General features: G+C 47.1%; 8 protein-coding genes, 1 long non-coding RNA gene and 5 pseudogenes across 9 annotated transcripts; 12 read left to right on the top strand and 2 right to left on the bottom strand.

Annotated features, from left to right (window-relative positions):
• The first annotated feature begins 10,886 nt into the window (after positions 1–10,886).
• Positions 10,887–12,206, top strand: LOC136495871 (uncharacterized). Its single transcript, XM_066491672.1, has 3 exons — positions 10,887–11,153; positions 11,744–11,987; positions 12,058–12,206. Exons 1-3 carry the CDS (start codon positions 10,887–10,889, stop codon positions 12,204–12,206), a joined length of 660 nt encoding a protein of 219 aa, XP_066347769.1.
• Positions 12,207–21,566: 9,360 nt separating this feature from the next.
• LOC136495869 (uncharacterized) lies at positions 21,567–26,251 on the bottom strand. Its single transcript, XM_066491671.1, has 5 exons — positions 26,051–26,251; positions 23,186–23,293; positions 22,825–23,113; positions 22,074–22,225; positions 21,567–21,986 (listed from the first exon to the last, which is right to left on the bottom strand). The coding sequence occupies exons 1-5, from the start codon at positions 26,249–26,251 to the stop codon at positions 21,567–21,569; spliced, it is 1,170 nt and encodes a 389-aa protein (XP_066347768.1).
• LOC136496781 (heavy metal-associated isoprenylated plant protein 16-like) lies at positions 26,150–26,838 on the top strand. The gene is made up of 2 exons (XM_066492542.1): positions 26,150–26,330; positions 26,426–26,838. Exons 1-2 carry the CDS (start codon positions 26,325–26,327, stop codon positions 26,738–26,740), a joined length of 321 nt encoding a protein of 106 aa, XP_066348639.1. The 5' UTR covers positions 26,150–26,324; the 3' UTR covers positions 26,741–26,838.
• A 23,311-nt stretch (positions 26,839–50,149) lies between these two features.
• On the top strand, positions 50,150–51,019 carry LOC136498478 (heavy metal-associated isoprenylated plant protein 16-like; annotated as a pseudogene).
• Positions 51,020–55,205: 4,186 nt separating this feature from the next.
• LOC136495415 (heavy metal-associated isoprenylated plant protein 16-like) lies at positions 55,206–56,088 on the top strand. The gene is made up of 3 exons (XM_066491357.1): positions 55,206–55,285; positions 55,367–55,445; positions 55,601–56,088. Exons 1-3 carry the CDS (start codon positions 55,280–55,282, stop codon positions 56,002–56,004), a joined length of 489 nt encoding a protein of 162 aa, XP_066347454.1. The 5' UTR covers positions 55,206–55,279; the 3' UTR covers positions 56,005–56,088.
• A 14,902-nt stretch (positions 56,089–70,990) lies between these two features.
• On the top strand, positions 70,991–72,299 carry LOC136495868 (disease resistance protein RGA5-like; annotated as a pseudogene).
• A 4,607-nt stretch (positions 72,300–76,906) lies between these two features.
• Positions 76,907–77,762, top strand: LOC136495867 (uncharacterized; annotated as a pseudogene).
• Positions 77,763–80,233: 2,471 nt separating this feature from the next.
• On the top strand, positions 80,234–83,255 carry LOC136497857 (uncharacterized; annotated as a pseudogene).
• A 22-nt stretch (positions 83,256–83,277) lies between these two features.
• LOC136495866 (probable receptor-like protein kinase At5g18500) lies at positions 83,278–84,957 on the bottom strand. The gene is made up of 7 exons (XM_066491670.1): positions 84,948–84,957; positions 84,758–84,868; positions 84,538–84,657; positions 84,164–84,382; positions 83,950–84,065; positions 83,611–83,874; positions 83,278–83,525 (listed from the first exon to the last, which is right to left on the bottom strand). The coding sequence occupies exons 1-7, from the start codon at positions 84,955–84,957 to the stop codon at positions 83,289–83,291; spliced, it is 1,077 nt and encodes a 358-aa protein (XP_066347767.1). The 3' UTR covers positions 83,278–83,288.
• A 6,293-nt stretch (positions 84,958–91,250) lies between these two features.
• On the top strand, positions 91,251–93,413 carry LOC136496957 (uncharacterized). The gene is made up of 2 exons (XM_066492735.1): positions 91,251–91,600; positions 92,601–93,413. Exons 1-2 carry the CDS (start codon positions 91,327–91,329, stop codon positions 93,152–93,154), a joined length of 828 nt encoding a protein of 275 aa, XP_066348832.1. The 5' UTR covers positions 91,251–91,326; the 3' UTR covers positions 93,155–93,413.
• Positions 93,414–98,583: 5,170 nt separating this feature from the next.
• On the top strand, positions 98,584–105,295 carry LOC136496748 (kinesin-like protein KIN-14F). The gene is made up of 17 exons (XM_066492509.1): positions 98,584–98,802; positions 99,462–99,625; positions 99,709–99,852; positions 100,215–100,541; positions 100,674–100,742; positions 100,966–101,157; positions 101,451–101,532; positions 101,614–101,703; positions 101,793–101,972; positions 102,070–102,176; positions 102,402–102,582; positions 102,810–102,972; positions 103,257–103,510; positions 103,591–103,754; positions 103,839–104,018; positions 104,159–104,718; positions 104,873–105,295. Exons 1-17 carry the CDS (start codon positions 98,733–98,735, stop codon positions 105,024–105,026), a joined length of 3,081 nt encoding a protein of 1,026 aa, XP_066348606.1. The 5' UTR covers positions 98,584–98,732; the 3' UTR covers positions 105,027–105,295.
• A 13,743-nt stretch (positions 105,296–119,038) lies between these two features.
• LOC136495351 (uncharacterized) lies at positions 119,039–120,034 on the top strand. The gene is made up of 3 exons (XR_010768976.1): positions 119,039–119,104; positions 119,358–119,511; positions 119,679–120,034. It is a non-coding gene; the product is annotated as an uncharacterized lncRNA (long non-coding RNA).
• Positions 120,035–120,458: 424 nt separating this feature from the next.
• LOC136495485 (indole-3-glycerol phosphate synthase, chloroplastic-like) lies at positions 120,459–123,903 on the top strand. The gene is made up of 10 exons (XM_066491409.1): positions 120,459–120,765; positions 120,860–121,141; positions 121,237–121,413; positions 121,960–122,034; positions 122,134–122,178; positions 122,286–122,450; positions 122,566–122,644; positions 122,963–123,045; positions 123,414–123,482; positions 123,590–123,903. Exons 1-10 carry the CDS (start codon positions 120,571–120,573, stop codon positions 123,683–123,685), a joined length of 1,266 nt encoding a protein of 421 aa, XP_066347506.1. The 5' UTR covers positions 120,459–120,570; the 3' UTR covers positions 123,686–123,903.
• Positions 123,904–124,082: 179 nt separating this feature from the next.
• LOC136495484 (poly(A)-specific ribonuclease PARN-like) lies at positions 124,083–129,101 on the top strand (annotated as a pseudogene).
• The last annotated feature ends 13,380 nt before the right edge of the window (positions 129,102–142,481 follow it).

Genomic DNA, 142,481 nt, shown 5'->3' with positions numbered 1-142,481 from the left:
ATCCAGACTTGCCTCGGGAATCAAATCGGTGAAAATGTGGAGGCATACGTGGACGATGTGGTGGTAAAAACAAAGAACCCAGACACTCTAATTGAAGATTTAAAGCAAACCTTCGAAAACTTGAAGAAATGGAGATGGAAATTGAACCCAAATAAATGTGTATTTGGAGTTCCCTCAGGACAACTACTCGGATTTTTGGTCAGTCAGCGTGGAATCGAAGCCAGCACCAAGCAAATTCGAGCTATAACAGAAATGGGCCCACCTAGAAGTGTCAAAGATGTTCAGAAACTAACAGGATGCATGGCGGCCCTCAACCGTTTCATATCAAGACTCGGCGAAAAAGGGTTACCTTTCTTTAAACTACTAAAGAAAACAGACAAGTTCGAGTGGACAATGGAGGCCGACGAAGCTTTCAAAAAACTTAAAGAATACCTCACTTCATCACCTATCCTGACACCTCCAAAGAAAGATGAAGATATGATGCTATATATCACGGCAACTTCTACCGTAATCAGCACAGCAATAGTCATAGAAAGAGAAGAACAAGGGCACGTGTATAAAGTGCAGCGTCCAGTATACTACATCAGCGAAGTACTGTCAGAATCCAAAACCCGGTACCCGCATGTACAAAAACTACTCTACGCCCTACTCATTACCTCACGGAAACTTTGCCACTATTTCGAAAGCCACAAGATTACCGTAGTGACAGATTTTCCACTCGGAGACATCCTACACAATAAAGACGCCACAGGGCGCATATCCAAATGGGCAGTTGAAATTGGAGCTCTTGACATCAATTTCACCCCACGGAAAGCAATCAAATCTCAAGCCCTCGCCGATTTCGTGGCCGAATGGATAGAGATTCAACAGCCCTTATCAGATATAATCCTCGACCACTGGAAGATGTACTTTGACGGATCACTCAAACTAGGCGGGGTCGGTGCAAGCGTCCTCCTCATTTCTCCAGAAGGAAAACAACTCAAGTACGTCCTTCAGATATTATGGCAAGCTACAAATAATGAAGCAGAATATGAAGCCCTCATCCACGGGCTACGAGTCGTGATTACCCTCGAAATAAAAAGACTACTCGTATACGGCGATTCAGCAGTGGTCATCAACCAAATCAACAAAGATTGGGACTGCACCAAAGAAAACATGGGTGCTTATTGTGCTGAAATACGAAAACTTGAAAAACACTTCCAAGGATTAGAAATTTTACACGTCCTACGCGATTTCAACATTGCAGCAGATGTCCTTGCCAAGCTCGGATCAGACAGAGCAAAGGTTCCACCCGGCATATTCATAGAAGAGCTATCAGTTCCCTCTATCAAACAACCCGGTGAAACAACACATGAAATTCAGGCTAAAGGCGTTTAGATCTTAATAATCAACACTTCATGGACCCAAGTTTTCATTGACTATATCAAAGAAAACAAATTACCAGCAGATAAGGTACAATCCACCCAAGTTGCTCGCAGAAGCAAAAACTACGTTCTAGTAGGAGATAAACTTTACAGAAGAGCAGCATCATCAGGAGTACTCCTAAAATGTGTCTCATTTGAAGAAGGTAAAGAGATCCTAGACGAAATACACTCACGTTGCTGCGGAAATCATGCCGCTTCAAGAACACTAGTTGGCAAAGCATTTCGCACCGGATTCTACTGGCCAACCGCTTTAAAAGACGCAGAAGAGCTTGTCAGAAAATGCAAAAGTTGCCAAATGTTTGCAAGACAAGCCCATGTACCAGCTCACAATCTTATCTGCATCCCACCCGCTTGGCCTTTTTCCTGCTGGGGGCTAGATCAAGTAGGACCCCTGAAAAAAGCAAAAGGCGGCTTCGAGTACATCTTTGTAGCAATCGACAAGTTCACCAAGTGGATCGAATACAAACCACTCGCGAAATACAGCGCAACCAAAGCAGTCGAGTTCATCCAAGACATTACGCACCGCTTCGACATGCCCAATCGAATCATCACAGATCTAGGCTCCCCCTTCACAGCTACAGAATTCAAGAGCTGGGCACAAGACTGTGGTTTTAGTATAGACTATGTGTCTGTTGCACATCCAGAGGCCAACGGACAAGTAGAAAGGGCTAATGGACTCATACTAGCTGGATTAAAGCCAAGATTATACGAAGAACTAGTGGACTATGGGTCCAAATGGATTGAAGAATTACTGAAAGTAGTATGGGGACTACGAACTCAAATAAGCAGAGCAACAGGCTACTCACCTTTCTTCCTAGTTTATGGGTCAGAGGCCGTACTACCTACCGACTTGATCTGGACATCCCCAAAGATAGAGCAATACGATGAAGGAGAAGCGGAACACACAAGAAGATTAGAACTCGACAGCTCAGAAGAAATCAGAATAAACGCTACCCTCCAATCAGCCAGATACCTACAAGGTTTAAGACAGCATTACAACAAGAGCACCCAACCTCGATCACTACAAGTCGGAGACTTAGTACTAAGAAGGATACAAAAGACTGATGGACGACATAAGCTACTCAGTCCATGGGAAGGCCCGTTCATCGTCACAAAAGTCACCGGACCAGGCACATACAAGTTAATGACCGAAGATGGAAAAGAAGTCAGCAATACATGGCACATCAGCCAGCTAAGAAGATTCTACGCATAAAAACAACTCAAGAAGAAACAGATATGCAAGCCACAAGGGACCTACTTTCACAAACAACAAAAGACAATACTCTTCAACAACATATGTATTAGTTTATACTCATGATCAATAAAAGATGATATTCATCCACAGCATGTCTTGTCATGACTTCCAACGAGTTGTTTTTACGAAACAAAAAGCAAAATGGCTGAAAACATGCCTGAGCATTCCGGTCGAGAGCAAAATAGCTAAAAAACGCTTGAGCCCGCCGATGAGGGTAGCTAAAAGCTAACACCCGAAACAAAAAGCAAAATGGCTGAAAACATGCCTGAGAATTCCGGCCGAGAGCAAAATAGCTGAAAAAACGCTTGAGCCCGCCGATGAGGGTAGCTAAAAGCTAACACCCGAAACAAAAAGCAAAATGGCTGAAAACATGACTGAGCATTCCGGCCGAGAGCAAAATAGCTGAAAAAACGCTTGAGCCCGCCGATGAGGGTAGCTAAAAGCTAACACCCGAAACAAAAAGCAAAATGGCTGAAAACATGCCTGAGCATTCCGGCCGAGAGCAAAATAGCTGAAAAAACGCTTGAGCCCACCGATGAGGGTAGCTAAAAGCTAACACCCGAAACAAAAAGCAAAATGGCTGAAAACATGCCTGAGCATTCCGACCGAGAGCAAAATAGCTGAAAAAACACTTGAGCCCGCCGATGAGGGTAGCTAAAAGCTAACACCCGAAACAAAAAGCAAAATGGCTGAAAACATGCCTGAGCATCCCGGCCAAGAGCAAAATAGCTGAAAAACGCTTGAACTCGCCAATGAGGGTAGCTAAAAGCTAACAAAAAGCAAATTGGCTGAGTCGACCGAAATTTCAACTTCAAAAGACCCTCCAGCACTTCGTTCCGAAAAGCAAGAGGCTCGGGGGCTACATCCAGATAGGAACATTTTTTCCTCAGGAAAGCACAAGCGCCACTCAAGAAAGCACTCGGATGCCGAGTCATAGCACGGACAAAGCACTCGACGGATCACAAAGGAAAGAAGAAAAGAAAAGTACTCAACAAATCGAGGGGCCTCGTCAGAATAACGCACAGAGTTGTCTTACAGAGCAGAGACGGGAACAAGACAACGTACTCAGCAAGTCAAGTAACTTCAACCGCACCCAGGCAAAGAATACATCGACAAAGATAAAGAATCTTCATTTAAAAAGAAGTGTAATATTACAAGAGGACGCTTAGCCGAGTCAGGCGTTGTCATTAGAAAGGGAAATATCAATATTTAGACTATCTACAACCCTACTGGCTAGATCTTCAACCTCGGGCTCCATCCTTTCAACGGCGTCAAGATATTCTTGGCTTTCAGCTTCTTCTGCTATCTTGGAGAGAGGCGCTTCTAGAGCAAGGACCCAGACCTGGGCCAGCACATTCTTGGTACATACTTGGGCACACCTCTTCGCGAACTCTTGAAAACGAGTCGGAATCTGGGGAATGAACTACGCCCAAGATTGCCCATCATCCGCTGGAGTCCAAAGGACATCGGCCACCGAACGAAAAGATTTCCACAAGGCATTCCAATTCTCGGTAGCCGTCGCCAGCTTCCCGGACAAGCCTTCAATGGTTTTTTGGGTCTGCACAAGATCTCTGTCAGCTCCATGCCTAATCAGCCTAGCAAGGGCGAGTTCTTCCTCAGCATGAGTATTTACCTCCTCAGCTCTATTATGACTAGAACGGACAAGGGCCTTCATTTCATCAATACTCTCTGAGAGCTTCTGCTTCTCAACTTGGAGAGCTAGACAGAACACCAAAGAACAAGTCAGCGGAAAAAGAAGTCAAAATACAAGAAGAAACAGGCAGAACCCGCGGCACCTTTGCATTCATTCTTCACAGACTCCATCGCAGCATCTCTCTGTTTCTCCGTCTCCACTACCCGGGCGCGAAGGGCTTTCTCCTCCTTTTGGTGCAATTGACGCTCCATCTCCAACTCAACCCGGAGAAGGTCAAGATCGGCTTTCAGAGCGTCCACCTCCGAAGACAACTTCCTCTCATTTTCAGATGAGAAAAAGAAGCCAGAATGATCACGAGAAAAAGACTGGGCAAAAAGAAGCAAAGAGAAACAAAGCGTAAGGATAGAAGAAAAAACAAGCATGCAAAAGAGGAACGACAGTAAAACCTACCTGGAGCTTTTCACCAAAAGAAGTCACGAGGGTCGACAAGCTCCCCCAGGCTACGGTCAGCTCCGATAACCGATGAGTGGCATCGAACTGTTGCACCACGTCACCGAAAAAGGAGGGGCCGCCGGAGACAAGAGAAGGGGAAGGAGAGGCCGGCTGGGGCGAAGGAGGAATGACCAAAGTGACCTCCAGGGAAGCCAGAGCCAAACCCTCAGAAGAACCCAGCGCGACGGCCACAGTTACCTCCGGAGCGACCAAGTCAACTCCGCCAGGTAGTTCTGAAGCCCCCGCGGTGACTTCATCAACATAATGTTGTGAGTCCCGAGGCTCGAAACTCGTTGGCGCGGCGGGAGGCAGAGAAGAAGCCGATGAAGAAATTAGAGAATACGAAACACTAAAAAGTGATAAAAGGAAACACCAATAAGAACCAGAAGAAGGAAGATAAAAGCCAAAGAGATAAAGCTAGAATTTACTCACCCGACTACTTTTTTCTTCGCAAAAGAGATAAAGCTAGAATTTACTCACCCGACTACTTTTTTCTTCGCAAAACCAAGAGAAGGCCTCGTAGGGGGAACCACGACGGTGAAGACGTCCCCGCAACCCAGCGACGAGAGCGGGACAGCAGACAATGGAGCCGCGGAAGAAGCTGGGGCTGGAGCCGTGGAAGAAGCCGGGGCTGAAGAAGAAGCTGGGGCTGGGGCCGTAGAAGAACTCCGCACTGGAGGAGCGGAACAGCTCGGGACAGAGGCAACCAAAGAACTCGACACCAGAGCTTCAGAAGAAGTCGGCGCGGGAGCCTCGGAAGAACTCACACCCGACCTCCGATTACTTCAAAAAGTCCAAGACTAAAATTCAAAACAAAGAGGAGAAATTCAATGCAACAAGAATATGAAAAACAACTCACCGCCGCATGACGAGGGGGACTTCATCATCCTCTTCTTCTTCAGCCAACGAAACCAGAGCACCCGCTAAAAAGGAGATGAAAAGTACTCGGTTCAAGAGAGAAACATGAAAATAAAAGAACAAAAGAGTATTAAATGTGCTCACCTAAGAGCATGCTAGCAACAACTGGAGTACCTGAGGGAGTACTTGGTTTGCGAGGCTTCTTGGAGACAGGCAAGCCAGATGAAGACCCGTCCATTCGCCCCCTCTTCGGGACACTGCGAGGACCGCGAGGGACTAGACGAGGAACATACTCTTCATATACATCAACAAATCTGAAAGAAACCCCAGGAAGGGCTGTAAAGGTTTCAGACTTACTAATTGTAGAAGTACCAGCTAGACGATCCCCAGTCTCCGCCACGGCAGGGAGAACACCAAGGGGGATCGGATCGACAAAATTCCGCCCAAGCTCCTACGAAAAAAGATAAAACACCAAGACAAAGAAAAGCTAAGCAAGAACGGATGCAGCAAGAGTACATAAAGAACTCAAATAAAAAGATAGACAACTCACAGCTGGGGGCGGGTTGATGGCCGAGAACTCAGAGACGGCAGGAGGAATGACGCTCACTCCTTTCAGCATCTTCTAGAGGTGCTCGAGTACCTCCTCACCGGTCAGCTCAAGAGCTGGGACCATGCGTGAAGGATCCTCGGCCCCAGAATACTCAAAGCCGAGATGTTCCCGCTCTTTCAAGGGCTGAACCCGGCGATGAAGAAAGCTTGAGACAATACCAAAGCCGGTCAATCCCTGCTGTTTCAACGTGCTAATCCTATCAAGGAGTGGCTGGATCGCTTGAATCTCAGCAGGGGACTCAAGCTTCTTGTCCCACCGGTCATTCGCCACAGGACCGGATCCGGAGTGAACAACAAGAGAAGGGATCAAATTGGCAGCGTAAAACCACTCGGCATGCTAATCTTTGACAGAATCAACCAGGTCATAGTCAAAAAACTTAATTTTGAGACCCTGGCGAAACTGAATCCCGCAACCGCTGAGGGCACTGGTTTCTTCACAGCAGGGTTGGGGTTTCAGGCGAAAGAAAAAGCAAAAAAGAGATAGAGAAGGAGGGATCCCAAGGAAGGCTTCACAAAGGTGAACAAAAACAGAAAGATGGAGAACGGCATTGGGGGTTAGATGGTTCAGACTAACCCCGAAATAACCAAGAAACTGATGAAGGAAGGCGGAAGCAGGAAGACAGAGTCCAGCACGGACAAAGGAAACAAAAAGGACAATCTCACCAGGACCCGGAGCCGAAACCCGATGCTCGCCCGGAACTCTCCATTCAGCGATGACTTTGCTTTGGATCAAGCCATCACTAACGAGCTCGCGCAGCTGGTCTTCACTTGTTGTTGGAGCCGGCCAAACTTTCTGAGCTGCCCTCATGGCCATGAACTCCTGGTTTTCAATCAAAGACAGGGATGACTCCTCGTCCACAAAGGTCGCCTGAGACTTGCTTGCGGTTTTCTTCTTTCCCATGAACTGGCGGAAGCAAAAAAGGCGCTAAAGGAGATGAAGCTAGAATGATGGTGCTCGGGTGATGGCGACAATGATGGCGGCGGATTTTTGAGAACTAGGGTTTAAAGGCAAGAGCTGGGCGACAAAGAAAAGGAAGATAAAAGGTCTTTAAATAGATTTCTCAGTAATACAAATGGCCCACAAGGCCCATTAAAGCACAGTGTGGGAATGCAACGGTCCATTTACCGACGCAGCTAAAACGACGGAGGGCACGAATCCTCACAATGGTAAAAACCAACGGGCAGATTTCAGACTTATCCGTCCAACGCCACGGCAGGATTATCAGATCGATACAAGAACGACCCGTCAAACCAAGAAGAAAGAAAGAAGAAAGAAAGGGCTACCTCACGAGGAACAAAAGAACCCAGTTATGTAAGAAAGAACTCAGTAGTCTCATGAACGATAGGGATCACAATAGAAAAGTCAAAGACAACTCAGAAGACAAGATTCGTTACATTACAAGCGATTTCAAAAATAGAAGATTACAAATCGTACAAGACCCAATGAACTCAGCACCATGAAAAGCAAAGTAGCAAAGAGGAACACGGACACGACTAGGCTCTGGAACGACTACGTGTCCCAAATTGCTACTCGGAAGGACAAACTGCCATTAGTTACACTGTTTTCTTCAAAGGACGAACGCAGTGCATCCAAGGCGGAAATCAACAGCACGGCAGAGCAACATGGAGCATAGAAGACCGGCAGGCATCTGTCTACCCAAGACCGATGTGATGCTGGATATGGTGTTGATCTGCACCGGACGGTCTCAAGACAGGCGACGAGGATCAACCCAGAACTGCCGGATGAAGGAACGAAGCCCACATCACAAGACTTCCTCCAACTACCACCAGGTACATCCTGGCACAATGCTGTCGCAGGATCAGCCTACCTCTAATCCCTATCACAAGACTTCCTCCATCTATGACAAGACACACAGAAAGTACAAAACATGCCCGGGGGCTGCTCTACTTCACAAACTATCATGTTCATGACCACCAAGGTTTCAACAGAATATCCAATGAATGAAAACAAGCACTCATGGACAGTATTTATAGACCAAAGGATCGGCGCACATAGACTAGGAGTACCAACGAAATAGGCCTAACAAAGGACACAGTGAAAAGACATGACACAATAATGGACAACTCAGGCAAGAAGAAGCAGTACTCGAAGACGGGCATATTCGGAAGAATATACCAACACAGTACAACCCGTGAACAAAAGGCATTTACACTCAACCACCACCATACAACTACATCTAACAATAGCAAAACTATCAAAGAATACGCCAAAACCACGCATCCGAGTTCTTCCTGAACAAAACAACACGGATATACGCTCGGGGGCTTGGACGGCATCATAGCTTAAACAACACTGAGCTAGGGAGCTCGGCCTTAATTTTCACCTATTCCCGGAGGCTCGGAACCAAAGACAAAAGACCAAGGATACAAGAAACTCAAGACTACAACGACGACACATCAAGACTCTTCATCCGACTTCTTTTCTAAAAAGAAGAACTCGGAGAAAGCACAGGGCCTACACTCAGTGAGTGCACTTTTTTGACATAAGCTCGGAGGCTGCTTACCGCAAAACTACTCGGATGATGACGTAATCCAAGTCTCGGGGACTACTTCAGAATACAAAATTTTCAAACAACATAAAGGATCAAGACCCTCCAACTTTTTGTTCCAAATAGCAAGAGGCTCGGGGGCTACACTCAGTGAGTGCACTTTTTCTTCGAAAAAGCGCACGTCACCAATAGGCTTCCTCAACGCAGACCACTTCAAGACATTACGGCAAAAAGAACCCAGAACAAGCCATGTTCAAGCGAGTTCTTTTTGATAAAATTTCAACGAACAATCAGGGCAACTTCAAGACAGGATCCTCCAGCTCCTTGTTCCAAATAGCAAGAGGCTCGGGGGCTACAACTAGATGGATGCACTTTTTCTTCAAAAGCACTCACCACCCAAAGATCCCAAGAAGCGCTACAAGGTTTCACTTCAGAAAACGCTCGGATGATATTTTGTTCCTACTCAACAAGACCAGAAGGAGCAGAGCGAGATTTTCAGAGCTCAACCATGAAGTGCTCGGGGGCTTGTCGATGCGGGACCCACAGGATACCTCGCAGGGTAGAAAAAAGATCTAGTCCAACTAGGATTCTTCCCATATAATCGTAGTAGTAGAACTATTAGGTAATCCTACTAGGAAATCTCATTATAAACCGACTAGGACTCTGGCCTCCTGACTATATAAAGGAGGGCAGGGCTCCTGAGAGGGAGAGAATAATTGTACAACACAACACAACACATTACAATCAATCCAACGCAAAGGCTAACGCCGACTGGACGTAAGGCTATTGCTCGATCTACGATCGAGGGCCTGAACCAGGATAAATCGACTGTCTCTTGCGTTAACCATCGAGTTCAGCATACGCCGAAGCCCGAACATACTGCCCCTGGGTACCCCCGTGGCAGGCTATCGGTGGTGAAACATCGACAGCCCTCTCCGACGAGGAAATTCACCGTCGGGTGGGGGAGACGGTAGATGTGAAGTTGAGGGGCGGCAACCTGACCCCCTTCGCGATGCGACCGTCGCGGGGGTTTCTTTCGCTGGTAAGTCGAGTGCCGCTGCAGCCTCTGAGCCTCCTTAATCTCCCTTTATCCCTTGTTTCCTTATGCGCGTTTGTGGTTTGTTCAGGGGATGAGGGACGTGCGCTCCTCCCCGCCGCCCGTTCCCGAGGACACGGGGCAGCGGGCGATTAACCGCGCTCACGCCGATGCGTAGAAGAAGTGGAAGGATGCTAAGGCGGCGAAGCGCACGAAGCACATCCTTGCGCGCGAGGCGTTGGATAAGCGCCGCCGTCAGCAACGGAAGGAATTTCTCCCGTTGGAGGAGTCCCCGTCGACGTCGTTGTTGACGGAGGCCTCAAACGAGAATGACAAGGGCGAGGTGGGGCGAGGCCCCCTAGACCACCTTCCGGACGTCGAGGAGGTGGCGCCCGAGGCATCGGTAAGCAGCCCGGCACCCCCGGGAAGGGGAGAGGAAGCGGACCTGGGGCCGGCGGTGGCCCCCTCCGGGACCGTGGCCGACACGCCCGAGGCGCGGGCGTTAGGCAAACGCGCCAGTCAGCCCGGTAAGCTCAGGCGGTCGCGGTGGAGCCGGTGGCGGTGGAGGCGACTGCCACCGGCCCCGCAGAGGATCGAAGGGGCGCCGGGGTCCGCCGAGGACCGACCGGCGCCGGTGGATACGGATGCGACGCCACTGCCGCCGCCTCCGCCAGTTGCGGAGGAGGTTTGCTGTGGCAAAGCTGGGGCTGCCCCGTTCAAAGTAAGTGTGTTTTTGGCGGGGTTATGGTGTCTTCCATTCGCTTTTTTGGTCTCATGCTGACCCTGTAGGTTGATTTTCTTTAGTCGGAAGCGGCCTGCGGACGACCTCCCCTTGGCACCCCTTAAAGCGCTTAAGGCGAGCCCCGGCTCCTCTGCCCACTGGGTGGCGGAGGCACAAGCCGCCATCCAGCGCGGCGCGGCGTCGGCGAGGGTTGACCCACAGGAACCGGCTGCCCAAGGAAGGGTTGCCGAGGTGGCCCCTACACGGTTGGATGGGGCCATCGTGCCCTTTGTTGCCGAGGCTCCCGGGGCCTCCAAGGCTGAGGCGATGGGGGCCCCGGCGCCCATGACCGCTGAGACCACAGTGTCCGCGGCCGGCGCTTCTACGTCTACCGAGGCCATAATGACGGAGGCTGGAGCCCCCGAGACCGCCGAGGCCGTGACTGCAGAGGCTGGAGCCCCCGAGGTCACCACGGCCATCGTGATGGTAGCGAGGCCGTTTGTGCAGGAGGCGGAGATGTCGGCGGCAGAGGCCTCGGCCGTGCCCTTGGCTCAGGGCCCGCCGCTGTTGTGGGAGAGTGCCCGGGAGACGGAGGTCTATCCGATCTCCTCCGACGATACTTCCCGGGCACGGGAGGTGGTTGGCGCCGAGGAGACCGACGCCATGGAGCAGCCGGCGCCGCTCTTAGACGAGGGAAGCTCGGCCCTTGTGCGGGTACGACCCGAGCCCCACGGGTGGGATCACCCGCAGGTACTGTGGCAGAGCCAGGATAACCCTGAGGGGGAGCCTTTGTTCGCCCTCGAGGACACGGCTGAGGGCAGGCGCTGGAGTACCTTCGAGCAGTACCACGAGCTAGCGGAACGGTCGCTACGGACGGCGCTGTCCGTGGTGGCCGACGAACTGCCCGGAGTCGCTCAGGTTCGTGTTTTCCTTTCTCACGCGACGTTGTTCTTTCCCTAGTTTTGTCGCAATCGACGACCTCTGCTCTGCCTCCTTAGGAGCTCGAGACCCGGTCCCTCAGGAAGTCGGTCTTCCTTCGGCGGGAGAGGGGAATCTGGGACCAGCTTCAGAGGCAGAGGGGCCTTCTTGTCGATGCTAACGAGCTTCTGTCGGCCCGAAGCATGGAGGTGGAGGACCTCCGCCTTCGCTGTGCCGATGCGAAGGTCGAGGCGGCCACGGCCTAGACGCAGCTCGCCCCCTTGGCGGCGCGGATCAAGGAGCTGGAGGAGGAGCTTACCCGCGCCGTCTGCGACCGGGATGCCTTCAAGTCCTGGGCTGAAGAAGCGACGACCTCGGGCAAGGCCCTCGCCGGGCGGCTGGGGGCAGAGGAGAGTGTGCACCGGCTGACCAAAGGCGCTCTGAACGAGGCCCTTGCTGCGGCTGAGGCCTTGCAAATCGAGGCTGTGGTTTTGAGGGGGACGGTCGAGGGTGAGTTTGAGTCCCCTTGTTTTGTTTTCTTCCCCTTATGTTCGCTTCCTAACTTCCTCGTATGACACAGAGCTGGGGAGTGAAGCCTCTAGGGTGGCCGAGGCCTCTCGAGTCGAGGCCCAGCGGTTGAAGGCAAAAGCCGAGGCCTGCCAGGCCGAGACCCGACGCTGGGAGCTGAAGGCCAAGGGTGAGCTCCGTGGGCTCCCGTCCCTAACTTAGGTTGTTTTTTCTCTGGCTCGACCTTATTTCATTTTCCATGGTGTAGAGTCAGAGGCGGAGGTCGTTCGGGCCACCGAGGCTTCTAGCGTGGTGTAGATGGTGCTCGAGACCGAGATCGGGGAGCACGAGGTGCTAAAGCATGCTGCCCTTTCCACCTGTGAGGCCCTGGAAGTCGAGGGGGTTCAGTCGGGCAGCTCCCTGGGGAGTCGCTTGATTGCGCTAAGCAGCCAGATGTGCGAGCGGCTCCGAGGGGCGCTGCACACGGGTGTCAAGCGGGCGATGGCCGTCATCTCCTCTCACTACCTTGGCGTCGACCTCTCGGCCATCAGTGATGGCTACGTTCTGCCTGATGACAAGGAGGCCCACGCAGCAGTCGCGAAGCTGCTAAAGGCGGCGAAAGGCCCTGGCACAGCGCTGGCGACGCTCTTTGAAGATGAGGTGGTTCCTCCCCTACCCTCTGCCGGTGCTGGGGGCCCTGAACCTTAATCTGGGCCCCGGGGGCTATGTAAAGATAGAATAGGGGTTATTTTTGTATCATAACGTTTGTGGCCGTCGAGGCTTTTATTTCAGATGTATTTGTGTTTCTTAGTTGTTTTTCTCATGTTTCCGAGCCTTTGCCCTCTGTTGCTCCTGATCCGATTTCGTTTGCAAAACACCCCTTTGGGGCCTAAGCCGTCCTTTGAGCGAGAGGTAGTGAGGGAGTGCTGTAGCCCGGGGGCGTAGGCCGTCTCGCGACTCAGTCGGCCTCTTGCTTAGGAAACAGACCTTGGTCCAAGGAGTCTCTACAAATGATTCGTCAGAGCCTGCTAGAGCAACTAAAAAATGGTGCGTGGGACCTAGGGGAAGTCCCCCATCTAGCCCCCGAGGGAGGCTTGGTTCTGCTAAGGCAGAGCCGAGTCTCCCTTATTGTGTTTATTGTACTACCGAGACCTACTGTGGGCTCGGGGGGTTTCTCGAAAAGTAAAGACCAACTAAAGAGCGCTTTTTAATTGCATTTCGAGAAACGATATATACAACGCTTGGAAATTTAGGGATAAAAGCGACGTAGCTGTTCTATGTTCCAAGCATTGGTGAAGATTTCGCCCTTCTCGTTGGCCAGCTTGTAGGTCTCGGGCTTCAGGACTTGGGCAATGATGTACGGTCCTTCCCATGGCGGGGTCATCTTGTGGCGACCCTTGTTGCTCCATGCTAGCCTCAGCACCAGGTCGCCTACCTTCAGGTCTCGGCCTTGGACGCGTCGGGCCTGATAGCGCCGCAGGCTCTGCTGATACTTGGCCGAGTGTAGTAGCGTGACTGTCTCGGGCTTCCTCCAGCTGATCGAGGGCGTCCTCTTGGGTTGTGCGGTTGCTTTGTTCGTTATAGGCTTGCAGCCTCGGGGAACCATATTCCTAGGTCGGTGGGGAGGATGGCCTCAGCCCCATAGACTAGGAAGAAAGGCGTGAACCTCGTGGCTCGGCTCGGAGTGTTCCTCAGGCTCCAGATGATCGATGGGAGCTCGGCGAGCCATTTCTTGCCATACTTTTTCAACCGGTTGTGAATTCTTGGCTTGAGGCCTTGTAGGATCATGCCGTTGGCACGCTCTACTTGGCCGTTGGTCCTTGGGTGTCCTACGACCGACCAGGCCACACGGATGTGGTGGTCGTCGCAAAACATCAGGAACTTTTTGCTGGTGAACTGCATCCCGTTGTCGGTGATGATGGTGTTGGGGACCCCGAACCGGTGGATAATGTCAGTGAAGAACAGCACTGCCTGCTCGGATTTGATTCGATTGATCGGACGGGCCTCGATCCATTTGGAGAACTTGTCGATTGATACCAGTAGATGGGTGTAGCCCCCGAGGGCCTTTTGTAGAGGCTCGACCATGTCGAGCCCCCACACGGCAAACGGCCATGTGATGGGGATGGTTTGCAAGGCCAGGGCCGGGAGATGTGTCTGCCGAGCGTAGTACTGGCATCCTTCGCAGGAGCGTATTAGCTTGGTAGCGTCGGCGACCGCCGTTGGCCAGTAGAACCCTTGGCGGAAAGCATTCCCTACGAGCGTCCAAGGCGCCGCATGGTGCCCGCAGGCGCCTGCGTGTAAGTCCCAAAGCAGGGCTTGGCCCGCCTCGGAACTGATGCATCGTTGAAGGACGCCTGAGGGACTTCGCCTGTATAATTCGCCATTGTAGAGGGCGTAGGTCTTGGCTCAGCGCGCAAGCCGTCGTGCTTCAGTTCGGTCGTCGGGAAGCTCCCCCCGGTCAAGCCAATCGAGGAACGGGACTCGCCAATCCGCGTCCTAATCATTCTGCGGAGGCTCGGCGTTGACTTCCATGACCTCGGGCTTGGTCGAGGGGGTCTCAGCAGCAGAGGGGGTGTTTGGCTTTGCCATGGGTTCCCTAGGTGGGCCCTCCTCTGTTGTCGAGGTGCAGCCGATGGACGGTTTGTGGAGGTCTCTGGCGAAGACGTTCGGGGGGACCGGGGCCCGTGCTGAGGCCATCTTTGCCAGCTCGTCGGCGGCCTCGTTGTACTTTCGCGCGATGTGATTTAGTTCAAGACCGTCGAACTTGTCTTCTAGGCATCGCACCATCTTGCAGTAAGCCTCCATTTTAGGGTCGAGGCAGTTTGACTCCTTCATCACTTGGTCTATGACGAGCCGCGAGTCGCCTCGGACGTCGAGGCGCCATGCCCCAAGCTCGATGGCGACTTGTAAGCCATTGATGAGGGCCTCGTATTCGGCCATGTTGTTGGAGGCGGCGAAGTGGAGCCGCACCATGTAGCGCATGTGTACTCCGAGGGGCGAAATGAAGAGCTGACCCGCGCCTGCCCCGGTCTTCATCAAGGATCCATCGAAGTACAGGGTCCAGCACTCCGTCTGAATCTGAGCAGGTGGCAATTGAGTATCTGTCCATTCAGCCACGAAATCGGCCAAGACCTGAGACTTGATCGCTTTTCGAGGCGCAAAGGTCAAGGTTTCCCCCATAAGCTCGATAGCCCACTTGGCTATCCTGCCCGAGGCCTCTCGGTTATGAACTATCTCGCCCAAGGGGAAGGATGATACCACAGTCACTGGGTGCGACTCGAAGTAGTGGCGCAGTTTGCGCCGGGCCAAGACCATGGTGTAGACTAGCTTCTGGATGTGGGGGTAGCGCACTTTGGTCTCGGAGAGCACCTCGCTGATGAAATAGACCGGTCGCTGGGTAGGCAGAGTATGCCCTTCTTCCTGCCTCTCTACTACTACGGCGGCGCTGACCACTTGGGTTGTTGCGGCTGACGTAGAGTAAGAGGGCCTCAGTCCAAGGTCGGGGGTATCAGAACGGGAGGATTGGTGAGCAGCCTCTTGAGTCTGTCGAGGGCCTCCTCGACCTCGGGGGTCCAGGAAAAACTGCTCGGACTTTCTCAAGAGTCGGTACAGAGGACAAACCTTTTTCGCCGAGGCAGCGAGATGAAGCGGCTCAGGGCCGCAAGGCATCCCATGACCCTCTGTACTCCCTTGAGGTCTCTGATTGGTCCCATGCTGGTTATAGCCGAGACCTTCTCTAGGTTGGCCTCAATGCCGCGTTCTGAGACTATGAATCCCAAGAGCATGCCTTGGGGGACCCCGAACACACACTTCTCGGGGTTGAGCTTGATGCCCTTCTCTCTAAGGCATTTGAAGGTCACCCTCAAGTCATTCACGAGATTTTCAGCCTTTCTGGTTTTGACCACGATGTCGTCTATGTAGGCCTCGATGGTCTGCCTGATGTTGTCGCCAAAGACCTGGGTCATGCACCGCCGGTACGTGGCACCTGCGTTTCTGAGGCCGAAGGGCATCGTCACGTAGCAGTACTTGCCAAATGGTGTGATGAAAGAAGTCGCGAGCTGGTCGGACTCTTTCATCTTGATCTGATGGTAACCAGAGTATGCATCGAGGAAAGACAGGGTCTCGCACCCTGCGGTGGAATCAACGATTTGATCAATTCGAGGTAATGGGAAGGGGACCTTTGGACAGGCTTTATTCATACCGGTGTAGTCTACACACATCCTCCATTTCCCAGTTTTTCTTCTTGACTAAAATGGGGTTAGCCAACCACTCTGGGTGGGATACTTCCTTGATGAACCCGGCCGCCAAGAGTTTCTGTACCTCCTCTCTGATGGCCCTGCGCTTTTCTTCGTCAAAGCGGCGCAGGCGTTGACTCGCCGGTCTAGATCTAGCCCGGATGTCCAGGGCATGCTCGGCGACTTCCCTTGGTAAGCTCGGCATGTCCGAGGGACTCCATGCGAATATGTCGGCGTTCGCACGGAGAAAGTCGACTGAGCACTGGCTTCCTATTTAATGTCGAGGGTGGCAGCTGATCCTCAGCGCTCGGTCAGTCGGGGCATGCTGGGGTCGACCGGGATGAGTTTGATGGTTTCAGCGGGCTCGAACGCCCCCGCGCGACGCTTGGAGTCAGGCACCTCGCCACTAAGTTGGTCGAGGTGGGCGATGAGGGTCTCGGCCTCCGCAAGAACCTCGGCGTACTCGATGCACTCGACGTCGTAGTCGTATGCATGTTCATACGTGGACTCGATTGTGATGACACCATTAGGGCCTGGCATCTTGAGCTTGAGGTAGGTATAGTTGGGCACTGCCATGAACTTGGCATAGCACGGTCGCCCCAGAATGGCATGGTAGGCTCCCCCAAACCCGACTACCTCGAAGGTGAGGACTTCCTTGCGGTAGTTGGAAGGGGTGCCGAAGTAGACAGGAAGGTCGATGCGCCCGAGGGGTCACGTGCGCTTCCTTGGCACGATGCCATGGAAGGGTGCGACGTCGCCTTGTAGCCTCGACCGGTCGATCTCCAAGAGCTCTAGGGTGTTGGCGTAGAGGATGTTGAGGCCGCTGCCTCCAGTCCATCAACACCTTGGAGAGTCAGGGTGTTGCCGATGATCGGGTCGACGACCAGTGGGTACTACCCGGGATTCGGAATACGGTCAGGGTGGTCACCTCGATCAAAGGTGATCGCCTCTCGAGACCAGTTGAGGTACTGGGGGTGGCCACCTTGACCGAGAAGACTTCTCGGCGTTCCCTCTTGCGCTGCCGTGCCGTAAGGCATGCCGAGGGCCCACCGAAGATCATGAAAGCGTTGCGTACCTCAGGGAACCCGTCATCCTTGTCTTCGTCCCGATCCGCCGATGCCTTTCTGCTTGGCGTCAGTCGTCGGGGAGCCCGAGCCTGGCATAGTAGCGCCGTAGCATGGTGCAATCCTCGAGAGCGTGCCTGACCAGGCCCTGGTGGTAAGGGCAGGGTTTCTTAAGCATGTCGTCGAAGGGCCTAGGGCCTTTGGGGCCTCGGGGATTCTTGCGCTCTGTGGTCACGACCAGATCAGCCTCCAGGACCTCCTGCCTCCCCAGGCGCCCCTTTTTCTTTTTCTTAGGGAGGTGGGAGGCTGAGGCCTCGGGGGCCTCTTCCCTCCGCTTACCCTTGGTATCGGCATCAGGGAAGATGGCTCTGACAGCCTCTTCTCCTGAGGCGAAGCTGGTGGCGATGTCGAGGAGCGCGGCAGCAGAGCGCGGGACGTTGCGACCTAACTCTCGGACCAAGTCCCGACAAGTGGTGCTGGAGAGGAAAGCCTGGACGATCTCCGAGTCGCCGATGCTGGGTAGCTCGGTGCATTGTTTGGAGAAGCGCCGGATGAAGTCTCGGAGAGACTCGTCCGGCTTCTGGCGACAGCTCTTAAGATCCCAGGAATTCCTAGGGCGCACGTACGTGCCCTGGAAGTTCCCGACGAAGATCCTAACCAAATCATGCCAGTCGTGGATTTGCGAGGGAGGGAGATGCTCGAGCCAGGCTTGTGCCGAGTCCGACAAGAGCAAAGGGAGATTGTGGATGATGAGCAGGTCATCGTCCACGCCACCTAGCTGGCAGGCCAGGCGGTAATCGACGAGCCAGAGCTCCGGGTTGGTCTCGCCGCTGTACTTCGCGAGATTGGCTGGCTGTCGGAACCAGGCGGGGAAAGGAGCAGCGCGGATGGCCTTGCTGAAGACCCGAGGGCCTGGCGGCTCAGGGGAAGGACTGCGGTCCTCACCGCTGTCGTAGCGACCGCCTTGGTATGGGTGGTAGCCTCGAGCGGGCCCCTCGTTGTCGTGGTGTCGTCGCCTGCTGACCACCTCATGGTCTCCCTGCACCTCGCGTCGACTGCCGAGGCGGTCCAGAAGCACGGGGACCCTGTGGGCTATCGGCGCTCGGTCAGGGTCAGGATGAGCCGGGGCTTCCCTGTCCTGCCGAGGCGGTGCCGTGAGAAGGTTCCAGGCGCCCCCGCGTCGTCGGGAGGCGGAACTCTCGGCCTGCTGAACCGCAGCGGTCTCTAGGAGATCACGGAGCTCGCCGCGAACCCGCCACCCCTCCGTGGTAGAAGGCTCGGGCATTGCGCGAACTAGCATTGCCGCAGCCGCAACATTCTGGCTGGCGCGATTGAAGACTGGGGGTTGCTCGCTCCCTTCGTCATCATGGATGCGGTGATACACATCGCGAGCTCTTCGTCGGGCTCCCCCACCTTCACCGCGGCCTCGCTATTCCTGTTCGAGAGAGTCTCGAAGCTGCTGCAGAAGGAGTTGGTCTTGCTCGACCTTGGCCTGGAGCTCACTGGAGTTGCTCTAGGTCTGGGCGCTGAGGTCGTGCAAGAGCGACGTTCTCATTTCGTGCGGTCGGTAGGGCATTGCAGTGGGGGTGTGACGGCGCCCGCCCCTGGACTGAAGTGGGGAGCGGCTACCTGCCCCCTCATCCTCTTCGCCTGCCCTCGGCATCCCGAGCCCGACGTGAAAACACTCGTGAGTGGGGTCGTAAGTGCCTTCAGTCGTCGGAGTCAGAGTAACCGAAGCAGTAGTCGCTTGCGGCCAAGAACTGGCGCAAAGTCCTAGGGTCGTGGAGCCTGGAGAAATCCACTCCGGGCCATGCCTCGTCCTCATCCGAGGAGTCAGCGTGGGTGCTTAGGTCGAGACCGAAGCGCTGGCAGCGTTCTGAGGGACCCTCATGAGTAGCAGCATATGCGTAGGTGTAAGAAGCGGCGGCACTTTTCAACCCAAAGGGGTATGGGGATGATGTTGTTGCCAGATTCTGCTCCGCCGGGGTCGGTTCTTTAGGGAGTGGTGGAGCGGAGCTTGACGACTGGGCATCATCGCGAGCCACCGGCGATTTCCCTTTGTCCAAGCTCAGGCCAGACAGGTCCACAGCCAGGGACCCCGTACCAACAGCTGGTCGTAGGATATCGGCGGGGAGTGGCATGCCACCTCGGGTTCGCGTAGCGTCGGGGTGGTCTTGCTCGTGTCGTGCCTGGCGAGCGCGGCGAGAGCGGCCTGCTCGGGCACCGCCTAGCGCCTAGGGCTACCGATGCGTAACTTCATCGTCCGGCGGTGGGGCTCGAGGAGCGAGGAGTACCATGTCGTACTCATGCCCTAGAGACATGAACTCTAGGCTCCCGAACCAAACTACGGTGCCGAGACGCAATGGTTGCATGGGGTCTGCCATCCGGAACCTGCTGGGATGACGAAACTGACACGCAGATGCCCCCTACCTGGCGCGCCAACTGTCGGTGTTTCGGACCGGGGGGTCCTCAACCGACTAGTGAATTTGTTCTGCGTGCTCCCGATTTCCGGATGGTGATGCAAAGAGACACAAGGTTTATACTGGTTCAGACAATCGGCGCCCTACGTCCAGTCTGAGGGATAGAACTTGTATTCCTTGCACCGAAGTGCTCGTAGTAGGGGGTTACAAGCTAAGGGAGAGAGGGAACTTGTCCCAGGTCTCGGCAGGGTATCGTGGGGCCGTCTGAGACGTTGCTCTCAAGCGGCTGGAAGGTGTGCGTGTGTGTGTTCTCCCGGCGTCCCCCCTAAGTGGCCCAAGTCCTCTCCTTTTATAGTTGAAGGGGGACAAGGGCAGTACATGTATTACTATGTGGCGTCGTGCCGCCAGGGACGGCATGTCCAAGCCCTGTGGCCTGTTCCTGTGGCGGCGTGGTCGTCGGAGTGGCCCATCCTTAGAGTACTGGGATGGCGTGGTCGTCCCATCAGATCCTGTGCGTCGTGGGAGCCCTAGGAATGCCTCGGAGTGGACGTGGCGGCGACCATAAGCCGCTGGGGACGGACTATGCACGAGGCCAAAACTTGGTCGGGGTCGAGGCTGGTACTGTGGTGGGGGGTCTCGGCAGGCGCGGACCCCAATATTGCCGAGGCCCTGATGTACAGTGCTGAGGCCTTGGTGTACAGCGCCGAGGCCTTGAGCGGGCGGCTGATCGTGGACACAGTGGTAGGACACAGTGGCCAGTAACCCCCGCCATATCCTGTCCCAGGCGCTGACGACGGCTGATCATGGTCACAGTGTTCGGACACAGTGGCCGGTAATCCCCGCCATATCCTGTCCCAGGCGCTGACGGCGGCTGATCGTGGTCACAGTGTTTGGACATAGTGGCCGGTAATCCCCGCCGTGCCCTGTCCTGGCCGGTATGGTGCTGATGCGACTTCGGGTCGCGTCGGTCTTTCTGTGACGTTGAGCCGCTGTCCGGCTGAGATCACGGGAGTGGTTGAAAGCATTAATGGGACGTGACCGGTTGTCGGGAGGGTCGGCCGAGGCGGGGGGCGACGGACCGCGGGCGAGCCGGCCTCGAGCGACACGGAGAATGGGGCCTCGCGCGAGACGGGGATCAGGCTCCTTGCCGAGGCTTCGCGCGAGAGGCCTCGCGCGATACGGAGAACGCGCCTCCTGCCGAGGCCTTCTGTGGAGAGCCTCGGGCGAGGCGGAGACGGCGTTCCCTGCCGAGGCCTTCCCTGGGGAGCCTCGCCAGGATGTCGAGACCTCCTTCTCAGGGCTCGAGGCGAGGAGGAGGAGGACCCAGTGGGCCTGGTCGCAACGGGGAGGGGCCCACGACTTACCTTTTTGCTTTTATCACCGTTATTTTTTAGATGGGACTGGGGCAACCCATTTGATGTTTTGCTTGGGGTTCCCCATTCTAAGGTACCCGACACATAGTGCGCTTCGCCACATTGTTTTGGGTGAGTCACGTCAACAATTGTGTTTAAGTTTTTGCCATTTTTCCTTAATTAACCATACAGTTGTATGGGTTTTGAGTCCAGTTTACCTTATAAACCGGGTTAATTCTTTCTTCTTAAGTGAATTGCAGGAGCTTCCTACCCTTTTCGGAGGTTCTTCCAGAAAAACACCCTCTCTTAACTATGAAGAGATTTTGTGCTTACCATATTTTGAGCCTGGTTATAGATGCAGGCCCGGCCCTGTCAAATTATAGACCTGGAGCGAAGCCACAGGCGATGGGCCCCTTAATATAAGTCTAATAATATAAGGATAATTTTAATAAGTGTAATGCATAAAAAAATTCTTATGAAACAACAAAAAAGTTATACATCTTATATTACCTTAAAAAATTCTTCTAACATTTGTTGCTGCAAAGTCATTGATGATGGCCTCAATATCAATTGCATCTAATAATTTCTTCTCGATGCATAAAGTTGCCAAACCATTTAATCTTTCTTGGGACATTACAGACCTCAAATAATTCTTCAATAATTTCAGCTTTGAAAATGTTCTTTCAGCTGAGGCCATAGTCACAGGTATAGTGAATAGGATCCGATAAGCAATATAAATATTAAGATAACAATCCGCTTCTGTGACAAACTCAAAAATCTCCATAGCAGACATTGGCTTATCTGGCAGAGTAGACTGCATAACAGCTAACTCAGAAATCATGTCATTTACATCAACATCTGATGAACCATCTGAAGAGAAAGTTTTTGCAAATTTAATGCAATGGTCTTTTAGATCAACACCATCCATTGCCTTTAAGGATGTTGAATTCATTAGAAATCCGAATTTTTCATTGAATGACTATAGTTCTTTAAATTTGCTTTTCAATGAACTAATTGCCATATCAACCATAACCAATAAATAAAAAGTTTCAAAATCCTTCTCAGCTTGCAAGATAGCTTCATTGCATTCAGTTTCATCAAATTGTTTCTTCCTAACAGAACGACGCTTTACTGGAAATGATGCCTCTACTCCCATTTCAAGTGCTATTTCTGTGGCAGCAACCACACTATCAGCAAACCCAGTATTTCTGTAGTTCTAAAAGTAATTCGCCATACCTTCTATATGCTGCAAGGTAGAATCAACGCACATGGATTGTGATTGCAACTTCTTACTGACAATATTTACAGAGTATAAAATGTCATGCCAAATAACCATACCAAGTATGAACTCAAAGCTGCCAAGCACGTCATATAAATTTTTTGCATCACTTATATCCTTTGGTTCAGTATCTCCATCCTCACTTAGCCACAATCAAAGCTGACCTTAGTTGAGGAGCTTGATATCTAATTGCTCGGACACTTTTGATGCGACTCTCCCAACGAGTATTGCTTAATGATTTCACGGTCAAATCTGGAAACATGTTCAAGCAAAACATTCCATCTTTTGGTAGAACCTGAAAATAATACATATATCCTCTGCATAATTCCAAAGAATGAAATAGCTTTACTGCATGATTTAGCCATATCACAAAGAGTGAGATTAAGACTGTGGCATGCATATGGCATATACAAAGCCCTTCGATTTATTTCACGTAAACGACTTTGTACCCCCTTATGTTTTCCTTTCATATTAGAGCCATTGTCATAACCTTGACCTCTAATATCATCAACATTAAGGCCAAATGATTTGATGGAGTCAACTAATACATTGAAAAGCCCCTCACCAGATGTGTCATCCACCTTCAAGAAACCAAGAAAGTACTCCCCAATTTTTATGTTCTCATTAGACATATCAACACATCGAACCAACAAGCTCATTTGTTCTTGGTGACTCACATCTGGGGTACAATCAAGAATAACTGAGAAATATTTGGCCTCTTTAACAATCTTTATGATGGAGCTTGTAATTCTAGAAGCCATAAGTGAAATCAACTTATTCTGAATTTTATGACTAAGATAATGATATTGTAGCTCTTTGTTTTGAATGCGTCTAAGGTGGTCTTGTATTACCAAGTCAAATTCAGCAACCATCTCACAACAAGGTAAGAAATTACCATTCACATCATTGTAAAGTTGCTCACTAGATCCTCTAAAAGCTAAACTGTGTTTACCAAGAAACTTTACAATGGCAACAATTCTTAGTAGAACTAGCCTTATGCGTTCTTTCTCCTTTGTGATTGATGTTGCAACTCCTTGTCGATTGTTTCATGTTTGCTTAATCTAACTCTCAATTCATTCCAAGAGTTCATGTTGGTCATATAATCCACACTAACTTCATGCTCTTTTAGTCTTTCACTAACATGGCTCCAATCTCTAAAGCCATCATGCCCTAATGAACTCTTGCGGTTACTAGAACCAAACAACTTACAACAAAAGCAAAACACTTTGTCAACACTTTTTGAATAGACCAACCATTTCCTATCACGTACCTCGCCATTGCTCATTTTTCTAGAATAATGAGTGTATGCAAAACGTCTTGATCTGTCATCCATAGGAAACACAATATTTTCTTCTCTAATAGGCTCCTTCTCCACTACTATGACCCTTGCTTTGTTATCAAGATTGCCCCAATTTATTGGATCATACATATCAATAGTAAAAACTGGTTCTTCATCAACACGAGTAGATTGCGTCGTAGGAGAATTAAGTACGGGCTCATGGTCACTCACATTATTATCATCCGTGTCGGTGCCAACACTATCTTCTATAGGGCTTTGGTCTTCTAGATGCGTAGTTTGTTCCTCCACAGCAACAATTGCCCACTCATCTGGATTTCTTGTAGTGCTTGTACCGCTCTTAAAAAATTTATGAATATATCCCCTTTGTGATTCTTTCAAGGCATCTATCTTTCTCTTTTTTTTCTTTTCTCACTTCCAGATGCATGTTTTTTGGGCAACATGAGTTCACTGTAGATTCAGAAAAGTACCTAGTAATTAAAAAAATATATCATACTAAATTCAACATGATTGCTACTTGTATTGGATTCCTCATTCTTAATCTTAAATCCCAAATCTAAACAAGTATAAAGAATAAAGATCGGGGAACGGGGAGATTAGAGGGGCTTGGCCGCTTAGGGCCAAGGGCCAGTTTGTTACCTCCGCAGGAAGCCAGAAACACGGATGGACAGAGTCAGTGCGTGTGCGTCGCGCCGTCGCCGGCCAGCACCCGGCAGCCGCTCACGCTCGATCGCTAAGATCACCAAGACGCACGCACGCGATCGTCACTGCTCTGCTCGCGCAGGAACGGAGTCGCCGAGGCCGCGCGGCAGAAGGGCGGAGTCGCGGACGCGGAAGTGCAGAACGCAATCGCCGCGATTTTCCGGACTCGTATCTCGTACGCCTGGTTGGCTGGTTCACCATTTCTATGGACTAATAATGGGCCATACAAAGAATACTAGTACTACAAACATAAATGGGGTTGGGCCCCCTGGCCTCGAGGGCCCAGTGCAGGCTACACAGCTCGCAACACCCCCCCCCCCCCCCCCCTCCCCCCTCCCCCCGGGCCGGGCCTGTGTAGATGCTAATGGTAGGTACACATGTGATTGGGACTTTGATACCTTATATTGCAGGATGGAGCGAGTATGTGTTTCTCAAAATTTCTCCTATTTCTTAGGATTCCCGATTTTGTGAAATTGGTGCTGAAATTTCAATCTTTTCGGGACTCTTTGCTGATTTGGATTTACTATGAGTTGGTGATGCTGTGGTTAAATTTGCACTCTAATCCAACTTGATTTGATTTCTTTTTCGTGAATTTTTGGAGCAGCCCTGTGCTCAGCCTGCTTCCTGTGCTGTTTGTGAAACGTCAGTTTCTGGTAATCTGTAAGAGCCGAGTGGCATCAATTTTTACTTCAGTTCGATAGCTATCTCTGACTGAATTTTCGTGTACGCGTTAGTTTATCTTGTTGCTCCCAGCTCCCTATTGGAGTTCAGGATTAAATTTTAATCATTGAGCAGCTCTTGCCTTGTTTCGGTTCTGCTTGCAGGTGGTCAGCAACAAAATCAGATCAAGCACATATTTCAGCAAGGTTTCAGTTGTCACTTCTCTTAATCTTTCTTTTCTTTGTTGCTGTGCCGTCAAGTACTCTTTCCTAGGTTCTATCTTCTAATTTCTTTGTGGATTGGTTCCTGCATGGATGGTGTACCCATAGGAGTGAAGGACAGTCTAGGTTAGGTTTCATAAGAGTGAAAGTGAGAAAGATAAGGCAAGAGACTTGTGAAATTGATCCAAGGGCGGACGTATTGACGTACAGTACTTAGGAGTGAAAGCAAAGGTGGGGTTGAGAGACCAAGGAAGAGGACCGCGTAGGAGTGATGGCCGGGCTCATTGAGGTACTTGAGCAACAGAGCACGGTGTCTGTCCACTATCTCTTCCTTTGGCATTGAGGTCCTTAAGCAACAGAGCACTGGCCACTGTGTGTCGGCCCACTATCTTCTTCATTCAAGTATAACTCATGCGTGTACGAGTATTTTTTGTGTGGGGAAAGACTGCTCGTTGATCTGCTTGTTCACATTCGCAACGTACCACCCTGATTGCCAACGGTACCAAACGCTAGCTGTATTTCCTTGTAAAAATCTGCGTTGCCGCGACCGCGGCTTTGGATTGGAGGAGCTCAGAGCTTCCGGGCAGAGAAGAGGCCAGCGAGGCAGCGAGCGCGTCACCCAAAACCAACTGCCTTTGTGTCTGGTCTCTCGTCAGGTCATTGTATACTAGTACTATTTTTCCCCCAGGAAGACGCCGTCCCTTTCGATGAGGAACGTCTCTGACTCGCTAGCTCGGTAGGTGATGACTGATGACTGATGACTGCAGGCATAGTAGTACGCGTACAGTAACGCTCCAAGTCAGTCGTCGCCGTCGTCGTGTAGTGTCCTGGCTTACTTGGGAGTCGTAGATCGTTCCGGCGAAGGATCGATCGTCCGCCTTCACCTGTTGCCTTTTGCCACCCGCCCGCGGCCCGTCTATAAATGCCGCGGGCGCACCTGTTGCAGTTGCACCATCACAAGGCAGCTGCCGGTTGCTCCTGCAGAGTGCAGACTGCAGGCGGCAGAGCATCGGTCCATCGGCATCCGGCGCGGCCATCCTGTCCGTTCAGCCTCTACTGCTCAGACGACTTGTTATCCTCAGCGGCGGCGCGTAGATCAGCAGCGGCGCGATGAAGGTAAGTACTGTCTGAAACAACAGCTAGCCGTCTGAATAATCGTTGGTGCCCCCTCATGCTTCCGACTCATCAATCTCGTGTTCTCGTTGCTGCAGCAAAAGATCGTGATCAGGCTGAGCATGGCGAGTGACAAGTGCCGGTCCAAGGCCATGGTGCTGGCCGCCAAAGCAGATGGGGTGAGCAAGATGGGGATCACCGGCGACGGCAAGGACCAGCTGGAGGTGGAGGGCGACGGCATCGACACCGTCTGCCTCGTCAACTGCCTGCGCAAGAAGATCGGCCACGCCGACATCGTCAAGGTGGAGGAGGTGAAGCCCGAGGAGAAGAAACCAGAGAAGCAGCCCGAGGTCGTGCCGCTGCCGTACGGCTGGTGGTACCCCGATTACTACCACTACCACCCGCAGTGGTAGTGGTGAGCTACCGTTTTGACCGATTGGTATATAGTTGCTTGAAGGACCGAAAACGACGATTAGAGATGGTGAATGGGAGTCACAAATTTCTTACGAAACTTTTGATCAGTTGTCCAAAGAATTATCTCCAAGAAGCAAATTCTCGAATAAAAAATACTCTTAGCCAACTAGTGACAAGAGTACCTAGACAAGGTCTCGAGAAAGGTAGAAATCCAGTGCAAAAAACAGAACCTGAATCGGAGCACGAACGAACATGGAACGAACATCAAAAATACTCTAGGCCAACTAGTGACAAGAGTACCTAGACAAGATCTTCCTTGGTTCTCATCTTATCATGCCTGCAGGACTCAAGCTCCAGCTCCAAACCCTCACAGCGTTCACACCTAGCAACAGTGATATCTGAACTGGCCTTCTCAAGCAAAGAGATCCTAGCAACCTTCTCTGCCAGCTCAGATTGCAAGCCCAAGCAGAACTTGCACGCACCCAATAAGCCAGACCTAGACGTCAACTCGTCATTCTCGTCAAGCAAAGCAACATACTTGAATTGTAAATCGGTAAGGTTGGACATGTGAACAGCACACTCATCGCACTCAACCTCGTCAGACACTACTACAATAAGCTTCTTAACTTCCTCAAGCTCCTTTAACGTAATTTCTAGCGTGTCCTTAAACTCTTTCCTCTCACGGGCAGCACGCTTCAGCAACTTATCTTAGGCTAAACAAGATGTCGTTCATGGTTTCAAGCTCAGCAACAAGATAGTCGACGGAAGGTGTTACCTCAGTAGTGTCATCGTCGACAAGAACCACGTCCTTGCTAGCCATCACCTCGGCATCGACCGCCATGGTGCAAAACCCTCCGTGGGTGGAACCGGCGACCAAGTAGAGCCCGGTCAGCTTGTCCTCGCGCTTCCTCTCGGACTCATCGTCGCTCGAGGGGGAAGAAGAGCGATCGTCGTCGGTGTCGTTGTCGAGGTCGCTGAGGGAGGCGAGGAAGGCGTGCTCCTGGGCCTTGGCCTTCTTGAGGTACATCTTCTTGAGCGCCTCCTTGTTGAATCCTCCCTTCGACTTGTGCTTGTCGGAGGTGTACTCGTGCTTGTCCATGCGGTTGCTAGAGTCGTACTTGTCGGAGGAGTGCTTGTTCTTCTTGGGGCAGTGGACGACGAAGTGGGTGGGGTCTCCACAGCCATAGCATCCTTCCTTCGGACCACCACCACGCCGACGATTCAAGCGGTTGTTGTGAAACCGCGTGAACCGACTGATGACCGATGCCAGCTCGTCGTCCCCAAGGGCCTTCAACTGGTCCTCTATGACAGACACCAAAGAAGACAACGCAAACGACATCTGTGAAGGGTTAGCTGAAAAACTTGAGTCGTTACCTGAGACCAAAGCCATAGTCGGTGCAGAGGGATTCTTGATCTTGGCTTGGGTCAGGTAATCAATCTCGATGGACTTGAGCTTGCTGAAAAGCTCATCTATGGTGAGGGTGTCGTATTTCGCGGACTCAATGATAACGGACACCTTCACATCCCAAACCTTTCGATCTAGGGCATATAGTAACTTGAGTGCCCTCTCATGATCATCATAAGGTGGATGCGGCTTGTTTGCCCGCATCTTGTTCACAATCGTCAGAAAGCGAGAGAATATGGCATCGATAGACTCTCCATCCAACTAAGAGAAGTTCTCATACTCCCGTTTGTACGTCTCAAAGAGTCTGGTTTTAATCTGTGCGGTTCTCTCGTGATAGCTCTGAAGCCTCACCCAGATCTCTCGAGCGGTTGTATAATCGGAGACTCAAATTCAGAAAGCGAAAGACTCGAAAAGATAACACTGCGAGCCTTGCTATTTGTGTTGTGTTGATCAATTTGATCCAGAGTGTTACGAGCATCAAACACAACGTAATTAGCATTCTCACAAATCTCCCAAACTTTTCAATCAATCCCATGAAGATGCACCGACATGCGAATTTTCCAATAGGGGTAGTTTGTTCCATCGAAGAACGGCGGTTTACCGAAATAGCGCTTCATGTCGCCTTCGTGGAGCATGGCCCAATTAAGGTGGAATGATTTTTAACCGGCTCCGATACCAATTGAAGAACCGAAAACGGTGACCAGAGAGATGATAAATTGGAGCCTCAAATTTCTTGCAAAACTTAGGGAGGGTGAATGGGAGCCTCAAATTTCCAGACTCGAACTGTCTGTAGTAGCAGTCCCGGACTGTCTGGAAGGAGTCCGCAGGCAAAATCTCCAAACACGACACAGAAGATAAGTTTCTGCTTCGTATCAAAACTGAAGTCGCGGACTGTCTGAGCCTTCTGGAGCGGACTGTCCGCGAGAACGAAACGAGAGCAGAGGGATGGGCGAGCGCTCAGGTGCTCTGCTCGGCTGCTGGTCAGCACGCGCAGCAGGGAGGGTGAGCGGCCAAGCCTGCACGGTGCTGAGCTCTGCGGCTCGGCGAGCCGCCCACCAAGGGCGAGCACACTGCTGTGCTGGTTTGCTGGGGGCCCGAACCAGGAGACTGACGAATGCAAGAAAGGTTCCACCGGATTTTATTTTTCAAAAAATTTTAGACAAAAGGTTCCACCGGATTTTATTCGACTTGGACACCGAAAATTCTGGCTGATTCCCTAAGGCGTCGTTCGGTTGTTACGGAACCGGCCGTTCCGTGCCTGGAACAGATCCGGTCCTATACAGATTTAGGGCTCGTTCGGTTGAGTCGTTTCCGCCCCAGAATGATTCCCGGTCAAATCTGCTACGTACAAATTAAACGGACATTCCTGGCCGGAATGTTTCCCGGACGTCGTTCTCCGGGAACCGAACAGGGCCTTACGAAGATGCCGCTCGGCTGGGAATGAATCTCCCGTAACCGAACGAGGCCTAAAGAAAGTCTTTATGTTCTGGATGTAATTAAACCCTGAAGATTTGATCAGTGGAGCAGCTAAGTCTCAAAATCACCTTTTAAAATCCACCAAGAGAGATCTGGCATAAGGAAAAACGAAATGAAGAAATCTGGGGTGCTAGAAATAACATGATCTTCAAAGGAATTGGCCAAACATTCAAGACAGTAAGGATGCCTTCAACAAAGAAATGGCCTTAACTTCGTTGAGAGTCAAAGAAAGTGGCTCAGAAAATTTCAATCTATGGATCCAAAACTGGTTGTAATCTTGAAAAAGGATAGCATTTTTTCCTTACTTTTTTTTATCCTAATTCCTTTCTTCAGTTCTAGCTCTTCCTCTTTTTGTACTGCTACTTGCAGCTTTATTTATTTAAAATATGAAGAAATCCATACACCCAGCATAGTTCATAGGAGTACAGTGCGCATGAGTGTGTTTCGTAAAAGGAAACACATCGTTGATCCTTCTTTTCATCTTTTTTCCTCGCCAAACTCATTCCTTTTTCATTTCCGTCAAATACATAATATCGCAGTTCAAATTCTTCAGGAAATGAAACATTTTCTGCACTTCATATGGGTCTTCAGGCTTAACCAATTTTTCCAACAAAATGTTACTAGAAACAACCAAATATGCCCATCTATCTGTCAGTCTTATACCAACCTTCGCAAATTGAAACAGTTCTGTTTTGGCCTGATCAGTATTGGTTTTCAGAACCAGACACTCAGCCATTAATTGTATTCCCAGACAGTCACCAACTGTACCCCGGATTTTCAACGATATTCTGGTAGGTTAGCTAAAGGAACTTGTCTGTATTCTGGAGGTAAATCCTGAAGATTTGATGAATGGAACGGTTAGCTAAAGAAACATAATTCATCCATAACTATCCCCCTTTCTCGCTTTGTACACAAACCAATTTCTATCTCTGTACAGAACAGATGTCATTAGGCAATATATAAACGACTCTTTAGGTAGAGGACAGCGTTCTAGCCTTTTACATCAATGTATACACTCCACCAGGCAACATATGACCAAGCTAAAATGTAAAGCAGTTCAACATATAATCGTCAGTCGTGTTGCAGTCTGCACAAACTGAAGCCGTCTAGTAGTAGTTTTCCTTTGTCACCCTCACCATTCGTCTTCAGACTTTCAGAGAACCAGTCAGTATTTGCTGAAAGTGCTGATGTGAGGGTTGGTGACGGCAAGAAGACTCAGAAAAAGGTCCACGGTGGACAAAAACTAATAGCAAGTGGCAAGTCTTTCGTCACAAAAGAATGCAGTGCTTGACAAGTAAACGAAACTAGAGATGTCACCTCTGAAAATGACGCGCGCGCCAGCATCTTTCTATATGTTTTATCATGTGCAAGTACCTGTACCATAGATGCATCAGGTGGTAATAATGCAATTAGAATGGATTACTTCTAAACGAACATTTATCGGAGTGAGACCGATCAATTGACTCGTGCGTTTACATCGATCGCAATCTTAAAATTAAGCATCTTTATGCTCGTTCAGACTCTGTAGATACTGGACGTCAGTGTTATCCACTAAGAAGATCATGTTTATCAGCTTTTTAAAACCGATCGCACCAACAAAGAGACGCACGTCATGACTCATGAGCCAAGTGCCTGCAGAAAGGAGAGTACACCTAGATATTTGTTTCCTGTGAAGCTCCGCGGAAATAGCAACGGGAAGAGGAAGGTTACCTTCCGTAGCTTGCCTAGCCTTACTAGACAGACAAGAAGTTTGAACAATATATAAGGTGTTTGATGCTTTGCTACCTGCGCTGTGAAAGTAATTCTCATTTGCTTCGATAAGCCAATTTGATTCTCTTTCTAGGCAAACATACAATGAGCAAGAAAAGCAAAGGTGCCCAACTTATCATGAATCCGTGGTAGGTTGAACGCGGTGTGCTTGTATGTGCGCACATGGTGAGTAGAGAGGGCGCGGATTTAAGAGCCAAACATTGTAATTTCAATGAACAGATACCCTCACATGATATAAGTTTGTTACTCTCCCACTACACGTTCGGAAACTGCGTAAGGTAGAGGTACAGCCTTTGATTGACAAAATAGGGGCAAGACTACCAGGCTAGAAAGGCAGGTTCTTATCCACAGCTGGGAGAGAGACACTAGTAAAAACGGTGCTTTCATCTTGACCGATTTATCACTTGACCGCTTTCCCTTAACATAAGTGGTTAATTAGGAGGATTGACCGATTGAGGAGAAGCTTCCTGTGGAGGTGCGAGACCCCAGATAAGGTTTATGGTGGACATTCCATCATCAATTGGCCGACGACGTGCAGACCGAAGGACAAAGGAGGTTTAGGGGTTCTGGACCTCAAACGCTTCTCAAGAGCTTTAAGACTATGTTGGTTACGGTACCAATGGAAACACCAGGATAGAGCGTGGAACAAACTTGATCTACCGGTGGATGGCCGAGACAGGGAGCTCTTTGTGGCATCGACAGTGGTGACATTAGGAGATGGGAAGATGGCCAAGTTCTGGACGTCATCATTGAAACGACCTGATTTCCACGAAGGGAAATCCACAGAGTCGAAAGTGTAATAAGATCGTTGTAGATCATATTACCCAAATTTCCAGTCGAATACCACATCCATATAGCGATAATATCAGAGTACAAATAGTGCGGATTTACATAATTTATTACATCGCCGTATTGGCGGAATCAAAGTAGCATTCATTCAGAACAGCTTGAAGATAAGATCGTCAAACTCAAGCGTAGGAATGAACCCTTCAACCGTCAAACTCCTCGGAGCTATGCTCCTCAGCGGAACCTGTGTGCCAAAATTTATCAGTACGATTTGTACTGGCCACTCCCACCCTATGAGCATTGCTTTGTGGAAATTGGATGCAAGTTGGATATAATCAAAAGGAACCTATAAGGCTGGGGTTTCCTATGTTTTAGCATGTCAAGTATATAATAATAGTTGGTCAAGTTTTAACATCATCCCCACACACATTCCACCCCATTCCCTTTCTAGAGCCAGCACCATCCACACCATCACCATACCATCGCTCAGTCGACAGGCCAACTCCCTCTCGGCACTATCTCAAGGCCCGTAGCCCCCGGCTACATCTGACACTCTCTCACGGGGGAAGAAGAGAAGGACTCATCTCACTATCTAGTTTAAGCGAAACCCAGAAAAGGTCCATAGCCGACAAGTCGGCACATGTATCGATCGATCAACCATACACTCTGCAGAGGTCATACATAACCACAAGATCCGCCTTCCTCGCTGAACCGTCGTCAACTGGGTTGATTCCGGACCGCTTGCTAGCCTAGGATAATGCCACTTCTACCATTCAGCCCTGGTACACCCCAAGTCTAGTCTGGGGTGGCTGAAACTGTAAGTCATGAGTCGGGTCCACAAGGTCTCCATGAAGTCTCGGAAGGGTGTGGGGGAATCCTCCAGCGCCCCGTACCTCCTTACACTGTCCGCTATCAATCCTAGCAGTAGTGGACAATATCCTACCAAGTAGTCCGGCCAGTCCCGCACCATATAGGGCGAGTGGTACGTAAGGGTTTTCCGGTGAATCTGAGTACTAGTAAGTCCTTATGGATGACCAAGCCAGAATGTCCTCGTCAGGGTTTTCTATTTATCGTGCCACCACAGCACCTCCACCCCGGGCTCCTCCCATCACAGGTTCACACCCAGGACCACCTCATATACCATTTACCCACCACAGGTATCCATTCCAGGGGATGCTCAGGTAGCACCCCATGGCAAGACTTGCCCCTAGGCTCAGTCGTTTACTCTAACTTGGTCGACACAACCCTCACCCTCCACACACCCAAGTCACACACAGCAGCACTTCCCCATAGTCCTAGATAACACCAGTTTCCACCACGTCTTAATGTAGTATAAGCGTAGTAGAAGTGTAAGCAATGAAATATAGCAGTAAGCGTGTGCCTAGCCTAATAGCAGGGTATGCAGGGGTAAGGTTGCGTCAAGGTAAAGGCCATCAAGTAAGCATATTACCATGTAAGTCCTATCATTGTATGATTATAACAGTAAGTAAAGCAATAGCAGTTCTATATTAGCCATGCGTAATAGGTGCTACAAGATTGGGTGGGATGTGGCACCTTCAGTGTAGTCATCTCCGTACTCCTCACGGTACTCACGATCCTCGTCTATCTGATTATCCTCCGAGTCTACATACGATCGAATTATAGTCGCGTTAGCGACGTCTATAGAATAGCACAAAGAAGCAATGAAAATTCAAAAGAGTCAAATGCACTCAAACATGGGTTCATTGCGTAAAGCTCGATTTTAGATGAATTTTGGTCCTGGTTTCGTATTTTTTTGAGGTCATATGAATTAGTTATGAATTTCCGAAGTTTTAATCATTTCTGAAAATGGAAAAGACTGAATTAATCCTAGGCTGACACGTGTCACGCTGTGACTGGTCCACGTGGCATGCTGATGCCAGCGTGACATCAGCATGATGTCATCATCTCGATTCTGAGCTGACAGGTGGGGTTCTACTGACGTCAGCATGATGTCATCAATGTCATCCGTTCTGACAAGTGGGGCTAGGGTCCCTTGGGTCATTGACTTGTGGGTCCGGTCAAAGTCAACATCAAGTCAACGGGCGAGTCAACGGTCAACGGGTCATGGTCACTGACAGGTGGGGCTAGAGCTGCTGACGTCAGCAGCTGACGTCATCATGACATCAGCATGATGTCACCTCGGCTGTATTGTTACTAACAGATGGGACCCGCGTGACGTCGTCATGATGTCGGACATGACGTCACTTACTGACAAGTGGGTCAGGAGTCTCTGTGTCGCTGACATGTGGGGCCAGGTCAACCATCAACGTTGACCGGTCAACTGGTCAACACGGACCAGGTCTGAACTGGGCTTTGGTGGGCCTGGACGGGGCTGGATTTGGGCCGAGCCGGCCCGGACACGTGGCATGCTGTGGCGTTGCCACATCGTGGTTCGAGGGCCTCCACGGTTCGGCCCACACCGCGTGGCTCATGGTGGACTCGTGTTCACGGTCCATGGACCGTTGGCTGGGTCTTCAGTGGACCGAGTCCACCCTCCTTCCCTTTGGCTTAGCCTATGTGCACCGAGTGCAGGCGCGTGCGGCCGGCGCGGGGAGCCCTCTGCTTCCATCCCCAGGCGCATTCCCATCGGTGGCGTACCTCACCGGCGAGCTCTTACGGTGGCGTTGGCGTCCAATTAAGGTGGGGAAAAGCTTCACCAGGCCTCGGCGAACACGGTGGTGGGGTCTAGGTGGTGGCCAGGGCTTTCCAGGGCGTTGGCCACGGTGGTCGGTGGCTTGGTCGTGGCGGTGCCCGCCGGCGGGGAAGATAGGGGCTGTTCTAGGGGTCCTAGTGCCCCGTTCCCGTTCAGACGGCTAGCGGGCGACAGGGTGAAGTGACGACGATGACCAAAAGGCATGGCAGAGTCCGCGAGCGGTGGTGGTGCACGACAGAGCTCCAGGCCGAGGTCCGGTGCTCATGGCCAGGGCGCTGTGGCCGGCTAACGGGGTCTTGGTCTACGAGGGCTACCCTTCGGTCATCGTGGTGGTGCTACGGCTACATCCTGGTCCGCGCGAGGTGGCCGGGATGCGCAAGTGGTGGCCGCGCCATGATGGCGGCGTCGTGAGCGCGGCGTGTGCGTGCTTTGCTACGGCATCCATGGGGCTAGGAGGAGTCTCAGCAGTGAGGGACTCACCGCCGGTGTCGAAGGCGAAAGGATGGCGGTGCAGTGGAGGGTCATGGCCGTGTAGACGGAAGCAGTGCAGTGCCGACCCGCAACAGTGATGATGACGACGGCGTCGTCTTCGGCTCCGACGACTTCGGCAGCACGCGGGTGGCTCCGATCCTCCTCTCCTTGCTCCTCTCTCGTTCCTTCTTCTTCCTCTATCCCCTCTCTCTCTTGGCTTGGGTGTGCGGCGGATGGCCACCAGGTGGCGGCGGGGCACGGGGGCGCACTTGGGCAACCGGGGCCGGGGCTTTTATAGCCGAAGCTCGGCCAGGCATGGAGCGAGCGGCTGGGGATGGCCAAAGGGGCGCGCGGAGGGCTATGATCGCATCGAGGCTAGGCTACGGGGTCGCGACGCGACCACGGGTGCGATGGCGAAACCGTTTTCGCGTTCCTTGGTCAGCAAGGCGGGGGACAGGGAGGCGACAAGGTCACGGCTCAGCCATGGCCATGGCAGGCGCGCGTAAGGGGGGGGGGCAGGGTCACGCCGCGGGCGTGACTTCTGTCAGACTTGGTCGGTCCGGCTGGCATCCTTGAGCGCGTCCGATCGGTTGATGGCGCGATCATGCGGCCGAGGCGGGTTGCGTGGAGCTCCCGCTCCCGTCTCTGCTCTGCAGTCGGGAAAAGCAGGGGGGACCGAGGTGGGTGATGACACCTGGGCCCCGCTTGGCAGCGGCTTCCGTCGGGTGATGGCGTGCTGGCGTGCTGGCGCGCTGGCGCGTGGGGTCCGGTGGCAGTGGCAGCAAGCGAGGCGAGGAGGCGCGCGGGCATGAGCAGCGCGCTGGCTGGCTTGCTGGACTGGCCGCGCGAGTTGGGCCGGCCTGCTGCTGCGCGCGCAAGCTGGGCTGGCTGGCTGCTGCTGCGCGCTAGCGGGCCGAGCAGGCCGAGCCACCTGCGGGCCTTCTTCTTTTCTTTCCCTTTTCTGTTTTTATTTTTCTTCTCTTTTTGTTTAATTTCAAATTTGATTTTGGAATTTGAATTCAAAATTGGTGTACCTTATTCATTGGAGTTTTAGGTATGAGGCCCACAACATTCTTTTATATATATTAGGAATTTATTTAGCTATTTTGTATAACAAAAATAAGTGTAGTTTTGTTATACAAAAAATGGAAATAGTTTCCTCTTTAAGCATTTATTCTTTGGTTTGATTAATAATTACTTTATGGTTTATTTCTTTAAAGGAGTTGTTAGGCATTACTTAAAACAAATGAAAATCCAAATCACCATTTGAGTTAACAATGTATGCTATGTTTTATTTGTCAGTATTTAAACAAACATAACTAACAGATGGCATGCCATGCTCATGAAATTGTTTAGTTGGTTTACAACTAATGCAACACCTAGGGTTGGCTCCTACAGATGTCACTCAACATTGCATGGGGTAACAGCAAAAATTTTGTAGTTGTGATTTTTAGTGTGTGGATTTTTGGGTTGTTACAATCATAGATTGACGGGTGAACACCGAAAGCCACTGCACCAATGTTGTTCAAGAAATCCAGAAGAAAAAAATATAACGGTGCAAAAAGCGTAGGAAAACAACAGATGGATATCACACGTCACCCCGTTAGTCACACCACAGGAAATAAGGGAATATGTCAGTCTGTGGGAAGAAGTGCACCAAATCCAGTTGCACGACAATGTGGATGATAGCATTCACTGGTGCTGGACTGCTGAAGGGGAGTATACAACCAAAAGCGCTTATGGCATTCAATTCATAGGCTCATTTAGCAAGCTAAAACTCCTTCCGATTTGGAAAGCAAAAACAGAGCTGAAATGTAGATTTTTTGCTTGGACGTTGTTGCACAAAAAAATCTTAACCGCAAACAATTTGTCAAAACGAAACTGGCCGAACGATCCAATATGCAAGCTTTGTGGTGTTGATCCAGAAACACCGACACATTTTTGCAAGGACTGCGTCTTCACAAAACAAGTCTAGACAATCATGAAGCAATGGCTAGGCCTTTCGGTGATTGACACTGTAGGTATGACAGGATCCCTGTATACTTACTAGCGTAAGTGTCGAGCAAAAATTGACAAAGATCGACGAAGGAAGTTTGATGGAATTGTCATCTACTTTTGGTGGAACATATGGAAGGAGCGCAATAGAAAAACCTTTCAGAACATGTTCATGCAGGTTGATCAAGTGGCGATGCTTTGCAAGGAAGACCTGATGCAATACCAGTTGGCAAATACACCTCATGCCGGAACACAACAAGAGTTACTGTGTTGGTGGTGTTTCTAGAGTTGGTTTGGTTTGGTTTGTAGGGTCTGGACTGATAGGCTCCTCTTTGTTTCTACGTCGCTTCAGTCGTTGTTGTTATTGCGTTGAGCTTCGGCTCGATTTGTGTTCTTGTAATTTTGTAAACCTGTTTTTTTCTTTCTTTTTCGTCGTCTAATAAAAATACGGCAAATCTCTTGCCGCCTTTCTAAAAAAAATATAAGTTTTGTTATATGAAAATAATGTTTTTGGATTTATATTTAGAAGCTTTTTTCTGATCTCAATTTATGCTATATACTCCTTCAGTCTAAAAAAAAGGAATGGGCATGTTTGGGTCCGTTACTTGGTACTGTGTAACCTTACCAAGCTAGGAATCCAGTAAAACTGCTTGTTTGGATTCCTTGCTAGGCTGTTTCGGGATCTGTGCGAGCAAGGATTTCCTTGCCAGCAAGGGAGAGCCAAAATGACTCTCTTGGCTAGGCAAGGCAAGGCTAGTGAACCCGGACAAGGCTAGAAAAGGAACCAAGCATGCCTGAAAATCTTGCTTCTAATCGTAAGTATCATTGGAATAATAATCATGATATATATAATATATTTTCATAATTAACTTATTTATGTATATATAAAATGTTATTATTTCTTATAAATCTAGTCTATCTATATCTATACTATAGAGGAGCGAAGGAATTAGAAATAAGCTCTCACCCAAAATCATCTTGCCCACCTTAGATCTCCTCCCTTGGATGTACATCTAACACATTTGATTAATTAGTTAGCTGTGGGCTCAAAGCGTTGCGTGACATCCTGACATATGAAACGCGTGTCTCCCTCAACAAACGAGCGCCTCCGGCCGAAGTTTTTACACTGGAGATCTTTCTTACCCGCCCGCACGTATCCGCGTCCAAGACTCCGCGTATCCATGACTCGCGACACCGCCAACCGCCGCCCTTCCTCGCTGTGTCGCTCCTCGCTCCCTGCCCACGACAACTTCCGCGCTTCCTCGCTGTGTTGCCGGAACGGACAACCTCGCGCACGGGGAACCCGGCGGCCGGACGTTTTTATGCAGAACCTGTGTCCTCAAGATCACGATCAGAAAATTAGTTGAGCAAGTTAGTTCCGGTTTCAAAATTCAGTCTCTTGGGTATCTGTATTTTTTTTTTAGGAAACTTGGGTATCTATATTTCATATTATTGTCGTTTACATGATGTAATTGTAATGCATTTAGCGTTGTGTAAGGATTTCTCTTGTGTTTTTATCGGATGTCTCCGACGAGACGATTTCTCTTGTGTTCTGCCAATCCACATTAACCTGTTTATTATATTGTACAATTGTCTGGAGAAAAAGTTACCGCTGTTGAGCAAGGCTAGCGCAGGATACTGAAGTTTGTCAGTTTGATAATTGTTCGAAAAGGTTGTTTCAGAGACCTGCCTGAATATTGTGATGCATATGAATATTTTTTTTTCTTTTTCGAAAGTGTGCATTGGCACGTGCTTCATTAAGGAGGAATTGGATACAAAGTACGGCCGGTGCTAGCCATTGCAAGATGCCAAAGACAGCAACCCGGAGGAACACTTACACGAATCACCAGCTACAACGGTGGCGCTAAGAAGGTATACTAACTGAGGAAATTAGTTGTGCGACTAAAGAAAGAGAGAAGGCAGACCGCAGAGCGACGCGAGGCAGCGAAAGCCCGCGGCGATCCAAGGGTCCGCCTCCTCCAGAATAAACGTGAACAGCTGTGCCGGCGTCCTCGTGATGCTGTCGAATGTTCTCCGATTGCGTTCCTTCCAGACCTTCCAAGAGACAAGCAACACAAGCGAGTCGAAGCTATGCTTGAAGGGCTTCGGAATGGCTGTTCTCGTGTTCTGCCACCACTCTGATAGACAAGAATCATCAAGCGGCACCAAGTGCTGCAGCCCCACCCTAGACAGTCGGTGCCAAACCTCACGAGTGAAACGCAGGAGGCCAACAAGTGGTCGGTGGTCTCGCCCTGCTGATCACAGAGCACACAGATCGCTTCTTGCTGAAGGCCGTGACGCTTGCGGCGCTCAGCTGTCCACAGTCCATGAAGGGCAAGCCAGAAGAAGAATTTGACCTTAACCACAAGTGTAGTAACGGTTTCTTTGGGCATCTTTTTTATTCTATTCTATTGTCTGAAATTATGGCTTATCTGCCAGGGATGAACTGGGACGTATTCATTTACTGGAGATCACAGTGCCCAATTGCCGATGGGCTATAGTGAAAGTCCTTCAGTCTCTGCAGGTAGTCTCTATCCTGATATTTCCATAAAGTAGGCCCTTCTTACTGATTTAGATGTACTATTGTTTTTCATTAAAATATATCTACTGAACTTGCCTACGTAACATGTGCTAAACATAAACTCTGTTGCACCTGTATCTTGTTTCCTATAATCTATGGCTACTGGTTCATACCAGTAGTAGATAAGATAACTGAAATTTCTCTCGAGTTACATTAATGGCCATGTAAAAATTGTGATTAAAACTTATGATCTTTTCTCTATCACTAGGGATGCAAAGAAAAAATTCCATGAGAATTTGGCAGCTGTCTTGGACTTTACACTGAGAAAAAATTGTAGGAAATATGGAGAGTTGTAGACCATTAGGTTAATTTCAGTCGGTTTAAGATATGTAAAAAACTAAATCTGCTTTAAATTGGTGATTATTTTGTGAAACATGTGGTTTATGCACATTTTCTCTCGTGTGTTCTGAGATCATTCAATTAGCATAACAACCGAGCATTTATCCTGACAAGGTTTCTTACTAATCACAAACGAACAATAATACAGTTTAGTGCATACAAGTTTGTGTTCTAGATACATTTATATGAATAGAACTGCAGATAGGAAGATAATGGCTGCAAATAGAACAGCACCTATGTTCAAACTAATTTGGGATGTCGCTATGGAGAGTAGCTTACTAATAGCATGAACACATACTGGCAGCTCACTTTGATGTAACCTTGTCTAAATGCAACACTCTCGGGCAACGTATTGGCTAAATGGAACCTTTCAAATAATGCTCTCTCTCTCCCTCCCTCCTCTGTGTATGATTGGCACGGTTAGATGCAACTCTCATGGTAAATTGTATTCTGTTAGGAAGGGTCTGTTATTTCATTTTGCCGTCCTTCTTTTAGACCAAGTTCAAATCTTTTCTTACTGGTTAAAATAGTGTTCCCATATTTTTGCAATCACCAGAATTAAATATATTGCTTGGAGCATGACGTGTCTTAGAGCAAAACGGAACCAGCTTGATGGAGCACTCGCAAAAGATGCAGAGATGGACTTCAATGGAGCAGCTTGAAAGCCATTCGTGCCTAGGGTTATGCCCCTACAGGTGGCCAATCTCCCTATATTTCTCCATTTGTTTCCTTGAATGCAACGGTACATGCTTAACGTTGAGACAGAGATATATAAAATTTTGTGTTGTTTCTTGTTGTCTTCTTAATGCTGATGCAAACTGTTTTCTGAATTCTGCAGATGTTATCGATCTATTAAGTTAGATGCAAACTTCAGTTATCTTAGTTTTGGTGTGCTCAAGATGCAGTGGTGAAGATGAAAAATGCATCCATCTAATTTACTCTCTTGTATTAAAAAGAAAATTGCCTTATGATCTATGTTATTATGTTACTGACATACGTATGTATTCTGAGTTTGAGACAGTTTCAATTATGCATTAGAAAAATCAAGATTTATGGTTGCACCCTATGTATTAAAAAAAATTCTGTATGGCATTATGATCTTGTAATTATAATAAGAATTTTGCTATTTATCTGTTGACAGATTTTGTTGTCTTTTATCTGTCAGATTCTAGACTGTTTGATGTGTTTGGAGATTCGTGCAGCTGTCTGGGTTCATTGACGGGTCCGCCACTCTGACGGGTCCGCGAAATAGAAACCCGAAACCTGTTATCTTTCTCCCTAGTCCTCCCGTTTGCAAAGGTCCTCACGCAGTCACGCGTCCGCTTCGCTTGCGCCACGCCGTGCCTCGCCCTACCCAGACTCGTCCCTCACCACGCGCTTCCCCATCCCCGGCGGCGCGCCCTCCAACCATGGGCAGAGCCAGGATTTGAGTACAGGGGTGGCAATGGGCAAAGCAAAGTTGAACTGAGTTGGTTTTAATCTCAAATAATAGTACCATGTTTCACAAGTCTTAGGGTAAACAAAATTACATATCTATCAATTTAAATTTGGATCTACGACTGGCAGCAAGATCGTAGGTTGTAATAATATCATCAGTACCGATTGATGCAGCCAATTCTTTCTCAATATAAATTACCAAACAATCTCGTAGAAATCCATCTCCCATTGTACATCTGAGACGTGTCTTCGCAAGTTTCATAGCTGAAAAGCATCTTTCAGTGGTTGCAGTTGATGCCAGAAGAGTTAATACTAATCTTAACAACCTGTCCACCATAGGATAAGATGAATATTTACCTGTTTTAAATAGTCCACTTGTTAGATCAGCAAGTTTTAATAATTCCTTTAGTTCTGGATGGTTGCATACATCAATTTGAAAATGTGGCAGCTGACTCTCCAATTGAGCTCTTTCTTGACTTGAGAAATCAGCAGGATAATACTTTTCCACTAGAGTGCATATATTGTCTATGTTGAATGTGTCCAGCCTAGGATCCAAAGAAGCACAAAGGGACAAAAGCTCTGTCGCTTGAGAACTGAATCGATCTTCTAGCTCTGCTAGTTGTTGATCAATTGCAACATTAAACACATCTACTTTGTAATGGTGAAAGGTTGTGATGTTGTCATTCTTGTTTCGAGATGTAGTCACATCAACATACCTACAAATGGGAAGATATGAATTGATTGATGAACAAGTACAATTTTACAAAAGAATAAATACGATATAGCTTTCGTACTCAAATAATTTGGGGAAAACATACTTCTTACTCAGATCTGGAATATCAATCTCGTGATTTCCACAAAACAATTTGACCTCCTCAAGAAGAGGTTCCCAGCCATTATTTCGTAACTCACCAAGCAACACTTTTGTGGTAGAAACAGAATCCATCGCATTTAAGATATCAATGTTCTTCTTTTGGAGTGTCTGACACAACACATCAGTGATCTTCATAATCTTTTCCATTAGGAATAGAATAAACACAAAACCAAAGGCCTGAAACCGAACAGGAGGAGCTCTGAACGTCTTCACTGCCGGCGGAGGCAACGCCAGCACTACCGGCCGAAGACGCGGCCGCCGCGATCACCAGAGCAACGCTCTTCTTCTTCTTTTTCGTAGGCGCTCGAGCAACAGAGGCGCCCTTCCTCTTCTTGGACTCGGCCTCCGCCGTAACATTCTTCGCGGAGGCCTCCTTCTTCTTCTTCTTGTCAATCGAAGCCAGGACCTCCGCGGGAACCTCGCGCTCTTGGTAGACGATCCCGAGTTCCTCAAAAACTCGATTGAGCCACGGCATGGTGCCTGCCACGGCTCTCCGAGACGTGTACTCACGCTCGGAAATTCTGCCGACCAACCCGACGACTGGCTTCCTCAACCTCGGAGATGAAACTGTCCTCCGTCACCCCCTCCCCCAAATACTGGCCGAAGCGGGGGAACGGGATCCCGGCTTCCGGCCCAAAAACGGGAATCGCCACCGTTTCAAGCCGAAAGGATGAATTGTCTCTTCTCAGGGGCCAATAGTCGGAGGCCATAATCTCCTCCACCAGATCGCGGCCCCCGGAGTAGCGGCATGCCAACGCAAAGGCCCGGTCACAAGCCTCCCTCATCGGAGACACCGCCTCCGGCGGTTCCACGCGCGTATGCGGCGCCATCACCTCCATTCTTGAGGACAACAGATACTCCGCGACCTCCGTACCATCCTCGGTGGTGCTACGGACCCCGTAGGTCTTCACGTAAAACCACTCCTCAAGCCAGCCGTGGTCCCATTTGCCTTTCTGGCAAAAAGAAATCTTCAGGCGATCTACGCCTTGATTCCTCTTTGACATGAAGGTGCAACTACCATACTGGTAGATCACCTCCGCCTCCTTGCCCTCCCGCATCTCCTTCTTCTTCTTCGGCTGCTTCTGCAGCTTGTAGTAAGCGCAGAAGGTGTCCACATCTAGCTCGGCGCCATAAGAAACACACGCCCAGCAGAATTTGCTGAGCGTAAGGAAGGCAGTAGGAGTCAGATGATGGAGCTAGACATTGAAGGTCTCCAACACCCGGTGGAGGAAGGGGATGTAAGGAAGGCGGAGGCCGCAGGTGAAGAAGTCCCGAAACACCACCGCATATCCCTCCTCCGGTTCCGGAACAGTCTGGCCAGGCGGAGGGATTTTTACCCTCGAAGAAGGAAAACAAGATTCCTTCAACATCTCCGCAACCGCCTCATCAGTAATGGACGAGGGGCCGAAATCCCATGACTTAATCGCCATATCTCCAGGATCTGCTAGCGATCAGGTCCCCGACAGAGGCAGAGACACTCCCCAAACCCTCCTCCACCAGCTTCTCAAATTCCAGCGCAGAGGCGGAGGCAACCATGCACTCTTCAAAACACGCACTCCAGCCGCCTGCCCTAACACCAAGAAGGTGGCGATAGGGTCCAAAGAAGGCGGGCCGGTGAGTATGGGCGAAGGCGGAAAAGAAAGCCACCGCGGCGGCAACCTGGGAGGAAGGCGCAAGCGGAAAGAAGGAACGCGCGAAGGCAGCTCAAGCGAAAGCAAAGAAAGCAGAGAACGATTTATGGCGTTGCAACGAAAACGAATGACTCGTGCGGGGGGGGACCCCGCCACCAACACCGCCCTTATATAGGCCGCGGGCGGGCGGTTCGGCTCTCGCCGTACAACGGTCACCCCCGAATAGTGCGCCTGGCGCCCAACAGTCATCTCTGGATAGTTCACCCACCGCCCAACGGTAACCCCTGTATAAGTTGCAAGCTGCACAATGGCTAGATTTGTAGCCCAACGGCAACCTTAACAAGACCAGCGGCCACGCCAGAGCGGGCCAGGGGGGAACCAGCGGGGATCGGTCGGAGACATGACCACGTGCAGTCTCCGCCCCCGCGGACGTCCTCGCTTAAGGCGCTTTGAGCTCACGACACGCTCAGGCGGACCGTGGTCTCAAAAGGGAGGAACTGTTGTAACACGGCCTCCGAGAGTAGCGGAGACCTACGCGGTCAGCAGTTCGCAGAGACGTCTCCGACCGATCACCTAAGCGAAGGCCCAGCCACCATGCCTTCAGACCCTAACCCTGGAAAGATGACAGTTTCTCAAACTGTGCTCGCAGGACGCTGCATGCAACCTCGGTGCTCATGGACGGCGCTCCGGGCGAAGGCCGCCCCACTGATAGGCTAATCAAATGCCAACGTCTAATATGTGTGTGCAGGTAAGCAAAGGAAGGCGCTCATGGACGGCGCTGGCGCTCCGGTTCGACCTCTGCTCATATGGGCGGAGGCCCGAGCAGGAGCACGACTGAACCGGGCGTCGGAGGTCGGTGGCTTTCGGCGTACCTGAGGCGGAGACCGCAGGCGGGGGCCCGACGGTTCATCGCTGAACGCTGGGGCTAGACAGGGCGGAGAACGACGGCGGAGGGCCAAAGGCCCATCAACGAATCCTGAGGTCCGCTGGGCCGGTTGGTCACACAGGCCCAATATCTGATGGCGGCGTGGCAAGATTACCCCCAAGATGAAGAGCAAGTAGAGGAATATTCCCAGAATGTACTGTAGCAGATGAGGAGCACTGTTGTAAACACCGCAAAGGCGGTAGTTGAGCCCTATAAATAGGGAGGAGGTTGGTGAATGTATTAATGAAACCACAGTATTACGCGTCACTCCCTTACACGCCCACTTGCCGTGCCAACCCTTCCAAAGCTTCCGCCCGATTACTGCACTCATCGGGCAGGAGGCTCCTACCACTTCCTCACCGTCTGAGACCGCAAGTCTCAACAGGGAGGTAGAGCTTTTCCCACACAAGATGCACCCAAAGAATGTCGGGTCTTTTGAAGAATTTGTGACCAACTATCTTTATTCATTGAGTCCGAACACACTCACGCGTCTACCTAGACTACGTGAGCCGTGAGGTCACTCACAGCTTGTTGCAAGTTTTCCAACATGGGCTCCGTGGCGTGCTAATTTTTTGTCAGATATTCATGGGCTATGAACCATACATGCATCAGGGGTATATGTATGTCTATCACCTTTGACCCACTCGCAAATTGCAATGGGCACTGAAATGAAACAGTGCCGCCTGCTTGTGTACTCTATATATACTTGTGTGCTCTGACTCTGACAGAATCAGTGGTACCGTACTGTTACGCCCTTGCTACCACTGAACTAGTACTGGACTATTCCCCTCAAAAAACTAGTGCTGGACTACCGGTATTGGAACATGGACGCTCTTGCTCGTGTTTGACTGACGACAGAGCCGAGGATTTCTCAGAAGCGCGTAGGCAGCGTGTGGAGTGGCCCGATCGGGGATCCCGTTGAGTCTAAGTCATCGCCCACGCGCCCACCATCTAACAGCGTGGCCAGTTGCATTCTTTGCTCCATTAATTACAGATGATCTTACATTGCTCTACTCTGACCCGGAACCTACCATCTTGATTGTCCTTATCCTCGTACAGTCGTACTCCTACAGATATACTATACCAGTAGGCGGTAGCTAGTGGAAGAGCCTAGCTATTTGCCATAACTCTTCAGCTTAAAGGCTCAACGTCCAACTGAACTTTACATACATAGAAGTGATTATACGCTGGTTTTATAAAGTGACGAACCAGAGGTTTAGAAGCTGAAAAAACTAGTAGCTTCTTTTGAGTTACTTGTTGCACAAAATTATACATATATATCCTACATGAAATTTATCTTATCGTACAGAAACACTTTCATCCACATCTCTCAAATAATTACTTTCCAAAGAAAATCAGAAACACCGTTCCGTGTTCATTCATGCACCCTCCATTCTAAATTATAAGACATTTTGATTTTTCTAGATACGTAGCTAGCTTTTGTTATGCACCTAAATACATATTAAAGCAATGTATTAAAAAAAGCTAAAACATCCTGTATTTTGGAACCGGTTGCATATAAAGCATGGTGGTGGGCATATAGCTGCTGCCTGCAGCGAGCTTAGCCACCTCCTCCTTTAGTCACCCAAGCACAGTAGCACGTTACTTCCACTAAACTTGTCACCACTGGTTACACGGAAATTAAACCACCTGCAGGCAATGAAGGTAAGCAGCATTAACCGTGCAGCTCTGTCAATTTCATCGTCGTCCAACCTGTGGAACGTACACTAGCTAGCTGATCACATTTATTTTTTTTTCTTGTCCGCCGTTGTTCTTGTTGCAGCAAAAGATGGTGATCAAGGTGAGCATGCCGTGCGAGAGGAGCCGATCCAAAGCCCTGACGCTGGCCGCCCGAGCAGATGGTACGCGCGCGCGCATTCTACTACCCTAAGGTGTTTCTGCATGCTCACGTGAAATCGCAACGGTGTACGTAGATCTCCGTGGAGATCACCGGCGACGACAAGGACAAGCTGGAGGTGGTCGGCGACGGCGTCGACACGGTCTGCCTGGCACTGGCGGAGCTACGTGGAGGCCATAGTGGGCCATGGCGCTCCCCTTGCCTCTGTGTTTTTCTGAAGCCCATAGGTCTCTGCGCACTCGACTTCTCTGCTCGTCAGTCTCGGATAAGATCGTGACTCCCTGTCCTTGCGCTCTGCGTCTGTCCTTGACTCCCACACCGGCCAGCGGCCAGGGACATCCATGCTCCCCCACACAGCGATGGTGTACTAGTGCTCCCACCGCTCAGCCGTTAGCCTGCTTTCCTTGCCTTCGTTGCTCTACGAAGTCTGAGCAACAAGCCACTAGGCTACACGTGCCACAACTACCCCCCACCACCCGCCGCCGCCAATGGTCATCTGCGAGTGCGAGGAACCAAGCAATTGCGCCATCATGTAAAAACAGTCTGACATGAATGGTTAAGATGGATGTTGCCATGTCGGGAATCCTAATTTCTGTAAGTAAATAAACAGTGGTTCCGTTTCCGTCTTTACGGTTTCAAATTTTCCAACTGCTTTCACGTGTAACTGGACAATTTAACGAGCTAATAAGTCTTAAAACACTATTGGATACCACTTGCATCCTTATCTGTGACTATATTAGCATTAAGAGAACTGGAAGGAAAATTAATGTCACCTATCAAAAAGAAATTAACGTCACGCCAACATCAGTGTTTGACGTACGCCGAAAGGCGACATGTACCATGATGAAGCAATAATTTGCACTTTCACACTGAATTTCGTTTTCTCTGATGGCCAATGTTCTTGCATTCGTGTTGGTTTGCTTTGCCCTCACAGTTGGTGCGTCCACGACTAAACCAACGAACGACCAATCATACTAGACTTTCTACAGATACAGAGGTACTCTTTAATTTATTTCTCGAAAACTCCAAATTCTGATCGGAAATAACTAGCCACCAAATATCAGGGGCCGTATCTTTTGTATATTTATAGCTGATTACTACAGGATACTTTTTCCGCTTGAAATTATTCTCTTTGAAAGCTCCAAGACTTTTCTTAGACAGTTCTGTGTGAATAAGATTTTCATGGAATTTCTCCGAGTGTTTTATAATAAAAAAATGTTAAAATGATTTTAACTAACCAGGATATAGCTCCTACCAGTTCTTATTATTGAATTTCTAAAGCCTGAATCAGATGTACATGCTGATCCTTATCTCTACGACAACTTTTTCCTATATACGAAATCCTTCACTTCGTGCTTGTACCACTGGCCAAAACTGCTCGCTGCAACTTTTTAGGCTGCAGCCGCAGGCTGTGGCTGCAAGAAAGAAGCTACTGTCTACTGTAGTGTAGCTAATACTAGAAACAGCCGCAGCCGCAGCCAAATAAGCTGCAGTGAGCAGGCTGAGAATGAGCCAATCTAAGACTAGTCTCTAGTCAAATAATTGAATTAATAATACAAGTGGAACTTAATGTACGTGCCTGCGATTGCTTTGGAACGAACTGTTTTACACCGCATCAACTATGTTCAATTGTGTGCATCTTCTGAAACTAACTTTGTATATTTTCTAGGCAACTAAGGGTTAACGAAAAGGGGTTAGCCCACTAATGATGAAGTCTTCATCATGAAGATCTTTTCTAGCTACTATCGTCAATTTGGTTTCTTAGGGAGTGCGTCTACCCACACGAAAGTATATACGAAAAGGTGTCAGTCATTCTTCTCTTTGCGTTCATTAAGTTCTCGATCCATTACCTCTCAGCTCTCAAGTTCCAAGTTGCCATTTGCTATGTGATGGATACGACTTCTTCTGAATAATAAGGTGAGAATACTTACAGGATCTCAGATAAAATTTTGTTGCAAGAATAGTCTCATACGCAATCAATCGTTGGAGCTTTAGTTGTAATATAATATACATACATGCACGTACGGCACGCATATGTGGTATTTAAAAATTTCCTTCACAATATAAAGAAGGAATAAAAGTGAAATTGTTAAGGAGTTAGTTCCTATATCATTGATAAAATAGTAATGTTTGCATATAGTTCATGATGGTAACAACACATACAACCTGTCAACCACAATTGAATCGGTAACACAATCTGATTTCATTTAGTATAATATAACGTTGAGTTTATAACTCAACGCTACAAAGAAGCATAAAGCATGGATCCAATTTAGATGAGATTAAAAGTCACTAATGTTCGCGCTAAAAGAAAGCATGCATTATCACCTCCAAAAGACAATATAAACAAATTATGTTTTAAGATCGGAGATGTTACAAAGCCAACTTGTGCCCAAAACTTTGTTAACATAATCTGAACAACCATAGGTGAAATGAAAAGGATGGCAACATATATCTTAATATTACTAATTGGATGTCAACAGAGCCTCCACATTAATCATCATAAGACTTTATCCATGAAACTTTCAATACTTGTGATAACATAAGATTTTAGGATGTCCTCAAGCATGGGTTGATGTGCTAGTCTGTCTAAATGTTTTTCACTGTACATGGAGAGCAACACCGAAAAACAATCCCCTTCCTCTAAAAATTGTCATATAGGGGCTGGGAATAAGTTGAAAAAAACTGCTCTAGCAGATTCCCTTTCTCAATCCCCTTTCCTTATATTGTTTTCTCGAATCCCACAAAACCTCCGGTTTTCCTTGATCAGTACTCTGGTCTCCAGGACCAGTCAGTATCGCAGACCGTCATCACCAAGTTTTTCTTGAGGTGCTTAGGTGAGAGAGTAGTAGGTGACAAGAAGAGTCAGCAACCTTGTAGATCACTGATCAGTAGATGGTTACTGCTGTTGCTGGCTCCCAAGTGTCAAGTTTTGGATCTCCAGTTACCCGTACCAGTCAAAGCTGGTACTGCGATCGTATAAGTCTTCTTTTAGCTCGAAAGTATGTATTGTATTGCTGTGTTTCGCTGGTGTGGTTCAGGTTCAACTTGCAGCTAGTAAACACGGACAGGCCAACGCGCCTTCTGAGAAGCGCACAGGCCAAGCCAGTGGACGATAAGAATCTGCCCGCCTCGGATCTCACACGCTAACCATCGCCAAGAACGCGTCTCGATCAGTCAGTTGATGATGATTCGTTCCCCGCTACTGACACCAGCGTTCGCTCCCCGTTTCCCTCCCTCCCACTCTATATAAGAGCCCGGCGCCGGCCAGTCACAAGTCACAAGAAAGCTCCATCAGTTAGCAATAACCAGCCACCCAATTCGCCTCGATTGATCCAAAGATCTGTCGCGACAGTCTTTTTGCCAATTTTCTCGTCGGTTCAGGGAGAGATCACCGCCGGCAGGCAATGAAGGTAAGCAGGGGCCGGACAGTTCCTTCGATCATTTCAGAAACCCCTGTTTCAGCTTTATTTTCAGAGCTCTGGAACTGATTTGCGTTGCTCTCTTGCTTCTGCACCGTGTGGTTGCCGCTTGCAGCAGAAGATCGTCATCAAGGTGAGCATGCCGTGCGAGAGGAGCCGGTCCAAAGCCATGACGCTCGCCGCCAGAGCAGATGGTACGTGCGCGTCAGTTGTCTTTGTCCAGTACAAAAAGGTGGTCATCAGTGTTAGCTAACAAAGCTCTACGTGTGTGCAGGGGTGATATCGATGGCGATCACCGGCGATGCCAGGGAGAAGCTGGAGGTGGTCGGCGACGGCGTCGACCCGGTCAGACTGGTCAGCTGCCTGCGCAGGAAGGTTGGACACGCCGAGATCCTGCAGGTGGAGGAAGTGAAGGACAAGAAGCCCGAAGAGAAGAAGCCGGAGGAGCCCAAGCCGCCGCAGCCCTGTGGCCGTGCACCCGCCGCCGCATTGCTATCCCGGAGGTTACCACTACTACCGCCACCCGCCGCCGCCGCCGATGGTCATCTGCGAGGAGCCGAGCGGTTGCCCCATCATGTAATTAATTAAAGCAGTTGACACAAATAATTGAGAATTTGAGATCGATTTTGCCATATAGGTAGGCCTTTTTTTCAGCAACTTGAGGGAGCTATATAAACGATTTGTGCAAATTAAGTTGATTTTGCGGAGCCTTTATTTACGGTTTCAAACTTTCAACTGGATTTACATTTCTCAGTAGGTATAGCTTCTACATTTCTCAGTTGGTAGCTTCTACGTGAAGCGTGCACGTGCTGATGTGTGCACGTACGGCCTTTTGCTTCGGCACGATCCAATCCGTGACCGCATTGTGATTAGATCATCATTAGCTAGTGCCGTAGAAAAGGAGAACCAAAAGTCCAACGACTTTCGAAGGGCTTAAGTTACTTACGTCATCTGTCAGAAAGAAACTGACGTCACACACCAACATCAGCGTTGTTGGGCGTCCGCTGACACAGACCATGATGGTCTGGATCATTTGCACGTCTTCTGTCTTGTACTAACCTCTTTTTTCAACAAAAGGGGGAGAAAGTCGCAATAATGCCGTTTCCACACAGCTGGCCAATGTAAACGTGTGGTTTAGGGGTGCGTTTAGTGGCAAAAATTTTTTTTTTTTTTTTTTGTAGCACTTTCGTTGTATTTGACAATTAGTGGTCAATTATGGATTCGAAGTTTCGTCTCGCCGATTTTCTCATCCAACTGTGCACTTAGTTTGTTTTTCGTCTACATTTATTACTCCATCATGTGCCGTAAGATTCGATTGGACACTTTGGGATTGAAAATTTTGAAATCTAAAAGGGCCTTCGTCTATATTCATTCAGAGTTGGTGTGATGTTCACTGTCACAAGTAAACCAGCAAATGACCGATCAGATTACAGTTTATACAGAAACAGTCATTCGTCATCGTTTCCCAGAGCCCCAAATTCTGATCAGGAATCAATAACCACCCAGTAAACATCACTTATATTCTCTTCTTTTTATTAGGATAATCAGGAGGGGTTGACTAGTCTATCAACATGTGCTCTTCCACTAGACATAACCATCAGATGTTTGTCTCACTCAAAAAAAACCATCAGATGTTTGTTTTTTCTTTTTGGAAGAAGACAATACCTTGTTTTAAAACATACATTCATTATAAAAGAATTATACTAATAATATCTTTACAATAAAACAGAGTAGCATGACGGAACAGGAACAACATGTATGTTTAATTTAAATTATTTTTTAATAATAATAGTAATAGAACTGGGTAATTACGAACATGTATAGGAATAATGTATAGTTGTTTAAATAATTTTCATAATACCTTTCATTGTTAATTTAGATGTATATTTGAGGGGATATTTTAGTTTATTTGAATAATGGTTGAAGGTTTTCTTGATCGCGCAAAAGGTTTGTGCGTCTTTGTATTAAGATAGAAAAATAGTTCAATACAACACGTCTCTGGGCACCCTAGGGGTCAGTAAAGATTTACATGGAAGCTCAGACCCTCTCTAGTGTACTGTAAGCTAGATTGTTACATTGGACAGAGATCGACCCAAATTTACGGCGCTAGCAAGGGGCTATGCCCTAGCTGCTGGACGGCGGCGCCGCTTACGCGGGCCTACGTCGCCAACTGGAGGGAACAACTCAAGCAACACATGCATATCATTGGGGTCGCCATTGAAGACCTCATCGTACGTCGTCGTCGACGTCGATGGAGGCGGCATCCCGCTGGAGAACCCCAGGCGCTTCATGACAAGATACTCACCTCGCTTGACTGTCGGGATATGAGCTGTGGCATGTGCCGCTATCCGTCCGCTTCGCTTAGGGAGCGAGGGCGGTGCACGACCACCGAGGGTCGCCTCATCTCTGAGCAGCTCGAGAAGTGGTGGCTGCCTCGTCTTTGTAACTCGCTCGGTGAAGCGCTTGAGGCGTCTTTTGGGCGAGGTCGTCTGAGGCAAAGGGGTGCGGTTGACGTCATCCATCGCAGCCACAATCGTCCGTCGGGGAGGGGTGGCTGCGTTCGCGCCTGAAGTGATGGCATCGGACCTCTCTGGGCATGCCTCGACATCCACGATGTCAGCCTATCGCTCCTGTGGTGGTGTGACGAGTGGCTGCCCCTGCACAGGCGATAACGGGGGCGAGTCCATCGTCCCCTGGACAGTCTTTGCCAGAGAGCAGGGGTCCACCAACGATGCTTCAGCTTCCTGGGAGATGGTCGCCAAAGCCGGTGGGCACCCAGTCGCCGGTGCTCCGGCTGGCCGGCTCACGACGAGCGAGGCGACGAGCTCCTTCAGCATCGGGTCGACCCACGCAGGAAGCCTGGCGATCGCGCACAGCTCCAACAGCAGCAGGTCAGGCTCGTGAAAGCAGTGTGCAGCAATAGAGACGGCGCCTGTCGGTGTGGTCGATAATGGTTGAAGTGGTAACTTAGATGCAATTTCATGCGGGTTATTTAGATTACTAGAATAATGGGATGGTGGATAATCTAGATGCAAATTTAGGAGTTACTTTAGATTAAGTCTCATAATGGCATAAGTGGATAATTTATATGCAATTTTAATTTAGAGGTTATTTTGTGTTGTTTTTCATAATGGGAATGGTGAGCAATCTTTTGAAAAACAACATAGATTCCATGACTATTATCATCGTGGTTGATTAAGTCTCCCGAATTGATTTTTGTGAGAATTTCATGAATTTACATATGTTTGTAGCTTGTCTCGTGAGAATTAATGTTGAGGCTTCTAATTAGTAATAGTAAGATTGCTGATGCTATTTTTTCACATGAATCTTTTTCCTCTTTGTCGTTATTTCCTAGATTTTCTTTGAATGTTACATTTGCAAGTGTAGAATATGTCTGAGCGTGTTAAGAAAAAGCCAATGTTATCATATTAGTAACTAACCAGGACTTCTCCTACCATTTGTCATATTACCAAATATCCAAAACCGAAATCAGATGTACACACAGTTGCTTTCCTCTGAGACAACAACTTTTTCCCATAGTGAAATGTTTCACTTCGCGTCCATTCGTCCAACTTTACTTTCTAGTATAAGAGTGACCGAAGCAACTTGTGGTTGCCAAATAGATTGAAAGATGAAAGATACAGCTCATTAGAAAATTCAACCATTATTACAAAATGGTCGTATCAGCTCAGGGCTATATGTCCTTTATTCAGGATTGGGTGTTGACCAAATCGCCATCATAGATATCTACTTCAAGACAGAATAAAACAATCAAGACCAATCTATATGGTCAAGTAATTTAATTAACATTGCAAGTAGAATTCAATGTACATAAGGATCGCTTTGGAACGAACGGGTTTACACCTCGGTTAGTATGTTCAGATTGTGCGGTGCAGCTTCTGAAAGTAACTTTGTACATTTCCCGGCACCTAAGCGTTAACAGAAAGTGTGTGCTTAGCGCACTAATAATGAAGAGCTCAGTGCTGTAGATTTGGTTTCATGGCAAAACAAAGGCGCGTCTAATTGCTCCATGAGTACGTGTAAAAAGGTCATAATTCTTCACTTTGCGTTAAGTTCTTTCCTCGTAAGTTCCTTGTTGCCAATTAACTTCCTATGTGGTGACGAATGAATAGGATTTATGGTGAACAATGGGGGCGTTACTCTGGCGGAGACCGAGAGAATACTGAAACGACCTCAGATACAATTCTAATTGAAAGAAATCCTCATGCACAATCAGTATTGCTTTAATAGTACCACGCTGTACCAGATATTTTAGTTAAAACAACATAATTACAATCACGTCATGACAAATTAACTGTCAAGAATCCAGTGTCTAGCCTACGGTACCACCTGTTTCTTTCTTTCTGTTTCTGAAGCTCCACACCTACAATTTATATCTCAGCTAGCATGTCAAACATTCAAGTCGTAGTCAAGCGCCAAGGTTTGTTTACACACCTACATGCATCAAATTCCACAACATACACCTCATTGCAAACCAAAGAATCAACGATCAGCCCTGTTTCATTTGAAAGTAATAAAACACGCGTTCGGAAAAGTGCAGTGACCAAGAAGAGTTCCTCAACGTCAATTCTTAAACTAAGCTTAGCACCACGGCATGTATAGAAAGGCTACTCGGTTGTTTAATTTGGTTGAGATCTTCTAGTAGACAAATTAAATTGCCTGGAATCTTCTTAACACTGGGTATTACTCTTAGTGGGGACGTAAAGTACATTCCTCGGGCCTACGGTAGCGGTCCTAATCCTAGTTGTATATAAGTTGGATAAGGGGTCCTCTCTTCCCACAACAAACTCTGAGCTCCTTCAAGTTTCCGAATTGTCAGACCACAGACAAACTCACATTGGAAATCAGCAACAGTCAACAGAGTAACAATAATATGAAGGTAACAATTTTTTTCCGCCAGGAACTCCTTTTTTGTGCCTCCAACTGAAACAGATTCTTGCGCAATTTTTCCTTTTTTCAGCAAAGAATTGTGATCAAGGTGCAGATGACCTGTGACAAGTGCCGAAAAAACGCTCTGGCTCTAGCTGGCTCGACATATGGTAAGCACTGCCTACTGGCTATACAGTCTGTCTCTGCAGTTGACCCATCTGATGAGTATCTCAAGTCTGACCGACTGGCTTCTCATGCCTGAGGACGAGTACTGCAGAGCAACTGATCGTATCGATATGCACTGTGCCGGGGTACGTGGTTGCAGGAGTGCAATCCGTGGGGATCGAGGGTGAGGAGCAGGACCAGCTCGTGGTGGTCGGCAACGGTGTGGACGCCACCAGCCTGACGAGCTGCCTGCGGAAGAAGGTGAAGGTGGGCAGGGCGGACATCGTGAAGGTGGAGGCGGTCGTCGACGAGGAGGCGGCGACGAAGCCAGCGGCCGAGACTGCCGCCAGCAGTACCGATCCTAATCCCGTGGCCGGGTGGGCCGCCGCAGTGGTACCACTACCATCCCGGCTACTACTGTCCAGCAGGACCGAGCGTCAGCCGTCCGCCCGTACGCCGGCCACTGCTACCCCGTCGAAGACCCTTGCGCCGACGAGGATCCGTGGTGCACCATCATGTAGGCCGCACGGATCGATCGAGTATCGTATAGGCAGCAGCATCTGAATCGATCTCTTCGGCCTATAGAGGGAGAAAAAGTCTATCTGATCAATCAACTTGGTTTGCTTGACATTCTGATATTTCTGGACATTCTTGTCAGCAATGGAGAATTGGCTAGAGTGTTTTTGTAATCTTGTTCTTTCTTTTGTACAAAAAGCACTTTGTTATTTCTAATTATTTTTATCATAATCACTAAGGGAACCTTCCGGCCTCGTAACGAGACTTGTTCGCTTCCAAGGCACAACCCTAAGGCCTGGTTTGGATGCGCATGTATCTATTTCAATCCACATATGTTGGAGTGGATTGGCATGGAACTTAGTTTAATTCCAGTCTAATCCACTTCGACATATATAGATTGAGACAAATACATGCACATCCAAACAAGGCCTAAATGTGAGGTCGATTTACTCTTCTTTTTCTTTTTGCAGTGTGAGGACGTTGGTCCGTCCAAAATATCTCGGACGCACCTGTGCCACTCACGGAACAACACGGCAGGCTGGTGGGCTTTTCCGTCCGCTCGAGAATGCTCTGCATGCAAGAATTTTTAGGCTCCGTCGTCTCCCTGCCCTCTCTCTCCCTCTCTGCCTTCCTACCCGCACTTTACAAGGCTTCGTCTATTCTCTGCTCCTTTCTTCCCAATTTGTTCTTGTGCCACGCCTCCATCCACCTCGTGAGTCGCGGAAGGGGAGGTCTACGCTTGCCCCCAATCCACCTTGTCCGTCGGCAGGAAGTGGGAGGCCTGTGAGGCTGCACCTGCGTCTACGTTAGGTTGTTGCTCTCGATATCCCCCTGACCCGAGCTTGCTGGCTACCGCAGATCCCCACCATGTAAGTTGTTGCCGCCGATGATGCCGTGTTTCAAGTGTTTCAGGCGTTTTAAACTTATATTTCAATAGTTTTGTTTGGATGTTGCAAAACTGGATCTGGGATGTTGCATATGTTGCAATGACAATGTACGCATGTTGCAAGCCTATGTTTCAAGTGTTTCATGTGCTTTTAAGTGTTTTATATGGATGTTGCATATGTTTCTATGGCTATATGCGTATGTTTCAAATGTTTCAGGGTGTTTCAGACGTATGTTTCAAGTGTTTCATCTAGATGTTTCATTTGTTACTATGGCTATATACGTATGTTTCAAGCGTATGTTTCGAGTGTTTCAGACTTATATTTTCATCTGAATATTGCAAAAGTATATCTGGATGTTGCATATGTTGCTATGTCTATACACACATGTTTCAAGCGCATGTTTCATTTTGTTTCAAACGTATGTTGTAAGTGCTTCATTTGGATATTTCAAAAGTAGATTTCGGGGGAGCACACGTTGCAATGGCATGATGTTGTTGCTGCGTGGGTCATAGTATATTTCAAAAGTAAGCTGCTGCTGCTGCGTGGGCCACCGTGCCACCGTGGGTGACTGCGTCGCCTGCTAGTGGTGCTGCTGATGCGCCCATGCGTGCATGGCCGGGCCGCCATCTAGTGCTGCTCCTGCTGCGTGACCGGGCCGCCTGCTGGTCTTGCTGCTATGTGCATGCAGGCCCGTGAAATGTCATTGTGATTTGCTCAGAGCGCGTCCATCAATCAGCTGTAGGTTGTCTTTATTGTTGCTTTTATTTTAAAATTAATTTCCTTCATATTCAGTTGCGGGCCTGTGGCAGCGTCCCATGCAAGCGTGCTGGTGCTAACAACTCCGTTTTTTTTGCGACAAGGTCAATTTACTCTTCAACGCTATCTTAATATTACTAATTAAAGACTCCAACAAAGTTTCCATGATAATCTTCATAAAAATAGTACAAAAAAGGTATATATCCTCAAAATTATCAAAGAAATAAAGAAAAATAGATATTGGTTCCGGAATCTCTAATCACCGTGATTCACCATCGAGAATAATAACTACTAGATCTATTTTATTTTTCAAATAAAATATTTATATTTGTTATTATATAATAAAAAATATATAAATTCTCCCCCCCCCCCCCAATTTATATCTAAACTACTCACCCATGCCATTATAAAACATAATATAAGGTAGCACCTAAATTTGCATCTAAACTACCCACCATGCCATTATGATAAATAATTTAAGTAATCCCTTAAATTTGTATCTAAACTCTTAATTTAGTATTACATATCGCAACCTATGAAATAATCATGAATACTTATTAATATATAATACTTTAACATAAGTCATGTACGTGTTCGTTCTAAGCACTGCATGTTTTTTTTGAACAAACCAAGCGGTAAAGCTTTATTGATTAATAATTGTTACATCATTTGATAGAAGATCAACAATAAAGCTAGGGGATCATCGTCCCAAATACAATAATTTTTCAAAAGCATAGCCCGCCTTGCCAGATCATGAGCCACTTGGTTTGTTTCCCTTCTGCAGTGCTTTATGGAAATCTCCTGGAATCCTAACCAGATAGCTTGACATTCATCATATATGGCCGCTCCTGAATTAGCTGTGAATCCTCCGTCGCCCATAATGTCGACCACTTCTATGCAATCAGATTGGACGATTATCCGGTTGCAGCCAACATGTTGAGCTAACATCAACGCTTCCTTCAAAGCATAAGCTTCGGCCATAGGTGCGTCAACCACATGAGAAATAAAATTGTTTGACGCCACCACCATTCCACCTGAACTATCTCTGATGATGGCACCTATGCTTCCGCATCCCACATCCTCATCAAAAGAAGCATCGACATTTAGCATCACCACATCTTCCGGTAGTTTTCGCCAGCCTTGTCTAATTGTGACACCCTTTTTTGCAGCCAGTTTATAATTCTTTGTGAGAGTAGCAATAGAAAGGCCAGACCTTGATGGTCGTTGGGTACTTTCCCCATGCACCAGCTACGTACCTTCTTTCCCACCAGAGATACCAGCCTCCTGTCAAGATCAGCTCTGGAAATCCTACTCCCAGTGCTTGAATTTGCTCTCCTCTTCTAATGCTTTCTTCTAGAATGATGGATCCCGAGCGACCGGTAACCAGAAGTTGTTCTATCTTCTCCCACATTCCTACCGATCTCCAGACTGCTCTTAGGGCTTGTTTGGATTCAAGCCTCCCAGGCAATGCCTGGCCAGGCAAGCAATCCCAGGCAGTAGGATTTCGTCCGCCTAGAGTCACGATCGTTGCCTAGACGAGAATCTGCCTGCCAGTCACAATCCAAACACGCCCTTACTCGGTCACATGTGAAAATATGCCTAATACCTTCCACGCCGTTCTGATAGAACGGACAACCAGACACGTTGGAGATGTGTCTGCTAGCCAGAATAGCTCGGCATGGAATCTTTGATTAAATTTAGTTTTGGTGGAATTCGTCCATTTAAGTCAGGAGGTGATAGATTGATGACCTGGTTTTTGTTGTTTTATAGTTTTGGCCCACTTTTTTGTAAACTGAAAAGGCCTTCTCCAGCGCTAGGGTACTGACCAGATGGGCTTTTGGCCCATATAATTTTGTAATACGGAACTTCATTCATGAATTTGGGCTAAGCCTTGCCTCCTTTGGTTCGTTTTTTTTACAACACTTTGGTTTGTTTTTCAGATATTGGTTGGGCTGTAACCGCCTCCTAAGCAGTTGAGAAATTATCTGAAAAAAGGCAGTTGTGAAAAAATTCTTCTAGGAAAAGGTAAATGTGAATTTTGGTAATAAAAAAACAAAAATTGAATTTTAACTACTGAAACAGAAGATGCGAATTTGGTATTGAATCCATGAAATCCATTTCAGAACATGTTGAGGCTAGTGCTTGCCATTTTTTGACGACCACACAATAGTCAAAAAGGGATAGTGTCGATGGGGAACCCTACGGGCCCCCCATGGACCATACTGCAGGGAGGTAGACCTTGGTAACAAGGCCTACAGCCCAATTGCCAAGAAGAACGCGGAGCAAAGCAACGTGCAAAACCGAAACTCCAACTCAAACTATACAAGGAAAGGCGCCCGAAGCATAGCTTAGGACTTTGACCTTGTATCCGAATAGGAAACAAACAATGCCTCTCAGCGCCTGGACTATAAAGGGCTGGTGAGGGTACCTATTGTAAGAAGAGAACGCATACCCGATACTCAAAGCAATACAACGCAAACAGGCTAACGCCAAAACTGAACGTAAGGTTATTACTCGACCAAGTCGAGGGCCTGAACCAGTATAAATCGTGAGTCTCTTTGCGTAACCGCCGAATTCTGCTATTCGCCGAAGCTCGAACAACTGTCCCGGGTACCCCCGTGGCAGGCTATCGATGGTAAAACATCGACAGCTGGCGCGCCAGGTAGGGGCTTTCAACAAAATTTTTCTCGAGAGTTCGGCGGACCTCAACCTCAAGATGACCTTTTCGGCGGGAACAACCTTTGTCTTCGGATCCTGGATCTGCAAGGCTGACAGCGACGGCAAGCTTCGTACCCGTCTCCGAGAAGAAAAAGAATTCGATGATGAAGTTCAATACAAACTCGTCGAGAAGATGACGAAACTCTCAACTTCGGATACAACTCGGAATAAGGAAGAAAGCGGATACGAAAACCGACTCTAAAAAAGAGATACAACCCGATTCCAAGACAATCTTCACGGCACAAGAGCCAAGCCTAATTGGACTCGGAGACACAACAACGATCGTGAATGGATACGACCCGTACAACTCAAAGAAGAACTTGGGAACTTACGGACTGCGCAACGCGGCATCAGTCTATCAACACTTTACCCAAAACAAGATGAACTCAGCAAGAAGAATACTCCTGGAGGGAGCACAAGAAGGGATGATCATGATAGTGACCCCGCAAGATTGTGTGGTGCATTGGCCAGGTTCTTTCACCTCAAGCAAAGTCCAGACTGGCACGCGCGTTGAAGAACTACCTTATCAAGAGGGAAAAGAACTCGGATCCAGTTCAGAAGCTACAGACAGCTCAACCAAACAAAGGATGGAATACCGGACAAGAAGAGCTCGGAAGAGGTATACTGTATACATGGCGGAGCAGTTAGAACAACCTTTAGAACCACCACAGATACCAGATATAAAATCTTCAAACGAATTAGAAGGCAACATCTTGCCAGATGAGAAAAGCGACAGCAACGAAAATGATGAGCAAAGACTAGCAAGGCTAAAGAAGAACAAATTGAAAGCTGGAAGGAGGAACCAGGGCTAAACAAAGGAAGCAAGTCTAGGAATAAATACAAAGCGGAGCTAACGGAATATAACAGAAAGAAGGCGAAAAAAGAAGCCACAAAAAATACAAAAAGGGAAAGAATTGAAGAATTAACAAAGGAGTTGTACACCCTCATGAATAACGGGAAAGCAAAGGAAGACCAGAAGAAAGAAGTTGAGGGATCAGAAAAACAACTCGGCGAAGAAATTCCACAGGAGCCACAAAGGGAGCAGCCACCCAAAAAATCAAATTTTCAAAGGATAGGACCAGTAGAAAATGCTGATATCAATGGAAGGAAGGAACACTACTCAAAGCAACAAGAAAGAGACAAACCAGAATTGAGCCAACGCTACCAAGGAATATCAAGAAGATTTGATAAAGAAGATGACTATGGAGAGTCTGAGTTAAAAGAAGACAGGTCTTATTACAGAAGGGCAAGATCGTCAGATTACAGAAGAACAGAACCATACGACAGATTCCCTTGTTTCATAGGAAGACTACAAACTTTAAAGCTACCGCACAAGTTTAAACTAGCAAATCATTCCAAGTATGATGACAAAGTCAAACCAAGACAATGGCTAAGGGTTTACTTCCTAATCTATTGAATTAGCTGGAGGAGACGACGACATCAAGGCTCTATTCTTCCCAATGGCCCTCGAAGCAATGCCGCTACAATGGTTTGACAAATTGAGGCCAAGATCAATCAGGTATTGGGAAGACTTGCAAGAAGCTTTCTAGCAACAACTTCGTAGGCATTATTACTCATCCAATGACTGCAGCCGAATTGAAAGGAGTAAAGCAAAGGAGAGGAGAAAGTCTAAGGTAATACTATAGAAGATTTAGAGAATTCAGGGCTCAAGTCCATGACATTACTGATAGGTAGGTGATAGAGGCCTTTGCAGAAGGAATCTGGGCAAACTGGCAATACAAGGACTATTTCAATGAGAACTCAAGAACAAATGAAGACTTTAAGAGGGTTGTTGAGAAGCTAATTTCGTCATAAGAAAGAACTTGGCACAGATTTGCTAGGGACAACCTAGAGAATAGAAGATCCGATTACAGACAGCAAGACAAAAGACCAAGGCAGGACAATATGGTGGCAACCACAGACAACAAAAGAAGATACAATGGCAACAGCAATGATAGCAATGGTAGCAATCACAATGGCAACTACAACAATAGTAACAACTGTAACAACAGCGGTTACAACAGTAATAGCAACTATCAGAGTAACAACTACCGAGGAAGAGCGCCGGAAAACATAGAAAACATGCCGTGTCACATACACCCAGGGGCCAGACACAAGTTAGTTGAATGCAGCACCTTTCAGCGGCAATTCATGAAAAGAGAAAACAAGAATCAAAACAACTCGGAGCCAAAGCAAGAAGAATCCAAGAAGGAGGAAAAGAGAGCTGAAGGAGATTATCAAGAACCCCAACGCCAATTAGCGGTGATATTTTCAGGTGTTCCTAACACACGAAGCAAAAGACAAGAGAAACTAGCTCACAGAGCCATCATGGCAGCTGAACCAGCCATCCCAAAATATATAGAGTGGTCAAAGTACCCCATCCACTTCATAAGAGAAGACCAATGGACTAGTGCAGCAAACATAGGATGCTACCCACTGGTACTAGGTCCGACTATCGTAGGAGTAGCAGTAACTAAAGTACTCATCGATGGAGGAGCCGGGCTTAACATAATTTTTGCAGATACTCTCAAAAGGATGAATCTGGATTGTGAAGGTCTAATGACACCCACAAGCACACCATTCTATGGAATAGTACCCGGCAGAGCAGCTATGCCCCTTGGACAGATAACCCTACCCGTCACCTTTGGCACACCAGACAAATACCAAACGGAATTCATCAAATTCGAAGTTGCAGACTTTGAATCATGCTACCACGCAATACTTGGGAGACCAGCTTTAACAAAATACATGGTAGTACCACATTATCCATACCTACTGCTCAAGATGCCAGCAACAAAGGGTGTATTATCATTGAAAGGAGATCTAAAGAAAACACATGATTGCGACGTACAAGCAGTACAAATATCCGAAAGATTACAAGATATAAAGGAAGGAAAGGAGATTGCAATGCTGGCCAACGAAATGAACCCAGATGAGATTAAGATACCGGCTAAGAAGCCAAGCAACTTCGCACCACCAAAAGAAGCCGCTACCAAGACTATTGAACCTACTGACTGGTGATCCGGAGAAGACGACAATCATCAGTGCAAATCTTCGACCCCAAATAGGAACTCGCGCCTCACCAACTTTCTTCGGGACACCAAAGATATTTTCGCTTGGAAGCCAGCAGACATGCCAGGGGTCCCAAGGGAGTTGGCTGAGCACATAATTGATGTGAACAAAGGGTCCAAACCCGTTAAGCAGAAGTTACGAAGATTCGCTCTAGACAGAAAAACAGTAATAAAAAAGAGATCACCAAGCTCATGGCAGCAGGATTCATCAGAGAAATAATCAACCCAGATTGGCTTGCCAACCCGGTCCTAGTAGAGAAAAGAATTCAAAAGAATGGCGCATGTGCATTGACTACACAGACCTCAATAAACATTGCTCAAAAGATCCATATGTCCCACCAAGGATTGATCAAATCATTGACTCGATAGCAGGATCAGCTCTGTTATCCTTTCTAGATTGCTATTCGGGCTATCACCAAATATCCTTAAGAGAAGAAGACCAAAGCAAGACTTCGTTCATTACACCCTTTGGGACATATTGCTATAAATCAATGCCTTTTGGGCTAAAAAATGCAGGGGCAACATAACAAAGAGCAATTCAAACTTGCTTGGGGAGTCAAGTCGGAAGAAATGTAGAAGCATACATTGATGATGTAGTAATCAAGACAAAAGAACTTGGATCATTGATAGAAGACCTCGAGGAGACTTTCAAGAATCTAAAAGCATGGCAGTAGAAGCTAAACCCCACAAAGTGTGTTTTTGGGGTACCATCAGGACAACTACTCGGGTTTCTAGTTAGTAACCGAGGAATTGAAGCAAGTACAAAGCAGGTTAAAGCCATCATGGATATGAAACCTCCAAAGAAAGTTAAAGACATACAGAAGCTTACAGGATGCATGGCAGCACTCAACAGATTCATCTCCCGACTAGGAGAAAAAGGGCTACCTTTCTTCAAATTATTGAAAAGGCAGGAAATTTTGAATGGACAGAAGAGGCAGAAGAAGCATTCCAAAAGTTAAAAGAATACTTGGCATCATCACCAGTAATGACACCACCAAAAGACAAAGAGGACATGATGTTATACATTACAGCAACCAAGAACGTTGTTAGCACAGCAATTATGGTTGAGAGAGAAGAACCCGGACACGCATACAAAATACAAAGATCAGTCTATTATATAAGCGAAGTACTAACAGAATCAAAAGTGAGATACCCACATGTGCAAAAACTACTTTATGCAATGTTGATATCATCAAGAAAGCTGAGACATTATTTCCATGAACACAAGATTACAGTGATAACTAATTTTCCACTTTAAGACATTCTACGCAACAAAGATGCAACAGGTCGGATATCAAAATGGGCAGTAGAACTCGGTGCTCAAAACCTAGACTTCAAACCAAGAACAGCAATCAAATCTCAAGCATTATCCGACTTCATTGCTTGAATGGACAGAAATCAGTCAAAAAGAACCCGAACCAATACTTGATCATTGGAAAATGTATTTTGACGGTTCCCTAAAGTTAGGAGCTAGAGCAGAAGTACTATTCATATCACCAGAAGGGAGACAGTTAAAATATGTGCTACAAATACTTTGGCAGGCAACTAACAATGAGGCAGAATACGAAGCATTAATACACGGTCTAAGAGTTGCAAGCTCGCTTAGGATCAAAAGACTACTTATCTACGGTGATTCAGCTGTAGTAATCAATCAAGTCAACAAGGATTGGGATTGTATAAAAGATGTGCTAGCCAAATTAGGATAAGATAGAGCAAAAGTACCACCCGGTATATTTATGAAAGAACTCACAGCCCCATCCATCAAACAACTTGGAAACACAGAAAAAGAGAAGGAGACAACAGATCCAATGGAAATAGATCAAGCAGAAGAACCAGACCAGTCAAGACAAATCATGGTCATAATAAGTGATTGGAGACAAACATACATTGATTTTATCAAAGAGAAGAAACTACCCGAAGACAAAGCAGAAGCAACTCGGGTTGTACGAAGAAGCAAAAACTACGTTCTGGTGGGGGATAAACTATACAAAAGAACAGCATCATCAGAAGTACTGCTTAAATGTGTTCCGACAGATAAAAGAAAGGAAATCTTGGATGAAATCCACTCAGGATGCTATGGAAATCACGCAGCCTCTAGGACACTAGTCGGCAAAGCATTCAGAACCGGTTTCTATTGGCCAACAGCACTCAAAGATGCAGAAGAGCCCGTCAGAACATACAAGAATTGCCAAATGTTTGCTAGGCAATCACATGTGCCGGCTCACAACTTAATATGCATACCGCCGGCTTGGCCGTTCTCATGCTGGGGGCTGGATCAAGTCGGACCACTCAAAAAAGCAAAAGGAGGCTTTGAATACATATTTGTGGCAATCGACAAATTTACAAAGTGGATTGAATACAAACCTTTGGTCAAATACAGTGCAGAAAAAGTAGCGGAATTCATACAAGACATCATGCATAGGTTCGGCATGCCCAACAGAATAATCACAAATCTTGGTTCACCATTTACAGCAAGAGAATTCCAATACTGGGCAAGAGATTGTGGGATAGAAATCGACTTTGCATCAGTAGCACACCCGCAGGCCAGTGGACAAGTCGAAAGAGCAAATGGACTCATATTACAAGGTTTAAAACCAAGATTATATGAAGATTTGAAATATTATGGTGGAAAATGGATCGACGAATTACCAAAAATAGTATGGGGTCTAAGAATCCAGATCAGCAGAGCAACTAGATACTCACCGTTCTTTTTGGTCTACGGATCAGAGGTAGTACTACCAGCCGACTTAATATGGCGATCTCCAAGAATAGAACAATATGAAGAAGGCGAAGCAGAAGAAACAAGGCGGTTAAAAATTGATTCAATAGAAGAAATAAGAGACAGTGCAATCATATAAAATGCAAGATATCAGCAAGGGTTACGAAGACATTATGACAAAAGTACTCAACCTCGATCACTAAAGCCAGGGGACTCAGTACTATGACTAATCCAGAAGAAAGATGGACGACACAAACTACTCAGTCCATGGGAAGGACCCTTCATCGTGAAGATAGCAACAGGACCCGGCACATACGAGCTGATGACTCCAGATGAAATACCTGTAAAGAACACTTGGCATATCAGCCAGCTCAAAAAATTCTACAATTAAGTACAACAGATTGTACTCAAGTTTCAAGAGAAATAAAACAGAGATTATTCAAGAAGAATAGCTTCAAATATGAGCCCTGTCCAACGGACAGAACCAACCCGTAATTAGGTTGGAGAAAAAGGGGCTTCCCTGTTAACTAGCCAACCCGGAAACGGTTGCGCTACACGGGCAATCTTGTCACTCAACCATATGGAGATGGTCTGACTGACGGCCAACGGCCAAATAGCTTCTTGGGTAAGGAGACCCAAGCTAGCATTTGTCACTCTACCATAAAGAGATGGTACTGATTGACAGCCCTGTCCAACAGACAGAACCAACCCGTAATCAGGTTGGGGAAAAAGGGGCAGCCCTACAAACAGCTCAACCCGAAAAATGGTTGTTGCTATACGGGCAGCAATCGCTTACCCCAAGAGCTGGTACGATTGCTTACTTACCCTGCAAACAGCCAACCGGGAAACGGTTGTGCTATACGGGTCCGGTCGCCTACCCCAAGAGTGGTACGATCGAATACTTCGCCCAAGAAGCGGCACAAGCACTCCAACAACTTGGTCGCCTACCCCAAGAGTGGTACGATCGACTACTTCGCCCAAGAAGCGACACAAACACTCCAACAACTCGGTCGCCTACCCCAAGAGTGGTACGATCGACTACTTCACCCAAGAAGCGGCACAAGCATTCCAACAGCTCGGTCGCCTACCCCAAGAGTGGTACGATCAACTACTTCGCCCAAGAAGCGGCACAAGCACTCCAACAACTCGGTCGCCTACCCCAAGAGTGGTACGATCGACTACTTCGCCCAAGAAGCGGCACTAGCACTCCAACAGCTCGGTCGCCTACCCTAAGATGGTACGATCGACTACTTCGCCCAAGAAAGAGTGTCATCGACTACTTCGACAAGAAGCAGCCCAAACAACCCAACAACTCGGTCGCTCTCTACCCCAAGAGTGTACGATCGACTACTTCGCCCAAGAAGTGGCACAAGCACTCCAATAAGCTCTCGGTCGTCTACCCCCAAAGTGGCACGATCACTCCTTTCGCCCAGAAAGGGGGACACAGGCACTACCTCCAACACTCGACTCCGCCTAACCCAAGAGCGGCCACGATCGACTACGTGCCTAAGGAGGGGCACAAACACTCAAACAACTCGATCGTCTACCCCAAGAGCGGTACAATCGACTACTTCGACCAAAGAGCGGCACAAACACTCTAAACAACTCGGTCGCCGACCCAAAGAGCGAAACAAGCTATGGCAAAGCAGAAAAAAGCCATAAGGAAAGACAGGGCGAAACTTGTCCATATTATTCAAAGACATCTAAGAAGAAAAGAAAGACAGGACGAAGCCTGCTCACATCTTAAAAATTCAGAGACAAAGTATATTACAAGGACATCAAAAGAAGGTTGACTTTTCACATTTGTTCAAGAAGACGGAAGAGAAGGAGGAAGTACATTCATTTGATCAAGAATTTGGTCTGATAGACCACTAAGCTATACTTTGGCCTCCTCCAGAATATTCCACAAGCAACAATACAACCCGTGAAGACATGCATTGAATTCTCCAATAACTAGAATGACAACAGCAATAAGTAATCGAACAAACAACTCGAAGACGTATGAAGGATCACATACAAAATTATAATGTCAAAGGATTACAGTCGAAAAAGAACTCGAACAGAGAAAAAGTTATACATCTCATTGATCGAAGACAAATACAAAGGTTACAGACGGCCAAATAGGACCGGATAAACTCAGACATAAGATAGAGACAAGATTCTTAAATATTGCAACAAGGAACCCAGGGGCGGCAGCAGCGGCAGCCCGGACGTAGAAGAACAGATAGAGCAGCATGTTCATTACCAAGCAAGTATAAGCCCGGGGGCTGCTCAACCTCACACACCAGCATATCTACGAATGAAGAAAGAATTGAAGAAGAAATTTCCTACTCAAGGAAGAACCACAACCAATAAAGAAGGTATTTAGAGCAAACCAGAGATAAACAAGGCTAAAGATCACAAGAAAGAAAGAGGAAAAAAACAAAAGAGCAAAGCAACAAAGATGAATAGTACCCAAAGCAAGATTCCTGACAAAAAGTAAAAGAAGACGCTCACTCATGGCTATACAAGACCCATCCATGATCAGCAAAAGACAAAGATCAAAGGAGTACAAATCAAGACCCTTCTTCCGGCTTCTTTTCAACAGAAAAGAACCCAGAGAAGGCTCGGGGTCTGCAAGTACCTACCACAGAAAAACATATTTTCAAATTTTTTGACCCTCTAGCTTTTTGTACAAAAAAACAGAAGGCTCGGGGGCTACACTCAATGCAAAATTGCACTCGCTGCACTCAAAGGAAAAAGAACCCAGAGGACATCAAGCAAAAGTGCACATCAGCCTAAAAGAAGAATCAAAGAAGACCATCTCAAGATTTCACTTCAAGAAAGACCCGGATCAAGACTACAATAACTTGGCCCTTGAAGCTCAATCATGAAATGCTCAGGGGGCTTGTCGATGGGGAACCCTACGGGCCCCCCATGGACCATACTGCAGGGAGGTAGACCTTGGTAACAAGGCATATAGCCCAATCGCCAAGAAGAATGCGGAGCAAAGCAACGTGCAAAACCGAAACTCCAACTCAAACTATACAAGGAAAGGCGCCCGAAGCGTAGCTTATGACTCTGACCTTGTATCCGAATAGGACACAAACAACGCCTCTCAGCGCCTGGACTATAAAGGGCTGGTGAGGGTACCTATTGTAAGAAGAGAACGCATACCCGATACTCAAAGCAATACAACGCAAACAGTCTAACGCCAAAACTGGACGTAAGGTTATTACTCGACCAAGTCGAGGGCCTGAACCAGTATAAATCGTGAGTCTCTTTGCGTAACCACCGAATTCCGCTATTCGCCGAAGCCCGAACAACTATCCCGGGTACCCCCGTGGCAGGCTATCGGTGTTAAAACATCGACAGATAGGTATTTGGTTTGTGCAACCAGATAGTCCGTCACCATCTCACTTTATAGTTTTCTATTTGGTTTATCGAATAGAATGTGTTGATCCACGTCACCAATTTATTCCTCACAAGCCGTAATTAGTATTAGTATGAGAAATAAGCCATTCCATTAGGCCTTGTTTGGTCCACCTCAATCCACATGTGTTGGAGTGGAATGAAATGGAATTTAGTTTAATTCCACTTCAATCCATTTCAACACATGTGGATTGAGACGAATACACGCGCATCCAAACAAGGCCTTAATTTTGAGAGATGAATTCATGATGGATCACCTCATCTGGAATGATAACCAAACACTACAGAAATCTCAGAATCATCTTATTTTTCTAATTTCGATTGTCCATTGTTTAGGTCTTCTATGGCATGTCTCTTGTATTTGTATGGTCCTCTCCACCGGCTTAATAAAAAGTCTTACCAAACAAGCACGCACGAGAATAACTTCTGAAGTGAAAAAAAACAAGCTAAAAAACTGTGAAGTGAGGCTGTTTTTGGAGGCTAGAACGAAGCTGAAACCATCAAAATGTGGCTTTTTTTTATTTCTACGTTTTTTAAGAACTCCAAGCCCTGTCAAAAAGGAACATATTAGTAGTATAATCCTATCTCGGAATTCAGCGAGTCCATGAGCTGCTTGAGAACGGCAAGATCGCCATCCAAGAAGACGCTTTTACATTACATCATGTATCCATGTCTGCCATCGTCACGCAGCCACGCAGGCATGCATCACCCACCCGTATCTTCAGCCCTTCTTGGGATCTAGAAACAAGGGATGCTGTGGACTTGTCACAAGTAGTTTGCTCCAACGGCTGCCCCTTGCAACCTCCTCCAATAGAGATTAGTGACGCAACCTCTTCCACCCCATCTGCATCTGCTCCCCGAATTACCCACACTTACTGCCCTCACTTCTACATCATCAGTAGTAATTCAGTAGTGTAACCGCCTGGACGACAGCGAGATCTGCGGACTAGTACTATTCTAACCCCGAGTTACGTCAGAGTCCTTCCAAATGCCGGCCGGGCCAGCAAAGTCGCCCACTGCACCGGCCGCAACAACGGAAATTTCCAGCCCATTCTCCCGTAGAAATCCCAGCCTTAAATCACGCGTCGGCGTCGCCATAATAATTAAGCAAGTGGCATCCACTCTACCTGCTCTTATGCTTAACTTGAAGCTTGTCGAGCCAGGTCTTCCTAGTCAAGTCTTTGTGTCACTTTCCTGCTCTCTGCAGGCACTGTGGGATATGGGATATCCTTCTCAAGTGACCAATAAGTGCGACGACTTAGCTTGTTATTAACCAAGTCCACTGTCTGTAACTAGTGTCTCTGCTAACTGCGTCCGTGTTTATAAAAAGGAAGGCAGCGGTAGTGTGCACACTACTACTGTCAGAACCAAGGCAAAGCCTCCTGCTCGAGCTTGCAGAAAGAGCAGTCAGCAGTGTGTTTGGCTCTTGCTTTGTTTGCTTCCTCGCGCGAGTCGTACGTACGTCAGGAGAAATGAGGGTAAGAAATCCCTGACATCTAGTTCCGGTCTAAGCTAGTAACTTGGATTTTTATTTCAAAAAGTAACTTGGATTTTACCCTTTGTGGATTATTTCATCATTATTATCTCACTGCACATGTATGTTTTCTGAGAATAAACCACTACTGAAATTGTCCTGCTTCTTTTTCCTGACTTGAAAACTGATCGTTGGAGACCTTTGTGTGCAGAAGGAGATGATCATAAGGGTGCAGGCGGGCTCTGAGAAGGGCCACAAGCAAAGCTATCAAGGTGGCTGCTGCAATCTCAGGTAAACAGATTTTGGTCACTTCCTTCTCTTAATCACCTAGGCGTAGGGCCCTATTGTTTTTTTAGGAAAAAAAAAAGATGATCTCAGATTTTGATCGGTGGGTCGAGCAGGGGTAGAGTCTGTGACGATCGCCGGCGAGGACAAGAACCTGCTGCTGGTGATCGGCGTGGGCATCGACTCCGACCGCATCACCAAGAAGCTGCGCCGCAAGGTGGGCCACGCCGAGGTGGTGGAGCTGCGGACCGTCGACGCCGCCGTCGCGGACGATCTCGGCGGCCGCGTCGTCGCCGAACACGCGTACCGCTACCACGCGAGCCCGAGCCCCTACAAGCATCACCACTCCGGGGCGCGCGACCACTACTATGGCGCCGGCGGCGGCGGCATGGACCACTACTATGCCGGCGGGTCCGCGTACGCGCCGGCGCCGCCGCTCTACTACGGCGGCGCCGGGGGATACCCAGCGCAGTACCAGCAGCACGACTACTTCTACCACCCGGCGGCTCCCAACACGCACACGGTGGTGCACCACGAGTACGCCAGCGACCCCAACGGCTGCTCGATCATGTGATGCCGCTGGTGTTTCCTATGATCTTGGAGTGACCCCTGCTGCCCTGCATGCCACACGCCCACACCGTCGCTGCAGTGACTTGCTGCTTGGCGGGTGTTACAGTCACATGCAGACACTACGCTACTTTCTGCTTCTGGTTTTGTGTGACTAGTGTACGTACTCCAGCAAAAGCAGTGCATCCGTCTGGTTCCGTGTGATTAGTGTACAGCAAGCATCAGTGCATCCGTAATCCGTCCGTGGCTGCGTCAATCTGTGTACACATACTTCAGCTGCAAGCCTGCAAGCTTCATACTACAGTGCTACGGTGCCAAGTGCAAGCTTTGCTGCTTGATTGGGACAATGTAATCGAAGGAAGAACGTGACCTTTTTCTTCCAGTCAGTTTGTAACACTATTTCTCCCCTGGCTTGTTAATGAAAAATGCATGTGATCAGCACGTTCTCAAATAAACATGTGTACGTGTACTATGTCACCTCGGGCATAGCCGCATAGGAGCAAAGCTGAATAACTAATTTTTAGTGTCATATTATTGGTCCTTGAGATGATGCTCGTGATTGAATAATACTGCCTTTGCAAACAAAACTTTCAAATGCGAATGCCAAATTCCAAAACCTTCAAGAGTGCCTACATACTCTAGCTTTCAATGCAAAGATAGTAATAATGCTTTAAAGTACGAGTTTTTTAATTGAACTTCCAAAACTAAAGCCGACAATTTCGATTGCAAGATATTCTCACATCCTAGTTTTCTCCTTTAAAACATGTTTTTCTCTTACCTATGTAATCAGAATCCCTGAATAAATAGATTCCGGCCTAGAGTTGTCTTAAGTCAAACTTTTAAAGTTTGACCAAATTCCTAGAAAAAAATGTCAAGATTTATGACATCAAATTAGTATATCATTGGATATACCATAGAACATATTTTTCATAATGTGCTCATTTTATATCATAGATGTTGTTACACGTTTCTATAAAGTTAGTCAAACTTAAAATAGTTTGGCTTGAACGAATTCTAGAAATTGATTTATTTGGGGATAGAGGGAGTAGTATGTAAGTCTATTGGAACCAGTAGTTTCCTAAATGCTAAACACCAAACAGACGGTAACATTACCATTTAGAATGTTATAGTATCAAGAAATCATAGTGTCGAGAAACTGCAGTTTTTGAATCTATTGACATGCAAAACCATGGTTTAGAAAAAAGAGGTCTATAGTGGAGTTTGTAAAACTCCGAAAGGACTATAGTTTCAATAATGTCATGGTATTCAAAACCATAGAAATCTGTTGCATCCAAAAACTTCGTGGCACTCTAAAACCAAAATATTTCGTAAAACCATGATATACTTTAAAAAACTCTAAAAAAATCAAAATAGGGCCTTAATAACCATTATTTAGATGGCAATTTAAACAGAATCACTACAGTTTGAATGGGATAAAAGACCATTTAGACGAACAAAGATAAAAACATCAACATTCATGGTTGACTAGAATATCTATATAGAAATACATTATTTTTTCTAAAATTAGTAGTTATGTTATCTGGAAGTAACTTTCACGACAGAATTTTGCAATGTCAATCTATATGAAGTTTATATATTAATGGACCAATAAAAATAATTAAACATATCTACGGTACGAGTGGAGGTGTACGTGTACATGAATACGTGGAACAACCAGGAGTGATACTCGTACCCTACATAATCAATCGCTGTTATTGCTCCCTTATGAAAGAAAGTATTTGTTTTGAAATTGAAATAAGATTTTTTTTCATCGACACGTCATGCCACACGTACATATGCACTTGTATTGGAGCCAAAAGAAAATTACAACTGTACACAGGCAAAGCTTAGGAAAGGGGAGAGATGGCACTCAACCCATAGGGAAATGCTAGCGCATGGACGTCCGATGGGGATGAATTCCATCGGACGCCCGCCCGCATGCCTTGACAAGCTCGTCCTGACGCCTGATCCGTCCCCATCCGCGCACCCCGCCCCCATCCCCATCCGTTCGTCGCGCCCTCGCAGGCACACCTAGCCCCCATCCCCATCTGTTCGTCTTGCCCCCGTAGGCGCACCCCCACCCCATCGTGCCCCCGGCCGCTGGCCCCCAGCGCGCCGCACGCCACGTCCGCCGGCCACCGGCTCACCACGCCCCATTCCCCGGCGCCCCCTGACTCTCCGAACAGCAGGAAACACGTACAACATGAAACACTTGAATGCAACATACGTCTGAAACAGATGAAACATCTAGAATATACATTTGTAACGTATGTGTGAAAACATATGCAACATCCAGATCAAAACGCTTACAACATACATATGGAAACAGATGAAACAGTTTGAATAAGGCAACATGCCTATGAAACACTTGCAACATACTACAACATGTGCAACATCCCCCGATCTACTTTTGCAACATATATATGAAACAATTGTCACATGCCTCTGAAACGTCTGAAACAATTGAAAAAATATTTGCAACATAGGGGGAGAGAGGCCTGAGCCGGTCGATTCTGGCTGATGGGGTGGGAGCCGGCGGTGAGCGGCCGCAAGCGAGCACCACCTAGCACCAGCACCAGTGGCGCGTGCGGGCACCACCACCACCAGCGCCACTGGCACCGGGCTTGGCTCTGCGGCGACGGTAGGGGATGGGGGGAGAGCCATGGCTACCGGGGTGGGGGAGCTCGGTCGCCAGGGTGAGAGAGGGCGCCTCTGGGGTGGGGAGGGCGCCGCGTCGGGGTGAGGGAGAGCCGCCGCTCCCCTGCAACACCATCGCGCCACCTCAATGGATCTCGCCGGAGGCAAGTGGGTCTCGCTTGTGCTCCATGGATCTCGCTGGGGTGGGGGAGAGGGCCGCCGGATCTACAGGCATTGGGGGCTCCCGGTGAGGACGCCGGGGTGGGGGAGGACGCCGGGCATTGGTGCATTGCGGCAGAGGATGAGGAGCGCGGAAGGGGTAAGGATGGAGAAGAGGAAGCGAAGGGATAAGTTTTTTTTATATACATTCGGGTGGGAGCAAGCGGCGGGATGAAAAAGCCGTCCGACACATAGCATTTCCGCAACGGATATATAAGCCGACCTCTCATTTCAGTTATCACTAAAAATAAACAATATATTTGTTGTTATTCTAAATCAAATTATTTTCAATTTAATTAAAATTATAGAGAAGAGTATTGGAATCTACGGCGTACTATAGTAAAGAGAGTAAATTACAAAAATACATCTCATAATGTATCCATGAAGTGTATTTGATATCGTAAGTATTATTTGTTTCTACAACCTTATAGAATAGAAAAGAACCCAAAATTTCACTAAAATACAGCAACCCTCGGCTGACTCCTGCCTAATTAGAAGAACATATAAGCGCATATTTGATATCGTCTCCATCATTTTAGTCGCGTTATTGTCTCTGTCCTTCGTCGTATGCAAGATTTTTATTTTCATGTGCACCGATTCTGATAGCATCCACTACTCTACTCATAATGCCGCCTTTCGTGTCCCCTCGCAGAATAGTTTTCTGGCCATCAACACCACTGCTGATGTAGAGAGGAGGCTAAGCACGCTTGCTCGGTTAGCGGAACCAACCAAAAGTTTACGAGTCCATTCTTTCAAGCACCCAAACCGTGTCCTCGACCTCGAGTCGAAGTATAAAATCAAACATGCTGACCCCAGCTTTCTGCTAGCACTGACGTAGTATTTTTTCTTTTTGCCCTGCACTACGCGTATAAACGATGACGTGGTCATGACAAGCCCGGGAGACGTCACGTATGGTAGGGCGGTTTGGTCAATTGGTCAGATTTGCGGCATCTACCTCCCACCAGCTGATCTAATAAAATTCTTCTTGGCCAAGCCCATTCAACGGACTTCTATTGCCATGTCTCCCATATACAAACCGAAACATGGCAGTCAGTGGACAGATGGATGGATGGACCCCGGTCATGGTTACTTCTCCGGCAGATGGAAGAAGCCAAAGTTAACGGCGAGAAATAATGTTGATCTTGGGCTGAATACAGGATTACCCCACGGTCTTTTGTGCTCCAACGTTAACGAATTGCATCGTAACATATAGTACTATAGTATATACTACTACACACGGTGACGGCGGTACTTAAACCCAGGACAAGTTTGTCCTTAGTTTGTGGGGCCCTGTGGCTGACGAAGATAAGCCAACTACTGAACGACTACCCAAATCCCAGATCATGACATCAACACCCAATCTTCGCGATTATTCTTGCAATAGTCTAAGTTACTTTGCGTAAAGCTGGGCCATTTGAGATGCATTTGTTTGACTCTGGGAACAAAGTCTCCGATGTCGAAGTCACCATCTGAAATTGTTAAATTCTGAACCGCCGTATCTTTTTTTTTCCTCCTTGTTTATCCTCTGCTGATTCTTTCCAAAGTTCGCCTGGAGCAGTATGAGTTACTAGTCTAATAGTCAGCGTGATTGCAATACTCTAGGCTTGTTTGATAAGTTCCGGTACAAAGAATCTTTAAATTGTCGAGTTGTAATACCTAGAAGGATTTGGTTAACAATCGTGTTATTACTTTATAAAAAACTTTTTCAACTGATATACATGGACTTTAAGTGGGCCTGTGCCAAATCATCACTAGCTGGTTTAGTTCAAAAATTTCACCCAAACTATCACAGAATCTTGCGCACATGCATGATTAAATATAGACGAAAAATAATCGCAGTTGTTGAACGCGAGACGAATGTTCAAGACTATTAGTCATATGAGTCATAGACTACAGTAACTACCAAAGAATAGCTTAATAAATTCGGTTCCAGGCGAGCTATGTAATAGTTTTTATAACCCTTTGACATCCCCAAACATCGATGACATCTAAAAATTTTTATTTCGCGAACTAAACACAACCTTAATAATATGAGAAATATGGGTGGCAGTATATATGAGCCCGTCTGACCTGTTTCTGTTTCCAGTACACGTCCAGAGTACGTTCTGAATGTACCATACCTGGAGCAGGAAGAACGCTCATCTAACTTTCCTCAGCTTAAACCTGGCTTCAGAATTGGGCTCCTTTTGAAAGGTGTTGCGCAGCCATGAGGGTAAGAACTAATTTCTCATCAAACTCTCAACTTCTGTAGACGATGCACCTGTGTCTAGCATCAACTAACACCTGATTTGCTAAAATTTACTTGTTCAGAAGGAGATAATCATTCGAATGCAGCCAGATTCGGACAAAGGCCGTGCCAAGGCTCTGAAGGTGGCAGCTTCAGTCAGCGGTACGCTACTCCTCCTCGACATTCGTCAGGAAACCAAAACCGGTCCCAATTTGCTGCGCACTGACATGGAAGCGCGCGCGTGACATCTGACATGGTCAGGGGTCGAGTCGGTGACGGTGGCCGGCGAGAGCAGGGACATGCTGCTGGTGATCGGCGACGGCGTGGACGCCGGGCAAGCTGACGAGGAAGCTGAAGAAGGAGGTCGGGGAGGCCGACAGTCCTGGAGCTGCGGACTCTGCCGGCCACGGGCAGTACCAGCGCGCTGGCACCAGGCAGCAGTACCGTCGTCACGCAGTCCGCGTACCCGCGGCACGCCACCACTCCCGGCCGGAGCGTGCCGGGAGGCGTCCGCGTCGAGTGCCCGGTAGCCGCCGCCGCCGCCGCCGCGCGGTGGCCGGGCGAGCACGGCAGGAGGGAGGCGGTCGGCTACTACCACCGGACCCCCAGCCCAGGATACTACCACCAGTCACCGTCGCTGATGGTTGGTCAAGGAGGATACGGCTACGTGCACGCGGGGGCCAGGCGCTACGCGCTCGAGGTGGCGCGCAGCCACCCCGCGAACTACTCCCCGATGATCGCGCGGCACGACTTCCGCGCCGTGGGCCGCCCGGGCGATGCAGGCGGGCGGCGAGAGCACGGTGGCGGAGGGCCCAACTGCTGCTCGATATTATAGCGCGTTTTTTCTTTTCTTTTTCTTTTTTTTTTGTGCTTCTTTTGCCGTGTGATTGGCAGATGACCGAAGCCGTACGTTGCGTGTGAGCTCATGATATTTGCCGAGGAGAAATCGTATGTTGGTCGTGTGCATAGGCAAGCACGGAGAGAAACTGATTATGGTTCTGTGAATTGCTTTTTCTCTGGTTTCTATTTTTATTCCGACTCGGAATTTCTACGAAGTACATTCTAAATTAATTAGCCAACACACACTGCAGCTGCAAATCCGACTACGACCGGTGCTACTACACCTAACTTAACCTCTCCAGCCATCTGCTCATCTGCTTCTCGCGTCGTGCAAACGTACTCAAGTCAAGCAATCCTTTCCGTGGCCGGGACCATGTGTTTTGTCCTCTTGTAAAGTCAGCCAGGTCAATCCCCTGATTATCAAACCCTAACGAAAAGACATCGGATATATATAACCCAAGTCGATCCCTAACAAAAACAAGCTCATTTTGATCCAAACATTTGAGTGTCTGTTATTATACAATTCTAATTCATCAACTACGATGTGCATTAAACATATTCAGAAGTTTTGGGTGAGTCCTTTAAAGTTATGAAATAATCTTTCCCATCCTAACGTGGCAATTTGAGCATTTTAGAATCGTATAAGTGTGGAAATATGGTAGTAGCATGAGCATACCAGCATACGACGTGGTTCAGATGATTTGTCGGGTTACACAGTCCCCCAGCAAATCATACGACGCCAACAAGTCACGCTTCGCCGAATGATCCGCCAAGGTCAATACCATCCTCACTGGATAATACGATGTTCAATGGTCGCTGGGGTAAAATGACTTGTGTCTAGGAGACACATCTCCGGACGATCCACTCGGGATTAACTCTATCGTCCGGTGTATGCTTCTACGCTGATTTTCAACCTGTTTTAAGTCTAATCTTGACCAATCTCATTTCTTTGAGATCCTCCACTAGAAACCATCTCAAAGGGCCACTTACCATCATCAACTTGATTGAAAGTTACCAGTAAATTAATAGTATCGTTTCTTTCTGAAGTAATCTAAGACTAATAGTATCGTTTCTTTCTGAAGTAATCTAAAAAATATGGACTAGTTGTTTTTTTTCAAAGCGGAACCTATATATGCAGGGCACATGATAGGCAAAGATACTGTACATTGCCGAATTCTAACTTGGTTCTGCCACTGAGACCAAAATTAGTACCATCGGTTCTGATTTCTGAAATTCAAAAATGGAGCAAACAGCAAAGACAGGCCAGAGGACTGGACCAGACATTAAGGCTTTGTTTAGTTCGCGAAATGAAAATTTTTGGATGTCACCCGGATGTTTCGGAGATGTTGGAAGGGGTTTTTGGATACTAATAAAAAAACTAATTACATAGCTCGTCTGAAAATTGCGAGACGAATTTATTAAGTCTAATTAATCAATCATTAGCATATGTTAGTTACTGTGGCACTTATGGCTAATCATGGACTAATTAGTCTTAAAACATTTATCTCGTGATTTTCAACCAAACTGTGTAATTAATTTTTTTTATCTATATTTAATACTCTATGCATGTGTTGCAAGATTCAATACGATAGTTAGTTGAGACTTTTCCCTATGTGCCATTATAAAAGATCGTAATCCCCTGTGTGCCTCTGAAAAAATTCAGCGGTCTTCAGCGCCACTACTCCAACTTTTTCGTGTCATCCATGCCACTTCCGTCAGTTTGGGCTTTAACGCCGTCAAACTGCAGGTGTGAAAAGACGAAAATGCCCTTAAGTTCAAATATGTTATTAATTTTTTTTAGCATCTTAACGACTTCAAATAAAAAAACTTAAAACTAGAAAGTTGTAGATCTCGTCGAGATCTATAATTTTCATATAATTTTTTTTTCATTTAATTTCGCAAAAAAAATATGATTTTTCTAAAATATATTAATCATATCAAATCATATTTTTTGTGTGGAATTAAATGAAAATAATTTTTATATGAAAATTATAGATCTCGACGAGATCTACAACTTTCTAGTTTTGAGTTTTTTCATTTGAAGTCGTTAAGATGCTCAAAAAAATTAATAACATATTTGAACTTAAGGACATTTTCGTCTTTTCACACCTGCAGTTTAACGGCGTTAGCGTCTAAACTGACGGAAGTGGCATGGAGGACACGAAAAAGTTGAAGTAGTGGCGCTGAAGACCGCTGAATTTTTTCAGGGGCACACAGAGGATTACGATCTTTTATAATGGCACATAGGGAAAAGTCTCTAGTTAGTTTGGGGTGAAAATTTTTGAAACTTAACCGGGCTGAGACGAGACGACTACGGAAAGGAAAAGCTGCCGTACTAAACACCCACCGTCGTCGTCGTCGCCTATAGGGAAGCTCGTCTCCTGATTCCGCTCTACTCCTCCCACCAAACGAACTTACAAACACCACCGCGCGCCACGCCTCCGTCGGCCGGGCCAGCTTATCAGCGGCCAAAGGAGCGGGATGCCGGGGCCAGGGGCGCACCTGCTGTACGCTCTGACGGGCGGCGCGGCGGTCTCGGCTCGCCGGCCCGGACCGCCGCTTCGGGCCGCACCACTGCGCCGTCTACGCAGCGAATGCGTTCCTCGGCCCGGACCTCGGCTCCTTCGCCGAGTGGCTCTGCTCTTTCCTCCCTTCGGCCTCCGCCGCGGGGGACCTCGCCATGGCCGCCGTGCACCACCCCTTCTACTACCCGCTCCTCCTCGGCCTCCCGCTCGCCTGGGCCTACGCCTGGCTCTCCCGCCGGCTGCTTCGCGCCGGCGTCCTCGACTCCCCCTCCGGGGTGGGTGCCGGAATTTTCAATTCCTCATGAATCTTTCTTTCGCCGCCTTGGATTTGCAGTTTTTGCTTGGCCCTTTTTTAATCTACTATTCGGTACGGCTGCGTTCATAGTCTAGCAACACTTGGTGTCAATGCCATTCTAGATTAACAAATGCCGCACTATCTTAATCCTCTGTTGCAGAATAGTGTTTAGTAGCTTCAGAGTCCAGAAGCCTCTGTATCAATCTAGTGTTGCGTGCCTGATTTGTTTAATCTTGGTGTCGTTGCAGGTACCATTAAGAAAGAGGCAGTGTTTCTTGCTGATCTCTGCCGGCTCGCTCTCTCACTTTTTCTTGGATCACTTGTTTGAGGTGAGCATACAGTAGTTTGGAATTTTTGTCAACTGAAAGTCGGCAACGGATGTCTCGTGAATGGGGGAGGCATATCTTAGAATTGATGTCCTAACTTTAACAGTGTGTGCTTAACAGCTTGGAAAAAAGTTGTTCTAGAGATATCCACCTAATCCAACTGGCATGATGTTTCTGCATGTGAAGTAACATTTGTTCAGATCACAAATGAAGCTTTCCCTTTGATACTTTGGAATTGAATGTATCATTTTCCCCAACTGAATTCATGTTATACTGCTGCAGGAGAATGGACATTCTACAATGTACACTTGGATCCTGAGCACTGGTTGGTGGAAAGGCCGTGCTCCTATCAATCCAGATGCAGTGCTCGTCGTAGGACTTCTTTGCACTTGCCTCATGGGGGGATTTGTGTACATCAACAGGTGACAGCTTTTTTGCATGCACTATCCCTAGTACAAACTAAAAAAATGTTACACAGAAACTAGATTAGGTTACTTGCAAGTAGCTAGCTATATCACGTACTGTTATAAGTAGTGCAGCACATTTTGGCACCTCACTGCTATGCCACTACAAACACAACTTAAATTCTCGGTTCCTTGTATACAGAACAAGTTATTCTAATTGATTCTCTATAGAAGTTATGGTTTTCCTCAGTATATTAAAATAGAAAAGAAAAAACTTTTTATGTACAACTCTAGAATTTAGAACATCTACTTTTGGTGTCTGTGGTTTTCATTACCCTGTTTGGTATGGAGTTGATTGTGCTGTTTGGTCAATTAGGCCTGGGTATGTTCAGTTGTATCACTTTTTCCCCCCACATTTGTAATGGATGGAAATAGGCAATCCTTATCACCCCAGAAGTGTAAAGTGTTGGCACCAGATCATTCGAAATTCTGTTTCTTTATTTAGTGTGCCTGTTGTATAACTTGTATGTTTTAGGTTGTTTCTGTTCTATTTTTGTATAATAGTTTCAAGTGTTCTGGCTAGCAGACTGCAAGACAGCAGCCTAGTGTTGTATCAAAGATAGTCTGTTCTCCTGTGCATTCTAGAAAAAGAAATATATACCTATCTTACATATGCTCACTTGAGTTTTCAATGTTTCCATCACTCCATCCGTTACAAAACCTTTTCCCTTCTGGAAAACATTACAAATCCTTATTGCAGTTCTGTAAACACGAGTTCCTTGTTTTGGCAGAGTGAAGCATGGAAGGTCTGCAGCAGAAAAATCAAACCAGTCTTTCTTTCTCATCCTGATGATAGCCACCCTGTATTGTATGTGGTGTGCCAGTCAGATATACTTGCGGCAACCCCCTCAACCTGCTATAGGCGAAGAAGCTGATCTCGGAGTGATAATATTTCTTGCCATTTATCTTTTTCTCCCGCATGGCTTGTGCGTCCTTTCGATGAATCAAAAGGATTATACAGATGCACTGAATGAACTGCCACTTCAATAATTTGTGTTGCTATTGTGCATTTTTCTTCCAATCTGTGCAGAATATCTGTTTACTAACAGTCTGGTTTCTGCATTATGTTGTAATTAGATTTAATTACTACCTGGATGATTGCTAGTGCACCTATGTATAGCCCTGTATTTCTGGAAACATAATTGTTATGGAATAAAGTTATACGGATGACATTGATTTCTGTTGAGAAAGAATTTCATCTTTTTCATTGGTCGCATGGAGGTGGATCATATGATTGGTATTCAAGGCACCCATGACCATATTTTTCATTTGGTACTAGTTGGTATATGCTGTAACGTGATGATGTCTGCCAAGCTAATTATCGCGCGTTGTGCACTTACAGGTGTTTCCTTTTGTAGTAAGTTGAAAGAGAGCATATTCACTTGGATCATCGTAGTGAATTCAAGTGCTGCATTAAACTCGTTATCATTATCTGGATCATTGACTCTCTAAGAGGTATCATGCTTGACTCTTTTTATTGGTTTTCCTCTGCTCTAGTTATACTTCTCTGTATACTGTGATAGAAAAGGTGCTGAAATATCCAAGCCTGTGTTATAATAGAAGTCTGGATTGTAGTACTGGCCCTGATCGGCGGTGCTACAAAGTGCTGCAGCTGCAGCTGCTGCTGGACAGGTGCCAAGGTGCTACGGCAGCGAGCCCAAGGGCAGCGCACAGCCACAGCAGCCAGCCCAGCAGCATAAACGACAGCCATTCAGGCTGACTGTCCCTAGATTTGGTCTTTAACTATCTCTGGTTATAGGCGTGAAGTAATTCTATTGGTTTGTCTTAAAAGTTTTCTCACGTAAATTTCTCACCACTCAATGTCTCAATTGGTTTTTGTTCACTTAGTGCACAAAAATGTTTAAGCATGGTCATGTAAACATCAAGGGGTTTAAGGATTACACATAGTAGCTATGCAAGGGATTCGACAATGCTAATGTTGTTGCGCTTTGTATCATCTCTCATGGAGATCTCAAGAGCTTTCTCAAGCCTCGATACAACTTGCTCCATGGATGGCCGTTGCTTCTTGTGGCCAGTGCATAACAGAGCAAGCTTCAAACTGAGATCAAATGCCTCCGTTGAATACTCTCCATTCAACCTAGGATCAGCAAACTCTGATACATTGCCATCTTGGATAAGTGTAGAAGCCTGGGAACGACAGGTTCACATATTCGGCTCAATCAATTATTCATCTCAGAATGTAATATCTTACTTTAACTGCTTATGATCTTACCATTTTGTCCAGTGACATTGGCATAGCAGTATTCATGATGTTGATTGCTCGTTTTCCTGACAGGAGTTGCAGGAGCACCATGCCGAAACTGTACACATCCCCTGCAGCATTCACCCTGTGGTTGTGGCGGTATTCTGGATCAACATAGCCAAACGTTCCTCTGACTTCAGAGCTTACATGCGACACACCTAAGTCCATGACCCTTGAGAGTCCAAAATCCGACAGCTTGGGTTCCATATCAACCCCAAGAAGTATATTGGTTGGCTGTCATAGCAAGTATGAGTTTGACTAAACATGAATCTATAAATGCACTGAAGCCTTTCAGATCATGCAACAAACCTTGATGTCACGGTGAACGATGCAGCCTTCAGGATATATGTGCAGGAACCAAAGGCCACAAGCACTTCCAAGTGCTATCTGAAGCCTCTGAATCCATGAAAGGTTCTTATCTTTTCCTAGAATCAAATTATTCTTTTCTTCAATTATGCAATAATGTATAGATTTCTAGAGTTCTAGTCATCACATTAAATGTTTAGGCTATCCTGTTACTCACCAAATAGCCATTCTGATAAGTTACCGTTGATGCACAGCTCATACACAAGAAAACACTCCTCCTGTCCATCACAGTAACCTCTTAATGACACAAGATTCGGGTGCCTGACATGTGACAGGCTTTTAACTTCCCTTAGGAAGGTTTCTGCATGCTCATTCTTAACGATGTGCTTCACTGCAACAGGCCAGCCATTTGCAAGCACTCCTCTGTAGACCTTCCCTGGAACCACAAGAGGAACAAGTTGCACACCATAAAGAACAACATACTTTAACATTATGGTTTCTAAGTCTCATGTTCTTGGATGAAAAATATACTTTCTGCTTGCTTTATGGTACAGATACCATAACCGTGAATCAGCTATTATGGACACGTACCTGCAATACCCTGTCCAATGATGTTTGATGGACTCAAGATTTCAGTTGCTGTGTATATTTCTTTGATCGACATCGGCTTGCAGGTAGTCTCCTCATACTCAAGGGATGCCACCGCGACCTCTGCAAGAAAAAATAACATGTGCGACTTATTAGTGGGTACAAAACTCATCTCAGTAACTTCTATATGCATGATGTGCAATTAATTAATTAGTGAAATTACCGATATCGTTTCTTGATGGTTGAAACTTGCTGGCTCTTCTGACATGGCAGAAAATAGCAATGGCCCCAATTATCACCCCAGCAATGAGGCATCCTAGCAACGCTTCATATCCTGCTGATAAATTTTGAGGAGCTCAAAGCTTGAAAGATCAAGTAGAAAGGCATGGGCGAGAGAGGTAAAAGAAACAAACCTCTATGCATTCCCTTCAGCTTACGGGGCGTATGAGAAGAACACGAGAATGCTTCTCACGCACCTTGTGGTTGTTCTAATAATCAAAACAAGTTTGTCTCAAGGGCAACCTATATGCAGCCGTTATTACCAATGAAGTGTTATGATTGTTGCCGGCCAATGGCATAGGCATGGAAGAAGCCAGAAGCACAAAAAATATTATATCCCATAATTGAAATGTTAATGACTGACCATCGCCGGCCAAGGCATAGGCATGGAAGAAGCCAAGAGCACAAAAAAATATTATATCCCATAATTTGTTTTGAGTCTGGATCAGAAATTCGGGTTCCAACATCAATGTGTCAAGTATGATTGTACATGTACAAATGGACTTGGATTGGTGTGTTGATGGGTTTGGGTTAGTGGAGATCCATTAGTTTTCACCCTTTCTATTAATCTGTGCATTTGCAATAAAGTGGAGGATAGATAGACAAAAGTCAAACGTGGCAACTCTATATGCATAGTTTAATAATGTAAAATATAAAGTAGATTACTGGAACACTCCTCTACTTTGACGACTTCAGATGAGCCAAATTAGGAGTTAGAAACAACATCATCTTTGTTCTTTAAACATTAACTACTGGAACAAACCATCTAAGTATTTTGTACACTAATGTATCCTCCCTGCTCTTTCAGGCACACTTTGTCTTCTTCAACTGTCTGTTGTTTTTTTACTGCTGTTCAGCCTGATGTTGATGGATTTGTTTGATATGTGGATGGTAAGTTGTTATAATCGACTCGAACTTGCCAGATGTACTACAATGTACTACTTCACAATTTCTTGTTTGGATCTGTGAACTGAATGCCCAGGGATAATTTATAGGGAGTGATCCTGTCCTATTTCATTTGAAAAAGATGATGACTAAATTGCATGACGCCATCAAATGTAGGCTCCTTAGTGAAACACTATTGGTGGGAGAATTTGATACCATATTGCTTCAACTGTATTTATATGCCTTGAGATTTGATACCGTGTCATTTCACATTTCAATTTGAACAGTACCTTTAGGATTTGATACTGTGTTGTTTCAGCTTTCAACAGTATAATACCTTCTTCTTTCTCCAGCAAATTCCTGTTCGGATGCATCTGATTCTCAGGCAAACTATTTTCTCTACAGCAAAAGCCGGCTTGAAACGGCCTTGAGAAGGGGTCTAAAAAAATGAGCCAGAGCATCGCTTTCGTGGGTCCACAGTGACCATGAAACAATACTACAACCATTTTTTGTTCATAATACCTAGTAGCTAGGTCAATCAATTATAATCTTAAAAGAACACATGGTTTTGAGAGAAACAAATGGCTGCTATGGCTCTTCCTAAAAATGAATGTATCATCTTTTTCTTGTCATTTTTTTTTTGCTTCATGTGAGAATCTAGCATACAGTATCTTTGACATCCACAAAGGCTTTTTTTCTGTTTAGTCGTCTTCTGGTGATCTCTATGTCTGATACTCTGATTCGAAGAATAAGATGGTTGTACATTGATTTGTTCAAGTTCATGTTACTATGTTAGTATGTTAGGGAAAACCAAGAGAAATCTTCGGTCTCGCAGCATTGAACCTTGCTGCTTGTTGGCGTATTGCTATTGTATTTGTTGACTGATTTTATCAACCCTTCAGTAGCCAACGCAACTAACCCTATTTGAGAATGAAAATTCATAAGATACCATCTGAAAGCCTGTAATAGTTTAGTAAAATGCCACTGCAACGGATTTCCTTTTCGATATGCAATTCATGTTAGGTTATAAATTAATTAATGACTTGGGTAAAAAACTACTAGTAAATAGATGAAAAACTACAGAGGACTGGTCTTTTAAATTACTTCTTTGCTGTCACTTTTCTTGTGCTTATGAAATTTAATTGATCATATATTATTACTTCAGTCATGATGTCACGCTATTTCGCATGTCGTGTCATGCTGACATTAACCCTTTCGTCTTAGTTGGATCCCATATATGTCCCTCTTGATCAACTGGTCAAGTCTGGAGGCTCCAAGCAAAACAATCGATCAGCAGACACCCTTGACCAACTGGGAGATGCAAATTCAGATTGCGCAGCAAGCCTCAGATCAAGGGAGAGGCAGGTGTTCACCGCAGGCTACAAGGTGCAGGGCTCGACAGAGACAATACAACAGCCTCTGCCCTTTTGTGATTGCAACAGCGCATCTGCCAGTTGTGTGTACACATTACACACGATATATAGAACTTTGAAGAGCAGATTGCAGCATATCTCATCTTCAGGACTCACTGCTTAGGGCTTAAGGCGGTCGAGCTAAGACAATCTTGAGCCGTGAGATATACTTTATACATTCCAAATTATATGTCACTTTGCTTTGTCCTAAGTCAAACTTCTCTAATTTTATAATATCTATAACATCAAATTAAATTTAACTAAATTCTCTGTGTGCACTTATTTGAACTTATGGATGTTGATATATTTTTCTAAAATGTTAGCAAAGTTTGATTTAAGACAAAACTAAAGTGAGCTATAATTTGATGGTTTGTTATTGTCGCCTAGTGATCTCTAATGGTTCACCTCTGGTCATGTTTTTAGAAGACCATCATGTAAAATGTTATATATGGAACACGACACAATTGTAGCTGTTTCCTGCTTGATTTAAGTAGCACGCCAAAATTTTGGTCGTTTTAGTTCCAGCCAAACTTTCTTTGTTGATCAGTCTAAAAAATATAAACATCGATAATATTAAATAAGTTATATGTATTAACTATTTAAAGAATAAAATCATTGGTATTTGTATATAATTTATACAAATTTGACAAAAAAATAAAGAAGAGAGTTTATGGCCACCTGCATTTTGGAACTCAGTCTGGGAGCAAGCGGTTGTGCCTGCGTTGGCGTCTAGTTTGGGGCCTCTTTGGATTCAGACAGTTAATTGTTAGCTGCTAGCTAAGGAAGCTAGCTAATAATTTTTATTAACGGACATATATATTAGCTAAGCCCCGTTTAGATCCTCTAGCTAATACTTAGCTAGTAAAGTGTCGATTAATAGTTCTTTTTATGGAGTAGTATTAGCTAAATAGTTCATTTTTTAAGCTAATAGCTAGGGTGTCTGAATTACTAGAGCTAATAATTTTAGCAGCTAACTACTAGCTCTTGCAATCTAAACCAGCCTCAAACACGATCCTATTATTTGGTTGTTCCCATACCAAAAGATGGCATTGTATAGTTTTCGGCTTAGGCTGCTTCCTCTGTTTTGTTTAATTAATAAACGATAGATCCTACTCATTTACGTTCAAAAATCAAACCATGGCAAGGCTCAACGCAGCTTATTATAGTCTGTTTGATTGTCTGCGTACACCAAAAATAGGTTCCGAAGTTATATACTCCCTCCGTTCTAAAAAGGACGTCGTTTTGCTATGAATCTGGACAAAGGGAGTAACTTCAACGTGTTTGGTTCTCTGCACGGGATCTGGCTCTCTAGATGCAAAAAGCAGCCCACGGTATGGCTCACCGGATACAAATTTCATTTGCGTTTTATGGCGATCCAAGCTCGCATGGTATAGTGTAGATTTTATTAGTGACACTATTAACATGTGATTCATGTATATTAAGTGATATTAGTGTATTTTAATGCAGATTAAGATATTAGAAGTAAAGGGACCATTGGAGTGTAGCACAAATTAAATATTAAAAAAAACTTACCGGTGAGGGAAGAACCACCCTCACGGCATTACCTAAGAAGGGGATCGTATGACCCCGGTCAAGAAACCCCCGAACCCTGACACATGCCTCGAAGGGCCGAGTGAACCGGGACATATCATCAGGCCGACGTAGCCAGAGGCCCAATACCGAAGCCGACGCAGTCACCAGGCTCGCGTGCACAGCAAGGGGATTTTTTTTGGATGAGAGACCGAAAATTCGTCCCGAGGGGAATCGAACTCCAGCCGGCAAGGTCCCAACAACCGGACCTTGCCACCCGAGCTACGCTCGGTCCTCTAGCACAAATTAAATATTATATAAGATTATTTGTCCATCTACTTTTATTGTACAACTTTATGTGAAATATCAAACACTATCCCTTCTTAGCCATTCTCTATGCATATAGCCAATCAAATAAAAATAGCTTGTACTACAATAGTCTGTCGAGCATTGGCCTGATTTCTATACCAGTTTCTATATACGATGTAGACTCTCTAGAGAAGACAACCGAACACACTATTAGTAGTTTTGTTTTTGAATAACGTAATTAGGGCAATGCAAGCATCAACTCGAAAAGGTACACAGATCTAGCTAGCTAGCTACTGGTAGGTGAGTTCATTTTGGCAGGTTGATCGTATCCGCTCGCCTCCGGTCGAGTAGGAGAGTGACGTTATCTGACTGGTAGTCTGTACCCGTCAAGAAATATGCAGTGTACGTACTTGCTCCACCACCTGGTCAGATGCCCCCGCGATCACGCATCCCATCCCAGCTTTACAATTTAGCCTTTTTTAAGAAAATTGACGTTTGTCCCCTAGGGACGTAGACTCATCTTTGCATCCAGGGGATTGGCGCCAGAACTCGTGGCTCCAAGATAACACGTCTCGGCGCCACAGATCTTAGCTCCGAGGTGTCCTGATTGCCCACAACAGGGCATCCTAGATGGTGCTGACGTGGTCGCTACCTCGGAGCCACAGATCTTGGCTCCAAGGTGAGGTCGGAGATCTAGGCGCCAAGCTACAAAACACAGGGGGCGCGGCCACCGCAGATATCTCTCGCACTCTGTCTCTCCGTCCCTCTCACTGCCGCCGCCATCTAGCCCAGCCCCGCCGTCGCCCGCGCCTCCTCCACCAGCTGCCGCCCACGCCACCGCAGCTGGCCGCGGCCCGCGGCCCGCCGTCCCCCGCACGCCGGTCGCCTCCCTCGCTCCCCCATCCGTTCCCTCGGCCGCCCTCGTCACCCTAGAGTTTCCTTCGCGTGGACCGGCAGCGAGGGCGGCCCCTGCTTCTCCACGGCTTCCCCGCCGGTCGGCGGGCCGCCGCCCAAACCCCCACCGGCCACCCTGTGAGGCTCCCTCGGCCGGCTGTCAGCTAACTCAGGTATGCTATTTTTTGTAATTTTGTTATTCTAATTGATTTAATTTAGATAATTTAGTTATGTACGGACATAACTTAGTTAGCTAATTTAGTTATAAATTGATGTAATTTAGTTAGTTAATGTAGGTATTTAGTGAGAGAATTTAGTATAGGTTATTATTTAGCTAGTTTAGATAGATTGTTTGATCGCTAGGTATTTATGTACTTTTGTAGGTAGTTAATTTAGCTATTAATTTTATTTGTAAGTTAGATAGGTAATTAAGTTATATATGTAGGTAGTACTTGTAGTTAATGTAGTTAGTAAATTAACTTTAATATTTTGATAGATAGCTAGGTAGTTTAGATACTTATATAGTTTGGCAGAGACTTGGATACTTATTTATTTAAGTAATTTAGACCCTGTTCATTTATCTTATAAGCCATACTTTTTTTGTCAGTTAGCAGTATTTTTCTCTCCGTACAAATCAGCCAATAGTACTTCCAGTCATAGTTTTTCAGCCACGCGAACATAGCCTTATACCCATATTAATTAAACCCGTAATAACTTTGGAGCCACGCCCCCTGTGTTTTGTATCTCGGAGCTGCAGATCACATATCTTGGCTCCGAGGTACCAGCAACGTCAACGCCACCCAGGATGCCATGCTGTGGGTGGCTAGGCCTCTCGAAGCCAAGATCTGTGGCGCCGAGACGTGTTAGCTTAGAGCCACTGAGTTCTGGCACCGACCCCCTAGGTTCAAAGATGAGTTTACTCTAAATTTAGAGTATGTTTACATCTTCTAGGAGGCCAAACATACTCTATTTTTTTTTTAAAAAAGGACTAAATTGTAAAAAATCAGGCCGCAACTGCACGGACCTCAGGCTCAGGGTGGCCCATCGGGTAGTAGGTTGGTGGCGGCCAGCTAGCGAGCTTTATGGGCCGATATTCCTTCCATGTCTGTTGGCGCTGGTCCCACCCGACATGATCTAGGAGGCAATCGTCCTGTTTGGAATCCTGGCTCGGTGTATGGGCCATGCACGGATGGTGGAGGCGGGCCAGTTTGTTTCCCTGCTGGCCTTGGGGCCTGGCTCGCGACGGCCGAAGGAGACCCAAGTTAAAAAAAAAAAGTCGTGATCGGGAGAAATAAAAAAAAAAAAGTCGTGATCGGGAAGCCCATGCACCCTGCGTGCGCTGCGCGGGTCCAGTTCGAACCCCCACGTCCCCAAACCCGCCGATTGACATGCGAGCATAAAAAAGCCCTCGCGGCCGGGTGAGTGGCGGCTAGGGTTTTGTTATCCTCATCTACAGGAACCAAAGGGGTGGAATCTCGCCGCCATGGCAACAATGGCATCGACTCTCCTGCAGGCTGCCCGCAACGCATCAGCCGCAACTCGCGCCGCTGCGGCAGCCGCAACTCGCGCCGCTGGGATGGCATCCTGTTCAGCGCGTGCGTCCGGCGTAGCCGCAGCCGCCGCTCGCGCCGCCCCCTTAGACTCAGGCGTCATATTTCCTCACAAGGGCTGCCCAGCTCGCGACGATGGATCCACGAAGCCACGTGACGATGCTCTCCGCCGCACCTCTTCCTGCGCCGAATACGTGCACTTGCCAGGTAAACCAATCCCACACTCTTCCTGCCACTGGCGGAGCCACCCTAGGGGCGGGGTGGGGCGGCCGCCCCAGCTACCGGCGAGCTCGCCCCATACCCTTGGACCCCTTCTTCCCTAACACCGGCAGCGAGGAGCGCTGGAGCGGCGAGCCGGCGAGCACGAGCAGGCAACGCAACGCTGCGGTGATGGAACCTGGAGGAAGAATGGGCCTTTTCTTTGCTTTATTAAGCCCAGCAGAGGTGAGAGGCCCATAGCCCCATACCTAGCCCAACCAGTGGATCCCCAAATCCCAATCGTGAATCTCTGAATCCCTAGCCAGCTGAGGAGACAAGGACTCGCCGCCGGCCTCCAGCCACCGCGGCGCCACGCGCCCGCGCCGTTGCGGCGTTGCCCGTCGTCGTCGGCTCCTCACCCTCACGCGCACGGCGCACGCCTCACCGGCCGGCGAGATGCTGCTGCGAATCCTGTGATGGAGGGAGGAGAGGAGGCCACGAGGAGGGTGAGGGTCTACCCGGCATTGGGTCCGGCCGCGGTCGCGGACAAGTTAGGAACAGACCACCAACGACAGCACCTGTATTCGGCCGAGGCCGAGGGCGAGCTGGAGGCAGAGATGTGTCCAATGTCCAGGATTGGCATTGGCAAGAAGAGCAAAACAAATTGTGTTATTCATAGCATCTCGAATTTGAGGTGACATGTGTTTCTCGTCTACTTTTCGCCATAATACGTGTTATTGTAGCGTTTTTGCCATGATTTCTGTTATTGTAGTATGTGAATGTGATGTGAATATGGTGTCTTTTTGGTTCATTTCCTCGTTCTAATTCGCCCCCGCTGTAATTTTTTCCTGGCTCCGCCATTGCTTCCTGCGGTCCCAGTTTTCGTAGATAGGGAGGGCTACGAATTCGTCCATGCATCTCATAAATTCTTTATACTCGCCAGACAAATCAAATTGCATGCAATTCGCTGTGCGTTCTTGACACTATTAACTCTTTGAAACTGTCATAGATGATGGTGAGTCTCCGATGGACATTGTCATAGATGATGATGGTAAGACTCCGATGGACAAGGACCTGGAGTCGGATGAAGCTGCTGTGTCGCCCTTATATGAGCCCTGGTGCGCCATAGATGATGATGGTAAGACTCCGATGGACAAGGACTTTGAGTCGGATGAAGCTGTATGGGCCTTATATGAGCGCTGGTGCAAGGCTTTCAACAAGAAACGTGAACATGCCGAGATGGCTCGCCGGTTCAAATTATTCAAATATCATGCAAAGCATGTGCACACACACAACACTTATGTTCCTGCAGATCCAAAGAAAGTAGCCTATTACCGTCGCAAAAGAAGACAGGCTAAATTACTTCTTTCAAAAGGCGAAGACGTCTCAGACTTCAAGGACCGGTATCTGCCAATGGAGTTAGATCATCTCGCTGATGGGAGCGATCCGTTTCTTAGCGAATTTGATAAGGACTTGTTGAAAGAAATCGAAGAGAGGGAAGCACATGGTGCTGTCAAAGATGCTACAGCAGAGTTGTTTGCTTATGGGAAACCCAGACCTTGAATAAGATGATCTGAACTCACCAAATCACTCGAATGTAATAAGTTAGGCTTTGCTGTTCCATGTACTCCCTCCGTCCGTCCTAATAAGATGATCTGAATAGCAGAGTTGTCTCTGAACCAGAGGTGGTTACACCTTATATACTGGGACTGAGAGGGAGTACTAGTTATGCTTGCATGTGTGCTAAGTTATGCTTCCATGTGTGCTACTAAGTTATGCTTCTGTAACATCTTTTTAATGTAACATCTTTATTAAGGGGTCATGATGTTTTCCATATGCTTAGTATCTATTTTGGTCTTCTCCGTTTAAAGGTCAGTTCAAACAATCGATCAAGATCAGTATGGAGATAGTAATATATGGCAGCTGTTAACATTAATTTGTTGAGCATTATGATGAAAATAAAGTTGAGATCCTCTTTTCCCAGTGAAGAATATTGAGAAACTTTGGTTCCTGTCAAATGGTAAACAATCTTATTATGCATTTGGCCGCAGCCCTCCCATGGGGGTGGGCTGGTTTGGCGGCTACCACCACACCATTGTGGAATGTGACCTTCTGCAGGTTGGTCTTCATATTCGGTATTTTTTTTTCAGTTCTTGCCGCATGAATCAAAGGGGCTTTCCAAGATCAAATGTATGCTTCCGGTCAGGTGTTGATTGATTGAATCAAAAGGCTTTCTATGGGATTCGGATTACTCATGTACTAGAAAACTCGGCGCGGCTTTGCCGCGCCCTGCCTGATTTCGCCAGCCTAGGTTTTTTTTCCTTTTTTTTTGTCATTTGATCAAGCAACTGGTGGCCGTTATGGAGGTGCTATCCTGCCACTGCAACCTCTCACATCTCAATGACAAACAGTGTAACTATGGTGAGATGGAATGGAATCAAATAAATTGCTTTGGTACAGAATTAACATACTTCACTTGCAATTAGCAGAATGCCAGAGTTTACAACTACTTTGAGATTTAAAAGCCAGTAGTAAAGACAGTACATCTAACACTGAAATCAAGATCATCTATGCTCTCAATTTTGAATTATCTAAGGATTTTCAATTATCTATAATAACAATGTTGGTCAGAAAATATAGGCAGCTGAAGAAGATAAGTAAGAACATTCATAGTATCTGTCAAGCTAGAAGTGTACATGAAAACTATGTTATGTATAAAATTAATCAGACAAAAACGTACAAGTAGCATTAAAGAAAGTACTATAATTAATTTAGAAGTTATGACAATTTGCTAACATGTTTAAGACTTTAAGTACCAGAATGTTTTATTTTTAATTTTCTTAAAATAAACAAGTCAAGATGTAGCAATCTGAAATGTCAGGTCTTGTTCAAAGATGGGAAGCTCTTGAACTGCCACAGATTATTAACATGAACAAGTACTGTGTAGCTCTTCAAAAGATAATCCTATTCTTGAAGGTCTGACACAAAACAAAGATGCATTCATTATAACTGAAAACTCCATGTTGCACCTTACTTCCGAATGCAAAAAAAAAAAAAAAAAAAAAAAAACGCTCTATTCACAGGCTCATTATCTATGAAACACCGGAACTCCAGCTACTATTTACTAGACACATACATCATGTGGTTACATATGCGGGGACCTCACTTATATACATCTTACTGCTAACTGCAATTGTGCAGTTTCAAATGCCACAGTCAGAAGGGCAAAAGGCGACTCTAATCAGGCTAGCTTAAAGGTACTACTTATATCCTGCACGGCACCACGGTGATTCGCAAGGAGCGGTCGGTCTGAGGGCAAAATCAGGAACATAACAACGAAATGCTCAGACAAAGGTAACTGCATAATCATTATCATTGAAATACATCCATCAGGATAAATAGATACAGTTAGGCATGCAGTTACGCTTATAATGTATTTTGTAACGTATAGCGTATTTTGTTTCAATAAATTAGGCAAAGGAAACCAGACATAGTGTGGTAGTCCTACCAGTGACCCTTATTTGTGCGACATGGTATGTGCATTGTAATGAATCATTTTCTATTTGTATCTTATTACATTGAGCTTTCTATCATGCCTCAAATAAAGAAAAAGACTGTCTCTGTATGTTAATTCTCTAATTCAATAAATACTACAAATTTACTAGCACATATGTCAAGAATTGCACAATAAACCCAATAACCTGTACAAAATTCAAATCCATATACTTCTGTCATGGTGATGGTGCCACCGAAAATTGCCTGGTACTGCCCACATGAAAATTAATCGGATCCACATACACCAGGATATTTGCAGCAAATTTGCACTTTAGTCACCATCAGACTTGCCACTGGACAGCTAATGAAACCTCTTGCATGCAGTGAACAAAGGAAAAAAAGTAATAATATAATCAAAGAACTAACCCGTTCGTCTTGGGGCTGGCTTTGTTCACGGTTTCCACAGCGAAGGGAGTCCGGGTGGCGCGGCGAGGCTGGGGGCAGATGACCTCCGCCCGGGGCGGCGGCGGCAGCATCCATCTGCCAGAACCTGGACCTCCTCTCGGGCATTGCCTCGGCCCTCGAGATCGGCTGCCTCAAATAGCAGTGCTCCATGCCTGACGCTCACAGTCTCCTGAAACCCAGATGAGGAGAAATTGAGTCCGCTAGATTGGAAGGAAGCGATTGCAATGGAGCGAGCCAGCGATGAGAAACCAATTCGCGTACATACAGAAATCAAAACCGCGGAGGAAATCCAAACAGGACTGGTACCGCAGGCCTCGACGGGGGCGCGGGCGTCGAACGGCGACGCCGCTTCGGCGGTGGCGGCAGTGGCACTCGGCAGCGCGGCCTGGGTGGGGGTTGCGACGGGGGCGAGGGCGGGAGTGGTGGCCGTGGCGGAAGCGCGGCGCGGGCATGTGGGAAGAGGGGCGTCGGGACTCCCGTTAAGGCGGCGCTCGGCAGCGCGGCCTGAGTGGAGGCTAGGACGGGGGCAGCACTCGGCGGGGACGGGAGCTGCGGCGGCGCGGCATGGGGCTACGGGAGGAGGAGCGCCGGAATTCGGGAATGGGGGAGCACGGCACGGGAGGACGGATCGAAGTGAGGCCCGAGCGGAATGGCAGGACCGGCCAGGATTGCGGGTTGATTTCGGTAAAGTTCGAGGGCTTTTTTTTTGCAAAACAAAAACCTGAGAGAAGGCCTGGACTGAGGGTTGATTCGACTAAAGTTTGAGGGTTTTTTTTGTAAAAAGACCACGCCTCGCACGCTCTAGGGCCGTCCGTGCGCCCGATCCGACGGCCGGGAAAAGCTAGCGACGTGGCCACGCTCGCCGGCCCGCTTTTGGATCCAGGATTCATATAGAAAGATTGAGCTGTTGATTGAGTCCATGGTCTTGACTCTTGACTATTTGATTCATGCCATGGTTGTTGATTGATTAGCTTGAGTTTAGATTTGCTTGTTCTTGGATGATGCAACTTGAGGCTGATGCGTTGCAGTTAAATAATATATTGACCATGTTGGTTCCTGTAGATTATCTACATCCTGAGGCCCCCAATCTTATTTGCCCCCATTAACAACAGCCATTAAGATTTTTATTTGTTTGATTCCATCTTACTATAGTTACACTGGATGCATTGTCAAACCATATCTCGAATTGGAAGCACTGACCACTGAGCAGCAATCATCTGAAATCACAAATAAATTCACTGTCCATCAGTAATGTTCAGATTTTTTATTCCGCTGAAGAAAAAGTAACGTTCAGATTTAAAATTCCTGTCGTATACAAATTTTCACAGGGGAAAATTAGTACAATTCTTAGGCTTTACATTCTCATATACCATCTATATTCATGTATAAGTTCATGTTTGTCTCCAAGACCCAACTAAGCTCGAGTTAGGACAGCTGAGCCACATTTTCTATATGCATCATGATCCCTCCCTCATACTAAACCAGGCCTAACCCCAACCTAGCAGCATTGGAGGTAGTAGGAGTGATTTGAAAACAGCAAATGGTGTGGTAGTAGGAGTGATTTGAAAACGGAAGATGCACCGTGCATCATATACCCATCACTATTGGAGGTTGTTGCACTGCCAGTGCCACTAATCCGCTGCCAGGTACTGTGCACGCATTCTCATCTACTGCACCTGCACTCATTAAAAAACGAAAGCCATATGCTGCCTCTGCCACCGGACCTGCAACATGCCGGATCTACCAAGTCGACCGTTCGAAATCCCTCCCCAGGCCCGGGCATACGGCACGAAACGGATACTCAAAAAAAAAAAGGGCAACGGAAAGTTGCAGTGCGCTTCATGCTATCTCCAGCCGTCCAGCGTTTGAAACTTTGAATCCCTGCTGGCTCCAGAAATAATCAAATAAATCAAAAACAATTACTCCACCACGCGACTGACTCCGGCCCGCACGCACGTGAGCGCTCGCCCGCTCGGCCCAGATTATATATGTCCATCAGGCTGGCACAGCACGGCCCGTGCCAGGCACGGCCCGATGGGGGTCCGGCTGGCACGGCACGTCGTGCCTCCCGAGCAGTGTCGGAGAGGGCTTCGTGCCTGGCCATCGGCCCAGACACGGCTCTATGGGCTTATTTTCGGGTCGTGCCAGCCCGTCGAGCACGGCACATCCAGCGGGCCAGGCCAACCCGTAGCCCACCACATGAGAGAGGCGGGAGATGGTGGCGATGCTCGACGCTGGATCCAGCGAGAAGAGAAGGGGATTGGGAGGATTCGGCGGACTGTGAGGAAGCAGGAGCTCGAGGCGTCGGCGGGCGGCGGGGCAGAGCTCGAGCACGCTGCGCTCGCACCCATGACGCGGCCTCGAGGAGGGACGAAAGGAGAGGAACCCGCGGCGGAGTGGCATCACTGGGCGGCGCACCACGCACCACGTCGACGAGCGGAGCTTGGGGCCCACCTTGCGTCGAGCAAGGGAGCAAGAGGAGTCGGGGCTTCACTCCCGCACGCTTACGCGTCGAGCGCGAGGATGAGAGGACAGAGAAGTCGGGGGGAGCAGGGGCTGCGCGGCGGCGTTGGGATGGAACAGGGAGTTTGGGATTAGGGTTTGGTTGATTTTTTATGTATATACCGGGCCTTTTGTCGGGCCTTAACCAAATAACAGGCCGTGCCAGCTAGGGCCCGCTCAGCACCGGACCGGACTGTGCCTGTATCGGACTAAAAAAGTGGGCTTCGTGCCAGGCTGTCAGGCCACGGACTGCATGGACATCTATAGCCCGAGATACGGGCGCTGACACATGTAGCGATCCCACCGGCCACCACCGCTGCGTCGTGTTCAGCGGTCCGCAGCGGATGCGCCTATCTTTCAGAGCCGCAGCAGCAGCACGGTCACTCGGTCAGCACGGGCTCGCTTAAACTCGCTGTTAGTTAGCGTTCGCCCCCCTGCGAGTTTGAAAATATTTCGAGCGGCCCCCCTGGGGAGTTTCCGTTAAGAGGCCCCGCACTGCCCTCTGCCTCGGGGTCGGAGCTTTTCAAACGCCCCTGGCTCTGTGGACCGCTCGCTCGTCCCTGCCGTTGCGAGCGCGTGTGCGGAGCCGAGCTGCGATCCGCGAGGGGCGGGCGAGGACGGCGGACGGAGTCGCCGGCGCGAGAAGGCGAGCGATCGACTTCGCCCACTCGCTGCCGTGATGAGGGCGATGGCCCCGGCTGCTGGAGCGCACGACGTGGGGATGGCGCTGCGCAAGGCCGAGGAAGCCGGTGAGTCGACTCACAGTGCTCCCCGTCCCCGATCGCGCATGCGAATGGCGGAATGGGGGGAGTGGTGTTCCATTCGCATTTGCTTCGTTCAATTGTTCTGTTCTGCCTCGTCGTGTCGTGCGTGCGGCCGGGTGGGCGGTCCGCGCTCGCGGCGCTGGCCGCCGCGTGCTTTTGGTGCTTCGGTGGTGGCGAGCTGAGCTACGGCGGCGGCTGTCGTGGAGAAGCTCGGTCACGGCATTTCCACGGCAGCTGCTAGCAAGTGGATTAGTACTGCACGGGAGTGTAATTACTGTGCTCTGCTGATCGTACGCCTCTGCAATTAAACACACTGCCTCCCACAAAGGCAAGCAGTGCGTATGTGCGAACATGGAGAGGAAATAGATCACCGAAGCATTAATATATTGCGTTTAGTTAAGCTAGTAGTGTGCTGCATTCACGTAACACGCGACATTAATTCTCGATGATGTGATCCGCAGTGGTGGTGATTTATACAATACATTAATATTTCAAAATTCCCTTGCCGTTATTCACAATTCAACAATAAATCTGCGCTCCCGAGGTCCTAAGTAATATTTCAAAATTCCCTTACCGTTACTCTCCCGGATACTGCTACTCTGTTACAAATGCGGAAATGCGACCTCTCTGTGTTGCCGCTGCAGCTGCGCGGAGGTGCGAGGCGGCGCGATGGCTGCGTCAGATGGAGCCCGCGGCGGCAGAGTCCCTGCCGGAGAGGGCGTCCGAGGAGGAGTTTTGCGCGGCACTGCGCAACGGCCTCGTCCTCTGCAAGGTTCTCAACCGCGTCAATCCCGGTGCCGTCCCCAAGGTGCGTGTCAACAAAATTGTGGAGAAAAAATGTCACTACTTTTCGTGACAGTAATAAGTTTTTCTTTCTTATTCTGCCCGTAGGTTGTGGAGAATCCTGTCATCACGGTTCAGACGTTCGATGGGCCAGCACAGTCTGCAATACAGTACTTCGAGAACATGAGGAACTTCCTTGTTGCAGTTAGTGCGATGAACCTGTTGACGTTTGAAACCTCTGATATAGAGAAGGTAAATAGTTGAGTTGCATTGGTCCCATTGTTGCTACATATGTGTCAAGGGCAGTTTGATTTGCTCAACTGTAAGGCTTATTAGGGGTTAGCTGAATTGTTTTGTCCATTTGGAAGAAAATAGGTTGCTGTTTCTCATGAAAACTGTAGTTAGTCTATTTTTCTTACCCGAGTATTATACAGTGAATCCATATATAGGTTGAATTATTCAATCAAGAAAATCCCCATTATGTCGTTTGCTAGCTCATAGTAGATACAGAATCCTAGGATTTCACCTTTCTGTTTAGATCAAACTTATGGCTTACCTCACTACTCACTACATTAAACTAGTCTAATCTGAATCCACCTATACAATGCTTACAGGGAGGTTCATCAATGAAAGTTGTCGACTGCATACTCTGCCTCAAGGGATACCACGAGTGGAAGATCTCAGGTGGCATTGGTATATGGCGGTATGGTGGCATCGTGAAAATTGCATCCTCAAGTAAAAGGCCTGCTTCACATTTAAACAGAGGTGGAGGCTCAGACCAACAAATGCTGGAATTTGTGCATCTTCTCTCTGAGGTCTCTCTAGAGGAATCTAGAGTTGAAGAAGCTCAGCATTCTCTTTTTCAGCGCTTTGTTCTTCAAGTTGTGCGAGCATTCCTTCTGGAATGGGGTGAAGCTGAAGATTTGCCTCTAGATGATATGGTAGGTGAGTTCTGCTTATTCTTGTCTTGTTGTGTCCCTCTTAGTAGATGTCAGGATAATGCCGTCATCGATGCCAAACCTTGACCACAATGACATTTGGATTGAACTTTCATATGGTGGTGAATATTGCAGGTCATCGAAACAGTACTCGAGCAAGCTTGTAAAGAATTTACCATTTTGCTTGCTTCTCACAGAAATCAGGTACTGTATTGTTGATAAAAGATGGGAAATTTAATTTCTATTGCTTGTATGTCTTTGTTATGATGATGTAGCCCCCTATGCACGTAATATTGACACATATATTCCTTTCTCGAGGAAAAGCGTTTACAAAATTTAAAAATAGTCTTGTTACTGGGTAGCCATGGAAAGTAAAACATCCATGACAATAAATTATTACTTACTTTAAGGCATCCATTTCTAACAGGTCAGGTCACTTCTAAGGAAGATGATGAAGGATGACAATGGAACTCTTTCTAAAATGAATTTGATCCAAACTATTTCAAAATGCCTGAAGGAGAATAGTGAGTGCATGCTCTCTTCATTGAGATTACCTCGTGGCAGCCATGAACACTTGGATGATGAGGGATTACTTGAAAGCCAACAAGAAGAGCTGGAGGTAAAGACCATGCCAAAATTATATGTGCCAGTGAGCTTGTTACCTGGCAATATGTCGAATGCAGAATCAGAATTATTAATTGTTTCCTTGTAGCATTAACAAAAATCTGATCTACTGTCAGCTGCATGCTTCATATACTAGGAACCCCTTTTCTAGTTCTCTAATTGAATGACTTATGTTTGTTCTTGAAAACTGAACCCTTTTTTAACAACTTATGAAACTACAGTAATTGTAAAGCCATGTGTGCATTGTTGCACTTTAATAATTTCTTTTATTGACATTTTAAAATTCAGAAGTTAAAGATGTCCTTCAATGAAATGAAGCTTCAAGTTGAATCGACTCGTGCTGACTGGGCGGAAGACTTGAGGAGGCTAGGTCGGTACTGGATTTGGAATTTGAACTTAACATTTTAACCTTTAGTTCCATCATCTCTGAAACCAATATTTAAAAATGTAGAAAGCTACTTTGAGGCTCAGAACCATAATGCTTACCGCAAGTTGCTTGAGGAAAATCGTAAGCTGTATAATCAAGTACAAGATCTTAAAGGTAACATGCAGATTCGATTTTTTTAATTTCATTTTACTAGTAGCAAAGATATTTGGTTACTAACTATCCCAGAAAGTACATATTGTCAGGTAACATTAGAGTTTACTGCAGAGTGAAACCTTTCCCAAAGACACAATCTGATCAAAGGTCTACTGTTGATCATATTGGGGAAAACGGAGAAATCCTGATTGCAAATCCTCAAAAGCAAGGGAAGGATGGACGGAAAATATTCACATTCAACAAAATATTTGGACCTAGTGCTTCACAATGTAGATAATCACTCTCATAATTTTCATTGTGTATTTTTTGTGCCTACTCTCAATCTGCCTCATGTTTCTGACTTCGATTTTTTTTTTTTGGTAACAGCTGAAGTTTTTGCTGATACCCAACCATTGATTAGATCTGTCATGGATGGATATAATGTATGCATATTTGCATATGGTCAAACGGGATCTGGGAAAACTTACACAATGGTAATTCTTCACAGGAAAAAAATTCTTAGAACTTCATTAGTATTTTTGCTTCAAAGGATGACATTTGTGTGGAAAGTTCAAATCAGGGGCACAATAGTGTAACAAGAGAGTAGTTATCTTTGGGTAGAGAACTACAACATCATCTTCATAGAAAATATTTGTTTTCATTGCATACCATCAAGTTTATTAATTTTCATAATAAGTTATTTTGTATGTCCTATTCAGAGCGGTCCAGATGTAACAGCAGAGGAAACCTGGGGTGTAAACTACCGGTCGTTGAATGATTTGTTTGAAATTTCTCAAACAAGAGCAGATTCCATTACGTATGATGTTAAAGTTCAGATGATTGAAATATACAATGAACAAGTGAGGGATTTATTAATGATGGATGGTGCAAACAAAAGATATCCTTTTTTATGTCAAGTTATATTATTGTTTCTGAATAATAAATATCATAATATGAAGTTGTCATAGTGAAAATAGTAACTGATATGTATTTCATGCTGAAAATCTCCCTCTGTTTAACATAATATGAAATACATTAATTTGCCTAGCCTTTTTTTTTTTTTTTGCTTTGCTCAAAAGTTTGTTTTCATGCATTCTCTTCTTTATTTCCTTAACCATGAAACACATTAGAGATACGCAATAATTCTCATGTAAATGGACTCAACATCCCAGATGCAAATATTGTGCCAGTCAAGTGCGCACAAGATGTTTTGGATCTGATGAAAGTTGGCCAGAGAAACAGAGTAGTTGGGTCAACTGCTCTTAATGAACGAAGTAGCCGCTCACACAGGTATTCTTGAACTCATGCACCATACTTTGGCAGAGAATAAGGTCATATAATCAGTAGTCCTCTTAAACTTATCTGTCTTAGAGATACTCTCTCTTGATTTATCTTTTTTTTAGATAATGGAATGTATCATCTGGCATCAAAACCCAATTCTAGAAATAAAAGGTCATCCAAAGAACGCAAAGAACTGCATTACCTCATTCTCCAGTTTATGCATTCTTTTGGTTTATCTGGCTGGTATACTTAGTGTCACTGTATTGTTGGTAACTGTATTGCTTTTTTTTTAGTGTGTTGACAGTTCATGTACAAGGAAAGGAGGTAATTTCGGGCTCAACTCTAAAAGGGTGCCTGCATCTAGTGGATCTCGCAGGAAGTGAGAGGGTAGACAAATCTGAAGCGACTGGAGAAAGACTAATTGAAGCCAAGCACATAAACAAATCGCTATCAGCACTTGGTGATGTTATATCTGCACTTGCCCAAAAGAGTTCTCATGTTCCATATAGAAATAGCAAGTTAACACAAGTGCTGCAGGATGCCTTAGGTATTGTTAAAAGCCCTTGTATTGTTGGAGATTCTGTTGTCAAAAATACTTTTCTAACCACTTGTTTCCCTGCAATACAGGTGGTCAGGCAAAAACATTGATGTTTGTGCATGTGAACCCTGAAACAGACTCTTTTAGTGAAACATTGAGCACTCTCAAATTCGCTGAGCGTGTAGCTACAATAGAACTTGGTGCCGCCCGTGCAAATAAGGAAGCAGGCCAGGTCAAAGACCTAAAGGAAGAGGTATGATGTTGTTTTATAATAATTACCAAATACCATTAGAACTTTGATTTCGTAACTCATAGTATAAGAATTATTTTTTGTCAGATTGCCAAGCTTAAATTGGCATTAGATGAAAAGGAACATGAAGTGGCACAGTTTAAAGATATTGCTAACCGTGTGACTTCTGAGATGAGAAATGCAAGAACAAGATCACCTTTAACCACCAGCATGTCCTTGAAACCTGAATCTAGTCAAGAATCCAGTGTAGACACCTGTACAAGTGAGGTACTTCGTTTCTCTGAAAATTCGTATGTTTATTTTTCACTACGATACTCTTACAGTTTCTGGAGTTGCAGCACAATTGCTCACATCTTAAAAGATACATGTATGCATCATCCTAAAGATATAACTTGGCTCATTGACAGATAAGAAGTTCATCATCTGGTAAGCAACCATTGTTAGTGAGAGAGCTAGATGATAAGTCACCTGTCATCAGCAGGGAATTGTACCTGAGTGCGCGAAAGTATAAGACTCCATCTCCTCCAGTTAGAAGTTCACTCTCTGCTGAGAGAGGCAGCTTTGCCAAAATCGTGGAGAACACTGGAAGCATCGACTGCACACCTATATCAAAGGTCAAAGTGCCTCCAAAAGTATTGTCCAGCAACTCGAAGAACACACCTTCATCTGTCCTGACAGCTCAGAGTCTGCACAAATTCCGGGACTCTGAAGAGAACAGAACCAAAATTCCGCCTATCCGGCAAAGCATGGTGAAGAACAGGTCTGAGAGTACACCAAAGGCTCACAATGAAGAGAAATCGGCAAACAGACACTCGGGTACCAAACTGAAATCAGAGATCAGGTGCACGAGGGACTCGTCCGAAATCGAAAACGAGTTTGCAGGCGATGAACCCACTTTCCACTTCAACCGAAAGGCGAAGAAGTTACCCACACAGGTGACAAGACAGTCCCAGAACATAGATATCAGGTATGGTTCAGCAGCTATTTGTCTCCCTCGTCGTTGCATCTTTTCACTACTCTGTGTGGTTACTGTGGTATACTTGACATTCCCAAATGCGGATTTATAGTAGGTTATAGACTGACAGATGATGAAACTCACATACTTGTTTTTTTCCTTGCAGTGTCAGGGCCTCTGTCCGGGAGATGGAGCCTCTGACCGAAGGAAGGCAACGCCGGAACTGGAGCAAGCCGCCGTACGCCGAGAGGACCAATATGCCGTCGCCGGACATCCGGCGCAGCGTCTCCCTGCCGCGCGGGAAGAACCTTGTTGCGTGAATCTAGCTAGTTTCGTCAGCCAGGCATTCTTTCATTGGTTCTTTGTTATCCTGTGGTCCGATCCGTATGTAGGCTCTACGGCTGTGTAGAACACTTCATCAGGATGGCATCACACAAGTCTGTCGAGTTGTTTCCACGAAGCTCCCGTGAAAACACAAAGTTTACGTTCTTATGCGCGATGTAAAAATGTAGGGGTTAATGTTGTACTACAGCATCTCGATCCAGTGGTGATTGAAAAACTGAAGGCGCTGCTTCCGTATCAATTTTGTTCTTATATTGTTAATAGCAAATATATATGCGTTGCAACGAAAAAACTGTCAAATATTAATTAATGACAAAAGACGATAAGAATGGTATTTATCAATTTATATTTATGCTTGATCCTCTCTATAAAATTTCAAATCTATAATTTATTTTATGATGACCATAAAATCTATAATACTACCTCTATTCCATTTTATCCCGCACACGCATATCAAGATTCAAACTTTAAAAACTTTTACCAAGAATTAGACTAATAATTTTTAACTATTATAATACAAACTTTATGTGATTAGATTTGTAAGAAATTATACTATCCAATGATTATAAGTTTATAAGCATAAACAATATAATATAAAGCAAATGAAATTGTCAAAGTGTAATATAGGAAACCATATCATTCTAACTTACGCCAAATAAAATGGAACAGAGAGAGTATACGTTAATGTTAGCAATAATATAACAATGTATCTATATTGAATTACAATATAATCCTGATAGATTTTTTCTCTGATTCCAAAGCACATAAATATTTCATAACTTTAATTTTTCATACTATATATCCATGTGTTATTACAATTAAATATTGAGTTTCGTGACTTTTTTAGGGCCCATAAAAATATGTAATTTTAATATAGGATTAAAGTTAACAAGGAGTTAGTTGCTGATATATCAAGGGTTGGTTTGTCCGCTGATTATTACTAATGAGACCTCTCTCAATTTTCTACAAAATAGTCCTTGTCGGGGTTTACATAGATACATTTATTTAGACTGAGTTTGACAACAAAGTGCTTAAGATTTCAGTTCACGATTTGATTAGGATATGTTTATAATAAGGATGTTTCGACAAATAAAAGTACATCAACAATTTAGTGATGTAAATCTTTGTTTTCAATGACAGCTCAATGGTTTAGAGACCCATAATATTGTATTTATTATTTGCGTTTACTATATATAAGACAAAAAAACATCAAGCGAAGGAATGGACAAAAAATCAGTTCAAAAACCAAGGGAAACAAAGGATAAAAACACAAAAATAAGAGAGAAAATGGAAACAACTATCAGTGAGAAAAACCAGAAACAATCAAACAAAAAAAGTGAAAAAATAAGTAGAATGGTAAAAAAAATGAAAACAAATCAGAAACATACAAACCAAGGATAAGAAAAAACAGAAACAAATCGAAAATGTGAAGGAGGCGAAAAAATACAAGACAGAAAATCGGTCCCAAAACCGGAGCGGAGAGAGAAATGAAAACAACTTTTAGAGAGAAAAATAGAAACAACCAAAAAATCCAAAAAACGAGCACAATGGTAAAAAAACAAAAATAAATTTAAATTATAAACTTGAAAGCCAAGCATAACAAAAAAAGAAAACAAATCGGAAACGTGGAGGAGAAAAAAAATGCAAGGCAGGGTACAAGATGAAAAAATAGGATAGAAATTTTGCATCTATAATATTAAATTTCCTCTGTTCCATAATAAGTGTACTTCTAGAGTTCAAAATTTATCCAAAATAAGTGTAATTCTAGGTATGGCACTACTAACTCTAACTCTAGTTGTCTTTTTTACTTTCTCTCTTCTCTAGGTGCACCTGTAAATTTTTTCACTAACATTGGTCTCTTCAACTAGAGTAAAACATAGAATTATGAAACTAAATATAGACTAAAACTTAGCCCCGATCACATCGGATGTTTGGACACATGCATGGAGTATTAAATATAGACTAATTGTGAAACTAAATGGTAGATTGAGACTAATTTGTGAGATGAAATTTTTAATTCTAATTAGTCCATGATTTGACAATGTGGTGCTACAGTAAACATGTGCTAATGATGGGTTAATTAGGCTTAATAAATTCATCTCGCGGATTGCTGAGGACTCATTTAATTTGTTTTATTATTACTATCAAAACACTCGATCTGACACCCCTAAACTTTAGCTCCTAGATTTAAACATCCCCTTAATTTAGAGCGGAGGGGTATATAATTTTGAAGAGGCGCCAACGATGATAACGACAAATGAAAATAAATAAATAAATATCCCTCTAGCCCTACCCGCTCTGTGGGGGGTCCTAGGGTCCGATCGATCGGACAGTAACCCCGTGTCGCTAATTTTTCTTGCCCTTTCCCGCCCGCCCACGACCTCAGTTATTTTTTCCCACCCTTTCCCCCCGCCCGCGATCCCACACCTCTATTTTTTACCGCCCACCCGCGGTCGCACTTGCTGTCGTAACTCCGTGCCCACGGAGATAATTTCCCACGTCTATAATTTTTCTTGCCCGCAAACTATTCCAGGTGCTATTTTTTCATCTAAAGAAAAATAACAAATATTCACAAAATACTCCTACCACTACAACATATTAATGTTTGTGGTAAATATAAAATATTTCCATTATTAAACCATATCAAATTAAAAAAATATATCACACACCATCTTCATATGTACTATATGAATACTCAAAAATAATCATGGAACATTAAAACATAACTAGAATATCACATATATACTATATGAAACATTACAAAATATAACATAGAACATCACATCTATACCACGTGAACATCACAAAATATATCATAAAAGATCACATAATATATCATAGAACATCATCGTATACTACGTGAACATCACATGTATACTACGCGAACATCATAAAATACACCATAGAACATCACATGTATATCACGTGAACATTACAAAAAAATATCACAGAACATCACATGTATAACACGTGAACATCACAAAAAACATAGAACACCACATGAGTACTATATGAACATCATAAAAATATCATTGTCGAGGACCAATACTAGGGTATCCGAAGAAGAGTTAATAACCATCAACATTGACTCGTTTGAGCAGTCAAGAGCGTGACTACAACTCCAATCGACCTCTGAGGGTTGGCTCCGCCTCGCCTGACACCGAGACCGTGAGCTCTGTCTTGTCCGACCCTAAAGGGTGGCTAAGCCTCGCCCGACATTGAGGCCGCGGGCTCCGCCTCGCCCATCCCCTGAGGGTTGGCTTTGCCTTGCCCGACACTGAGGCTGCGGGCTCCGCCTCGCCCGAACCCTAAGGGTTGGCTCTGCCTCGCCTGACACCGAGGTCGTAGGCTCCGTCTCGCCCGACCCTGAGGGTGGCTTCGCCTCACCCGACATCGAGGTCACGGGCTCCGCCTCGCTCGACCCTCGACGGTTGGCTCCGCCTCACCCGACACTGAGGCCGCGGGCTCCGTCTCGTCTGACCCCTGAGGGTGGCTCTGCCTCGCCTGACCCCCGAGGGTTGGCTCTGCCTCGCCCGACCCTTATGTTTGGGCTCTACCGCGCCTAAGCCTTAGGTTCGCGCTCCGCCTCGCCCGGCCTCTAGGGAGGAACTCCGACTCGCTTGACCCTGAGGCCGGGGGTTCTGTCTCGCCTGACGAAGGCCCATACCATCGCCAACCACTCTAGGTCCAAGCGTATGGTCCTGAGTCAAAGCTCTGACACCAGGGAAGAAACTAGCACACCTCAATGTAGCCTGCGACCCATGATGGGACATACCAGGGGTTCATATCAGGAACAACATCGAGCGTACCGGTACTGCTCTGCCTAACCCCCGTACGAGCACTGATGGGCGTGTTAGTTTGCCACGATGTCCGCTAGGACGAAGTGGAGCGCCATGACCGGCAGACAACGCCTGCACATGGCGCTAGTGACGGACAAGGCCGCGACGGGAAGCTATCCCTATTGATGTCTATAGGGCCGGTGGGACCTACATATAGGAGAAGAAGGACCTGACGATCCTAGAGGACTTCTTCCTCTCGTTCTCTTCTCTTCCTTCACTGTAACCCATGCTTTCCCTTGACCTATAAAAGGGAAAGCATGACATCCCACAAGGGGCATCGAACAAATGAACTCATCACAACACACCATAGGAGACTCGAATCTGATCAACTCATCAAATCCCGAACATACAACCGAGCATGACCGAGCTCTCGGTACCTATTCGCTCCCCTCACCAGAGAGTTGGGACCTATCACTCTCTCGACCGTTTGTAACCCCTCCCACAAACTTTCAGTGCTAGTAACACGAGCAGCAGCAATGAACTAGATGTTGGGACATTCTGCCCGAACCAGTATAAACCCCGTGTCCTCTTAGCACACCATCCGAGCCAGACGCGCAATATTAGAAATTTACTTATTGGTGGCAACTCAAAACACCGACAGTTGGCATACCAGTAGGGGCCTTTTGCATGTCTCGACATCCACACCAGGCCTCTGATGGCTAATTGCAGTATCAGTTGGGTCCCAGGCACGCACATGTGCCTCAGGGATCTAGACTTCATCATCATGATGGAGGGAGAGCTGGTGCGGGCTCTCATTGCCGTCCAACCTCTCCACTCTGCTGGCCTCGACATGATCACCGAGGTGCTGGAGGAGCTATAGCTACGCGCACTAGAGGCCCGCGCCCTCAGGAGCGACCAGCCCCCTAACTTCGACTACGGGAGGTTAGAGCGCTAGCTCAGCGCCTTTCTAGGACCCCGACCATCCCGGGAGGACCTGCGCCTCCTCACTTTTTCATTTGCCAACATCATGACGCAGCTTGCTGGACGAGAGCCGTTATCTCTTGAATACCTCATTCGGAGCGCCCCGACAGTGCTCCCGTACAGGCCACACATCGTGGTTCCTATGCATGAGTGTCTTGGCCCCCACCGTGACACGCGCGACACCCTCGACGCCCAAGGGCATAAGGCATCCTTAGAACAACTCTACAAGGACATGTTGGTCCACCAGGCGTAGCAAGGTGACAGGTCGCGCACTACAGTTCTGGTGCATGAGCGTCTCAACCTCCACCACGATGCACGTGGCATCCTCGACGCCCGTAGGCATACCTATGGTGATGTGAGAAAGGGGGCTAGCCATGGCTACCACCCACATCATGTGGACGCTACGACAGCGGCGAGTACCGAAGCCCGAGCCCCAACTTGCCGAGACCTCAGGCTTTCGACCGATGCATCCTCAAGGGCAAGGTGAAGCGGGACAAGGATGCTGGCAAAGGCGCCTCCAACCATCCCAACAAGAAGAAGAACAAACAGCTATGCGAGGGCTCGCTTGTGGCCACTGCCAACCATAAGGGAGGCCGAAAGCCCGTCGGGTGTACCTCGAACCACTTCGAGAGGCTGCTCGAAGGGCCATGCTCGAACCATGCTTTCCCCGTCGAGCACCTATATAAGGACTGCGGCCTCTTAAAGCGGTTCTTGTGCAAGGGCTTCAACAAGAGAGAGCACATGAAGGAGACCAGCTAGATGAAGCGCATGACGTCCTCCTCCTCCGCTTGGCCAAGTACCAGCAAGTGTTGTGCTGGTACCACGACCGTCGAGTGCAAGGTCGGGTCTTCAACGTCGGGGACCTGCTGCTCCGCTTCATCCAGAGCAACAAGAACCACCACAAGTTCTCTCCACCATAGGAGGGACCGCATGTCGTCACGAAGGTGCTCTGGCCAGGCGCCTACAAGCTTAAGACCATCAATGGTGAGGTCTTCGCCAATGCCTAGAATATCGAGCAGCTACGTCACTTTTACCCTTAATAAACGCACACTTTCTTTTATCAGTTTCGTTATCAACACCCCAATCTTTAGGTGATGCCCGACCCCAGCAATGGTGGGGGGTCAGGCCTCACTAGGGGGCTAATAAGAGTGTATCTATCCCATAGACAGTCTCTGCGTCCAACCCCTTCTCACGATTAAGACCCAGAAGCGAAGTTTGTGGAAACAAACATTGAGTAAAACTGGTCGGACTATGAGAAACCTATGTCTCGACGGCTACGATGCCTTTGCTCACCAGCGTGATCAGAGTTTTTTCCGCACCCTAGGCTTTTTGGCCTTAGCCACGGAAAGAGTCGGTACGTGTTTAAGAGTCTATCTGCCTAGCAAACTTTTCTCCATGCCCAACCCCCTCTCATGTTGAGACCTAGAAGCTAGGGTTACAATAACAAACTCTGAGTAAAACTGGTCAGACTGCGAGAAACCTACGCCTCAGCGGCTATGGTGCCTTTGCTCACCAGCGTGATCAGAGTTTGCTCACCTGCACCCTGAGATTTATGGCCTTGACGATGGAAAGGTTCAGAACGTGCTAACCTTTTCATATGAAAGGGGGAGAAGGGCTAAAAACTGTTTGGCCACAACGAAATCTAAGAGCTTATCCATTTATTACAAGTTCATCGCCTAACTTATCTTCCTAACCAAGTCTTTGGGCGGGATGTTCTTATCCCCTGTCTCAGCAGGTAAGTCCTATCCCAGCAGGTAACACAAGTCGATCGGATGGCATGGCCGCTATCGAGAGATGGGTAGGGAGTAGCAGGATGCCCCACGCGGGTTATGCCGACCCCATCACGAACGACGGACCCTAGACTTCACTCAAACATGTCTAGTAAGAGCTCCCTGAACCCATCACTCATGCCATCAAGATAGGTCCTACGCTAGCAGGTCACCCTTTATTTATGCACATTTTCTCTTATCAATTTCTCTATCGAGCCCCCGACCCTAGCAACGGCAAGGGGTTAGGACACGCTCGGGGGCTAGCAAGGGTGTCTATTCGGTAGACATCCTCGATGCCTGACCCCTTTCTCACGCTAAAAACTAGAAGCAAGGTGTGCAGAAACAAACACTGGGTCAAACTGGTCAGACTGCAAGAAACCTATGCCCCAGCGGCTACAACATTTTTTGCTCACCAGTATGATTGAAGTTCATTCCCCGTACCCCAAGCTTTAGCCTCCGCCTTCTCAGGAAGGGTTCAAAGGGGCCCACCTATGGAATCTCCATCGAAGAGAGGCCGACAGGTCGCCTGAGCCAGTCGAAGGGCTCAGGTCGCAGCCGAGAGACGGGTAGAGAGCAACGGAATGTCCCATGTAGGTCACACCAACTCCATTATGAACGATGGACCTAGACCCCACACAGACATATCTGGTAAAAGCTCTCCGAACCTATCACTCGAGCCATCGAGGTAACTTTACCAACCCCCACTTTACTTTTTAAGTACATGAGTATTCATTCATCCATTCTCATGCGTGCATTCAGACATCCATTCATACATTCATTCATACATTCATCTCATACATCCAAGTATTGAATATGCATTCATACATTCATTCATATATTCGTTCTTACATTCATCTCATACATCCAAGCATTGGATATGCAATTATTGTATCACAACGCTTCGCGTCACGTCACGAAGTGGTAGTCGTCTCATTCGACATGAGCGGCAACCGATCGAGGTTTGAAGGCCAGCCCATGAAGGGCTCAAGGCCCCCTCGCGTCAAACAGAGCTAGGGGAGAAAAACTTAGATGAGCCCCAGCGGCCTTGCCTGGCCCCGCTCAGAAGCAGATAGGGACATCTAGACCTTTCTTGTTTGATCCTAACCTTGAGCCAAGCCCACAGAATTTTCATCGAGGAGAGGCCAGTATGCCACCTAAGTCAATCGAACGGCTCGGGCATCTATCAGGAGGTGGGTTAAGGAGCAGTGGAATGCCACATGAGGGCTATGTTGACCCTGTCAGCGAATGGTGGACCCGGATTCCACTCGAACGTGCCCGTTAGTGAGCTCACCAAGCGTGACACTCAAGCCATCGAGGCAAGTGTCGTTAGCTCAGCCCCTTCAGTTGCGAAAACTAAGGATGGGGTGATGCATGAAATATGGCCGACCCCTACCAACCCCCACGGGACTCGGGGGCTCAAGCCGCCTGACCCAAAATCGAGAGACCGGGGTTTGAAGCCAGCTCATGAAGGGCCCGAGGCCACCTCGCGTCGAATAGAGCTAGGGGGAAAACACAGATGAGCCCTAGCGGCCTTTGGCTGACCCACTTAGAGGCAGACAGGGTCATCTCGACCTTCTCGTTTGATCCTAACATTGAGCTAGGCCCATAGAATCTCTATTAAGGAGAGGTCAACAGGCCACTTGAGATGCTCTCCGAAGCGACACAGGTATCTGCCAGGAGGCAAGTTAAGGAGCAGTGGAATACCACATGAGGGCTATGCTGACCCCGTCGCAAACGATGGACCCGAATTTCACTCGAACATGTCCGTTAGTGAGCTCACCGAGCGCATCACTCGAGCCATTGAGGCAAGTGACGTTAGCTCAACCCCTCCGGTTGCAGAAACCGTGGATGGGGCGATGACCACAAAGATTAGCCAACCCTCGACCAGACCCCTGCTACACGCAGGGGCTCAAGGAAAGTTGGACTCGCAAGGAGACCGAACACGCGGTTGCAGAACGATGGCTTAGATCCTAGGGAGGGGGTACGGATGAAAGGAAGAGACGCTTTCTCCTACTAGTTTCGCTATCCTCTCCTCGATCTTTAGGGACACCCAACCCCAACAATGGCATAGGGTCGGGTCTCATTTAGGGACTGATAAGGGTATAAATACACCCTTTCTAAAATAGTCACCATGCTCGACCTCTTCCTCACGTTAAACCTAGTGGTAAGTTCTGCGGAAATGAACAACTAAGCAAGGCTGGTCGGACTGCAAGAAACCTACGCCCAAGCAGCTACGACACTCTTGCTTACTAGTGTGATCAGAGTTTTCCTCCTACACCTTGGGCCCTATGGTCTTAACAAATGGAAAAGGTCAGAACACATGAACCTCTTTTCACACATAAAAAGGGAGGAAAAACAAATTCGTTCAAAACAAAATGACGAGTTTGTTTAAATGATACACAAGGGTTGGCACTTGTCCGCTAATTACAATAATGATCATCCGACCTATCTGACTAACTAGCCCCTCCGAGGGAGAACTGTGTCTTCTACCCTATCCACCAGGTCCTGTGAAAGGGGAGCCACCACCACTTCCATCTCCTCCAGCTCGTGGGCTTCATCACCTGGCGCGAAGCCATGGCTCATCACCTCCAGGTTAATGTTGTCCCCATAATGATAATGAGCAATCATGAAGGATTGATTAATCTCGGTGTGAAGGGCATTCATTTTGAGCTGGCGCACCTTAGCTGTGATCTTGACAGCATGGGCCATGAGCGAGCTGATCCCCTCCGACCGCACCACCTCAAGGTCATCATAGACCACTCTAAGGGTGGTGCTCAGGATACCGAGCTCATCGCTCGCCACCTAAAGATTCCTCCTCTCCTTGGCAAGGTCCATGGCTAGCCCAGCAACGACGCTCTCGACCTCCAGCTTCTGGGCCATCGCATTTCTGAGCTTGGCTTGGAGGGAGCTGACCTTCTGCTGTGCAGCGTCACGCTCTTGGCAGGCCTGATCACGCTCTCGAAGGGCCTAGTCGCCCTCCTCGTGAGCCATGCCATGCTCCAAGTGGAGCCTCTTCACGGTTTGGAGCAGCTCATCCCGCTCCTTGCGCAGCCGGGCGACCACTGCGGTGTCCAGACTCGTCCTTTTCTCCAGGGTCGTGAGCTTCTCCCTGACCCCTAGCTTTAGCTCCCTTTCCTTCTTTACCTTGGCTAGAAGGTCGAGGATCCGCTGGCGGGTCTTGGCATCCTTCTAGAGCAGCTCATCCTGCTCCTTCCTAACCTTGGTGGCTTCATCATCGTCCCACCATGATCTCGCCGATAGGGCCTCGAACGCCCTCTCGGCCTCGTCAGCATGCTAATGGGCCTTGGCCACCGACGACCAAAGACTGTCCGCCTCCTGGATGAGGGGAGTCAGCTCGTCCACCCTCTGCTGGGTGGCAACAAGCTAAGTGGTCACCTCCCTGTGCAGCTGTGCCTCCTTGACGAGGCGGTTATAGGTTTCCTTCTACTCGTGAAGGAACCAAGACTTCTCCCGGCTGTGAGCGATAAGGGACTAAAAGGAGACGATGGTCAGAGTACAAAAAATATATAGAGAAAGAAAAAGACGAGAAGTAGGGTCAAGTGAATAACCGGCCAGAGGGAATGACAACGTCGTGTAAGGCACCTCGGGCGTGCTCTAAGGCGTGACCCCGACATCGAGGATCTCCCGCTCTATACTCTCTGTGGCGTCATTGAGAGTGAAGAGCGTCGATGTTGAATCCTCCGGACTCACCGACCGAAGCAGGGGCTCACCCCGCACAGGCGAGTCGCTACCCACCGATGTCAGGGCTAGGGATGGCTCCCCACTGGCTCTGATCACCGCCCCTTCTCGCCGTGACGTCCCCACCGGGACACTCCCTCCGGTGATGAAATGGGTCAGTGGTACGGACGCTGACTCCTCTCCTAGCACCATGACCTCTGGGGACCCCTCGGCCGCATCCCCCTCTGTCTGACCCACGCCAGACGTCGTCGCCTAGACCGCCAATGGCGCGGGTCACGCTAGTTCCTCAGGCGCCGCCACGATAGCGCTTGGCTATGATCCACCTATCACAGATGCCGCCACCTCCGCCTGTGTCGATGGGGTCCTAGCCGGCGGCGTCGTGCCCACCATGATCGGTGCCATGAGCGTGGTTGGCAGCCTCATCCGCCCCATCGTCGACATCGATATCACCACTATCGCCGGATGTTCCACATCCTCTGAAGGTGTCCCTTGAGCCCCCACGTCCACCAGTCCCACCAAGGGCACGAGTACCACCATGAGCGCCGCTTGACCGGCCGGTGACGCGGTCACACTGGCATCGCTCCCGCCCAAAATGGGCGCGACGCCAGCCGACTGCTACCGCCTTGCTTGAAGGGCAACACTCTTCCTTGGTGCTAGCGCCAAAGGATTACACTGCCTCTCGACGCTGCAAGAGACAAAAAGCATAAGTCATGATGAAATCTGACCAAAACAGGGGAAAATATAGGAGCTAATAACTCACCTCCGCGCCGTCAGGCGGTAGATACGTTTGGGGGGCGAACCCCTCGACCTTTGCTCCACCTCATCAGGGCATGGCCTTTTCGAGCCCCTTGGATCTTGGGGCACGACGGCAGAGCCACCCGCCTCTGCTGGCACCTAAGGTGCAGCAATAGAGCCACTCATCTCTATTGACTCCTGAAGGAGGCCGATGGTACGTCCTGCCTCCGCCAGCTCCCCAGACGTACCCTCCCCTCCATGGAATGGGAAGAGTTCCAACTCCTACAAGGACGAACCGATACCTATCAGCGCATCCTCATTCTCCAAGATGTCCCACTCAACATCGTCGGCTACCTCAGCGTCGTTGTCATCATCATCATCATCATCGCTGTCGGTGTCCTCCCCCCATTCCCATTCCTGTAGCTTTCGCTGCTTCTTCTTCCTCTTGTCCTCCTTTGCTTTTCTCAGCCGCTCGCCCTCGGCGTGATTCGCCGTCCTCATGGACGAATCCCTCGATAAAGGTGTCGGGTGGTCCATCAAGATGAGGTCCCTCAGCTGGTCCCGTCCCTCTCAAAGTTAGTATCAAGATTTCAGGAAATCAATTAAAGAGTAGGTATGAGGAGAGAAAACTTATGAAGATGACGTGGCCTGGTTCCAGCCACATCGAAGGATGTCCCAGCACCGGGAAGATGAAATTGAGGGGGGTGTCCACGTCATTCTACGAAGGCTCCATCGCTTCCTTGATGCATTGCGTGACCTCAGAGTGGGGGAGCGCTCCCTCGGCAAGCGTCGTTCCGTTGAGTGATGCCTTGGGCGCCATCGCGTACAGCGAGAGCGCGCGCATCATCAATGGCGCCACCCTCCTTGCGTGGTAGGCCCCAATGATGCCCGACCCCTTCAGGGCGTTCTCTTTGAGGATGTGGATGGCAGCGATGTGGTCCCGAATCTTCTTTTTGTCCTTCTCCGGGATGCCCCACTTCTTCCACGACTCTAGGGCCTCTTTGATTAGGTGTCCGGTGAACTCTAGCAGAGGGGGCGGCATTGTTCTTGAGATAGAACCACTGCGAATGCCACCCCTTGTTAGATGTCGACAGCCGCATCGGCGGGTACTCGTCGACCCGGTTGTTTCGGAGTTGGATGCCGATGCACCCCATCACATGCGTAGCTCCTGCCTGCCGCCCTTCTCCCTCTTCTTCTAGAGGGTGATGGCGAAGAAGTACCTCCACAGATCGAAGTGAGGGCTGATCCCTAGGAATCCCTCGCACAGGGTAGTGAATGCCGCCATGTGCTAGATCCCGTTAGGGTTGAGATGCTGCAGCTCGATCTTGTAGTAGTGTAGCAGCCCCTAGAGAAATCTATGGGCAGCGGTCGTGAACCCATGCTAGTGGAAGTGGGTGGACGACACTATATAGCCATCGGGTGGCGATGGCAGATCCTCCTCACCGGGCAGCAGCCACTCCTCAGCTGAGGTCTACGCACGAAGAAGACCGCGATGGACGAGGCCCTCTATACACTGGAAGGTGATGTCAGAACGACACCACAGATCTATTGAAAGAGGGGACGGTTGGATGCGGGCCTGACGGTGGCGAGGATGCGAAGACGGGGAACCCTAGGCGATTGGTGGTCGTGGTCGTGGCTGCAGGGGAAAGGATGAAAGGTATGGAACCCTAGGGGCGAACCCTTTGGTTTTATAGGGGGCGACAGAGGCGAGGAAACCAACTATGCGCCTTGATCTCTACGCCTACCACGATCTGCCACAATGTCCCACCGTGGGACGTGCACATGCAATCTCTATCCGTGCCCTCGAAAAACTCGTCGGACGTTTCGCCTCTCCGGACGGGCCATGACTTAACACGAGTTTGCAGGTCAGCCCATCGATGGGTTCCACAACCGCTCCAGGCACCTTCAGGGCGATAGGTGGAAAGGGATGGGCCCCGCTAGTGGCCAGTACCTGGGCGTATGAGCGCCGCGGGCATCCCGGTCCACGATTGAGTCTCGGCCGGTTACGATCCATGGTTTTTCTTCAAAGAAAGGTGCTTAACCCTTAGGACCGGTCGAACGGACCTAAGAACTATATGGATTGACCGCTGAGAATCTAGGGCCAGTCGCTAAGCTGACCCAAGCCGGATCCCCATGAACGGGATGCCGGGGGCCCCAGTCAGACTAACCCATTAAAACAGCTCACTGGATGTCATGATTCGTCCTTAGAGAAAAATCATGGTACAGCTCGACCTCTCCGTTTTTATCAGAAAAAACGCTTGAGAGAAGACAATTGCAAAGATGAACCGATCCTCGACCAGGCCCTGCTATGGGAGGGGCTCGAGGAAAGGGAATCACCATCCTCAGGTCACATTGTGGGCGATAAAAGAAGGCCAAGGCCTTCATAGTCCTCCCGTTCGAAAAAGCATCTGAAGGAGTATTCTATTCCTCCACAGGCTTGGGGGCTACTGTCGGGGACCAATACTAGGGTACCCAAAGAAGAGCTAATAACCATCAACATTGACTCATCCAAGCAGTCAAGAGCGCGACTACAGCTCCAGGATGTATGACAGCCGCAACGCCAACAAAGTTCACCGCCGGCCGATGACAGGCATCCCCTCTAATGTTACTGGTATAGAGCATAGTGTGACAGTTTGCACTGCTCCTCTGAATCCCTGATGAACATATTCTGTTCCATTGTTCAGATCATGAATTTAGCTTCTGATTCAGCATTTATAATTGATTAAAATAGTAATATTTAAGTTTGTTCATCAGGCCTTATCTTCATTGTTACCTGAATAAGTGTATAATATAGCATCCCTCTGTTTTGTTTGCATATGAATGTTGTGCATAAAAACAAACCTCAATATTTTTTCTGGTGTGGTATGTATATATGGAGATCTAAATGAAGCACATGATCTTGTCAAAATGCTTGTTTACATGTATTATATTGATGATGAAGCGCTGCATAAAGTTGTAATGCATTTTTGCTGCCATCTGTTGCCCACAAAGGCTTTGCCTCATGACAATTTGTTATCAATTCTGCCAGGTGTAGATGTAGAATATAAGAAAGCAGGTTACTCAACGTTAATGGAGTCTTTAACTCATGATGAGGTATTACTTCTTTCCCACTTTTCTCCAGTTATTTATTAGTTTTATTTCTGTTTTTGATTTGGTCTAATATTATCCAACACCCCCGAGAACATGCGAGCATGTTTACTTTAAGTTGTATCCCAGTGATTTATCTCTTCCTTTTCAAGAGAGAACTATATATTTTACTTCCCTAATTAATACAGAACCGTGAGTGTTCTGAACTATATGACTCTAAAGCTAACCGGCTTCAATATCTCCTTTTTCTTTGTGCTAGGTGACACAAATTGAAAACCTTGGTCCGTGTTGTGGGAGCATATCCATGTCATCCTAGTGAAGTCCATTTTTTGCTTTCAACTGTACATTGTATGCGGTTGACTCTTGAGGATCCTACAGCGAGAATTCATGCGTTCGTCCATAAGGATGAGATGGTAATATATTAGTAAATAACCCTTATGCTTGATTTCCTTGTCTACAGTCTACAGACCGCCCCAGGTGTCCACATTCATCACCGGTGAAAAAAAATCAGTGCTGGTGGTAAAAGGGTTATGGATGCTTAAACTCTAGCTGAATTAGGTGATCATGTCTTCATCTGCAGGTCAAATTCTTCGGTGGTTTTCTGACCGAAGAAGCTGTTAAAAAAAAAGTTGAACAAGCTACTGGGCAACCCAGAACCAGAAGACAGCGAGGAAGGTGCCTCCTTGACCAGGAATCCACCTTGGATATGGTGTTGCTTGATGTCATACTATAAGGACAAAAACGATATCTGGGGCAGCAGAACGTACCGAATCCATGCCACAGAGATCAGGGATTGAGCAGGGATGCTGCTCGAATATGCAGGAACAACCTTGCAAACGAATCGAACAGATGTTGTGTGGTTTTTCTATGTGCTGCCAGTGTGCTCATTGGCATTTTGCATGGAGGGGGCATCTTGCAAGGATGCAGGGTGACACGCTTTGGTTGCAGCCTAATGTTGTTGCAGTGCTGTCGCTGGCCATTTGCTTATGTAGAATCAGTGCATACTATCCAGAACACTGGTGGCATTCTGTAGTAGTCTGTGTGTACCAATTGTGCGCCTGTTAGTGCACACATCACCAACTTTTGGCATGGAACGTGGCAAGGACCCCTTATTTTCTTGTTCGTCGCCTTACATTTCTCTCGGTTTCTACAAAATGGATGTGTTTCTTGTGAATTTTCTGCGCTTTGCTATGCTGCAGTTTTCAGTTTCAGAAGCTTGTGATGGATCTCGATTGTCGCGGGTGTCAGGCGCCCTCTCCCCCAGGCCCAGTCCCTGCCCGACTGATGCAGGCGCTGCTGGCGCTAGACCGCGTATCGTGGACGACTGGCACCTGTAGACTGAGACGCCACCAGTACAGCAGCGGGAAGGCTCGCTAGTGTACGACGCCCGACGGCTAACGTCCACCCCAATCCAATTAGCCAGCCCACCTCTGCTCTGCTCTCCGCTGCGGCTGCGGCTGCGGGCGCCTCGGATGGAAGCACTAGCTATCGGATCCGCGCCTCCCCGGCCGGGCCTCGCTGCCCTTGCAAGGTACTCCCACCTCCGCCGCCCCGGAACCCTCGCCGCCACCGCAGCAAAGCGCCCCCTCACGGCGGCCTCCATGGACGCCGCCGCTGCCGGTGGCCGCCCGAGCCCCACGCCTATCCGCTGCACCAGCGCGGAGACGGTCAGCTTTCCGCGCTAGATCCCCCGTGTCGACCGCTCTCGATCTCGGTTCGCCTCGAATTCCGAGTTGTGAGGTTCGTGTGGGTGTCGTGCAGGACGCCGAGGTGGATGAGGTCGCGACGAGCTCGCACGCTGCGGAGGCCGACGCGGGGGCCACCACGGACACGGAGCAAGGGGGCAACGGGAGCCCCGTGGCGGGCGCCGCGGACTCCGCCGAGGTCGCGGGCGTCGACGGGATAAGGATCCGGCGGCGGCCCGTGACGGGGCCCGCGGTGCACTACGTGGGTCCGTTCCAGTTCCGCCTCGAGAACGAGGGGAACACGCCGCGGAACATCCTCGAGAAGATCATCTGGGACAAGGACGTCGAGGTTTCGCAGGCACGTCTGGATGATTGGACGAGAGTGAGGTGATGATAAGCCCGCGCGTGGGTTAGCCTCGTGCTGACGCGGTGTGAGTTTTTTTGCGATGCCAGATGAAGGAGAGGAGGCCCCTGTACATGCTGAAGGGCCCGCTTGAGGCTGCTCCCCCAGCTAGGGACTTCGTTGGGGCGCTCAATGCGTCCTATGATCGGACTGGCTTGCCTGCTCTGATTGCGGAGGTCAAGAAGGCTTCACCAAGCCGGGGTGTTATCAGGGAGAATTTTGATCCGGTGAGTTTAGGGTATGGCTAAATTTTGGCAGGAGTAAATCCAATCATTTCATTTCTTGTTATGTATATAAGTTCATATATCTGTTATATATATGCGAATTGATCCTTTTGTTTTGTCCTGGGAACTCATTTGTGGAACTGCACTAATTTAAACCTGATATACTATTATTGATTGAACTGATTGTCGACAGTGACAGAATAAGTCAAATAGTAATTAATAATTAATAACACAACGGAACCTGAGGATGCCAGGGTGCCATTCGGCCCATTCCTTTACATCACACATGTGCCATGAACCTTCAGAGAGATGCAAAGATTGGAATAGCCAAGTATTGAAGTTGGCCCATATATGTTTGCACGCCTGCTAAAAAAACTGGGAAATAAGTGGGCAGAAGTCATCTGATTCATGTTGCTTTTGACCGATGCCTAGTGATAGTGATTGGTTTTACTTGTTGACATTCTGAAATCCGAATGGACATACATGATGTTGTTTTGAAGCCAAACAGCTTCTCTTGCTGTCTGATAATGCTTGTTGGGACATAAACAGGTTCAGATTGCTCAGGCATATGAGAAAAATGGAGCAGCATGCCTTAGTGTTCTTACAGATGAAAAGTACTTTCAGGTCATTCATTTCTTCACGTTGGGAAGTTCTCTCCCATTTCTATCATCAATAAGTTATATATATGCTGAAGACACGTGTTTTCCTTTAATATGTAATCAGGGAAGTTTTGACAACTTGGAGGCTATACGCAATGCTGGAGTACAGGTGCTGTGTCCAAATTACATACATACATTTGATTTGGGAAATCAATGATATCCTGACAGGGTACTTTAAGTGCATGAATAGCTGAAGTTCTGAATTACTAAATGCAGTGTCCTCTTCTGTGCAAAGAGTTCATTGTTGATGCTTGGCAACTTTACTATGCACGGTCCAAGGGCGCGGACGCTGTTCTTCTAATTGCTGCTGTATTACCTGACCGTGATATCAAATACATGTTGAAAATTTGCAGAATACTTGGGATGGCTGCTTTAGTTGAGGTTAGCTGAGTTGTTCTTGCTATATGTTTTATATGTTGTTTCAACAGCCACCTCTTGTTTCTCTCGAGTCTTGAGTCATTTGATTTAGTGATTCAACTGGACTGTGTTACTGAAGGTCCATGATGAAAGGGAAATGGACCGTGTTTTAGGGATCGATGGTGTACAGCTCATCGGCATCAATAACCGTAATCTTGGTACGCTGTTTTTTATTAAACTTTTAACACTGAATTCAATTCCTAGTGATACCAGATAAGTCTTTTGTCTATTTTATCACCTGGAAGCTTGTTGATTCATTCAGGTATTAAACCATTGGCTTACGCATCTCAAATGACACCAATGAAGATTCTATTGCATAGTAAATTAGTGATTGGGGGAAATGTACGGTCAATCTAGACATAACATGATAATGTGTTCACTGTTGGAATAGATTCGTATAGACATTATATTCTACTGTAATGCTCCATATCATGTTATTAGGTTGAATAAGTCATTGAGGACATTTCCTTTTCCAGAGACATTTGAAGTTGATATTACAAACACAAAAAAGCTTCTGGAGGGTGAACGAGGACAAATTGTAGCTCAAAAGGATGTAATTGTAAGTATTTTCTTTGACATGAGTCTAGTGAAAAGCAAAAAAAGAAAAAAAAAGTATGCTTTCTCTGTCTCTGGCTATGACTATTATTCGCGCTCCATGTTATTACCTGTGCAGAGCTCTGCATCTTACTATAACTATTCACAGATCACACTTTCACAAAACATACGTTGCGCAGATTCTTGTACAAACAGATAGAATGAGTCAGTGAACTACAATCCTATATAATCTTGGAATGCTAATATTCTACAACTATGTTTACTTAGTAAATTGTGACATCCTCGCTACAATTGGGACAGTTATCACATTGTTAATGTCATCTAAACAGGAAGTACTTGCATCGAGCATTCACGTTCTTTTCAATGTTTCAGGTTGTAGGAGAATCTGGGCTATTCACTCCTGATGACATTTCGTTCGTTCAAAACGCTGGGGTCAAAGCGGTAAGCCATGAGACAGAGATACCTGTAAACTGACACCAGGCTCAACTGGCGACTTGGCATTCCTTGCTCTTCGTACTGATCTGACTCCTCCGTTGTGTCTGCTGTAGGTTCTCGTCGGGGAATCCCTCATCAAGCAGGAGGATCCAGGGAAAGCAATCGCTGGGCTTTTCGGCAAAGATATCTCGCACGCTGGTGCTACCTAAAGAAGGCGCAGAAGAGCAAGCAGAATAAGCGAGAAACTCAACTCCGGGGTTGCATCATTTTGTGTAGGGGAGAAAATGGAGCGGTGCAATCAGAAATCCGCCCTTCCGCAGAGTTTTGATCGGTCGTTTTGTTTACCTGACCAGGAACTTCTCCAAATCCCCATGCTGCTGTTTCTTTGTGACCGAACCATCTCAAAATAAATACAGATTTTACTGCACAGGATATATGTTCAATAATAAGTTGGATGTAATTGGAAGCAGCTTGATTTTGCTTATCTAGGCTTGATCCGCACTGTTTTTTTTTCATAATAATAAATCAAATAAAAACCGGGCTGCGGCAATGTCGAAACTTCAGATACAGCCAAGTTTTTTTTTCATATATAATAAATCAAATAAAAACCGGGCTGCGACAATGTCGAAATTTCAGATACAGCCCAAGTTTAGACTCCAGAAGATGGGCCATATGGTAAGCAGGACTCCACCCATCCATCAGACCAAATCAAGCCCAACCCACCGCCGCGTGCCTTCACCTCTCCACCCTCTCTCCAGCAACGGCGGCGACCATGCAGGTGCAGGGCCTCCTCCGGGCGCCGCCGCCCAGAATCCTACTCTACCGCGCGATCTCCTCCCCGCCTCCCGGAGGCAACGGCGGTGGCGGTGGCGGGGTGGCGGTGAAGCAGGTGACGCGGGGGAACATGGCGGAGGCCCTGGAGAAGCTGCGGGGACGCGTGCGGGAGGCCGCATTCGTGGGGGTGGACCTGGAGATGAGCGGCGTCACGAGCGCGCCCTGGAGAGACACCTTCGAGCTCGACCGCGCCGACGTGCGCTACCTCAAACTCCGCGACTCCGCGGAGCGGTTCGCCGCCCTACAGCTCGGCGTCTGCCCCTTCCGATGGGACCCTGCCAAATCCGCCTTCGTTGCGCACCCGTGCGTGCTTCTTTGTCTCGCCCCAACCTCCTTCATGTTCTAGTAACCCACTAGTAGCTAAGGATTCTGAATATCTTATTGAGGTTTTGGGGGGTTGCGACTAGCACATTTTTGTGCTGCAGGCAACATTTTGGCCTTATTTCCTGTAGAAAGTTTCGTGGTGATATTTAGGAGGAGAGCCACATTGGGGGCTGTTTTGTAGGTGTGAGAAAACAATAACTATTAGTTTGGCTTACTGTGCTTCGTGCAATGCTCTGCAGTGATAAGCTCATACTAGATAGCAACGGAAATGGAGTTCTAAGAAACCTAAGGAAAATGTTGAATTGTTGATAAAAAAAATGGATCATGAACATGTTTTACCTTGCAGAAACTTCTGATTGCCAAACTAGGTTGCACAGTCTACCGTGGTGCACACTCATGCTGCTCTAGCACCAGAGGCAAACGCGAATTTTCCTTTGTTAGCGGTGAGAGCAGTACAAATTTTGTCAAAGTTTGATCGAATTTAAAAATTTCCAGTGGAAATTGTATTAACTTATGGGGTCCCAGCCCCGGTCCTTGACACATGTCCAACACTGCCCATGCCCAATATAGATTGCTCTGTATCTCTGTCTGCATCAGTCTTTTCATCATACAATAACATTCCCTCCTTCAGTATCTCAGTTGTGATGGTTTTCACTTTGCAGTAGATTGAGTTATTGCCTTATTACTGCTTTCTAATTCAACTTCAGTTGTTGATTTCTTGATCACTTGCTAAACAGCTTTGCAGTTGACTTATTTTCCAGGATATAACCTTTTTCTTCTTTTTTTGAAGAATCCCTTTTTCTTCTTGCAGGCATAACTTCTATATCTTCCCTCGCAAGGAGCTCCCTAGTGATTGTTCATCTCATGAATTTCTTTGTCAGACAACTTCAATTGACTTCCTAGCAAAGTACCAGTTTGATTTCAACACATGCTTCCGTGAAGGTGCTTTCTTTTACCTATAATAGTTTGCTAAGCTGTTACTTTATGCCTTTTCTCTCTCAATGGAGATTGCAAGATGTGCCTATCACACATTACTCGTTTTATAGTTCTTCATTGTCCAGTACATTAGAGATAAGACCATGCTCCATTCATGTTATTCCCGGAGCATTTGTTCATTTACAATATTTGGTTAATCTCAGGAGTATCTTATCTATCCAGAGCACAAGAGGAAGAAGCGCTACAGAAATTTAATATGTTGTATCATGGTCAAACAGCTACATCTTCCACCAATTCTGAAGAGGACAGAGACATACCTTTAAAAAGTGCTTCTGATATTCTTTTCACAGAAAGGATGAAAATGAACTTCAAGGAATGGCGTGATGTGATAGTCAGCAAGCCAATGGTTGACAACCATTTGTTAGGAAACATTAAATTTTGTGCAGGACAATTCCAGACAGTTTTCTTCAAAATGCGCCCAGCTATTATGCTTAATGGATTCTCATCGCATCAACTGAAGTTAATTCAACAGGTAGAACATAGACCTTGGAATATAGTGATAGTTGGGCAGCTCATTTGTGAAAAGATACTGTAGTCCTTCCTGAGTTATATCATTTAAGAAATACTGAATAGTGTTCTTATGTGATCCTCCTTTTTATTCTTTATTTGTTGTGTTAGACTTGCACGTGCTTATGACAAAAAAATAAAAAGAAGACATGCCCCTTCTAAAGTTGTCTGTTGCTACTTTATTAAACCTGTCCAATTTATTGTGTCCTAAAGCACTTAACAGTAACCAATGGCCAAGTTCTCATAACCTGTACAATGTAGCATGTGCTGAATGTGGGTCGGGACACTTTAGGAACATATACATATCTCTTTTTTTAATTAACTTTAACATTAAAGAGAATGGATACTTTTCACTTCTAAAGCATCAAAGGTATGCATTAATCCTTGTAAGATAGTCCTTGTCCAAGTCCAACATGTTTGGCTGTTGTCATTTTGCTAGTAACTCTGGCACTCTGCCATGTTGAATTTACAATCTTTGGTAATTGGATTTAGGATATTTTCATACTAATTGTGTTTTCTGTTGCACAATGTTTTACTACATTAATAGTGCTTCTTGGTACACTATTTCTGTTTCTGCTCATATAGCATGTTTTCCCATGCAGGTTTTGAGAAAAAACTTTAGGGATCTTGTTTTGTCTGTACATTTGGTGAGGATGACACATCTGAAAAGAAAGTAGTTTATTCAGGCACTGATGAGGACAGAATATTATTAATGGTAAGAGAATTTATTTATTTTATTTGGAATGGTGCATGATTCATTAAAATTTCTATCTGCACTAAACCTATTGCAAAAGCTGGAGGTCATAGTTTGAATGATGCAATCCAAATTTTGGAACTGGCACTTGTCCTTTCCTTTTATCTTTAAATTGAAGAGGCTCAAGCTATGAAAAATTACTATCTTTATGATCATTATTCCATTAATCTAAGCAGTAGGTGTTTCGACTTCAATGCAGAAAGATGTGCAGGAAGATCTACTAAAAAACAGGGAAGAAAGAGTTAAATCAGCAATAGGCATCCGCCATGTCATCGACCTTCTTTCATCAGAAAGGAAATTGATTGTTGGACATAGTTGTTTCCTAGGTAGTTCTCTTATGTGCGTACAGATACTTCCGATCATAAATATAAGTCATATTCGTTTGTCTCAACTCTCAAGTCAGACCTTTTCCCTTAACTTTGACCAAGATTTAAATAATATATTTTTTTATAGATTTTGCTATTCAAAAATTTAAAATTTATGATTTTCTGCCATGGAAATTTCGGCTCAGATGTTCTGTGAATTTGGACCCATAGATACCAATTGAACTGTTGATTTCTCTAACTAACTTTCCTGCTGCTTAAAATTTTCTTTTGTGTTCAAACAGATATTGCACAAGTGTACAGCAAGTTTGTAGGTCCTCTTCCATCATCTATCAAGGAATTTGCGTTAAGTTTCCACAAAATTTTCCCACATATTGCAGATACCAGGCATCTTATGTCTGTCAATCAAGCAGTTCAGAAACTGATGAAGCATAAAAGCAAATCACTATCTTCAGCTTTCTCATTGTTGTGCCCTGCATCTTATTCATCTGCTGAGAAGCCATCAAGTCATTCTCCTGTGACAATTGAAGTTGAAGGAGATGAAACGACGTACGTTTTGTCTGGATCCTTGATATTTGACACACTTGCATGCTTTTGATAACATTTAACACACTTGCACAAAACTTCTTTGGCATGTACAGAGAACAGCTATGAGCTTTCCATTTAATTGAACCTAGTTGGTTCACAAATTAACATAGTGACCGAGTACGCTTTTGTTTGCCATGCTATCCTGCAGGTCTTCTTGCTTCATTTCAGGTGCCAAGCATGAAGCTGGGTATGATGCATACATGACTGGATGTATTTTTGCGCAGTTGTGCGCTTATCTTGGCATAAAATTTGAGCAGTTCTCACCTCTGGATAACCTAGCAACGAACACTGAGCTGCAGAAACACATCAATTTTTTGTCCCCTAGCTGGAACAGTGGGACAGTGATTGATTTGAGCACTGGCATGGAGAGACCAGAACCAGGTTATATGAGAAGGTACCCTGCTGCTGTGTATGATAACATCATTGTCATCTGGGGATTCCCGTCTAAGGTTAGACCAAAGGAAATTAAGGATTGCATCTGCAAAGTATTTGGTTCAGGTTCGGTTACAACCGTCTTCTCCATTGATTCCACTGCTGCCCTTGTGCAGTTCAAGAAACAAGAGTCCGTAAACGATTTCTTGGATTTGAAGGCTGTTTTGGAGAGGGCAGATAGTGCTATCTCAATTCTACACCCCCTGTCAACTATTTTGGAAGGAGGCCAAACACGAGCTGTAAAGTATGATACCTACAGAGACATCTGCAGCTCTTCTGAATCAAAATCTCTCTTTGCTGATCAAGCTGAAGCAGTTTGTGCTACTTCAAAGAATCAACTCAAAGAAAATGTCGATGACAATCTTATATCTGGTGTTCTTGATGGAGTTGCACTCGCCTCTGTAACTGAGGGAGATGGAATAATATCGGGTTCCAATAATCAAGACGTTGCTGATGTAACATGTCACGATATCTTAGATGCTCTACACGATGGCAAAGCATTGTTGGGCAGACGAATGTGAAGCTGTTATGGGGCATCAATTAGGGGCACAGGGGCCACAGGATCAATTAGAGGCATTTGATGAGTTAGAGATAGGATTATATTTGGGTCAATTAGAGATAGGATTGGATATGATTTGATTGGGCCTTCCTTAGGTGGCCAAGAGTCCTCTCTCTCTATAAGAGAGGTGATGTACCCGGGAGGGGAACGAAGAAAGAACAAACAATCCAATTCCCACAAATACTCTAGTCTCGCTCCACGCCGAGTTTGCCTGACCATCATCATAACAGAAGCTAATTATTACCATCGACTTTTTTCAGCAGGTTATTGGCCTGGCCTTTTATTTGAGGCTCACTGATTAGTCAAATGTTTTGATGAGTATTCATTTTACCAGTATGTTTAGGCACAGTGCCATCTTTAGCATCCGCACTGTGCAAGCTTTGAACTACAGAGTAAATCTATACCTATGCAGGGAAGCATTCTTCTTGATGCCATTTACAAGGATGATTAATGTATTGTTACATCGTCCTTTGCTCATTGAGAGACGTTCTAACTTAAGCTATCTTAGGTGTAGTGGCTGTGAACTTTTATTGAATAAAATATTGGCGGTCCCTAGACTTGTTACAGGGTATATTTTAGTTCCTCAAACTCCGACAATGTATTTTCAGGTCTTCTCTAGTCCCTTGAAACATGTCTCGGGTCTTCTCTAGTCCCTAAAATCTAAAAATATCCATTTCAAAATAAAATCTTAAAATACCATGTGAGTCCTGTCCCCTAATTTGTCCAGACCTGCTCCATGCCTTGACATGGTGGGCTTTGGCGTATTCTTGTGGCTTAGTGGGTCACACATATGGATAGAGCCCACATGTCGACCTATGGCGAGATCAGGGGCTGCTAGGGTCCGAGCGTTCGGACCATATGCTCGTGTCGGCCGGCAAATAATTTTCGCCAGGCTGGTAGGTGCGCGCATCAGTGGGTTGTTTCTTTAGTGGTCGCGTCCGGCCCATGCATCTCGCATTGCTACGTCCGGCCCACGCCCCGCATCTCGCGCACGGAAGCGAATCGTCGATAAGTCGTTGCTGCGTCTGGCCCACCCCGCATCTCACGCACGGAAGCACCGCTCTACGCTTGACAAACTGGAGTACTTCAAGCGATCAAGCTCGAGAGTATATCATGTGGGCGCACGCATAGGGAGGAGGAAGGGAAATATTGGAGAAGAAATATTAGATAATAATAGGAACAAAAATAGTACGTGGGAGGGATTGAACTCAAGACCAAAAGATTAATAAGATAATCATTCCTCAACACCACACCATGTAGATAATTCGTTTTAGCTATGAAACATTTATAGTATTATTATAAACCATGTCGGACCATTTGAGTCTAAGAAAAAAAATATTCCACCCTCACAATAATAATGTTTTAGACAAAAAAAATATACCATGTGACATCACACAGAATATAGAAAAAGCTACATAAGAGATAAAAAAAACTACATATATATAAAAAGTAGAATAAAAAAGATAGTACTAAAATCTACATTGATAATCGTGGAACATCTTATTTATAGAATGTGAATATTGTAAAATACATCATAGAACATTTACATGTATACAACGTGAACATCATAGAAATACATCATAGAACATCAGATGTATACCACGTGAACATTATAAATAGTCATAAAACATCACATGTATATTATGTCCACATCACAAAATGCATCTAGAACATCAAATATATACTACATGAACATCATAAAAATACATCAAAGAACATCACTTGTACACTATGTGAACATCACAAAATGCATCATAAACATCGTATATATACCACGTGAACATCATAGAATATATATCATATAACATCACATATATACTATGTGAACATCATAAAATATGTCTCAGAACTTCACATATATACTACGTGGACATCACATGTATTAAACTATTAATATAGAAATAAAAAAGTAAACAAATAGATTATTAAAAGTAATTAATTAGAGTAAAATAACGTAGAAGAAAAGATACAAATGATAAATATATAGAAAAAAATGAATAACTTAAATAAGGAAGGGACAAAGAAAATTAAACAAAAACACATCTATACTACATGAACATAACATATATCTCATGTAACAAATAAAAATAAAAAAACTTAAAATTTTAAAATTGTTCATACTGTAAATTAAAGAAAGAAGCAGAAGCAAGAAAACGGAAAAGAAAAAAAGAAAAAAACAAAAAAAAAGAAAATAACTAATTAGATAAAGTAAAAATAAATAAATAAATAATATAAAGAAAATGAAAAGACAAATAAAAGACTACAGAAACCAAAAGTAAAAGATAAAAATAAAAACAAATGAAACAAGAAAAAAGGAACCGAACGACAGTCTACCTAGTGAAAAGATAAGCAATCACTCATGCGCGCAACTACGCTCGCTCGCCGTGGGCTTCCTGCGCTAGCTATGGCCTGTGGGCCATGTCGTGGGCCATACTTGTTCAACATCTTCTAGGCTTGCCGATCGGCGCGAGCTTCGGGTCCAGCCATTCAAACCCAAAGATTTCAGGGCGAGATCTGGCAATCATCGCCATCTCTTCCCCATTTGCCTCCATCCTCCACCTCAAAACCGCAAGTCTGTGACTTCCATGGACGGAGCTAGGATTTGAATATAGGGAGGTGTGCAAACTGACAATGATCATGCATACATGACTATAGTATAGAGTGATGGAGCTAGATATTTCTAGGAGCCCAAAGTATTTTTATTACGTAGAAATATTTATCTATCCATCGAATCTTGGGGCGACCTTCATGGCAAGCTGTTATCCAACTTCAAGGGCGTCAGTATAGCTCCCAACCACCTAACGTACCTTTTTCAGCTACAAATAGGGGGGACGAAACCCCCTCCAAGAGTACTAGCGAAGGTTCATCCACCTATAGGTTCTCACCCCAAACATAACCAACGAAGCAGTTATCCTCGCCACAGTCAAATGGTCTGTGTTTTGGGCCCTACTCCTCAAGAATCACAAGGAAACCAACAACAATATTGTAGAATTACATGAGGTCATGGAAAAATACTGTAGGGCCAACACTGATTTTAGAATGAAGTCCGAAGCACAAAGATCCCAAACTAGACCTCCACTGAGGCCATAGCACAGACCATCATACCCTCACGATGAGCTCATCAGTGTCAATGCCATAGACAACACACCTCCGCCAAACCAAAAGCAACAACAGCAGCAAAAGCCCTAAGAAACCCTTGTCAACCGAAATGAACCCAGAGCCAACTCCACGAACAAACCTCCGCCAAAGGACCCCTCAAAACTGTATTGTCATTTTTGTGGCCTAGGTAAGGGCCACACCACAAAGCAATGCGCTTAATTCGCTAAAGGGAAAGAGTTTCAAGAATCCCAGCAGGCGACATCTACACCAAAACTAGTCTACCACACATGAAGGCAACCAAACCAAACACCCAACCCACCCTACCATTATACCCTAGCAAACTACGGTTTACCTCGCAACAACCAATCCACCTTTAATCAAGCTACACAACCTTCCATCACCCATATCAAACGTATAACAGCTTCAACACACCACACCACCCTTTCCAATATCACCCACGTACACCCTCACAAGCCTACAAAGTAACACACCCACCAACTCCACCCTAGATGACAAACCCTCACCTAGCTCTACCCCCGCCACCACCCCCGCTAGCCCAACCTCCGTAGCAACAACAATAGGTTAAAACTGAGCCTGCTACCCAGTCTAGCCAGACAACCATCAACAATCCCACATCCACATTTAGGGTCATACTCACAATTTCAAGGGGATCTAATGAAGACCACTGGAACAAGAGGCAACACAAGGAGCACATGCAGAGGTGCACCACATGGCAGCCGAGGGTCCACACAAAAACTCCTAGTGGTCACACCTCCCAATCACCACAACAGTGCAGATCTCAAGCTGTGAGACTACCCCCATACAAATGCAATGGTGATTGAGACAAATATGGTAGGTTGGACCATACCAAAAATCCTGGTAGACACCAATAGCTCCACTGACATCCTATTTTTGTCAACCTTCGATAACATGAAGCTCAACATAAACCTCCTACAACTCATCGGTAACCCCCTCTATGGCTTCGACAGGAAGAAAGTGAACACAATTGGCAAAATCTCCCTGCTAGTAACCTTCAGTGACTAGCACAACTGTAGACTGAACACATAACCTTCGATGTGGTTGACATGCAGTTCCCCTACAATGCCATCTTGAGCTGAGGGGTCACCAACATTTTTAGTGACGTCATCCACCTAGGTTATCTTTGCATGAAACTCCTAGCAACGAAGGGCATCATACCATATACGGTGACCAATATAGCATTAGAGCGGCCAAAGGTACAACAACACCGAGGTAAAGAAATGTACACAATCTGTCAGTGCGAAAAGTGACCAACTAGTAAATATTTGTAGTTTTGCCGTACGTTGTGATCGGATGTGGTCTAGCACTTAATGACACAGGGTTTATACTAGTTCAGGCAATATGCCCTACGTCTAGTTTGAGTCGGTCGAAGACTTTATTCCTGAGCCCAGGTGCTCGAAGTTTGCTGTGGGGTTACAAACGAGTGGGAATAAGATGGGGGTGTTAGAGGTCCGGTCAGACTCTGGACCGAAGGGCCGAGAGTGATGGGAGCTTCTACGTGCGCTAAGTATTGGAATGTATGCTTTGTGTAGCTTTAGAATGTCTAAAGCTAACAGAGAGTGAGTCGGACTGATTCGTCTGTCATCCGTTTGTTGGAATCAACCCCCCCGTTGGGAGAGAGCACATCCCCTTTTATAGATAAAGGGGATGGCCTTATAAGTGAGTGAGAGAGAGTGAGAGCATGTGTGTGCTACCTAGTCTTGTTGCCCATACCGTTGGGTACAAGACAGTTTATCGATGCCCACAATACCGCTGATGGCCCGATGCATGTGGTAGGTTCCACCATATTCTTCTGATATGGCAAATGTCAGCGCCTACCATACTATAGGACAAATGTCAGCGCCTACAATACTATTCATGTTCTGACATGTCTAGAAGGTTATAAAGTACCCTTCTGACATGACCTGACAGTACTGTCCTGCAAGTGTGCAGGGTATGGTCCTCGGTATTGCGGTTTGACTTGAGTGCCCTTCCTTACTTCCTCCGCCTAATTCTTTGGGTCCTTACCGAGCGGGCGTCCCCGTTTGGTTGTTTTCCAGTCAGCTCCGACTGCGCTAATTGGAGAAGAGCTATAAGCAGAGGTTTGGTGTACTCCTAGTTGGAGTGGTGGGCCAGAGTCAGAAGTGAGCATCGTCCCTCCTTGGCTAGGCCTTCTGGTCGAAGACTGAATCGCTCTTCTAGCCTATCGTTAGGATCTGGGCTAGCCCAAGAGTTGCGCATTGTTCGCAACATTGTCTACTGGGCTGAGCTTTTGTTGGGAAGCAGGTCCATTAAAGACCCTAGGTTTATGAACCGGACAGGAGCCCCTGAGCCCCCGGGTGATTCGGATAGAATCGTCTGGGGGATTTTTTTTCATTTTGATAGTGGGTGCACGTGAGCGCACCCTATGGGTGTAGCCCCTGAGCCCCCAGGCGATTCAGGTAGAATTGTCTGGGGGGTTTTTTATTTTGCCAGCGGGTGCGCATGAGCGCACCCAGTGGGTGTAGCCCCCGAGCCTACGTCCGACTAGTGAGTTGGTTGGAGGCTGAGCATCTTGGTATTTCTACTGTTTGGGGTGTTTGCTCGTGTTTGTCCCGCCCATGATCCACGTGGTCGGTTGATTTCCCGAGTCGGCGTCGGGCGACCTGAGCCCCTGAGCCCAGTTGGATTTGATAGGGGTTGGTCTAGTTCCATGTGTTACCCCGTCCATTGTTTTTGCAACTGGAGGGCTAAGCTAACATCGCTTGCCTCGATGGCCTGAGTGACGCACTCGGTGAGCTCGCTAACGGGCAAGTTCGAGCGGAATTTGGGTCCGTCATTCGTGGTGGGGTCAGCATAGCCATCATGTGGCATTCCACTACTCCTTAACCCGCCTCCCAACAGATGCCTGAGTCATTCTGGAGACCGACTCAGGTGGCCTGCTGGCCTCCTCTCAATGGGGATTCTGTGGGCATGGCTCGAGGTTAGGATCGAACGAGAAGGTTGAGATGACCCTGTCTGCTTCTGGGCAGATCGGGTGAGGGCCGCTAGGGCTCATCTATGTTTTCTCCTCTGGCTCTATTTGATGCGAGGTAGCCTTGAGCCCTTCACGGGCCAGCCTTCGAACCCCGTTCGGTCATTGCTCATGTTGAATGAGGCAACTACCGTTTCATGACGCAACACGAAGAGTTGTGATGCATCAATTGCATATGCAATGCTTTGGATGTATGGGATGAATGAATGATTGCATGGATGAATGTGTGAATGTGTGTATGATTGCATGGATGAATGTGTGAATGCGTGTGTTGATGAAGGATGAATGTATGATCATGCATCAGAAAATAAAGTAAGACGGTTTGGTAAAGTTACCTTGATGTCTCGAGTGATGGGTTTGAGGAGCTCTTATCGGATATGTCTGAATGGGATCCTGTGTCCGTCGTTCGTGATGGAGACAACATGGCCCACATGGGGCATCCTACTGCTCCTTACCTATCCCTCAGTAGTCGCCTAAGCCATTCGATCGACTTAGGAAGCCCGTCGGTCTCTCCTTGACGAAGATCCATTGTTGGGCCCTTCTAAGCCCTGCCTGGGAAGGTGGAGGGTTGTTTCCTACGCTAGGCATGCAGTAGTGGTGGGCCATGCCCAAGCCACGTCCTGTCTAACTAGGCGATGTTTCATTGGGCAGGCGTGTCCCATCAGTTAGGACGCATCCCGACGCATGCGTATCCACATTAAATAGGGGAAGGGAGAGGGTTTTTCACCCCAATCCTTCACCTTTCTCCTCCTACTACATCTCCTCCTTAAATAGGGGAAGGGAGAGGGTTTTCATTCCAATCCTTTGCCTATTCTCCAACTGCTGCCTCTCCTCCTTCTTCCTTCTCGCCAAGCACGTTCGTGTGCCACTATGGTTCCTAGGAGAAAAGAGGGTAAAGCGAGGGAGAGGAGAACTCATAGATCCGTTCATGAGTCTGAAGCACAATGTAGAGCTAGAGGCCATCCAATGTGGATGAGGCAGTGCTAGCCACCTTCACCGAGAAGGGGCTACTCCCACCGACGGAGGTGGCGCACTAGAGGGCTCCTACGCTAAGGGAGGCTGTTCCATGACCTCGATCCAATGAGGTTGTCTCTTTCCTCACCTTCCATGAGCGTGGGCTAGGATACCCCATGCACTGGTTCCTACGTGAGCTCCTCAACGAGTGGGGCCTGGAGCTGCAACACCTCAATCTGACTGGGATGGTGCACGTTGCTGGCTTTGTCACTGTCTATGAGGCCTTCCTTGGGATAGAGCTGCATGTGGACTTCTTCCGGCAGATCTTCACCGAGTGAGCTTTGTTGGAGGGGAAGCCGCCCAGGACCACATCGGTGGGGGTTTTGCCCTACAGAAGAAGTCGAGGCCGTCAGGCTCCTACTCTGCATACTCCCCCTACGACTCCAATTAGGGGTGGCATGGGGAGTGGTTCTACATCAAGAACCTAGCGGAGGTGCCATTCCTACCGTTCACTAGAAAAAGGCCAAAGAGGCGGGAGAGCTGGTCGTGGGGTCCCTCTAGTCAATAGAACAAGCTGGAGGTCATCGAGGTGGAGCTCCAAAAGCTAGTGTAGCATGGCCTTGATGGGTTGCGGGTGTTCCACACCTTCTTCCGCCATCGAGTCGCCTAGCTGGTAGAGAGAAGGCAGCCGATGTGGATGTACTCCGGCCCGATGGATCCTGACCGTGCGTCGTCAGAGGAGTTGGCGAAAGACAAGGTCTAGAGCTGACTCGACCGGGTGCTGTAGCTGAGGAATAAGGAGTCCCTTGAAGGAAAGCCTGGACCTCTCCATGCCATGAAGCTATCCAATCTAGTACGCTCCCCTCCTCCTATTTTGTGACCTTTCTTCTCTTGCTTTCCTTTGTTCTAACTTTGAGTCATCCGTTTCATAGGGACTCGCCGGCTACAAATCCTGGCCACATCTTTTGAGGGGGCTAGAGGGTGTGGCTCGGCAAGCTACCCTGAAGGAAGTGGCAGATGCTAAGAAAAAGAAGAGAGTTGAGAAGGCTCAAATGAGGCACGAGAAGGAGAAGGAGATCGCCCAATGGGTGTGGGCTGGGGAAAATAGAAGCGACGTGGAGGCGGAGCTCGAGTTAGAGGAGCCCACAGAGATGGGTGGCGACGCGAGCACCTCCGAGGATGATGGAGGCTAGGGCATCGCTGCGACCTCGGTGGAGCATCATGCGCTTGCGGCCGCGTCCTTCGGTGGTGGGCGGGATGCAGAGAGGTGTGGTGACGTTCCCATGTTAAGGAAGCGCTCCACGAGCTCAGACACTACCGTCGAGCGAGAGGCAAAGCGGCCATGGTCGCCACACCCTTTGGAGGCATCGCTGGCCTTGCCCCCTTTCTCTGAGCAAGGTGGGGCACGCCGGCCGATCGGAGGAGCATGCTCACACCCCCATGTCTTTGGAGCCGGTGCGTGCGTGCGACCCACAACGGGGAGGTGCCCCATCGGTTGCCCTGGCGGGTGCGCCATGAGCCAGTGGTCGCGGTGACTCGTAGGCCGATCGGGAATCGACCAGGTCAGCACCTCCCTCGATTGATGTGAGGGGGCATGGGTCGCAACCTATGAGCGGCCCTTGTCTAGTAGGCTCATCGCCAGCAGGTCGGGGCTTTAGGGCCCTGCCGCTTTCATCCAGGTATGTATTATTGGTTTCTTTTCGATGTCATAGTTGAGTTTTTTGAGCACGACTAACTTGTACTTATTTGACAGCAGCTAGATATTGATAGGACTAGGCATCGCCCTGCCTCCCATGTGGGAGGAGTGGAGGCTTAGCCTACAGTTAGTCACGATGAGCGGAGGGGAAAGTAGGCTAGCGGTGGTGCGACCTTCCCCTCTCAGCCGGTCGTGAGCACAGTGGCAGCAGCGGCGGCAGTGATGGCGGTGATCCTGGTGGTGACAATGGAGGCTAGGTTAGAGGTGACCCTCGCAATCCCTCTGACACCGGCTGGGGCGGAAGAGAGGAGGGAGACCAGGCTCCCTGCCTTGCCCAGTGGAGGGACACATAGCTCGCCCTCCTGGTCTGAGCTAGAGGTGTTGGGAGGAGATGTGGCCAGGTTGGAGGGAGAAGGTCCACCGGTGAGCCACGGAGTCGAGATAGCGGAGATCCCCTGCTCCAGCGAGGCAGGCTCTAGGGTGGAGCCATCAGTCCTCCTGCCTTCGTAGGAGCTAGTGGTGGCCTGTTCATTACATGATGCTGTGGCGACGGGACCTTCCAGCGGGTTGGCAGCGACCCACGAGCTGGTGTGGCCCTACCCTGGTGACCCAAGGAAGGCTTGGTTTGTTCTTCACGATGGGGAGGAGGTGGCGCTCTGGCACTTCCTAGAGGATTGCGGACTGTCGATGGAGTCCGACCTCGCCCAAACCAAGGCGAAGCTCAAGTTGACCTGTCGCGCATCACCGAGGTAAACCTTATGGTTTTTTAGCATTTGTCCTTGACTCCTTGGTCTTCTATTGCTTGTTTCAACATGCGTGCTTCTCGCTTTACATGAGTTGGAGGCGACATCGATCCACAAGTCCTGTTTCCTCTAGGAGGAGCATAGTTGAATGGAGCGAGAAGCCATGATGTGGTGGCAGGTCGACGAGCTCAAGTGCTAGCTAGAGTCCACCCGCCACGAGTCCCAAGACTGGGCGGCCGAGGCGACGGTAGCACGAGCGACAGAGCTACTCGTGGTGGAACGAGCGATCGCTACCGAGCGAGGACTAGCGGCGGTGAAGGTCCACCTGACAGAGACCGAGGCGGCGCTCTAGAAGTCCTTAGAGACCCTAGAGATGGAGCGGAAGGCCTGGTCAGAGGTTGATCGGGAAGTGCTCGTGCTCCGAGGGCAACTGCTTGGGATGGAGGAGTCTAACACTCAGCTGCTCGAGAAGGTGACCCGGTAGGAGGAAGGACTCTCCATCCTTGAGAACACCTACCTTAGTATGTACCTGTTGTGACTTTGGTTGATGCCTTGGTTTTTCCTTTTCTTTGCTTCTGAGCTTGTCATCCTTCTTCTAGAACTGGACGAAAGGATTGGATTGCTGGAGCGAGAGCTAGAGACAGCTAAGGTAGTGATCGGTCAAAGCATGGAGGCGCTGGCCAAGTCCCTTAAAGTGCAATGTGCTCTCATGGGGGAGCTCGACCAGATCTGCAACGTTGCCTAGGTCATTGTTTCATAGGTGTTTGAGTCGGAGCCAAGCACCAGCACGCCCGCCATCAAGCTGGCGGAGGTCCCGAATGAGGTTTGGGCGCTCATCTCTGATGGGATGTTCTATAGGACATTGAGGGTGCTGACTTAGTGGCAACGCACCACCCGGACTTGGACTTTGCCGCCATCTATAGAGGGTACACCGACGGCTATAGCAGGGACGCCATCCACGTGCTTGGGGAGAGCTTGGAGCCACACGCACAGATGGTGGCCGAGCAAGTCTCCACATAGTGGGTGATGGAGGCTCGCTGTGCGAGCGTGGCTGAAGGCGCGCGCCAGGAAGACGTCATCCTGCCTACGGATGGAGTGGAGGCTAGGTCGAAAGTGAGCGTCGTCCTACCTCTGACCAAACCGAACATCGCCCTATCAGAGAGCAAGCAGCCCTTATCTTCATTGGTCGTGCCGTCAGCCGATGCCGTCGGGCAGCCATAGTAGAATTTAGAGTAGAAGTAGTCAATATATGTAAAAGTTAAGTTCATGGGTGAAAGGTCCTTGTTTGGTTTTGGTAATTGAGTGACAACTTAGGTGGACTAATTATGTTTATGTGAGATACATAGGTGATTAGTCTACAGGTACATGTGTATGAGCAACATATGCCATGGAGGTGAAAATGGCTTGGAGATGTTGCAAAGCTCACACATGTGATGATGAAGGAGCTTAAATGCACATGAGACATGACATTGAGTCATGTGATCAAGGTGGAGAAGATCAAGACAAGACTTGGCTTGATAGACCAGTTGTAAGCGTGAAGGGCAAGTCGAATGCTTTGGAGTGATGGACCACGTGGCGGTGAAGCTTGAGCAAGACTTGGCGCTGATAGACGATGGCAACGATGAAGAGCAAGTAATGTCAAGATCGATGAACCAATATGATCACATGATGATATGAAGTGGATCATATCATTGTTGATCATGTTGGTGCATGTGTTGCATCAACATTGAAGGAGATGGAATGGAATGCGCAAGGCAAAGGTATAACCTAGGGCATTTCATTTCACCGATCATAGGTGTGTAGAGAAGTTTATGACTAGGTTTAGGATAGATGGCTGTACTATCAAGAGGGGCAAACTTGTTTGCATATCGGTCATCTAGTGCCACTCGAGTGATCTAACTTTGCATCGTCGCTAGGATCGAGTGGCGTGGCAAGTTGAGTGGCTAACATCCTTTGGGAAATGATTGTGAAATGCTAACACATGTGCACAAGGTGTTTGTAGGGTTGAGATGGGTTTGGGTCTTGCGCCGGATGCAAATTCTTGTGGTTGGCACATTGGAGCAAGGGTGAAGAAGTTAGAAGTGAAAACGAGTTGATCGCGAAGATGCTGGCGTCGATCAACTGACCGAATGCTAGATCTGAAAGCACCAGACACTGGCAGGGTGCGTCCGGTTAGGCTGACGTACAGTGATGCAGAAACTGGAGTGTGACCGGACGCTGGGCTGCGTCCGATCAAGTGTGACCGGACGCATCCGGTCGAGGTCGATACCTTACTGGAAACGACCGAACGCTGGGGGTTCAGCGTCCGGTCAGTTGAAGCTGCTGTGTCCGGTTAGGTCAAGTGACTGTTGGAATCGGGACACGTGGTCGTCTGCGGGCGACCGAACGCTGAGGTCCAGTGTTCGGTCAACACGACCGGAGCGTCCGGTCGGCCTGATTTTTGCCCAGTGAAGGGGTAACGGCTAGTTTAGCCCTTAGGGCTATAAATAGAAGTGGCCTTCGGCCATGGCTAGCGTGGAGCACCTTGGAGGACTTTGTGTCCATGCTTGAGAGTGCTTAGGAGCCCTCCATCTCACACATACTTGATAGTGATTATTCGATTGTGTGAGTGAGCGATTCTAGTGCGATTACATCGTGAGGTTGCATCGAGTGGCACTAGGTGATTAAGTTGCAAGCTGATGGTGCTTGTTACTCTTGGAGGTTGCCACCTCCTAGACGGCTTGGTGGTGGTCTCCGTCAAAGCACGCAAGAAGCTTGTGCGGCACTCCAGAGAAGTGCTTGTGAGGGGCATTGTGCTTGCCCCACGGGAGCCACGAAGAGCAACTCTAGTAAAGCGTGTCATTGAGCTACCCTCACTTCCGAGGTAGGTTCTTGTGGCGCCCAATGTGCGGGCTTAGCAGGTGATGCTAATTAGCCGCCGAACCACCAAGTGAGTGGTCGACACAACAGGGACTAGCGTGTTGGCAAACACATGAACCTCGAGAGAAAAATCATCGTGTCAACCTTATTCTTCCCGTTGGTTTGCATCCCCGTTACACAAGCTTGCAATTACTTTTATACATATTAAGCTTGTGTAGTTGCTCTTGTAATTAAATAGCTTGTGTAGCTTGCTAATTACCCTCTTGCTTGTGTAGCATAGAAGTAGCTCCCTTGCGTGGCTAATTTGGTTTTAGTAACCTTGTTAGTCACATTGCTTAGTTTGTGTAGCTAAGTTTTTTGCGCTCTCTAATTAGGCATTGGTTGCCTTGTTATGAGCATTGCTAGTGAGCTTAGTTAGCTTTGTGCTTTTGCTTACTAGCATGTGTAGGAGCTCCCTTGTTGCTTAAAGTACTAGTGGCATAGGTTTGCGTAACCTTGCTCCTAGAATTGGTTAGGAGAGCTCTAGCTAGCCTGGCACCTTTGTTGCTTGATTAGTATCTTTGCAAGGTGCTAGTGAACATAGATAGAGGGGTGTAGTCTTGGCTAGACCGATAGTTTTAATTCCACACTTATTTCGGTTAGCCAACGTGATTAAGTTTTAAAAAGGACTATTCACCCCCCCCTCTAGTCCGCCATCTCGACCCTTCAATGGGGAAGCCCCCGTGTGAACAGTTTGTATTCATGAATACATCGACTTTGGTTTGTGATGGCATCACTTCATAAGGGGAAGCTTGTCCCTTCTGTTCTTTGTTTTTACCCTAGCATAGCTCTATTTTTATCATTTTTTGCACCTGCCCATTTGACCCATAGGCTGCAATCTTAAGAACCCAAGCATGGCCCGTGAGGTTCAGCTACTCATAACCGTAGGTCATGGTGGGGTGTGATCGGTCGGAAGTTTTAAGACAAAGTTACGTGGGGTAATTAAAGGAACGGATTACCCTTTCGTTCGGGTAAAAAGTATTTACTATATGATAGTAAAAAAGAGAGGTGGTATCGCACTCTCGTGGAGCCCCTGAGCGACCCGAGCTGAGAGTGTTCGGGCCAAGGTGCTTGTAGGAGCAAACGTTGAATGAAAGAAAGCAGTAAGACTGAATTTTTAGGTGAAGAAACGATGTAATTGTTCAATGTTCCAAGTGTTGGTGAGATCATTGCCATTGTCGTCCTTCAATCGATAGGCACCTGGTCAGAGCACTTCAGTCACCATATAGGGTCCTTCCCATGGCAGAGAGAGTTTGTGTTTCTCCTT

The sequence above is a fragment of the Miscanthus floridulus genome, chromosome 12 (assembly GCF_019320115.1).
Source record: "Miscanthus floridulus cultivar M001 chromosome 12, ASM1932011v1, whole genome shotgun sequence".
Classification (NCBI taxonomy): domain Eukaryota; kingdom Viridiplantae; phylum Streptophyta; class Magnoliopsida; order Poales; family Poaceae; genus Miscanthus; species Miscanthus floridulus.
This window is presented reverse-complemented; position numbering and strand designations above follow the sequence as displayed.

Coding starts and splice junctions, on each gene's coding strand:
- LOC136495415 (XM_066491357.1), top strand. Junction 55,446..55,600: donor TCTAGCTGGCTCGACATATG/GTAAGCACTGCC, acceptor ACGTGGTTGCAG/GAGTGCAATCCGTGGGGATC.
- LOC136495866 (XM_066491670.1), bottom strand. Junction 84,383..84,537: donor CATTGGACAGGGTATTGCAG/GTACGTGTCCAT, acceptor TTGTGGTTCCAG/GGAAGGTCTACAGAGGAGTG. Junction 83,875..83,949: donor TCGTTCACCGTGACATCAAG/GTTTGTTGCATG, acceptor TTGCTATGACAG/CCAACCAATATACTTCTTGG.
- LOC136495871 (XM_066491672.1), top strand. CDS start 10,887: ATGGGGGCCCCGGCGCCCATGACCGCTGAGACCACAGTGTCCGCGGCC. Junction 11,154..11,743: donor AGAGTGCCCGGGAGACGGAG/GTCTATCCGATC, acceptor GCCACGGCCTAG/ACGCAGCTCGCCCCCTTGGC. Junction 11,988..12,057: donor TTTGAGGGGGACGGTCGAGG/GTGAGTTTGAGT, acceptor CGTATGACACAG/AGCTGGGGAGTGAAGCCTCT.
- LOC136495485 (XM_066491409.1), top strand. CDS start 120,571: ATGGAAGCACTAGCTATCGGATCCGCGCCTCCCCGGCCGGGCCTCGCT. Junction 120,766..120,859: donor GCTGCACCAGCGCGGAGACG/GTCAGCTTTCCG, acceptor GGTGTCGTGCAG/GACGCCGAGGTGGATGAGGT. Junction 121,414..121,959: donor TCAGGGAGAATTTTGATCCG/GTGAGTTTAGGG, acceptor GGACATAAACAG/GTTCAGATTGCTCAGGCATA.
- LOC136496957 (XM_066492735.1), top strand. CDS start 91,327: ATGGCAACAATGGCATCGACTCTCCTGCAGGCTGCCCGCAACGCATCA. Junction 91,601..92,600: donor CGAATACGTGCACTTGCCAG/GTAAACCAATCC, acceptor AAACTGTCATAG/ATGATGGTGAGTCTCCGATG.
- LOC136496748 (XM_066492509.1), top strand. CDS start 98,733: ATGAGGGCGATGGCCCCGGCTGCTGGAGCGCACGACGTGGGGATGGCG. Junction 100,542..100,673: donor ATTTGCCTCTAGATGATATG/GTAGGTGAGTTC, acceptor TGAATATTGCAG/GTCATCGAAACAGTACTCGA. Junction 104,719..104,872: donor TCCCAGAACATAGATATCAG/GTATGGTTCAGC, acceptor TTTTCCTTGCAG/TGTCAGGGCCTCTGTCCGGG.
- LOC136495869 (XM_066491671.1), bottom strand. CDS start 26,251: ATGGCCGCGCCGGATGCCGATGGACCGATGCTCTGCCGCCTGCAGTCT. Junction 22,226..22,824: donor TGATGATATTAGAGGTCAAG/GTTATGACAATG, acceptor TTGCTGCCACAG/AAATAGCACTTGAAATGGGA. Junction 21,987..22,073: donor TATTGGTTATGGTTGATATG/GCAATTAGTTCA, acceptor ACATCCTTAAAG/GCAATGGATGGTGTTGATCT.